Source organism: Hoplias malabaricus, chromosome 12 (genome assembly GCF_029633855.1).
Source record: "Hoplias malabaricus isolate fHopMal1 chromosome 12, fHopMal1.hap1, whole genome shotgun sequence".
Taxonomy (NCBI): Eukaryota; Metazoa; Chordata; class Actinopteri; order Characiformes; family Erythrinidae; genus Hoplias; species Hoplias malabaricus.
Window position 1 is genome coordinate 28,507,007 of NC_089811.1, and position 140,913 is coordinate 28,647,919.

The following is a 140,913-nucleotide window of genomic DNA, read 5'->3' on the forward strand; positions in this document are numbered from 1 at the left end:
ACACTACAAAATATAATAAAAAATACAATATAACCGTCTGTAATATTAAGATCCGAAAAGCATAGACTCAATTTTAAAGAACAATAAATTCAAGAATATGTAACAAAACACAGTCTATATCACTTAAAATACCCTGTGGAAGGACCATATACATACATACACCCATAAATACTTACACACCAACATGAGCAACATTCCAAAAATACATCGTGTCATGCACAGACAGACATTGCCCACAATGTGTTCCTTTAATTCATCACAGCCAAATGACATGAAAATTCTGTATGCATTGTCATCCTGCAACAAACCCCCTTTAATTTCACACACACACACACACACACACACACACACACACAAACACACAAACACACACACAAACACACAAACACACACACAAATATATTTTTACCATACTGCTGCAGTCTCTTTCAGGCACAATGGATTTTAATAGCAGGTTAAAGACAGAGGGACAGGGAACATGAGGAGAAGTTGGATAAAACCACCATTCCTGAACTGGACAGATGAAAGAAAGACAAATAAAAGACACTGTGATTGAAAAAAAGTCCTAATGATGGAGCTGCAGAGTGAAGAATCTCTCCTGGGTGGCCAGAAAACAGAGCCCAGAGGCAGCAGGACTGGGTGAAGGGGGTTGTGGGGGGAGAAGACTGTGGCTCGTACACACAGTCAGGGCCACTGGTGTATTTAAACAAAGATATGAGGACTTTCTCCCAGAATTTCATGGGATACAGTGCTGACTGCCTCAGGAGATGATTCTGAATATGGAGTGATATTTGTGCAAATACAACCAGATGCAAAGGTGGGAGAAATCAGCAGCAGATGTGGGTAAAGGGGGTGAAGCAGGGTCTGAACTCTGCAGCCCTCTAAACATGTGTAAATCTATCCGGGCAATGGATAATCCAATAGAGCTGAGGAAAAAAAAATTGTTGGCGCTTGACTGTGAAGCAGCAGAAGAGAGCCAAATCTGAGGACGGCACCTTTCAATCAACGAAGAGTAAATTCAAAGTGTCATTGAACCATCATCAAAGTTTTTGTGCATTTACATCAAGGGTTCTCAACATGTTTCACCTCAAGGCCCACCTCATGTGTTCTAATCAGAACACATGAAAGCCCACAAAAATACTTAAGAATGCTTATAATTTCTTTTAAGTCAGTTTTCAAAATATCTATTACCTTAATTGTGTGCCAGTGTTTAATGTCTTTGCTTATCCCATGCAACATTTTAATTAATTCTCTATTATTATAGCAAATTGTTTCATTTATTTTTATTTTTTTATTGCAAATTGATTGGCACAGACCTCATTCACCTATTCCAGCCCACATCAAATATACTAAAAAATAATAATATTTTTTTTGGCAGAGTGGTGAGTCATCTATTAATTTCACTGTGACATATCTGGAAAATTCCATGTCACTTTTTAGGCTGGGCTTTCAAAAATGAACTGATCAATAAATATCCTCTAAGACTCCCTTCTAAAAATCTCAAAGCTAAGAAGACGGTGATGATATATTCCTCATTAATGGCTCCAAAAGAGGTTTAATACATATTTGTTGTTATTGTATTATTATTATTATTATTATTATTATTATTAATAATAATAATAATATTTAATGTAATGTCATATATAATATGTAGTATCCTTATTAAAAACATTTTTTAATTATTTTATTTATGTAATATATTTTCTTAAAATTTCTAGACCCCTGACCTTAATATTTACCTTAATAAAAGACCCACAGCAGTTTTCTCGTTCGCTTTATTTATCTGTAGTGCTGTTTTGAAACTGGAGCTGTCTACTGATCTCTTACTGGGCCATTCGCTCCTTTGCTGACCTTGAACTCAACGGATTACAGCATTTTTTAATGTTTGAAAAATAAAGGAAAATAACAGAATATTAAAAGTGTGCCCTAAAATAAAAGTATTTTAGGCATTAAATACTCCTCCAGGCTTTACTTGACATTTATAAATTATGATTTGGGGAAAAAAGAAAATTAAATGCGATCAAACTCAACTGTTTGAGGGCAGACACGGATGGGACCTTACCGGCCACCATAGTTGTTACGTTTGAAATCAACATGGCGCTTTCCATCGGGAGAAATGTGAAGTGCCTTTTCTGCTTCATTCAGAGAAACACGGCGCGGAGGAGACTCATCAGCAGCGAAAAGCGGCCCACCGCCACGGTACGGATTCCTCTCCCTTCGTTCAGGTCCTCTCGGTGCGGTTGAAGGAGGTTCAGCTCCAGAGAGAGGTTCAGTCCAGCTCCGAGAACGCCGCGGCTCTTCGCCGTAGAGTCCGGGACTGAACATGTTCAGTGATCGATCATCTATAGCTCCGTGATGAACTATTGTCGGGCTTTTATTGGTAGATCTTTAGATGATGTTTAATGCGCCACGAGGCTCGCGGACCGAAACCTAGCAGTGTAACCTCTGAGGAGCTCCTGCATGAGTTTTAATTTAACTAACGCAGTCGCCTCTTTCCTCACCTTAAATGGGATTTCCAGCATTTTTCCTTAACATCCTTCTCCGTAATCACACCCTAGGGCCCAGTTGTTCAGATTTAGAGCTAAAATGTTCTTCTCTGCAAAAAACCTGTTTAAAATTGAAAGACTTTTTTTCCTAAACTGTCACAATAAAATGTACATTCCGATCAGTTATGGAGCTTAATAGCAAGTTTGTTCCTTAATAACAAGGAACATTTGTATTGTAATTATCTGAATGTATTAAAATGTTACACGGTGTTTGATAAACTTGAAATATATAATTCTAACATTGATTTTGAATCAATGAAATATTAATCTTTTGTAGTTCTTAATCCATACATTCAAATCTTAACAATTCAGAGCTCAAAAATACAATCTAGACCAAGGTCAACCATCCAGCTTTCTCAGAAAAAGTAAACATAGAGTAATCCAAAGCAGTTTCTCAGGGCCCATGGATTTCCCAAAAACATCTTGGTATTAAAATCATCTTAAAAGAAAGAGAGTTTTCAGTTTGATGAGGTCACTCAATCACTTAAGAATCTTTATTCAAAAATGCTATTGGGAAGACCAGCCCAGAGCGCAGACAGAAATATCTTCACTCATAAATAAACAGTTGTAATAAATGATCTCAATAACTTTCAAAACATTTATGTCTCAGTAAAGCACTGTTAAGTCCAACTGAGAGAAACTGGTGCTGTGATTGGTTAATGCTGCATTCAAGTTTACTTTTCCTGAAACGCCTGGATGGTTGACCCCTCATCTAGATTTCAATCCACAGTAGTGTACCTCCTAAAAGCTAATGTCACTGTCACGCAGCTCCAGGGCCCTGGAGTAGTGGGTTTTAGCCTCACTTCAGGAGGAGTTTGGTGGATTCTCCCAGTGTCTGAGTGGGTTTCTTCTCTGTCCAAAAACGTGTGAGTAGATGGACTAACCATGCAACAGTGTCCATGGGCCTGAGTGTATGAGTGAGAGTGTGATGGCCTGTGATGTATTGGCGCCCCATCCAGAGTATGTTCCTGCCTTGCACCCAGGTATTCTGGGGAGGTTCCAGACCCACTGCGACCCTGAACTGGTGGTTACAGACAATGAATGCATGAGTGAATTATGTTTTTAAATATATCCAATTTATCAAATGTGAAATGTTTTTTTTAAATATACAACATCCACAAATATATCAATATTCAATTAAATAGAAACCAAATAATATATTTAGTTTAATATAATTAAAATTCCAATCTCAAGGTGAACCTTTGTTAGCTAGCTGACGTTTATATAAAAAATAAAAAAAAGGTCAGTATGCTGTAGTTTACTTACTGCAGTTGTTCAGAGCACTTGCAGAATCTAATCAGAAAGCATTCACCTTCCTGGCAGACTGCAACCACAAATCAGACGTGAATATAAATTTCCATCTATGTGTAGGGCATCACACTCAGCGAAGTCGATATTAGAGGAAAATAAATTTTTTATTGCCAATTGTTGCTGTATATTTACAATGACAACACATATTTGTGCTGATCTACCTGGGTGCACAAAACATTTTCACAGCATGTTGTTTGATTATATGTTTATGAAATTGCTGCCTGGAGATTGAGACTTTGTGTTTTGATATTTCTGAATTGGGTGAATTTGTTTTTCCTTATATCAGTTTGTATGATCTCTTTTTGGTGGATGAATATGTGCAGGGTGTTTTTAAATATAATTTAATACTTTTTACATAGTAAATATGTGAGAATGCTCTGGTAAATTCACTGTTATTTGGATATTACATAATACATCTAGTTGTCGTCATACTGTAAATAAATCTGAAACAATAAGTTTCTCTACAGATAAATATTTCTCATCAAGGCATATTATTTAAGAATTTTAATCAAGTAACCACAGAACCTTTGATAAGTGACTAGAATTCCACTTTAAAACTGAGATGGGTAAATTAAAATGGAAGTTTTGATAAAAAAAAACTGCATGTTCTAAGTGACAGCATACTTAAAGAAAATGTTTTATATTCATTATCCTGAATTAATACTGAAGAGAAACGAAAAAGCAAGCTTACTTTGTATTAGTTGGATTTTGTACTTGAGGATTCTCTTTTGCAAAATGTGCCACATGTCATTCTGACAGTCTTACCTTGAGGTCAAGCGGACAGTACATTAATTAATTAATTAATACGTTGGCTGTAACCATTTATCCAGTTCAGGGTCATGGTGGGTCTGGAGCCTACCCAGAATCACTAGACACAAGGCTGGGATACACCCTGGAGGGGGCGCCAGGCGTTCAGTACAATGTTACCTAATTTATTAACATTTATTAAGTCAGTCTTGCAGTTACGAATAGAGAACCTATTTCTCCAAAAATATATCTGCGGTTGTTCTTAAGAAGCTTAGTGATAGTGTTACATTCTATTTTTTAATTAGTTAATGTGGTGTGCTGAATGAAACGATGATCTATATTTTACAGTGTGTGGGGTCATGAGGTCTGAGACTGCTCTCCTAGTAACTCCCTGGAAAGGACAACATAGAGTGCACAGACAGGACAAACAAACAAGAATATTAATAGAACGAACTACAGTGAATGCGAAGAGAAGATAAAAATCAATAATGACACGAACCTCTAATTTGTGTTTGTGAGTCAGTGACCCCAGCCTTAAACAGGATTTCAAGCTATAGTGTGTAAAAATGTTCCACTCTTGATGAATTTACTGTTTAGGCTAGTGAACTCTACTGTGTGTATTAAACAATGGTGTGACACTTTGCAGGAACCTGTCCATGAGCAGGGCTGCAACTAACAATTATGTTTAGAAGCTCCTTCCATGTTTGGATTACTGTGTTAAAAGAGCTGCGCATGCCCAGAGTGACAGACAGATTGAATATTTGTGTTATTATGGAATAAACAATACACCAGCCTTTTATGGTTGGTGTTATGAATAAGTTGTTACAGCTCTACACACTAGTCATCACAAGTCTCTTAAAGAATCACAGTTGCTTTTGTCTTTCTTGAAGGTACATGGTAATTTTAAGAAAGATAATTAGTAAATTGGACCTCCATTAACTGAAATCCCATACTCAGTGTATTTAATATGAGAATATTGCTTAGGGATAGTTATTAAATAAAAAAATACACATAAATACATTTTTTAAAAGTTGTCTGACTTTATAACCCCATCTCTGATATGTCATTTTTCTGAATTTCCATGCTGATATTTAGACTTCTGACTACATGCTTGTGCATATTTGGTGGGGGTGTTGAGGGCACGTACTGATATTAGACAATTACATATAGTTCACAAATGGCTCTACACTTCATCGACATTGAATGGTGCTTCATGGAGAATGGCCCTGTATCCAAACATTGGTTTGGGCTCATGGGGGACTGGATCCAAAATGTTCCATTTCATTTCATAAAACAAGCTTTGTGCCTTCAGTTTCACAATTCATTCATTCATTCATTCATTGTCTGTAACTGCTTGTCCAGTTCAAGGTTGCGGTGGGTCCATGTGATAGAGTTAAAAATGTGCTGTCTGTGGAGGCCATTATTATTATACTGAAACATATTATTATACTCTCTCTTAAAATATCCCACACCTCAATTTGCAAGGTGTCCTTAGTACGTTAATAAAGTGTTAAATAACCCAATAGCTCTGGAGATTACTTTAACAATCAAAACTATGACTAAGTAAAACAATGACCCTTAATTACTAAACCAAGGGTGTGCTATGGAGTGTTTAAATCCACCTTTGCTGCTGTGTCTGTCCTTCAGTGTGTGATTGACGAGCTGAGTGTGCTGATGGCCACCTCATGCTTGGTGAGATGGAATGTGTGCTGACCGCCAACCCGTCTGTGTTGTGTTAGCTAAAGGCAGAGTGTCACAAGGGACGGCTGAGAGGTGTGTGCCATGACAGCAGGGGTGAAGGCTAAGCGGATCTAGTGGCAAGTAAAAGAAAAACCTCCAAACCGTCCCAGCACCCTTTCCTTACCAACAGCATTAGGAATGAGGTGTTGGTTTTCATTTGTTTTAATTTTCTCCAAATGTGACCGAACGAAAACGAACGTGAACGTTTACAATGCCCAGAGGTGTGATGTGCGTCAAAACATTGAGCATATTCTTGGCAGGGAACGTTTATGAAAAGACATTTTAGCCACGGTAAACCAATAATGAGGTGAGCAATACACTCTTTGTGTCTGAGAGTGGGAAACTGGAAATTTGACCCAATAAAATCTTGGGATGTAAATAAACACACATTTATGAAATGAATGTTGAATTGCTTCAATTTTGCATCCACCGGCATACAGCATTTGTAGCACAGGCTTTGATTCTTGTGTGAAGGTGTTAAGTGTGTAATGACTTAATCTTATTTTTCAACTTATATTTTCTTACATTGACTCAACATATAGTTGTGCTAGTCGTATCATTGATTTAGAGAAAACACTCTTGTGTTATGGAATTGCTGAAAGACCCCATCTGTGTAAGGCTTTGGGACTAATTTAAGCTTGTAATTTTTGTACCCAGTGAATACTCAACTGTTCATCTTGGCCTCGTGTTGTATATGGCGGTGGGCCTCGGTGGGCTCAGGCCACTGACTGCGTGATAAAACATGAAGTTCCCTATCCGGCCCTTAATCGCCTGTGGTCTTAATGGCTGATATCAGTCATCCCGGCCCCGTGCCTTCACAAAGAGGAAGCAGCTCTTAATTCTCCATGAGCTTCAAATGCACTCACTCTCATGTCGGCTAAAGCCATTAACCCAACTCCCTGCACCACACAGCGGAGGTAACAAGAGGAAGTGAGGCGTACATGCGCCAGGTCTTATTAAATTAGTTCATTACATAATTTGTTTTTAGATGTCACTTAAGTGCTTTAGTTTGAACTGATCTGGTGTTATTAGGGTCATCACAATGAAGAATGGATAAAGCAGTTTCTTTAGAAACACCCCTAGACTTTTAGAGTGTTCATTATGTTTTTGGTTATTTGCTCTGCGTGTTTTGGCTCAGAGCTGCTGTGCAGTTTTCGTGTGTTGTGTCATACTCCATGTAGACTTGCACTTTCAAATCTGACGTTTTTAGTTGAATTGAAGTAGACTCTTTGGTATCCCAGATTTGGGCTGGACTCAAGTCAACAGTTACTGCTTATGCTGGAGGAAATTAGAAAGAGCGAGGGAGAGAGCCATGGGGGAGAGAGAGAGAGCATTTCGGCCAGACCTATGCCTGAGTGTTACCATAATTACATATTGATAAATTTATGAGGTGTGTGCAGGTTATTTCTGCTTCGTTGTGTGTTTGATGTGGTTATTGTGTTTCCTGTCAAAGTTAAAAGGAAAACTTAGTGAACATGGTTAGAAATATGAAGTCACCACATTTTCTGATGTACAGTAGTGTTTAAATGAGGGATACACAGTGAAATTGGTGTTGTAATAGTGCTGGCAGATTATTGCTTTATGCTTTGGCATCAGCTTGTATGTACATATAAAAATATCTGATATTTATATTGGCTTACAGTCTCTAGTGTTTTATTATTAGTGCATTCTGTGACTGATTGATCTGGGCAGTCTTTAGAACCTGTGTTGTTAGTGTTCAACTGTATAGTTGTTTTTCTTTCTCTGTACTACAGTCTTTTCCTCTTTGTTTATGATTCCACTTCTCTGTTCATACAGACGTGTGTATTTCTTTCACTAATTTAGTAAAGTGAGCAGTGCTGGGTGAACAGCATAGTAATAAACCTGACTGGTGATAAACGTTAAGCTCAGGGTTTACTGTAAAGCTCTGGTCCCGTGGTCTTGTGGAGCAGTGGTGCATACTGGTTGCGGCTGTCCTGCTCTGGTTATTTTTGGAAGGCTGGCTGTCCTGTTGCGCTGGGAGCGCTGTTTTTGAAGGGACTCCAGCGCCATTAATCAGGCCGGGGACCCCACGGTGTGAGAGGGCCCCCAGACCTGGCTCTCTACACTGCGCCGTTTCTGTTCCTCTGCCTTCACTCGCTGCACAGTGTGAAGCGTAGAGGAACCTCATCAATCTCACCTGTCCCAAACGTCAGCCACAGATTTAATCAAACGCTCCATCTCCTGCAGACTCTCCTGCCCCTTCCCCCAGCCACCTCCACAGCACCGCCCTTCTTCCCCTAAAATACCTCCACACCCCCTCGTTCGGCTGCTGCTTTTCAATTTTTTTTCAAGTTGGTTCTCTTTCATTCTACCCTCTCTGTTTTTATTTTAGGTCATTCGCACTTTGCTTCAAGCTGAGTGTATTTCAGAACAGAGAAAACACACTATCCCCACCCTATCACCCTTTTTTTTAAAGTCAGGGTGGGTACACTAAACATAATTTCCTTCTCAATAGCTCACTAGAGCAGGGCCCTGCTGGTAGCCCCGGCTAATGAGAGGGGTGTGAGGCGGTGTATTAGGAAGAGATGATGAAGGTGTGTGTGTGTGTGTGAGAGAGAGAGAGAGTGAGAAATGGGAAGGAGAAAGGTTGGAGAAGATGAGAAGTTGATGAGATGGTAGAGGAAGATATGGTACTGTTTCACTGCATGGTACCTATACTATTAAATTCTGCTTATTATTGGTTCACGGTACCTTGTTGGTTTTCCACTACCACAGCCACTAGAGAGGAAAATCAAATGGAGAAAGCAAAAGAGAGAAAGGTAGGGAGGGTGAGAGCAAAGGGAGAAGGAAAGAGTGAATAAAAAGTGGGGGTGAGAGAGAAAGCGAGAGGTGTGGAGGGTTAGAGGTGTCTGGGGTGTGTGGCGAGTGGCAGGCTGGAGGCCTGTGTTTCTGCAGTTCAGCGTGATGCCTGTTTTAATACGGTGTGCATGGGGCTGCACTGACAAACCTACTAACAGTAGGCTCTGTGTGTTTGAGGTTTGCTGGGGACAGATGGATTGTAGCCGATGGTGCCGTTCAGGCTCTTTCTCCCCCATACACTCTCTCTCTATCTCTCGCTCTCTCTTTCTCTTTCTCTCTGAGGATCCATGCCGTGGTGGACAGGCGTGGATGGTGGCGTAGGGAAGTGTTGAAATTGGCTGGATTTCTCGGTCGGAATGCTGAAGTCCACTGCAGGCCGTCCGGAAACTTAGATTCTTGCTGGTTTTCATTGAATTTGCAAATGTGCTTAACTTGTTTCCCCCATCTCATATTAATCTTTCATGCATTCTGGATATTTTTGTGTATTTCAGGAATTATATATATATATATATATATATAGTATTAAGTTTGTATAATTTTCACTTTTTTGTTTAAATAAAATGTGTCATTTGTTTGTTAAGTAAAAAGATAAAACTATGAAAACAAAGACATTTCTCTGACATCTCAAGTTCTTTTGAAACAAGCTTGGTTTCATTTCAGAAGCCCTTTGATTTATTGGACATGTTATGGGGCTTGTATATATTTGCAGAACAAACCTAGCTCTTGTTGGATTGTTAATGATGTAGAAGTGATCTTGGTTCTAGTGTAGAAACATTAGAAATTTCCTGCAGATGCTGTCCATTGCCTGATGCAAACCCAAAGCCAAGGGATCTTGTGTTCATGGAAGTGGAAGGCTTTTCCAATGTTAAAACCAAAGCCAACCTAAGCTCTAACAGTTGGGGAACAGTCAGTGGGGAAAATGGAAGTCCCACTCTGGTGTGTAAAACTACTTGTATTTTCGCGTCTGATACTGTTTTTCCATCATTTTCACTGATCTTTCCATCCGCAGTGACTTTACCACGTGGAAATGTGTAGGTAATGAAGCAAAACTCTGTTGTCTTCTGGACTTAAAGGTGGACGTTTTTTATTGTAAATAGGTGCTGATGTACTGACCACAAGCAGTCTTGCTGGAAGATGCTGGCTACCGTGAGGTCTCTCTGCAGTAGGCCAAAGTACATACAACTTGTATTACACACAGAGGCAAATATTTCATAAAAGTACACGAGTGTGAAAACATGTATTTAAAGTGTATGTAACCTCCTGAGCTGTTAGCATTAGTGTCTCACACACGCACACACATTGTATAAGATAATGTATACACCATATGGTAGATGTGGATGAAGAAAGCTTTCGTCACCTTCCCTGCTCTGTGGTACAGTGGTGTTGTGGCTGTCAGTGTAAAATATGAGGAGAGAGAACACCCAAACCTACTGCTCCTGCTGTGTGTCATCAGCCACCGGCTGAGAGGAAGAAAGTGTCTCATATTGCCACAAGGTCAGGCAGAAAGTTGAGTAGACCTTAATTAAAAAAATAATAATAGTAAAAAATAGAAGAATATGAATTAACAGTATTGGAATAAATGTAATATATAATACGTAATGTTTTTTTTGTCGTATTGTACTATTATATTATATTTTAGTATGTTATATTATTTTATCTTTCTCTATTTTTTAGTCTTCCACCCATTAGGTCTCCCCTGACCACATGACCAAACTGGGAGGGTGAAGGCCAGTACATGCTTCCACTTGGACTGCTGTACAAAGCCATTTTATCTCAACACTACGCTAACTGTACAATTCTGTAACACAGCATCTATCACACGCCTTTGTCTGGCTAGAATCATGCTGAGTGTTGAGGGGAGAGAGAGGACCAACCAACCCACCCAGAGAGAGCAAGGACACTTGCACTTGCATGAACTCTTAGCCTTGAAGGGCCAAGACATTCAAATTTATGATATTCCAGTGATGGGAACAATGCTTAGTTGATCTTGTCATTTGGGAACCCTCATAAAATTCTAATGTATTCTCCTGTGGTGTTAAGACCAATTTATACTCCTGCGTTGACTCGACACCGCAGGCTACGTAAGAGCCCTACACCGTTGCGAGCGTTGGTGTCTGTGTCGCGCTGCAATTACACCGCCACACCACTAGGGCTGAATATTGAACATCTTCCTCTACACTATGTAGTAGAGTAGTAGTATTCATTCATTCATTCATTATCTGTAACCGCTTATCCAGTTCAGGAGTTCAGGGTCGCGGTGGATCTAGAGCCTACCTGGAATCGTTGGGCGCAAGGCGGGAATACACCCTTCACACCTACGGACACATTTAAGTCGCCAATCCACCTACCAACGTGTGTTTTTGAACCGTGGGCGGAAACCGGAGCACTCGGAGTAAACCCACGCGGACACGGGGAGAACACACCATCTCCTCACAGACAGTCACCCGGAGCGGGACTCTAACCTACATACTCCTGGAGCTGTGTGACTGCGACACTACCTGCTGCGCCACCGTTCATTACTTATATAAATCTTTAAAGTGCACTATTTAGAGACTCGGTAGTTGTTTGGGACAGATCGGAGTTTACATGAGGTGCCAGGAAAGAAACTAATACAAAGTCGGTTTTTCCCGCATGGTATCGCTTCTGGTTAAGTATATTTTTTTTTTTCCTGGAGACCTCCATATTTTTCCTTTGTTCAAAATGTGTATTCCTCCCTGAAGCCCACACCATGTCAGCGTCTTTGTGTGGGGAAGAGAGGAGTTCATGTTTCCGTACTTCTTCGGTTCTGCACAAACAATATCCGTCCGAATTCTGACCAATCACAGGCTTCGCGGTCTGCGTTGACGCGACGCGTTACATTTCTGGAGAGGTACGCGTCAGGCTGCTCCGTAAGGTCGACGCAGAAGTATACATTTTGCTTTAGACAAGTCAGTGTTTAATAAATAATGAGTCACACAATTAGGGGTGGAAAAGTAACTTCTAAGAGGAGTCTACAACGTTTAGAAAAGATCCATTAACTTTCCCCCTCAAGAATATTCCCATTTCAGGCATTCCTTAGAGCAGGCAGAAGTGAGGTGCGGTGGTTTGATTATTCCTTTGGTGGTTGGGCTTTAGGTTGCTTCAGCTAATGTGCGATTGTCTCAAATGACACCATTAGCATGTCTGAGAGGGTAATGGCTGCCTGAAGGGGAAAGGGGAACATGCGTTTGGTGTGTCAGAGCGAGGTGAGAACACACATGAACCAGACTCCAACTCATGCCCTAAAATCACCACTGACACCTCTGAGAGGCCTCTACATCCGGGCCACTGCACAATCATTACTCACTCAGTCACTGCATAAATACCATGTTCCTTCCAACAGACCTCGTTGTAGCTGAAAGACAGAGACTAGCCTTGAGCTGACTTTAATGCAAAATCCTGTGGCTGTTCTGATCTAATGATTAGACACTATCTTACTTTCCCACAAGTATAATAAAGCAGTATCTTTAAGGGAAAGATTTACATAACACTACATAAAAGATGAACATATGAATAGATTCATGGACTGGGATTTAAAGTGGTGGTTGGGCAAACTTTAAATTTTAACCTTTAAAACCTTCCTCAAACGCAGTCAATCAGCCAAGACATTTTTAGTTTAGACTTGTAGTGGAGCTACAAAAGTCGTTTTAATGGGATACAATTACATTTTTCTGAAATGCTGCTCAAGTTGAATCTAATTTAAGTTTTAGCATTGATGCTGTCAATGACACATTTAAACTCGGAACAGTCTTTGATCTATTGCATTTTTGTTGATATTGTTTTTAAAGTAAAAAAAAAAAACACATAGATTCACTTAAAATATTGTGGTTGATATTGTCACCACTGCCTCCTGCAGTGGGTTCAGTTTCCTGAAGGGTTCAGTTTCCTGCTCAGCTAGACACAGCACACTACATCGATATGAATCTTTGGGCCAGACTCATAACACCACATTTGCCTACATCTGTAATATTAGCATTGTAGGGCGCTCTGGATAAAAGTGTCTGCCAAATGCCATAAACGTAAATGTAACATGACCAGGGGTCTCCGAAATTTGGCATTTGCCTCTGTGTACAACAACATTATGGGAAATCATCTTAGGACCAAAGTTTCCAAAGGAGTTCCTTCCTATTTATTTATCTTAGCTGAATGCTCTTCAGTGATGCAGAGTGAGCTCCCTCGATTGCCCCGTACTTCCTTCTCTGTGCAATCCTTCTGTGTGTAGATATAGTGCCACGGGCAGCAGCCTGGCAGTCTCTCAGTGACCACTGCCAGCTCACACTGCAGCAGCTTCATGAAGGCAATATTTACCCAGGGGTCAATGAGTAAGGGGTGGTGCCTCTCCTTCTCCTAAAGAAGAACAGAAAGAAGTCTTTCCTCAGTCAGTGGATTTTAAACAGACTTTTGTTTTCCTTCTCTTAATACTCAGATATGCCTTCTGCTTTAAGATGTTTGTGCTGCCAATTTCTCTTTTATTGCTTTGGGATGGACGCTACTGTAACTTTTAGCCCTGATCTCTAACTCTTAAAATGCTCTAATTGGCTGGGGGTGGAGAGTGGAGTGTTTTCATTGGCCAGGGAGTGGTTCCACTCCAGTGCTCCTTCACCCCCAGGACACTCAGAAGTGTGAGACATGCTTTAGATTTATCCTTCTGATAACAGTCATAAACCTTAGTGCAGACCTCCTCTTCCCTCCCCTTTGTCCTCCTCTCTATAACCCAGCTTAACTGCAGGTGCCTTGCTCTCTCACAGGTCCTTCTCCAACAGCCTTTCTTCTTTTGTAACTCTTGTCATTTCTGTCTCCCATATCTCCCTTCAGTCCCCTTTACCCTGAGCACTCCATTATATTTTAACCATTTAAAAATATTATCAACTCTTTTGTTCTGTGTTTGATTTGAAATGAATCAATGTAATTAAATGATTCCTTCATTTACCAAATGTCCCATGATAGTTTTCAGCAAGTAAATTTATATATTTATTTATCTCTCTCTCTTTCTCAAGGACCCCTCGGTGTCTCGTGTGTTTTCTGGGATACAGCCCACTGGGATTCCTCACCTGGGGAATTATTTGGGGGCTCTGGAGAGCTGGGTGTCCATGCAGAATAAGTATAGCTCAGTTCTGTACAGCATTGTTGATCTGCACTCCATCACTCAGCCTCAGGACGCCCAGCTGCTCCGCAACAACATCCTGGATATGACCGCCAGCCTGCTGGCCTGCGGCATTGACCCCACTCGCTCCATCCTCTTCCAGCAGTCTGTGGTCAGTCACAACAGTGTCTTATTTTCTACCTCTTAATCATAATAATAAAGGTGCCTATTCAAATACAGGACTTTCACTGCTGTGCTACCGATTTGGGAATAGCTAGTTTTTCTAAATATATTTCATGCAAATGGAGCTGTATGCAAAAATATATCAAACGTGTACATATTGAACAATAGCTGGATTTTATTTCTGTGTCATGTGAAAACATTTGTGATCATATTTATCTTTCAGGTAAAGGCTGTTAACAGAAAAGAGCATTGATATTATTCAGGCTACAGCATTCCGCAATAATTTTCAAAGGAAAGCAGTGTGATGTCAGTGTTATGTTCAGTATTAAGTATTATTAAATAAATAAGCAAAATAGGCACTGCTAAGAATACAAAAAAAAAAGTAATAACACAGACCTCAACCCCAGAAAGGTTTTTACTTTATTAAATTAATTTACGTCAGCAAGGAATGGACCCATGTCTTTTTAGGTGTCATTCTATAAACAGACTGGAGTTGATTTATCAGCTGAACAATCAAGAGTCAGCAAGAATCACTGCCATCAGTAAATGTTTAGTTAATCGAGGTTTGCTTCAAATGCTTATTTTTCTGAACTGATCTCTATCTCCACTGTGAGTTCTACAAATGCTCTGGTCAGTGAAAACACACCAATTCATTTCCATCAGTAACTTCAAAGAAAACCACATGAAGTGAAGGGATGCATAATAATAGGTATTTTCTCTACAGCAGCTCACTGCAGAGTTTTGAAGGGTTTTAAATGTAACCTCTTATTAAGGATCACTGTTACACTGTGTGGGAATTATTTTCTGTGATGAATTTGCATTTATACTTATTAGAGTTAAAGTTCTTGTAATCACATCATTATATCCTTACATAATAATTATGTGCAAGTCATAGATGAATTGAAGGGATGTATCTGAAGTTAAATTTAAAATAAATACTAATGTAAAATACAATGTATCACAATATATATAACACATGTTATCACAATATGACAACCTTAAATATGAATGTGTAAAAAGAGCTGTGATCAAAATTAGAGAACACTTTAAGATAAATCACATTATTGGTGCTAATGTGGCTCTTGGAGCTAATGCCCTTAAAAGCAAGTCAAAATACTTCCCTGAACATATTTTCTTAACCTCAACCAGGGTATTGGGACTTGAATGAATTGGTGTCATTGTGATACTTCTATATTCTTTAAATCCTGCTCTTGGAACTTTTCCTGCAGTTACGCAGTTACTAAAAGATTAACTTTAGCTTTCATCTCAACAACCTACTGTTGCAGCATTTCAGTCACTGTTGAGCAGCTCATCATATTGCATTTTGATTATGAGTGTGCCCAAATGAACAGGGTTTGTCAGATAATTACAGCCAAGCTGATATCATAAATTAACTTTGTTTTTATCTTGTTGGTTCATGTTCTGGTTAATGTTCTAGTTCAAACTGAACAGAATACATCCTTCCAGATCATGTCAAATTCCTATGATGTCAAATGTTGCATGAAGCACAATAAGGCCTGTGTGCATGAAAACCAATATTGACCAGTTATATCACATCATATGTTCCCCACTTGGTCATGGAAATGTTGGAGTCCCATTTCATGTTCAGTGAGATTTCTGAATCAGTCAGTTTATGGAAATTTATGGAAAAGCTGCATGAATATTAGTAGTGGATAAACAGACATATTTCCTGACAACCTTGTGTTGATAAGTCTTCTCTACTTCACAGTTTCACAGTACAACAACTTCAGTGTTCTCACTGACTGCTCAGGTTGGTGGTCAGAGTGGGAACATGAGGTGATACTGCAGATGAATATTGATTCCACGCCCACAGGCTTTCATTCACATCATCATGCATCTTAGGGTATTTTAAAGGACGAAAAATGATCTGGAAAACCCTGTTCATCTGGGAATTCTCACAATCAGAATGTAAGATGTTGACACTAATTTATTTAAGTCTCTCAAAAATGCTGGTCATCCATGCAAGACAAATGTGCAGGAGAGATGTCTAAGCATACTTCAAACAAAGTCCACTCCACAGTAACCAAGCCTCTCATCTGCAGAAAGAGTCAAAAGGCTGTACTAAATAAGGGTCTGAGCAGTGTGGTGTGTGGACAGAGGTGAACTGGTCCAAAGTTCACTTTAGTGATGATAGCAAGGTAAATTTAGTTGAGTGATATGGGAAACATGGGCACCTTGATGCAACACGCATCTCACAATCACAAAGTCACAATGTCACTGTTGCACATCTGAAGGGTCCTGGGATTGTTGGTTAAAGCCTCACTTGCTGTGTTCTCCCAGTATTGCTTGGGTTTCCTCTATGTGTTTCAGTCCAAAAAGAATGATGATGTTAGATGAACTGGCCATGCAAATGTAAGCCTCATATTGTTGAATATTAAAGTGATAGAAACCCCAACCTCCCCTACCCAGGCCTGGCTCCATGTTTATTTCAAGGATGAATTTGTTGTAAATTTAACTGAAATGAAATGCCTTATATGCCTTAAGACATCATATCAATTTTCAATTGTTTATACCACCCATTTCTTTCTGTATCCAAACACCAAAAAATCTAAATCTGAAACAAACTTTAACATTTATCGAAAAGTCACAGTGACAGGAATAAGCTTTACTGTGATTTGTGTATTCTTTTAAAAATAAATTCCTGAATGCCCTATTCCTACTGCTGTCCAGTTGGTACACACTTGAGAATTAAGGAGTGACGCAGAAGTAAATTGATAAATAATTACAGTAATTGACAGGTTTTATGAGCTACCCTAGCACTGGGGTGTATCTCTTTTGCTACAGGAAAGTTATGCGGCCCAATATGTGACTATTTCTACAGCAGCTAAGATGGAAAAAGTGTAGTAAAGTGTATCATAGATGAGTAGGGCTTTTGTATCGTCTGCTTGGAGCTCTAGTGCTTTCACATTCTCGCACACCTCTGTTTTTATTCTAGTTTAACTTCATGCCACATATCTTGGCAGCTCTGAAGACCTCCCATTGAATACGGCGGCGCAGTACTGTTCCACATGTAAAAATAAAATGTCTGCCCAAAGAAAACACTTGACTTCATTGAAAAAAATGGTGACAAGCTGAAATCAGTCAGATCTTAAGTGAGGGGCTTCATGTTTTTGTGTGTGTGTGTGTGTGTGTGTGTTGGGGATATATTAAGGTTACACCCATTTTACCGGAATAATATCCACACACCAAAGACTTAGATTTATGTGAATATTTCTGGTGGTTTCACATGATAGAAACCACTGCGTAAATCTAAGCAAATATAACCCCAGCTCCTCATTTTGTATTGAATTGTAGCTATGGCTGAAGAATAATTTGTGTTTATTTTGCACCCAGTATCTCCAGTAACTCCTCCATAATTTTAGTTGACATAGTCCATATGCTCCTCAGACCGTATGGTGAGAATAGCTTTGATTTGTACTATTTTCTCTTTACTTAGCCCTATCTTTCGTCCACTATCGCACCTTCCCTCATAGATTAGCTGCATGTAACCAATATCTCTCTCTGGGCTGTGGGGGGAAATTGCTTTTTATGTCTGGTCCTGCTTGGGTTTACGTCAGGCCCTTTAGAATCCTTTTGTTAAGGAGGGAGATGGCAGACCCGTCGCCAACGTCCATAAATTTTAATTCTCTGAAGCAGAAGGATTTTTCGCCTTCTCTGCTCCGCTTGGCAATTGGAGTTTTTGGCAGAGTGCAGAATGCCTAAAGCACTGCTTGAGCTCTCTCTCTGTCTCTGCTTGTTTGTTCTCTCTCTCTCTCTCTCTCTGTCTCTGCTTGTTTGTTCTCTCCCTCTCTCTCTCTCTCTCTCTCTGTCTCTGCTTGTTCTCTCTCTCTCTCTCTCTTTAACATACACACATGGTTTTAGCATGAGGCAAAGGGCTCTTTAATTGGCCATGCTGAAGCCCTAGAGGATAGTCAAATATAATGGCATTAATGTTTTTAGAAAGGATGAAGGGAGAGATCCTAGTCATGCCGTGTGGGCACCTGTTGAGAGAGAGGTGTGGAGGTGCAGTTCCAACAGTCACACAGAGAGGCTGTAAAGAATGGGGGGCACAGCACCGCCTGCTGTGGTGTGTGTGTGGTTTTGGTGAGTGGGAGAGACTCTGCCTTTCTTAAACATTTTAAATTGTCTTCGCTGTCTTTTTTTTAAATATATATATTTATTTGTGTTTCTAGTATTAGGTTTTATCTTTATTTTTCTTAATAAAAAAGTAAACTAAAGTCTAATGTTAGAGAGTGATGACAAAATTAAATGAACTGCTTGGGCATGGATAATTAATATCTCAAATATTTACACTTGTGATGTTGCTCCTACACCTGTACTACAATATCGTTGCAATATGCATTACTTCGTTACTAATACAAATTGGTCAGAAATTTGCCATTTGCCAGTTTGGCTGTAAAGAAATCAGACGTTTGGTGCACATCTGTTTGAAAACACATTTAAAGGCATGTTGTTCATTATCCATGTTGTTTACATGAGGTTTAATTGAGTTTATTTTCTCATGTGCAGGTTTCAGAACATGCAGAATTGTCTTGGATCCTTGGCTGTCTCACCAGCATGCCTCGCCTCCGGCACCTACCTCAGTGGAAGGTAATGGGGTCAGGGAGTGTGGGGTGAAGCACCATATTTTACATTAAAATAAAAACAAAAGCAGATGGAGTTACATTGATGGTCCTTTTAGCAAACACATTTCTAGAACTGAACTGTTTAGGGAAAATATTTGAACATCTGTGATTTTTCTCACCAAAGTTATGACTGAACACAATTGAAATGCATTTATTTTAAATAATTTAGCCCTTGCAAAACAAAAAAACATATACCAGCCTTTTCCAATTTTGAGTAGCACTGCTTGCTTGTCTGATCTTAGCCGTGAAGATATATAAATTTCCATATGTACATATGTTTAAAGTTTTAAACATAAAATATGCTTTTATTGTGAATTAAACATGTCAAACAATGTCATATTAGGCTTAAGATATTTTTGCAAAATGTCACAATATTTCTGCTCATTTAAAGTCCAGGCTTTAATTCTTAAGAAGACATGCTCCTCAATTGATTCAGGCTTGAGTCTTGAACAGACTCCCTATTAAATGCCCTGCATTATTAGGTCATTTTTAACACATAAAAACGTTTAAAAACATCATTCAATTATGTAGGATATAATGCATGTTTTAATATTGGTCATTTTATATATTATCACCATATTGCTCATTTTATTTATTTATTGTTATTATTATTTTTTGCTTGTTTGTTTGTTTTTGAAAAATCTTACTATAACGCCCAGTACCATCACTGACTTTGGTGTATAATGAGAAACATAAAAGGGCTGGGAGTGGCTCAGGGACAGTTCTATGTGAGCTCTAATGTTTGGGCCTCTGTGTGCATTGTCGTCAGGGCTGCTGCATTGTTCATCACGAATGTGTGTGCACCTGGCAGAGATGGAGAGGGTGTGATAATGACTGTGATTTACCCAAAGTGTAGCGCAGTTTTATTGTGTGTGTGTGTGTGTGGAGAAGCACTCAGCCAGCAGCCTACCATCGCTGCAGGGAAAACACCTCGCTGTTTACTCTACAGCTCAGTGCATGTGAAACGTGGCGGAAAATGGCCTACGAACGCAGACTACTAGTGTTAACGCGAGAAGATTCCTCCATACACTCTCTCTGTGAAACACAGTAAAAGAGATTACTGTACAGAGAAGCAATTTTTGCTAGTTGTAACCGGGTAGGCATTTAAAAAAATAATTAATAAATGAAGCCAAATGCCAGGTCTTTCCCATAGTAAAGGGTTTCTTGTTTACATGTTGTACTGTACTTTGACCTTTGTACTCTTCAACTTTAATCTCAATCCATTTATAGGACATGCTAAAATAAGGACATTTCAGTTTTGTCAGAATGATGAGCAGAAGCATAGAGCATTCTAAATCACATGAGAAAGTTGAGAAATTAATTTATAATGCTTTGTAAAATACGCTGTTTGAACAGTGGTGAAGAAATAAAATATCTAAAGTACACAATTACAGTAAACTTTTACAAAGATTTTTAGTCTCTTCAGTTGTATTGAAAAGCTGCTCATTGCCAAATTATGTTCATTAGATTTTCTAAAATGTGTAAGAATTTTTATAAAATAATGCATCATTTTCATTTAGATAAAAATGAACATGTCATGTCAGGTTTATAGTACATACATGAAACTGAAAAGGTTATGAATAGATATGTTACTGCATTATTGTTATGAATTCTCTCTCCTTTTAGATGAAGAGTAAGCAGAAGAGTGAAGGCAGTGTGGGTTTGTACACCTACCCAGTATTACAGGCTGCAGACATACTGCTCTACAAGTAAGCCTGGTCCCATTCACTGCTTACTGTGTAAACAGTGCTGAGGGTTCTCACCTGATATTGATTATTATTCTTCCATGTAGATCCACACTTGTACCAGTAGGGGAGGATCAGATCCAACATTTGGAGTTGGCCCAGGACTTAGCCCGAATCTTCAACAACAAATATGGGGAGTTTTTTCCGGAGCCGCAGGCCTTACTCAGTGAGTGGAAGGATGAAAGATTTAAGCCAGAGAATATTATCAGATATTTATTTTACACTAACCTGCTTTTCTCATGAGCACAGCTACAGCTTAAAGGCAGCAGAGCAGACACTTAAGACAGATTACTGTTTCTCACTTGGTGGACAGGAACATGCACAGTCAGCGCTATGAATTCCTGCTCGCTGTGTCCTTCAGTGATTTTAACAGGATGTATTTCATCTTTGTATGCCCACTCACTCAATCACCCACAGGAGAGTGGATACCTCCAATCGCACAATCTGGTATACAGTTGTGTGCAAAAATGTAGGCGCCCTCATAAAATTAAAAGTGGATATTCTTGTTGCTGTTTCTTTACATTTTAGAAGAAAATCATTTCTCAAACATGGCTTGTGCAAACTGCAATTAGACTGTAAAAAAAAGTATAATAATAATAAAAAAAAATAATATTCATAAAGGCATTTATAAGGTTTCCCGTACAGGATGTCATATTACCTTAACTTATAAAAATGAATGTCACATGACCAGGGGTGTTCAGACGGTTGCATATGACTCCACACACATGGCCGCCATGTTGGACCAGCAGTTGGGAAGGCTGTCTTTGAGGTATACCCTTTCATGCTCTGTAATTATCGCTGTCATAAGAGCACAATATGAAACCAATCAAGCGTGCAATGGTGCATTTGATTAAAGGAGTGTTCCCTTCCTCCTCTGTCTGAATAATAGAGTGATAATAGATTGGGGGGTTTCTTATGCTGACATCAGAGAGGATGAGATGAGGACAGAGTAAATTGTGATGGGGGGTGGGTGGAGTGACTGGGGGCTCCCTCTGGAATAGTGCTCTTCATTTTGTTTATTTGATATAAAATTTCTTACTGCACCCAAACTGGACCTATATTTCAGTGCCAGAGTGGAAAGATGATAATTGCCAGCCAGACTATCTGAAACGGTATCAAAGTACCGCAAATCATTACTCATCTGTGTTTTGATACCACCAGCATGAGGAAGTGAGTAACACAAAACATTTGTTTCACCCCAGAGACCCATTTTATGTCCAGATGAACCCTTGACTTCCTTCCCCTATGTAACATTCTGCTCAGGAATGATTCATCCGTTGATGTGTATAACTGTGTAGCACTGTTTTAACTGTAACTCAGAACAGATTGTTGTGAATTTGTCAGGTCACAAAGCTTAAGGTACTAATGGCTACAGGCCTTAAGTCATATCACTGGTCATTCATGTATAATTCTTACTATATTTACAATTTCACAGTAAAGAACAAAACCTATGACCACACATTTATTTAAATTCAGGTTAAACAACAGCAAATTATATATATAATCCTTTAAAATAAAAAGCAATTAGCAGTAAAAGATATTGATTTGTCAGTGATTCTTTGAAGTTTTTTGTTAAATATGTGATGGGTTTAATTCCAAAACAAATTAATTGCTGTTTTTCATAATCAAAGTTTGTATTATAATATTACTGAGTATTTCTTGCGTGCTCAAATAGGTAGATATTTGTGTCTGTTAAATTGACTGTATATTAAATTCTTAAATGTTGATCTATTCCATTTGAACATTCTAATATTTAATATGTGACAAATAGTTTTAAAAGTATGTATTTGTGTAAACTGTTTATTTTGATCATGTGCCTCTTAAAAATTAATGTTTCTTAAAGATTCTCAGTTTGAATGAATGGTTCTAGGACAGGGGTCAAGAACAGGCGGACCACGGTCTGGGTCTGGACCCAGACGCTGTCCTATCCGGATCTGGACTCTTCTAGTCATTACGGTTCAGTTTGAGCACTCCAGGAAACTCACAGACTAATCACATGCGTTTCTGCTTATCACACGTGAGGCTACTCAGCCAATCATATATGTGTGTTATATGATGAGCACTATGACTATGAGTGACACACACAGGGCAGGGCTCCAGACACTGTTGTCCTGGGGCCAGTGATAGCCCAAAGGACAGGATAAAAGCCCTTTTGGGACACTTTCGGGACGACAGTGTTGTGTGAGGTAAAATCAGAAACATTAAAAATAAGAGAATGATTATCGGTTGAAATCCTAAAAACGCTGAAAATAAATTCTTTTTCCAGATAAAGTCCTGTCCTTCAGCTTAAAGAGCCAATCAGCTTGCTGTTAACGCAGAAAGTCCCACCTTCCAGCAATAAGAGCCAATCAGATTGCTGGTTATGGAAAAGTAGTGAAGTCAACTGCAACTACAAAAGTCATCAGGGACTTTATTTGCATATACGTTTATTTTTCAAAGTGATTGTTTTATTTGTAAATTTTACTTGAAATCAGAAAAGGACATTTTATTTAGAGTATTTGTTATTTTTAATTATTTATAAATCTTGTTGAAGTGTAATTTAATGTGTAATTTAATGTGACGTTCAGTTGTTAACTACATAAAATGTTGTTATAACAACAAGATTAATGTAATCTACAGGATATGGCACTAATCATAATGCATGTTATACATTATGTTCCGGACCTTGGTTTGAGATTTTTTTTGAAAACTGGACTTTAATGAACTTTAATTAATTACCCCTGTTCTAGGACAACACTTATTTGTATAGAACCTTACACTTTTGTATTTATTCATGGTCATTTATATTGTGTTGTTAACATTTTTTTAAAAGTTTCTTTACACATTGTACCTATTGAGCATTGCTGTGCCTTTTTTATATTCATTGATCGTTAGCATCTATACCGTGGTTCAGAAGATTTAAATATAGAAAAAAAGGATTATTCACTTTAATGGAAAACAATCATTCTGGTCAAAGGATAATAAATAGCTTAAATCTGATTTGACTTTCATTATTTTGCCCCTCAGGTTCCACACGAAAGGTTAAATCATTGAGAGATCCCTCCTCAAAGATGTCAAAGTCAGATCCTCAGAAGTTAGCCACAATCTTCCTGACCGATACCCCTGATGACATTGTCTTTAAGATTCGCAGAGCAGTGACGGACTTCACCTCTGAGGTGACCTATGACCCTGAGGAACGGCCAGGCGTGGCTAATCTGGTATCTTTGCATGCTGCTGTGTCGGGTCAGACTGTGGAAGAGGTGGTCAGCCTGGCCAGAGGACTGGACACCGGTAAATACAAGAACCTGGTGGCGGAGGCTGTGGTGCAGAGATTAGACCCCATCCGACTAGAGATTCAGAGACTAAGAGCTGACCAGGGCCACCTGGAGTTGGTGCTTGCTGAGGGAGGAGTGAAAGCCTGCAGCCTAGCCGCTCCAGTAATGAAGGAGGTCAGGAAAAGAGTGGGCTTCTCCTGAGTTGGGGAGGAAACAAGCTACGTAAACAATCTGTGTAACAGGTGGACATATACCCCAGGGGAGTTGGAAGGCTGTCACCACTGGTTTCTTAAAACTTGGACTCACTTTTTTTTCTTTTTTTTTTTATTGTTTTTCTGTGTTCTTTTTTTCAGGTCTGGATGGTTTTCTATTGATTTTTTTAAACTTATAAATATAACTATTTTTCTTGTACTCTTTTGTCAAAAACACCTCTGAAGACATATTACTACAGAGAAAGAGCGCCCTTTAGCAAGTACCCAGAGCTCTTGTTAAACTCTGCTAATACTGCATACTCTGATACATATGGATAGAATGATAAATCTTTTAACTGTGGTAAAGGTTAGATTTTCAGACTTTGTAGTTCATCTGCACATTTTCTGCTGCTTTCTTCCAACTGGATCAAATAAACTTCAAACTAGATTTTGATTCTCTTTTCAGATTGACCTGATGACTTCCAGCAAAGAGGATTTAACCTCTTTACACCTCTTCTCGCTTTTGAAGGATTCAGTGTTGACTGTGAGGCCCCTCACACACACACACACACACACACACACACACAAAAAAAGGAAACGCTGATTTAACAGAAAATATTTCCTTTTCAGATTTCTTTGGTTTTTAGCTAACTACAATGGTAATTAAAACTAAACTTAAACTAATTCAAATGTTTCTTTGTTGTGCACATTGCCACTTTAAACTGAGATCTGAGTTTTGGTAGCAACACAATAATTACAATAATAATACCTTAAACGCGGAATTCTTAAGATGTGTCTAAATTAAACCCAGTAAATAAGTGTAGATAGCACATGCATAAGAGAAATGGTATATATATGAGTATTCTTAGTGTCCACTTATCTCAGGCCGTCTGCGTTTCCTAATGTGGGACACAAATCATCTGAAGTGCCTAGATCACCATAATATATGAAATAATAACTTCTTAGGTCAGTTCTACTTAAGGGTAAGTGTGCGATCCCATGTTCAGGAATTGTAGCATTTACAACATTATTACAGATACAGATTCTAGGCTATAAGTGTGGGTCTATTTAAGAGAATCAAACAAGCAATAGTCTAATAGTTTTAATTTTGTTGGAAAGATATTAAATGACCTAAATTTTCATGTCATGCAGATATGTCTTTCAGAGAAAGCAGAATTAAATTCTGTGTTAAACTTTCATGAATGTGTTTAAAAGTTAATATTTCACTAAATTAAAAGAACCAAACAGTTGGGTGTATATTACTGAGGAGTCAAGACTGCTGGTTGAACAGCTGGCATGAGGACCCCTCCAGAAAATTTGGTGTAGTGACTATATCCCCCTGCTTTTGAGAACAATTGTATGAATAAATCCAGGTCAAGAAACTTCCCTCCAATTTCCCAAGCCTTCATTCTGCCAGATTACAGTAGGTTTTAAAGGAGCAATCTGTAATATATTTACTGTATTCATCATAAAATGACCAGGGTGTGGAGTCAGAGATTAAGAAAACAATCTATGCTGAAGCACCAGTGTCTCTGAGAGCAGTGCTGAAGCCTGTATATTCTGTTGGAGGGGAGTTACATTATTGGAGCTGACTGTGAAATCTACTTCCAGATTTTGCTAGTTTTCTCCTGAACAGGTAAGCAAGACATGTCTGAAAGGTGCCTATGTATAAATTAAATGTTTAAACACTACAGTTGTGTGCTTTTAAAGAAATTGAAGCGTAAGCTTCACATATTCAACTGTTTAGAATTCAAGCTTGCGGGTAACAAATCGGCTTTATTTTAGGGTGTGTAGATATTTTAGTGAAGTGATGAACACTAGGTTTATTTTTAAACAAATTGTGGGGTAAGAACTATTTTAAAAATGTTTCAATAGTCACATAATTAATGTAGAATGGCGAAGTCAAATAAGCTGGTGAATAAGGTCAATAAGCCTAGTAAACTCACCCATTTAAGGTGGAACTAAATGTATACTGCTCTGAAATCTGTATTGTAGTTCACATTTTAAATGCTTGTGCTCAGTGTTACAGATTGATCTTTAAGCTTATGTTTTGTAGAAGAGCCATTTTCACTTACTGACTGACTTACTCACTGACTCCTAATTTTGAAACGGTTACTTCAGCCGTATTTCACAGAGAGAACTTAAGGTGACGCTAGTACACCATCTGTTGTTAGTTCATCCATATTTCACATCCCAGTTCTTGAACTAAATTTGGAACCATTCGATGCGTTTCCACTCACATAAACAGGTTCAAGAACCAGATAAATTAGTTCCCAGCTTGAACCAAAAAACAATAGGCTCTTCAGCATGAACCGTGGCTGAATAAAAGGAAATAAGACAGGAACATGCTCTGTCTGTGTGTTTCTGGGTCTGTGTTTGGCGTGACACCTCAGCTCAGCGTTGGTCAGTTCACAAGCCCAGCAGGACTGCACGGAAGAGACGAGGACTACTGAATTTTTCTTATTTCATGTGGGTGTGTCTTTGCCTGAAATATTATAAAGGGAAATGGTGGTGAGACCTTTTGTGGCATTAGTGTGTTAATAAAACTCCATATACCTGTGCACAGCCTCCTTAAACTTTGTGCTTTAACCTGTTACATAATCGTAATTCTTAAATAAAATGAACAAGAAAAAACTGATGCTGATATATATTATGTACAAAACTTTCAATTCTGCATGTATTAGTCCTGCCCCCCATATTTTCTGTACAACACACAATCACATAAAAACCACATGTAAACAAAGACATTGATATGAAGCACCAAAGCTTCCCCAGACATTCCAATGACAAGGGTATGTATTTTGGGCTTTTTGGTTTTTGAAATGCCAGAAACACCTCTGTGACAATGGCTATATGACTAATTGTGGTCTGGCTACACAAGGCTTGCCTAGTTTCTCTTTGCTCTTGCTGCAGCTCTGTTTATAGCCTACAACAAATTAAGCTATGCAATGTGAGGCTATAAGCTAAAAGTTAGTGTTATACATGTAAAAGGTGTAATCATTAACAAGAACAGATGGGGTCATGATTCACAGTTTGGAAAGTCTTCTCAAACATTTCCTCCATTCTGTGAACAGGTCAGTTGATCCACTGATTGTTTCACATCTTTACAAAGTTATTTATGGGGGCCGCATCGAGCCTACGTGCCTTCTTCCACTTGCCTTGAGTATTATCGTCATAGGTCTATACCCACTAGCAGCAATGACAGCCAAACAAGTGGAGGTTTCACCCATTCCTCCAGTGACCTCAAAGAAAAAAAAAATGTTGAACCTATTTCAGCAACCACCCTGATGGACAGAAGGTGATCCTGAAGCCCTGCACCGTCACAGTTCCACATGTGGTCTGGAATGGACTTCAAACCCAGGGTGTCAATCATGTTCTAATATTTTTAAATCACTTTCTCAAAGCATTGGGATTGAACCATGCTGCTCTTGCAGCTGAGAACATTTTTGGTTTTTGTATGCTAAGGTTTTATTTTTCTCCAAACCCCTTGAAAATATTTATATCCAGCCTTGTTTGTAATTTCATTAAAGCGTTTTATTCCCTTTTTCCAGAGAAACCTATCGATTAGTATTCAAACATCCTCCATTCTCATTAGGGATCTCAGAGTTGCAAACATCTCCACCACTTCTGCTTTTTGGTTTCCACATGAATGAATGGCTCTCTTCCAGTCATATGATGATTTTGAAAACCCTTTTGCCCTGCACTGTAAAGTGCATTTAGGGAGGTTTGTGGAGCTGGCCAACTCAGGGAGCCCACCATCTTCAGCAACACGTCTATACAATTCTGTGGTTTCCCTTCATCCTGCCTTGCCTCCAGTGATTCAGGTTCTTTCCCTGATTTTTGCTTAACTCTCTCGCTCTCTGGCTTCTCCCATTTGCCAGTGCGATTTGAAATAAGTTACCTTCCATCAATTTAATCAATAATACTAAATTTCATGGATTATTAAATTGCTATGAATAGCTGAATGTCTGTGATACTGAAAAGAGCTCATTTGCTCAGACAGCTGCCCTAATATTATCCCTGACTTTTAAAACGTAAGGGTGCTCCCGTCTCTCTCTCTCACACACACACACACACAAACAAATTGTAATAATGATAATAATATAACACCTCATATGATATTTGCCCTTCATATTTAATATCTAAAATATCCTGTTGTAAGTCTACAACCCTGTAAAAAGTTAATTAGGCATAAATTTAAAAAATATAGAGAGTAACACCAGTAAATGAACAAACATCATAAACACATCCTGCCTAAGGACTGTTTCTTTTACAAAATATTCTTAACATCATTTTTCTAAACACACACTGGCAGCATGATTGTCATCACTGGGATGCTTCCTGTCCTAGGAGGTTACATACTAATCTATGATTTATTGTCTTTAATTTGTTTTTAGAAGATCTATGCCATCTGGAGCTTAAGTGTCCCACATTACAAAAGGTCACCTTCTCTGCACCCTCTGTCACCCTCTGTCCCACATGTGTTTAATAAGATAAGAGATAAGATAACACTTTACTGGAAATTGTAGTGTCACAGTACTCTACATAGTGCACAAGAGAAAACATACAGGAAAGAAATAACAGTAAATAGTGCAGGGATATAGTAGTGGGTTACAGGGGTAAAAAAGTGTGGTACAACAGTGCTATGAATCTTAACATATTCAAATTGAGTAGGGTCTATATACATTTGAGCTCTTGCATATGACACATCAGGCATTGCACTAAGAAAGTTGAGTGATAATATATATTACAGCACAAGTGAAAAATGTCTATTTACACAAATGACTAAAACAGAGCAGCATAATCACTATTGCATTAATGGTGTTCAGGGTCAGTGTAGTTAATGTAGATATAATGAGTAATTAATGCATTTATTTCAGGAAGAGTTCAAAGCATTTGAAATGCATAATGAAATGATCAGGTTAAAAAAGGCACTGTACAGGTACATTTTGTTGACTAAAGGAAGATACAGTGTAAACCTTCAAAGGGACATTTGTCTTACAGTCTACTTGTGTTTCTTCAGTGTACTCATTCTATTTTCTAAAAAGGTGTCTACTTGTACATTTCCAGATTAGAAGGGTTTCAAGCAGGAAAACAAAAATAACCCTGGGGTTCAAAAAACAAAGCAACTTAAAATATTAAAGAATAAATATGCGATATATATTTCTTGTTTATTAAAGGTAGGTAGCGAGGATGTACCCCTGCGACTGCTGAGTATTCTGAGAGTGTGGGTTGTTAGACGGCTCTCGCTGTTGCTGCAAAAGCCGGAGGAAATCATAAAAGGAGGTATGGCCCGATGAGTTCGGTTTCGATTGAAAAGAAATATGGATATTCATGTATGGAAAGGTAAATCTCTCACTGGAAAATACCTACCTTTTCTGTTACAGACCTTCTGAAGCATTAAAAATCTACACGTCCACAGTAAATACGCAGCAGCAATTAATCCGTATTACGTTTCAACAGTTGTCACGTATTTAACGATATTCACGGAGTGAGGAATATCTCAGGAGTGAAACCTTCATCCAGCGGCTCATTATTTTCTGTTTGAGTGTGAAGAGTCGGTTGACTCTTTCTTAAATCAGCTCTGTGCATACTTTGTGCTGAAATAAACTAAAGGAAGCATATATTTAAAAGTTATTTGAGTAAACATTATTATAAGTCGCTCATGTGTTCCATAATTTCTTGAACTACTAATTGAAACAGTTTCCATAAATAAAAGGTCTCGGCCAGGGAACATAATAAGATAGTTTGTAGGTTCCAGGAAACATGTGAGGATTAGGCAAACGGCATGTAAATCTTCCTGAGCAATTACCTTCAGCCTGGCAGAATGATTCACGTGTCTGTCTGTTTTTCCTCTGGATAATGATGTGGTGTTATGTAGTGAATGGGGGCATCTCGCCGCTGGCTCTGGACTAATGCCTGTTTTATTAAGCGTGCCCGACTTACACTTTCTCTCCGCGACACTAGACTGAGCTTCTAGGAGATGTTGAATGGGTCTTCAGGGCTCACTGAAACGTCTCGGTGGAGTCGGTATTAAGCCTCTGTGACGCTCCCACCTTTTCCCATTTCAGTGTGATTTACAGGTAGAAAAATATTCTGCCTTATTAGAGATTCTACAACGGCGGTGCAGTTCATATTGTGGGATTATTTTAAGCGGTTAATAATATTATAATTCATATATAATTTAACACCATCGAGAGGAACACATTACATAATAAGGAATAAATGTTGTATATACCTATCATTTATTTTATTTTTAAAGGCCTAATTAATTGTTGTACAGAGCGAACATCCTGCTTTGACTCGGTGTACTTTATTTGAAATGAATGTAGCTTGCCTTTAAAATCCATTTAAGTCTCTGAACAGTAGACCTGGCTGTAACTAAACTATACATGAGCTATTATGAAACGAGTTTAAAAGTTCTGGAGATATAAGAGGACAACATACACGACTTTAGAGGAAGGGGGTATAAAGCCTGCACTTTGAGTGGTAAAGTCACGCTTTAAAAACATGTACAAAATATATTCGATTTTTATCGTTTTTCCCCCGGAGCAGATATTTCTTCGCGACTCTGGTCATGAGGATACTGTTTCTGTCATTGATCCTGTGTGTGATTTTATAAAGTGCTCGTTGTTCGCGTGGTGCGGTGAATGTTTGATGACTGTAAACTTGGCGGTGCTCCTGCAGAAGCTTCAGCTCAACTCTGTAACCCCCCACAGGAAGGTGAGTGTGTGTGAAAGTAACGGTGTATGTGAGTGGGTGAAGGCCGTAATTCTGGAGGAAGTAGAGGCTTTAGCGAGTGGCCGCTGCAGGGGGCAGTGTGAAATCTGCTGAAGTTGCACCAGGCCAACGCTGCAGCGCCGATAACTGCCCACTGTTCACTGCGCCTGCGTTCACCATTTCTCTGCATTTCTGTTCTTTCAATTTTCCTCAAGAAAGCCGTGTGCAATCTCTCTCTCTCTCTCTCTCTCTCTCTCTCTCTCTCTAACACACACACACACACACACAGACCACACACAAAACATTAATTTCAGTCGTTTTCCTGAGTACGATGACTGAAATAAATGTTCCTGAAATGTTGAGGGTTCTATTATGTTCTCTTGCGTTTAATTTTTATTTTCCCGCATTTTTTGTTGGTGTGTAATTTGAATGTAGAACATTTTACTCATATATTTAATGTAAAATATGAATGCGCCAAATAATTTTAATACGAAATGTAGTTGTGTGCGTCATTGTAATGGGTCACGTTTAGAACACGTTTTTGCTGTAGTTTACTATTCAAATATGATCTCCCTGGATTCAGTTGTTCCTTTTGCTGCATCATTTGAAAGACCGTGTTTATTTATTTTATATTCATTTTGTATTTTTAGGTCTTTTATTTGTTTCTTTAATTCGTTAAATTGTTCTAAGCAATAAACAGCATCGTAGATAATGCTTCACTTTGGAACAAAATGAATTATTTCATGATATAAGCGAATTCACCAGATTCGTAGACCAACTCTGCGTGCGGAATATAATAAATGTGTAAATAAATCATCGACGACTGTGATCTGTGATGATGAGTTTCTTTTTGCTATTGTTCAGTGTTGTATTTACCGAGTTAACCGGTTTCATGCCTCGTGAACACATGGGGTATATTTTCAGTTCCACGTTTTAACAGAACATTGGACAGACGTCTGTAGAAGCTTTTTACAGTCCACTGACTGAAACAAAATTCAATAAAGAATGAAGAAGAATTAGTTCATAATTGTTTTAATGAAGAGTTTATTAAATATTCAATCGAAATATTTTTGTTTATGATTTTATTTTTTTTCTGTATCGAAATAGAATATTGTGGAATAAAGGATACATTATATGTATTAGATTTTTATTTTGAATTATGCGTTTTATGTTCCCTTAGTTTTCTCTGGAGATGATTTGAGGGGAATACACTCTACATTTATTTCAGTTTTTCCCGAAGACTTCTTTAGAATTAATATCACCGGCGGAGCGGGTTTACGTTAATTACTTACTCTCTCTCCACAGACACTCGGCACGAAGCTTTTGGGGATCTGGGTCCTGAGTCGTTCTTCTATTTGATTCTGTTGTTTGTTCATTACCTGCACCGCTTGTCCGTTGCCGCGTGACTCTTTTAGATTTGTATTTTGTATTTTTTTAAGAATTGCGCCTAACACGTCTGTGCTGATCCGCTGCAGTTTTGTCAGATTTAAACTCGCACTCATTAAAGTTTTAAAGTAGAAAAATTCTTAACACTTTTTAAATAGAAAAAAATAATAAAATAATAGTTGATGTAGGAAATCAAAGGCGTTTAAAATCTGCGGTACACTCTGTGGGATAACGATGTTTTCTGATAAAGGATCACAATGAGATGTTTTCTGAGAGTATTTGTCATTAACCTTGTGCCTTCATCATAACCTGTGTTCAGATTCCCAACCGGAGCTCATTAACTGACACTAAAGTAGAAACGGTCAGTCTGAAATCTGAGGTTTAACCCTTGTTTATAACTCTTTATAAGTTATAAGAACTGATGTATTGATCATTTTGTGCGTTTCAGATGAGCAACGTAAAAAAATCAGCCCAAAGCAATAATTAATTCATCGCGTGAGGCGCCAAAACATTTCAATGTCAGTGGACACACAAGTTTAGAGAGAAGCACACAAAGAAATGTATATATTTAATATTCAGATTATATTAACATTTACGCCCTGTCATGTTGCAGTTTTGATAAATTTACGTGTACTTCTCTTGGTGCTTGGTGTTCTTTTTAACTCCCAATAGAATTCAAATCACAACAAAATGTAATTTTCCCTCGGACACGTTAAACAGTAAATCTTTCTGAAGGCTCTTTTCTGTGAGTTCAGCGCGCTCTAACAGTGCCCTGTCCGCCCCGGGGCTGAGGGACAACGGTGAAGACGCAGATGAAAGTCCTCGTCCTTCATTGGCTGCAGGCTTTTGGCTCTTTCCCCCTCGGCGGTTCTGATTGGCTGTGGAGAGGCTGACAAGGAGTTCGAGGCTTGACGCTTGGAGGAAGCAAAAAAAAAGAGTTGAGCAGAAGTGAGTATCAATCAGAGAGAGGAAGGAGAGACACAGACAGAGAGAGAAACGGAGAGCGAGCGGAGCAGCGAGAAAGAGAGAGAGTGAGAGAGAGAGGGAGAGAGAGAGGGAGAGCAGCGGAGGAAAGAGAGGAGAAGAAAGAGAGAAAAGGAGAAAAAGAGAAGAAGGAGAGGCGTGGAGGCGGCTGCTATTCAGGAATGGCCTCTGAGGCTTTGAGGCGCACACGCAGCACGAAGTAGTCTCACGCTTTGGATTACTGCACTCGCTGGAGAATTTGGCTCGCGTCGAGAGTTTTCAGGCAGTTTTTTTGTAGTGTGGATGTGTGGGTGTGTATATGTGTGTGTGTGTGTGAAAGAGAGAGAGAGAGAGAAAGTGAATGTTAGTTCGAGTGTGTGGGAGTGCTGTTGAATGTGTAGGTGTGTGTGTGTGTGTGTATGCGAGTGTGACTGTGTAAGTGAGTGTGACTTCTTGTGAGTGTGAGATCGCCAGTGTGGGGGGTGTGTAGAGACAGAGAGAGAGAGGGAGAGGGAGATGAGTGACCGCAGGCGCTCGGCCGCAGCGCTGAGCTCCAGGGCGCACGCTTTCTCCGTGGAGGCGTTGATCGGCTGCAGTAAGAAGCGCAGGCTGCGCGGCTGGGAGGAGAAACAGCTGCAACAGCTCAGTATGGAAACTCTTAGCCCGGGAGACGCGCTCAGAGACGCGGAGGAGACCGAGCACTGTCTGGACACCGACGCGGGTGAGTGCCCTATACACCACGCACACACACACACACACACACACATTGCCCCTCTGTTCCAGCACCACTCTAACACTCATAAAACTGCTTCGACCTCAAATTTCTTACAGTGGTAACACGCAAATTTACTGACTATGTTAATACACGCAAGGCCCGTATTGGAACATCTTTTGTTAACTAAATGTGCAGACAGTGTAAATGGACCCCAGGGGTACATTAGTTAAGTCCAGCTGTGAACCACAAAAATGTCATTACATTCTCTTTTGCGGAGAAAGACGAATATTTGTAATTGTTTCGAACAGAAAAACAAAATCTTCAGCGTGGGGCTGAAACAGAAGCTTTAAAATCAGCTCAACTTCAATATCTACAATAAAACAATAATAATACATTTAAGTGCACTGAATTCACAGAAGGCAAACCACCTCAGTGACAGTCAACAGTGCCACTACAGGGGACGTTTTTTGACGTCCTAATCACCAATGCAAAGCAAATTTATATTAACCGAATAATCAGTAAAATCAATATTGTATGTTCAAAGCTAAAATAATAATAATAATAATCGGCTAATATTTAATATCATTTTGCCTCTTTTCAACTTCCCAGTGTATGGTGCTTCTGATTTCTTACTGAGGCTGGGAATATCTTAAAAATGAGATAGTTATTATAACTATGTTTTCTAAAAAAACAAACAAACAAACAAACAAACAAAAAAAACACCAGGGCCCTGAACATTTCAACTCGTCAGAAATTCGGATGAAATAATTGTGCCGTGTTACATCGCAGTGACTGGCCTCGTGCTGAAATAATAAAACATGTAAAATATGATCAAGAGCCTTTTTATAAATCCTAACATGGCCACATAGTGTCTTTATTTTAATTTTACGCAATACATAGTTTTCATGCGCCCGGATTTAAGTAGTTTACCGTTAATCTGAAAAAATGAAGCCGTTTTCACTTTTATTTTGAATGGTGAGAGATGGAAAATAAGGCTTACGTAATGACACTCCTTGGTCTGAGAAACGTTTTATTTTTCTCATATGACAGCTTTTTTCACCTTCTTTAAAATATTCTAAAAGAGTGATTTACCTAAATGTCGCAGTGTATTAAAAGAAGAATCGTACTAAGTCCATGTTGCCCACTGAAATGACCGGTGTGCTGATGTGATGTATCGGACCGAGACGGGACACACACACACGCACACACATTAGCATTTACTATACAGTTCTCTATAATCCGTTCTATATACAGTTCTATATAAAACCGTTCTGCAAAAAAATCTGTGACATCTGTGAAGTCACTGATACATGATCATTCTGGTCCTTGGCCTCTTTGAGTTGTTCATTGTTCTGTTGTGGATCAAATGTTCTAGACTGGTTCTGTGTGTGTGTGTGTGTTTAAGAAGGCAGACGGGCATGCATGCATGTGTGTATGTGGTGTGTGTGTGTGTGTGTGTGTGTGTGGAGTTGATCTGCCTCTGCTCCAGTCAGCACTTCATTAGTCTCTGAGCTCAGTGCGCTGCTGTAGGATCCTCATTTCACTCAACAGACCCAAGGCCAGCCTTTTCACCACTGTAGCACTGTTAACCTGCGCTCAATCACAGCACCGTCAACAACCGCAACAACACCTGAAAATACAAACTATCGCGAGATCTGTCAGTGCGCGGATTAGCGCTCGCGCTCTCACCGAGGTGAGTAGACTGCTGTCAATAATCATTACGCTTGAATTTTTTACAAATCGGTTAAAGCCAGGAATAAACACGGGGAATAATAAAAACATATTATTTATACAGAGCCGCTGTTATTTGTCTAAAGATGGAGGTAAATTAGTTTTTTTTACGGTTTTTAATGGATGTATCCGTGAACAGAACAGAGAACAATCAGAGACTCAGTGTAAGACGCGTTTGTCCCAAATACAGTCTCATAGAATACTTTTCTATATTTACGTTTTGATTTCCCTGATAACAGCCCATCTTTAAAATTACAGATGGAGCTTTATTGTGGATGGAAACACTCGCACATTTTTAAAGTTGTCTGCTCTGAATCAGAAACAGGCCAAACGTGACAAACACAGACAAATATTCAGAAGCCTTCAGTGTATAGCTGCAGTAGAGTAGCCTTTACGTTTTCACTGCTTTAACTTTATGGAGAGTTAAAGAAAAGCTACAAATTCAAATACAAGCTTTTTCTGAGGTGATACAGGTTTAGAGCTGAAACGGGCTGTAAACTGTTGGTGTGCAGTGGCATGTGTCTGAATGTTTGTTCCTCTGATGGTTATTATTACTGTTATTACTATTGCACTCTGTAATATTGTATAATAGCGTGCTGATTAATCAGGGGCCCGAGAGTCTGCGTTAACGGTGAAGGAGAAAATGACGAGTAGATCTTATTTGTTCTTTAGGGTGCCTCTAAACCTCTCACTCAAGACTAACACTCAGGCCTTCTGCTGGTTTGTATGTAATATTTCAGCGCGCGAAAATATTACAGAGGAAATGTATTAAAGCTCCGGGGACTGACTCGGCTAATCTAATCCACGCGTGTGTTAATCATTTACATTTGTGTGAGTTATATTTTTATTTATGAACACAATACGAGTTCCTCATTAATGTCGATGTTTTACTACGGGCTCGAAATCTCTATTAATTCCCAGTCTTCTTTTTATTTTTATTTGTTAAAATGATACTGTAAGAAACGCCCCACATTAAGACATTTGTTATTTCTGATTTATAATAACAGTATAATGTTGAAAGAACTGAATGTGTAAATAAAATAAACATGTAACAGTTTGATAAAATAATAAACATTACCTTGACAATATAAATATAAATGTGTACATATGAGAAGTTTTATGAAACTAATATAAGGTGTCGCTGGAAGGTATTAATCTCAAAATAAAAAAATGTGTCGGAGTGTGAGGGTTTCTGGGTAAAATTATGCGAGCGCCTCTACACTGGGTCCCAGCATGGTGTCTTTAGGATGATGTAAATAATGTGATTTTGATCCTTTTACTGGATGCCCCTCACTGAGGGCGGCTCTAATGAAGGGAGACAGATGTGCAGCTCAAGTCTGAGTCTGAATGGGTATTTTTTACTGCCCCTCGCTCCTGCTCGGGATTGAGGGGATTTCAGCGGAAGCAGGTGTGTGTTCTGCTGTCTTGGCTTGCTCTGAAATTTCGTGCTCAGATCTGGAACACCCGAAATCAACCGTGCTACACACTCTCAGTTCAGAGTGCCACCGCGTTTATAACATCAACACCCCACCTTCACAACTCGGTTACTCACCTGCTAGGGAAGATGAGCGTTCATTCTCTGTATAAATCAGGGACGGATTAGACACCGGCGAGACCCGCGCGCAAGATTGCAGCCAGCAGAGATGAGATGTAATAGTGTTTATGCGCATTGGTTTATTTGTTTTTGTTGTGGATGTAAAGAATATTAGACTTAGCATTTTATTGTTTTTCTCTTCTTTTTAGTGAGAGAAGCTGTAAAAATGAACAAGAAAATCAAAGTTTTACTGTGTCCAGCCTTGCTTTACTAATGTGTTAAAATTCAATATAAGGGTCAGAATAATTTACACTGTCAGAATAATAGATACACTGTCAGAATAATAGATACCATAGGTATATTGTTGTTGACTGACATGTCCGCAAATGTACCACGGTGGTTTTAAGTCAGCTGTGATCGTACTCTACATTCTCATTTCGCGAGGGAATGTTGAATATTTGTAATATATCATTAAAAATAGAAAAAAAGAAAAAGCCTGAAGAGCATCGTGTTCTACACCAGTTTGTTATTTTTCAAATAAGCTTTGAATTATTCTTACTTTTCAGTGCATGACAGCGCGAGACTGTAATTGAAACAGAACAGTGAACTGAGGACTGATAACATTTCGTCATTTATTTCAATTATTTTGTCATTTTAGACCTATATGATATGTGTTTACGTCTGCAGAGGATTTTCTCAAATATTTGAGCCTCCTCGAGTCTTTTGAAGGCTAGAACCCCGTGGCTGCTGGCCGTGCGACACCCATGGCCTCGGTAAAAGGTCTCTGTGTGTAAAGAGGTGTTGAACAGCTCTTTATGGACGTCAGCAACGTGACTGAGTCAGAGTTTGTCCGTTTTTTTAAGTTAAATTGTGCGCGCGCAAATCCGACCCTCGAACATAATTCCGCGGTTATTCGGAACTGATTGTTCGGCTGATGATGGTACATGTGGTTTGAGTCCTGGTGCTGAGGACACGCGCAGTTTCTCTGCCCTTTACGTTACACACTAATTAAAGAAAATGAACAATGTTTTCACAGTATGAGATGCAGCACGCTTCCTCTCTATCTATCTATCTATCTATCTATCTATTGTACTATTTTACTCAACACAAATATGAAATCTGAAAGAGATTTTCAGACTTGTTAATACCGCTATGTGATCAGATATTTTGAGCTGTTCGTTTCGCTCATTTAAGTGTACTTTTGAGTTGCAATTCTTGGGGGCTGCTCTTAGAGTCAAGTTGGGTCAGAGGCTCTGTGTGTGTGTGTGCAAGAAGACAGGAGCGTGCGTGTGTAACCGTGTGTAAAAGAGAACAGAGAAGACAACAGCATGTCAAGCTGAGAGAGAGAGAGAGAGAGAGAGAGAGAGAGGTCAATTATGACCTGTGTGAAGATAATGAAACGAAAGTCGAGGCCACAGGGCTTCAGTGCCCCCAGTACACTCTCGTCCTTAGAGAGCTCTCTCTCTCTCTCTCTCTCTCTCTCTCTCACACACACACACACACACACACACACACACACACACACACACACTGCTGTGTCCTGGGCTGTTAGCCAGGCTCTGTGCAGCCTCATTTGCATTGTGTGTTCTGCCAAAACAATCTGCCCCATGTGAGTCGCCTCTGTGCAGAGCGAGGAATAAAACGCATAAATAACGCGCACCTTTAGCGCTGCGGCCAACAACACAACTCACCTTCCTTCAAACGTCGTGCTGCACGCTGTGTGCGCTCAGGGCCGGGCCGTGTCTATACGAATAATGAATTTGTTGCAGCATTTGGTCGAATAAGATTGGGGAAAAATACCTGCAGGTTGTTGTATTAAAGTAATTCATACAGCATTTTCTTGTGCAGGTCACATCTAATCTGGTCATTGGTTTTTAAAACGCAGCTCGGTCCTGCAGGGAAAGGTCAGCCTGAGCAGGGTCTGATCTGTGGAGGATGTTAGGGAAATGAGCTGATTTTTATGTTCTTAGCGTGAACGGTGATATCGCTGTGCTTTATTTTCATCAGTAATTAATAATACATATTTGTAGGAAATACATTAATTCTGTGTCGCATGAATCCTCTAATTCCACACATATTTTTTTTAAATAAAAATAATCGCATTCATTATTTTTAAAAAAAGAAGAAAGGTGATTTATTGGCAAGCTTCTGTTTGGGCGCAGATTGTAACTGTGTTGTAAAATACGTATAAAAACCTGTTTAGCCTTTAGCCCAGAAAATTACTGCCAGTGTGAGTCTGACCTCTCTCTCTCTCTCTCTCTCTCTCTCTCTCTCTCTATCCACGTCTCTCTCTCACTCTGTGTGTCTCTCAGACTCAGGGGGTAGTCCGTGTTCGGAGGGGGTTTGCGTGGAGCGCGTGGACGTGGATGTAGGGGTCTCGGGCTCGTGCTCTGAGCCCCCTGCCGCTGTCTCTATGGAGGAGATTCAGGTGGAGCTGCAGTGCGCGGATCTGTGGAAGCGCTTCCACGACATCGGCACCGAGATGATCATCACCAAAGCGGGACGGTAAGAACGCAGCCTGGACACTACACTAACACTCACTGATAGACATTTACTGACTGAGTTAACGACTGACTCGTTGATTAATGACTCAATCCCGGACAGAGTCAACGACTGACTCATTCATTAACCACTTACTTATTGACTGAGTCTCTGACTGACTCACTGATTCATTTACTAACGCTGCCAAACCAGATTAACTGACTCGCAGACTCACGAACGATTAAAAGACCAACTCCTGCGGGAAAACCAGCATATGTGCAGCATCCAGTATTACTGAAGATATAATTATTTAATATGTCTTTAATAAAACCCACCAGTGGAATAACAATCGGTGCAGAGTGATAAACTGACTCACTGTACACATTTCCCCCACAATGTCTCTTATCATATGCCTTAAATGACATCATTTAACGCACACAAATCAATACGTTAATACTAATAATAGCTATCATAAATAAACACTAAACAGATTTATTTCAACGTTACGGGCATTTGTGTCTCCTCTTTCGTCACTGACGTTTTCAGTCGGCTCTGGTTTTAAATGTTTTGAGGAAGTGTCATAATTATTCAGTTGAAAAATGTGGCCATTATACCTCTTAGTATTTTTTTTCCAATTACAATATTATACCTGACGGTGATGTAATAATTGATACCTGACCGTTATCTATTCAGGTAGGTGCCCATTTTTCGAGATTTTGTGTCGCGTCATGAAAAGAAAAATTGACGCGCACTTCCACACCTCACGTTCTTTAATCTCGAGGGATTAAACAGTTCATTTTGGGGCGCTAATGTGTTGCACGTGTGCAGAGGTCTCCGGACATTGGGTCTGGACCTGCAGGACATCAAAGCAGTAGATATTCACTTTCAACTGCGCCTCATTTAAATCCACTGAAACCCGTCAGGTATATACATATATATATATATATACACAGAGAGAGAGAGAGAGAGAGAGAGAGAGAGAGAGAGAGAGAGAGAGAGAACAGCGCCAGTCCGTTAGGAACAGGCCTCGGACACGAAGTTCCGTTGCTCCATTCTATTAATGAATTGAGAATAATTAACTTCTAATTATCATTGGATCTATGGATTTATATCACTTTGACTGCTGGCTGAGTAAGGCGGCTCTGAATGTTGCTTTATTGATTCGAATGAGTATGTATATATCATTTTCGCCGCATTATATTTAAACACATTTAAGTTTGCTACTATTGTGTAAAAAAAAATATATATATATATATATAATTTTTTTTTTAAATATATATATTCAAATAGGCTACCACTTTTCTTTATCTCCTTGTCAAATTCAGTTATTTGGTCCAACAAGAACCAACGGGCAAATAGTTAAGGTAAGAAAATTACACGGAATAAATGATTACAGATAGGTGTGAACCTGCCGTATTAGTGTTTAGGTCAGCGAGGCTAACAATTTCTGGCTTCATTGTCAGTCATACCTCGCGTCTGGAGTCTTTTATTTTGCTGTCGAATATTATAAATACGTTTATAACGGTAACACGTCAACAACATTATTTTCCATGAATAAACTGTTAAAACACTAAACACTGATAACGGCCAAAGAAATAATATAAAATAAAAAACATAATGAAGTCTACATCCGCGTTGTTTACCTGCGGAACGTGCGGAAAGTTCTGCCGTCACTCTGTGCGGTACACAGCACTGTGACGCCGTGGTTTATGCTACTTACATAAAAATAATAATAAAAATAAATAAAATAAATGAACTACCGCTGGCGCCCGCGCTCACTGAGCTCTGACCAATAAAGCAATACCAGCCTGAGCCTCTCAGTCTGAACTGCTGCTGTTATAATGAACAGAGAAGTCCTCCATTCATCTGCACTGCACTTCAGCTCCTCAAACACAGAGCGAGAGAAGGGAAAGACATCAGTTTTGTCTCATTATAAACCGGGAGATTTACGGCATTTTAATGAAAAGAAAAAGCGCTTTGAAGTGTAAAGTTCACTCCGCGTTTTTGGTTCTTTTCAACTTCACTTTTCGGTACAATTTTACTGACATTTCTGAGAACGGAAAGTGCGGGAGACTGCCAGTACAGAAACCCGCTATTTCCCTTATTTCCTCAGTTTTCCCCTTATTATCAACGTACTTGTCTTACTTTCTCGTAAAAGTCCTGTTACATGTAAATCCCATCCCAATACCATGTGATAATATGGATGTCACCTTCATCTGAAGAGGCTTTCATGATGTGAAAATATATTAAATGGGATAAGTCACTGCTCTCACCTTTGTCTTTGATATCATAAGTATTTAAGTAACACTCTAGGACGTTCTAAACAGAACATTAATGAGAGAATAGAAATATCGTAATGCTTTAAAAAAACAACAACAACATGTATATATTTTTGGTGTGTTCCAGGAGAATGTTTCCAGCCATGAGGGTTAAAATAGTAGGACTAGATCCTCATCAGCAGTATTACATAGCCATGGACATCGTACCTGTGGACAACAAGAGATACAGGTGAGCACAGCAGAATGTCCAAAAGTGGTGATTACTTCTTCCTGAGCAGGGAATGAGGGACAGACTGGGTGTGTAGGTGGGATATTCTTCATGTCTTAAAATTCTCATTGCTGGTTATTTTCAAAGAGGTCAAAGAGGGAGACACTTTTTGTGCAAAATTCAGAGACTACCTGTCACTAATACAATTTTCAATCAATTTAGGAATGCTCAAACAGAAAAAAATACATAAACTATAACTATATTTAACAACTCAATATATTTATATTTTCACATATTATTGTTTCCATCCATTACATTGAATTTAGAAGACATTTTAGTTGTGGGTGTTATTCATTGTTCTGAGTAAACCAGCAAATTTATTTGAATGATTTGCTAATTCTCCTTTTATTATTAATATATTTTTCACATACAGCTTCTTTATAATGGCATATAATTTCAGATAGACTTATTTGCGTTGTCATTTCACAGTTTCTTTTTCAAACTTGCAGTAAGCATTGAATTTACTATCTTTCCAAGTTTAAATTTATATGTTTAAAAAATTTAAAAGTACATTTTTTGATTGTCTACGGGGACTTATTTTTAAGGTATTTACAGTAATTTTTTAAACTCCTGTTGCTCTAAAATTACAAGTAATCTCCCCAGATATACCTTAAAAAAATGAATACGTTTTCATTGCATTTCTGCTGAGACAGTATAATAAATCCACACTGTGCTACACTATACTGTAGATTACCGTGTTAGTGTAGATAACTGTGTGCTGAAGGCAGGCATGCATGCAGCACTAGATACACACAGCAGTTATGGCTGATTTGCTGTATCAGCAGAGAAGGCGGTTTAGTGTGTCTCTGTGATTACAGCTGCACCATGACAACGTTCCATCACACTCACAGCAGATCCATTTCATCTGAAGAGAACCAGAGATCTCATGGCGGCAGTATGATAATGTATTTGTTTTCTGTCTTTAAAAAGAATAGCTAAAATATTGGGATTAAACAAATGTCTGCATTTTGCACAGGCACAGTCATAACTCAGTGACACGCAAGGGCTTTTGTAGGTGACTTAAGAAATATCTGCTTAAAGTGCAGGTGTCACGGTGATTATTTTAGTCCTCACAAAATAAATACAAAAAACTATTATTGTTTTTAAATGCTGATTTCTTTTTGTAGTGCGTCTTAAACCTCGTCAGTACCTTTGTAAACCAGTATTACTGCAGAAAGACCCATAAAATGTGAATGCATTATCATCTGTGCAACTGTTGTAGAACAGGAAAACGGCTGAAGAATAAAGGATATAGGACGTAAGGCTGAACTATTTAAGAAGGCTGAGATTCTTGGCCGATTGTAAGGTTCTTTCAGTGGCATGAGTGTTGTACGTTTGTCCACGCAAATGTAAAAATCTTAATTTAGTGGACATTATTATTCACTTATTTTCAGTTTTGTAATTCTTATGCCATATAACATGCATAAAGAATAAAACATAACAGAGACATTTAACTGTAAGAGCTATTACACTTTGTATTGGTTTAGGTTACTGATAATGACATGGCAAAATAAACAGTGGCACTTTAAAACAAATTTATTGCACCTTATTGTAATGGTGATGTTTTTGAGTCAGACACGTTTATTCGGATTTCAAATTACACTTAAATGCATGTAGCATGCCCTGAAAATAGAACCACAGTCATTCAAAGACTGCAGCGTAGAGCTGGAAGAGAGTCATTTAGAGCCCCCCACATATCATGGAGGATTTTAGAAGCCAGCAGATCTTGTAAAATTAAATGGGATTTTCTCCCTGGCTGGGGAATTTACCACAAGGCTTTGCAAACGGCGCACAGAGCTGTCGCTGGAATGCTTCATCCATCTCAAGACCTGGGTCTGGAAACATGGCCTTTATTGGAATTTACTCACTTTACTTAGGCACGCTGCCTTTTTTAAGGAACGTTGAGTTTATGCTAGACTTGTTAAATCTTCCTTTATGTGTTTCTTGAATTACTTTTTCTCTTTAATGTGGCAGCTCGGAATGGTCTACTTTCGAAAGCACAAATAGGAAAATGCAGAACTGTCCAAGTCCTTGGATCTCTCTCTCTCTGGACCTCATCATTAGTGTGTGTGTGTGTGTGTGTATATATATATATATGTATGAATGTATATGCACAGACAGAACAAAAAGAACAACTCAAAACTAATCTGGGCAGCTCCTTAATAAAGGGTATTATTGTTATTTGCACTGCAAGACAATTAATCAATTTTTAATTTTTAATATATTTTTATTATTATTTTTTAAAAGCTTTTTAGTTTACACATTACCATATTCCAATACTATATATATGTGTAGTTTTACACTAGATACCTATGTCTGCACTGCTCTCAGAAGGGTGTCACATAAAGTTGGGGCTTTATTGATTGTGTTGGTGCCAGATGGCAGATTTATGGAAGATGAAAGAAGACTAATCAAATTTCCAGTGCTGTTTGAGGGCTTAGGTTTCCCCTTTCTTTAACACTTTCCCTGCTACACAGAGCGTAACCCTAAACAGGACTCCAAACAGGAAATTACAGAAAGGCCTGGTATTCTGTGTGTGTGTGTGTGTGTGTGTGCGTTCGTGTGGGGGTGAGGGTATATATGTGGATTTATGTGTCTATTGTTAAATAGCTGAAATCCATATTCTTTAGCTGATGTATGTATATAAGCTTGTGTACTTAAGCCTTATACAAGTTTAAAGAGAGTGTGTGTGTGTTGCTGTAAGGGGATGTAAGGGGGACACAGAGGACATTTAGCAATGCCAAGCAATAACAACATAGCCAAATGAGCGTTTTGTCCATGCTTTCGGGCTGAGTGATGACTCTGGCAAAGGCGTTACAGCTAAACACTTTCAACTGTGCTCATAGCCAGAACTAAAGGCAACCAGCTGTGCTTTAGGCTGCAGTGTGTAGAGCCTTCGGAGCATTCAGCAGGGAGAATGCACCGAGAACAACTAAAAAGAGAGGGTTGGCATTAGACTCAAGGCTTACAAATTGCGAACCTAATATTACAGTAGGGGTACAATTTGGGACTTAGTAGTGAGTTTTGTATGCAAACATTTGATCTCTCGCTTATTGTGTATTTCTTATATCCACAATTTATACATCGCTGGCTTTACACATTCACCAGCTTTATACAGTTGATTCTTTGGCCACGTCCATCATTGCAAATGTAGTGTATTATAGTCGTAAAATACCAAACTGGTTAATGCATCAGTTCACTGTAACTTATCATCATATCTCTGCATTCTCAGGTATGTGTATCACAGCTCGAAGTGGATGGTGGCAGGAAACGCAGACTCCCCCGTGCCACCGCGTGTGTACATCCACCCAGATTCGCTGGCCTCTGGAGACACGTGGATGAGACAAGTGGTCAGCTTTGATAAGCTTAAACTCACCAACAACGAGTTGGATGACCAAGGCCATGTGAGTTTAGCATATTTATATATAAATATTTACATTTTTGATTGTTTTATTTAGCAGAAGCATAGTGGAAAACAGTCTGAGTTAAAATGACTTTATTAAATTGTGTACATGGTTTACCCATTGTAAACCTTGTGGCACTGGCAGATATTTTAATATATTTATATTTTAAATGTGATTTATATTGGCTTCGCATATTAAATTATGTTTTTAGTGTAATTCAGAACAACATAATATGTTAAAATATCTGCATTGTTATTTTTACTGCTTTAACGGCATTTGTGTGCTTGTGTGTGTATCAGTGTATCAGACCTTGGCATATGTTCATAATTCCCATATTGTTCCTAAGAAATTGGTGTACACTTGGAAATTAAGTAAATTCAATGTATCACATAATCACATATTATCAGTGTATTTATTATGTGTGATTTACAAAACATAAAATCACTGGAAGCCAACGTAATACAAAATCACACACAGAATCTTTAATCATCCAATGTAGACATGAAGACAAATAATTAATAATAAGAAAAAGTCTTACTGTAAAATCTATAAAGTTTGGAATGTTTTAGAATGGTTAATAGTGTCCTTAAATGTATTTTCTAGTTTTCAGAAAAATATCATTTATATTTTAAAAGATCGACCAACTTAAATGAAGACAAATAGCACCCGTTTTATTAGTTAAATCAATGATTTTTAATGATGCTTACTCTGCAGTGTACATAGTAAAGTACCTGTCAGAATAAATATTCCAGTGAACGTTCCACACATGTGTAATGAATCTCCGCTTTGGTGAGTGTTTTCACACCTGTGAGTGGAGGACATTGACTGTGCACCTGCTCTAGCACACACCTCCACAGCACAAAATTCATAAGCCAGACGCTAGGTGATGGATCACATGCCTTATAGACTCTCCTGACATCTGTATCCTCTTTCCATAAGAAAAATGTTGTTCGACGTACTCTCAGGAGAACTGGGGAAAAATGGAAAAATGTAGCATTTGAATGCACTTGACTAATGCTTCCTATCTGTTGGAATCAAACAACCACTGACTACAAAGAGCAGTGAGATTTCATTGTGGTGTTTGGAAAAATATTCACGTTTTTTCCTGATGTGTTCGAAATGCACTCGAGCGTGTCCTCCAGATCTCATTACCTTGAGCTGGGAACACAAACCTGACCCAGCCAATGACTGACTGAACCTTTGCTGTACTTTGGACTGTCCACTGTACTTTCCCTGATATGATAAAGCATATTCGGTGTGTGTGATTAACTTGGTCGAATGCTGGCTCTGTGGCCATGTGTAAGGAAGAGATGGGTTTATTTTGGGAGAATGACATGATACCCACTGATGCCTGGGATGTCCTGCTGGGTTGTCATGGATATGTACCATCACAATGACAGAGATGTAGAAAATGAAGTGATACATCTCACTGTATCAAAGAGAGAATGAACATTAGGCAACATGCTCTGTACTAATGCTCTCAGTATGGCTCATGAGTGGCTGATGATGCTTGTTCCAAAAACATTACTGAGTGTTGTGCTACAATCCTGCATGGAGAGTATGAGTTCGTAGTCACGATGTTATTTTCTAAAACGACATTAGCCTCTGTTTCTGAATGGTATTGAATATGACAAGTTTGATGCAGCAATGGGGAAAAGATTTCTTCATGTCTGAACTCAGACTGCTTTGATTATTATGAACATCGGGTGTTCAGAAATATAAAGCAGTCAATGTATCTTTTCAAAGCCAGTGGCCTTAATTCAAAGTTTAATTGTATAGAGTCTAATATACATTGTTTATGCCATGTTTGCAACACAGTCTGTGTCTTAGATGTGCAGTCAATGTCCTCAGAATGGCCTTCAGAAAGCAAGGTGGTGTAGAGCTTCACTGGCATCTTCTGTGCATATGGACATGTTTTTGTTTGAATCGCTGATGCTATCGCCCTACCATTCTGACAAATGTAATAACATATGGGTGTTAGAGCTCCAGAGGGCTGATGTTTTTTTGGAAATGGGAGAAGGGCCTTTTTTCTTTGACCACAGCCTCGTAAAAAAAAAAAAAAAAAAAAAAAAAAAGACTATTTTTTGTTCGCCTGGAGGCGGAGGGGCGGAGTACAAGTTAACAGTGGAACGTCCTGTGTGGGATACCTCACTATGATGGAATATTCACCCCTTTCTTACCTTCCCTCCTCGTACTCCAACTGACCAGTCAGTCGAGATATCCTGAGTGTACAAAATATTAACATATTTTTAAGATGTTACAGTTAACACTGATTTCCCTTTACACTTTTAGACAGCGAACCCTCTAATACAAATACTTCAGTGGTTCAAGTGGTTTTATGAAAGCTCCTGAAAAAGTATTATACTGCTGTCATATCAAAATTATGTAATTTATTTTTAATCTTTTTCAACTTAAGCATTTGATATTACCAACTGCTGTTTATATTTTACTAAAAATAGTTTTTCTGCATTTGATACTGCCAGCTGTTTTACAGTGTGAAATTTTTTTTTGAGGAATAAACAAATAAAATTGGTCCAAAATTATCTGAAGCTCGTTTTTTTTTCTTGTCCTGTGGACATGCACCTCAGAGATCATCTATTTAGTTTGCTCAGTTCCAGAAAGAAACATGCTTTTACCCACATTACTGAAGCATGTTTTCTACTTCCTTAGCAGAACAGGCCACATGATTCTCCTGATTCTGTGTATTTGGGTTGTCTGGGGTTAAACTGGTATTGTCTGAGCCTGAGGCGGCTGTTAGATCTCCTTGCTTGTGCAGTTGGACGAGATAAAGAGAATGGTTGGGTAGGAATATTAAATGTATTCGCTCCAAACATGAGTTGTTTCGCAAACCCTTTTGCTCTCAATCTCGACCTTCTTGGTTGTAGCTGGCCCAAGGGAACCTCTTTCACACCGGGATTAATGAGAAACAGACTAAAGGCTGGAGGGAAAACTTCAGCCACTGCACTTTGACGCCGGCGCAGGGGTGTGAAAGACTCACCACGGGCTGAGACTGGGCTGATTCAGGGCTGTGCATTTTCTGAACTCATAAGATTTGGAACACAAAAACACACACACACACACACACACATATATATATATAAAATATGTATGTATGTATTGTGCTGTGTATGAGGCAGAGACCAACATTAGTTTATTAACCAAACTGACACAATGCGCATTTAGTACTTAGTTATTCATTTTATAAAACAGAATTTTCTTCTCACAGTGAAAGGATGGACATAAACAACAAATGTGTTTTTTTCAGATCTGAAGCAGGAGCCAGATTTTCTCCTGTATCTAAAAGACGAAAGCTCAGAGTAATGTTTATCAGATTGTGAGTGTTTCGGTGGTCTACAGTCTTACAGAGTTGTTAGTTCTATCTCTATGAATTTCCTGAATTCCCACTTTATTAACTTGTGTTTTCTCACTCAATGTCCTCTGACTATTTATTTCCTTAGGCAAGTGGACTACCTTGAATCTAATCTCTACAATTAACTTATTGGCTGCTCTGACTATTATTTAAATGAATGGTTTCTGAATTGTAGTAAATTAATTGGCTAAATAACTTAATGTCTAAAAATATTCATATCACCCTGCAGATCATCTTACACTCCATGCACAAATATCAGCCCCGTGTCCATGTGATCCGGAAGGACTTCAGCAGTGAGCTGTCGCCAACAAAACCAGTGCCCAGTGGGGAAGGAGTAAAAACCTTCAGCTTCCCCGAGACTGTTTTCACCACCGTCACAGCTTACCAAAACCAACAGGTCTGTACCCATCTGCCAGAATTACACCTTTCAAAAGACTCTTATGAATAAAATACCAGAAGATTTTGGAGCAATACAAGACCCACTTTGGACCAAATGTTTACAAGGAATATAAAGTGAAAGTGATAGTCCTTTTGTGAAACTTCCTTGCTGACTTCATATTATTTTATCCTTAAAATAAACATAAAGTAATTTTGAGTTTCTCTTCATCTTCCCAGATCACCCGGCTAAAGATCGACCGCAACCCATTTGCTAAAGGATTCCGGGACTCAGGGAGAAACAGGTAGATTTTCATGAGCTCTCAGTGTAACTTACACTTCCTTTGCACTGTCCGTGCTGCGTGTCCAAATAAACAGGTTTCACAACGTGGCCTTTTAATATGGAAATAATCCTCTGAGAATAAATCTTAATTCCATATGTCCTGCCACACAAAATCACTCGCTCTTTGCCTGCCAAGAAAGCCTCGATTCATCTGTGATAGCGGCATCTGATTTAGAGCTAGGCCTTCTAGTATTCTTCCTCTCCCTTTCCTTCATAATTTACATCTCCTGGTGTCTTCCACTCACATTCACTCTTCATTTTCTCTCTCTTCCTTCTTCCACTGTACTGTTCCACCTTGCTCTCCTGTGAGTCTCTCCGCTCTCCGTTTCTCTCCATCACTGTAAGATGTGAGTCTGAATTATCATATAACGAGGGGAAGGCTGGAACAAACCCTTAGCACATGAAAGCACACTGCCATCTGGAGAGCATTATCGGCAGAGATATTTGAGACATCTTTTTTCATTTTTCAAACAATAGAGTGCCTGATTTATGAACTAGCATTAGATTTTCATTGCAGAAAAAATACAGATGAAAAGATTATTTGGGAGTAAGATATTTATAGTCAGAAAATGTACTTACTCACACATATATTCTTATTTAACTCTTATTATTGCTTAAAAATATATAAATCTGTCTGTGTAATAGAGTAGAGTAGCCACAAAGTAACCACAGTTTAATTTGTCCCTGGAACCATATATACACTGAAGAAAACTTTTACAGCCAATGGGATCAAAGCTAGTAATTTTGTCTGATATTTATATTCAATCAAAATTTGCAGTCAAATCAGTTTGCAGGTATAGCCATGCATTTAGTCATGGCATCCTTAATTTTCACAAACAAGTTCCTGACCCTTTGGTCTGCAGATATTACACTCTTACTCTGTGAGTGCAGCTGAAGCCGAAGCTGGTGCGTGTTATTAGTGTGTGCGCCTAACAAGCAGCAGTAAGTGGAGAGTCTTAGCCCCTGAAGGGAAGCAGTGTTGCGCGGCTGGGGCGGCCCTTACTCACTGCTCCTCGGCCCAAAGCAGCACAGAGGAGTAAATCACACAGGAAGGAGAGCCGTGTACAGAGCCGAGATGAAACATCACCCAGATTTATGTGCACAGTAAAAAAAGCTGCTCATTTTTACAGGCTCTGATTTCCTCCAACTCCCTTTCTCCTCCTCTCCCTCTCCCATTTCTCTCTATCACTCCTATTCTTTTTCACACTGCCTTTCTATGTCTTCTTCTATTGTCAATGCTTTTCTGTCTTGTCTGTTTGTTTATTCATTTAATTTTGTCCATGCATTATTCAGCAAGCATTTTCCTATCTTCGTCATGTTTTTTTTTTTTTTGTCTCAGGACTGGTCTTGAGGCCATCATGGAAACATATGCCTTCTGGAGACCACCTGTGAGAACACTTACATTTGAGGACTTCACTAACATGCAGAAACAGCAAGGTGTGTGGATTTTGCATGGGGAAAACACATCGAAATGTGGAACTTATGTGGAATCTAAAACATGTAAATAGTTATGGGTTTGGAAAGTTTAAAATTGTCTTTATTTTGAGGTCATTTATGGTTTTGTGTCAGGACTAAACCTGGCACCTAAAACCTCCTGACAATAAAATGGGAGTGTTTTTTTTTAATATAACTTTACACTTATATAGTGCCTTTCTAGAAACCCAAGGACACTTTACAATCAACTCTCAATCCACACACACACTGGCGAGAAGCGGCAGCCAAACGCGCACAATATACTCTCAACCAGGAACAACCATCTACCTGGAGAACTGCATCAGGCACTAGGGGTTCACCCAGGACAGAGTGCCAATCCATATCTGAGCACACACACATCAAGACAGTTATTAGACAGAAGCCAATTCACCTAACCTCCATGATTTTGGACTGTGGGAAGAAACCGGAGACCCTGGAGGAAACCCACGCAGACACAGGGAGAAACTCCACCCAGATTGGGACTTGAACCCAAGATCCCAGCACTGAGAGGCAAACTTGCTAACCACCAAGCCACCGTGCTGCCCAATAGAACAAGATTATTTTAGATCATTTCAACTCATTATCTACATAGTTCAGTATGAAGAGCAACTAGAAATTTCATAAAAGCTACCGGAGAGATGTAGACTTTGTCTCAACAGGGATGTTATGAATGGCTTGATTGCATAAGAGACTACTCTGAGCTTTAGCAAAGGGCATTAACAGCAAAACTGTACACATAACCATACTGAAAAAAAACAACCCAGGGATTTGGTTTGCAGTGGCACAAAAATCGAAGCATGAGTGGCCCTATCTTGGATGATCATAACTATTTTAGACACTTGTACTTAGCATTCACTAATATCCAGGGCTCTGGCGAACAGTTGTTATAGCAATATTATTGGTCTTCTCTCACAGGGTAAGAGTAATATTAGGCCAATGTTTTGTCTGAGCAGACATCTGTTTATCATTGATAACTCTTCCAAAAAGATTGAAAGTTAATTAAAGTTCTCGCACCGCTGATGAACTTTTGGTACTCTGGGCCCCTCCCACTTCCACAGTCTCTCCCCTCCAGTACTGGAGGCAGCTCTCTCTGAGTAATCAGCTATTCCCCCAGCACCTCTGAAGCCTCTATCACCCCTGTTCCACAACAGGGGAAAAAACATGACATCACTCTGAGCTCCCTCTGCTGCTTGCGCCAGCAGAAGAGAACCATGTCGAGTGCAGCACGGCTCAGCTGGATTATCGAAGGCATATGGAGCTGGCCCAAACCGCAGCCAAGACTGCGAATCCTGAATTGTTTTGAAATGCACGATTTTTCCCCCCTCTTCTTTACCATACACTCAGTGTATATTTTTTTTCAATAACAGCAAAATGAGCACTGGCCAAATTCTCATTAATAAAGAAATATGTGATTGATATACCACAGCTATTATTCAGTTCCAAGACTTTGACTTATTCGCAATGCTTCTGCCAAGTGTCTTTTCTTCTTTAACTGCATGTGCCTACATTATGAATGCTGTTTTTATATAAAGGCCTCTATTGACCAGATATCCAATTCTAAACTCAAGCCACATTCACATTACGACATTTGCCACATCTCTTTTGAGATGATTTCAGCTCTTAGATAATAGCTGAATATTAAAGAAAATTTGTCAGCTATTTATGATTGAGGAGATTTTGTGGATTACTGCTTCGGAGATATATTTCCAATTATATGCCTCCATGTGGCACTTGTTACCAAACTTGAACAGGCCCTCTCTTATTCCTGGAGGAAGTTTAGAATGCAGTGCTTTGCCCTTAGGAGACTCTGTGACTGTTTGTTCCTCTCAGACTGAAACGAGAGACCATTCTCAGTATGATTGTTGGCTAGTGCGTCTGTTTTTAAAGCTGGCCGGATTCTTTGGGCTGTGTTCTGAAGTGCTTTATAGGCCTACGTGTTCTATATATAGGCCATATATATACAGTGTGTCTTTTTAATTTGTGTATGTACAGTGTGGCTGTGTGTTATGTCTTTGTGTAGTGGTGAGTAAAATGAACATTTGTCATCATTATCAGGGAAACTGATGTCATGTTTTTTTGATGGATATCATAAGTAGGTTTAGAACATGCAACAATTACAAGTTCAGTATTGTCCATTTAATGCAACTGAATGCAGTGCAGTGTCTGAAATGTTTAATAAAATACACCGTTCTTATATTTCACAGCAGAACATGTATCATGGTCAATAAAATAATTTTAAATCTAATTTATATAAAATGAGTTTATTTACTATGACGTGCCTGAAATATTTAATAAAATATTCTCTTCTAATAATTCACCGTGGAATATATATTGTGGTAGATACAATCATGTGCAGCTCACAGCTCAGACAATAAAATACCTCCATATTCCAGCTTCAACAACTTTATAAGAGATAAAAATGTTAAGCCAGGTATGAGAAAACAAAATCACAAACTTTTCACAGCAAATGTGTTTGATAGAGAGAGAGAGAGAGAGAGAGAGAGAGAGAGAGAGAGAGAGTGTTATGACATTTACTGCTTATTTCAGCATAAAGAAAATGTAAATTACCTTCTGAACTCAGCAGTAGCAACACTATGTACATCACCTAATGAAATCTGATGTCACTAGGCTCTGTAAAATGAGTGAATTATGGGAGGAGGTTGTTGCCAAATTATTAAATAATTAATTTGTGTTAAAAAAAATAGAAATTAACCATGACAGCATTAACTTTAACGCATTATTGTTATTTAACTTTTACATTTATTTTGTATCTTGGTCCTATACTTTTAACAATCTCGAAATTTGAAACATTGGAAACTAACTGGAGTCAAGAGTATATTAACTAAGATATTTTTTGCAGTTTACTAACAACATTTTTAAATATGACACAAAGTTGTCATGCTTATTGTGTATTTTTAAAATGTCTTCAAGAATTATGATACTGCATTTCTGCATATCACCCACTTCTATTTCTAAACTCTTGTTTTCTGAATGTGCTTTTTTTTCCCCAGGAGGCAGCACTGGCACCTCTCCCACTACCTCCAGCACCGGTACCCCTTCTCCATCGAGTGCAGCCCACCTACTGTCCCCCTCCTGCTCTCCTCCCACCTTCCACCTTGCACCTAACACCTTCAATGTGGGCTGCAGGGAAAGTCAGCTGTGCAACTTGGGTCTGTCTGAGTATCCCGCCTGCGCCCGGAGTAACATGGCAGCTCTCCAGAGCTACGGGGGACTGGCGGATGGCTCTTATGGCCGCCTCCAAACGGCAGGGGGCAGCGTAACTTCCGGCCAGCCCTCAGACTCCTTCCTGCCCCAGAGAACTTCTTCTTTAATAGCAGCGGGAATGCAGGGCAGCACTCACGCCTCGTTGGCCACAAGCAGTAGCACTGGAAGTGGCAGCGGCAGCAGTAAGATGGACGCTTATGGAGGCCAGCTGGCATCTTTCCCTGCCTCCCAGCTCCAGTACATGATGCAGGCAGGGGCAGGCTCCACCTCTGGCTCCTCCTCTTCCCCCCCTGGAACATCCCCGTCCTCTGCCCACATGTTCACTGGGAGCCATCATCACGTGCAGCAAAGCTCATATAATGCATTTTCCTTGCATAATCCCTATAACCTGTATGGATACAACTTCCCAGGTTCACCACGCCTGGCAGCCAGCCCAGAAAAACCTCAGGCTGGCCTGCTGTGCTCTTCCTCTTCAGCCGGAGCCTTCACTGAGCGTCAGTACCTGTCCAGCACTAGCATGGACGGTATGCACATGATCGGAAATCCCACCAGCAACCAGCAGGGGGCCGGAGCCTGCGATGGCCGCCAATATGGTTCCTCCTCTCAAATGTCCATGCACATGGTTTAAAAAGAAAAAAGGGTTATGTGCACCATCAACGTGAATGGCCATAGAAATTAATTTCATTGGATTTTCAGGGTTTTTTATTATTATTATTATTATTATTATTATTATTTAGAAGATCAAGACCACTTGTCTTTGGAGACTAGTCCATCTTCATTTGTCACTTATGTACAAAGTTATGAAGCAATTCTTTGATCATCAACTCATCATCTCAATACATGCGGGCCTTACATTTCCATAAGCAGACTGCAAAATGTGTTATTTATACATTTTTTTCGTCCACAGTCCATGCCAAAAGAGGCAAATATGTAAGCTGATATGGACCTTCCCTCTGTACTCTCACAATTTCCAACCTCTGCGCAGAGCCACATTGGAGTAACTGAAGTTTTAGTCTTGAGGGTGCTCTTGGATGATCCTATTGAGATTTGGTGCAATAATGGACTCATTTCTTATCACAAGAAGGAATCATTTCTCAAGTAGCATTTATGCACAAGAGACATGCAAAACTGCCCTTGTGTAATTTTGTTTTTAAATTTATATGACATTTCTTTTAAAAAATAGAAAAAAACCTGCCAGGGAACTCGAAACTGCACATTATCTAAGCAATGGCATCTCACAAATAAAGGGAATTGAATAAAAGGCCAGTGCGGCAGCACAAGTTGGGAAGAAACTAATAATACTGTCAACAACAATAGAAAGTGTAAATTTCACATAAAGGACACTGGTGCACAGTGACAGAGTTTTGAATTTTAAGGACTGTCCCTTTTGGTAAATTGTCCTTGACTGTTTAATCAGAAACTGCTTATCTGTATTTTGAGTGGATTACCTTTTTAAACACATAAATAATGGTGAGTGCACGCCAGTGCAGAGTTTTCTTGTTGTGTGGAAAAAGTAGGAAACCAGAATAATAAAAGTATGTTTTGGAGTGTTGTAGATAACAAAGTATTTAAGCGCTAAGTGACAATATAATTATATGGCCAGTTTATGGTGACCTAAAAAAGCAAACATGTGGAAATTAGATATTCTTTTAGACCTTTAAAACTGTACAGGTGCCTAGCACAAAACCTCAATAAATAAACAATTCAATACAGTATTTATATGGTTTACACCTTTCTTGGACGACCTGTGTGACACTTAACATTTGTAATAAAATGTGAAACTTATTGTGAAGTAAGCACATCATATTTCCAAGTAGGGACAATCACTTAGGTTGCAGATATGCAGAAAATATAAATGAAATATATAAATATTCATGGTCATATGCCTGTAGACAAAATAACTTACAACATTTTGGTTAACGTGTTTATGAGACATCTGTCAGGATATAGTCTAGGAATGCACAAACTATGCTCATATCCTTAAATACTTAAAGTTGTACAAGACATATTTACTGCCAAATATGAAAGATCAAAGTCACTATTTTGGGTCATGAGATGAAAGATACAGCAGGACCCTCAATATGAATGAGAGCTTGCTTGTCTGGGCAAAACAGTGAGTGTAAATCTGTATCTACATTAAACACATGTCTCTTTTGTAGCCATGTGCTTCAGATAGAGTAAGTTTGTGAATGATTGAATATAAATATATAAATAAATGAAGATATAAATTACTTATTAATACTGGTGATTCTGTTTGATATAAAGAAGAAAGTAAAGATGGTGTGTATCGCATTAAGAATCACATCAATGATGCATACAAATATACCACCTGCTCAGAGAGAAGTATGACCAGGTTGGTTGAATGTGCATAATCTCATTTTAATATCTGGTTTTAATACACTACAATATATATTTATGATCACTGCTTCTTGTCCCAGCTATGCTCCTCATTATCCAGGCATAGGCTCTAGTGATTTAGAAGCACAATCAGCATCCATTACATGGATGCCTTCAGAAGTGAGCCCCCCCCCCCCCCCCTCCCCCCGCTCTCTCTCTCTCTCTCTCTCTCTCTCTCTCTCTCAAATCATCTCCCATCATGTGCTCAGTTTCAGCCATGAAATATCAGATCTGATTCGTCATCAGAAAACGAAGGGGGTAGAGGACCGTGGAGACATCCCTACGTATTGGAAACACCTGTTTTCCAAAGCACTCCAGTAATGACTGTATATTTTGTTGAAGAGTGCATGATTTCATAATTTGGCCCATCTCCATCTATCTGGACATTATTTCCAATAATTATTCACATTTACTCATCACATTTAACCCCCAGTATGGCTTTGGCAGCATTGCCAATCAACTGGTCCCATGCATAAATTCATCACAGGTTGGGACACTGAGAGCACATATGTTCAGAAAACAGAGATAGCTGTGTTAAACTCTAAACAGGAGATACAATACCATGTTCCTTGGGCAAAAAAAAAAAAAAAAAATGCTGAAACTCACCATATGTTCAATACTCCTGCATCATTAAATGTCCCAAGCAGAGTTGATCAGAGCTGTTTATTGTAAAATGCTCCATTCCAAGAGCCAGAATTTGTTCAAGAAAGGAACAAGAATCTCAGTGCCTCTAAAAGCTACAACACAAAAAAAACTTTTAAATTAAAGTTTTTCAAATGAACCTCTATTTTACCATTAGTAACATTACATATGAAACTCACTTGTGGTTCACTGGTCATTTTGGCTGAAGTTGCCTGTTTACTTACACTTTATAATATAGCCATTAGTATTTAGAGAAATGAGGGTGTATTTTTCTACAGTTACTCAGTTAACATCAAACCCGTCCTCTTGATGATTGTTACATATGAGCACAAAAATTAGAAATTTTAAAAATGTTTTAATTCTTTAAAACTCTTAAAACTATGAAGCTTTGCTTACCACATAACACTCTCCATATTTTTGTGTGACATTCTGTTCAGATATCCCATGTCCCAAATGTGCCATGACTGATCTTTCTTGGATCTGAATTTTGAATGTTAACAGCCGGGGTCCTGAGCAGCACTGAAACTCCAGTTCTGCAAAAAATAAAATCAAACAGTAGTTTAATTGGACGTATGTCTGCTGATGGCCTGGACGACTGGTATGAGAAATGACCATATAATGCTGTCTGATGGACATTTGTGGTAAACTGTTGCCCTCTTGTGTTTATCTCATTCTTTGCCTGAGATTCCTTAAGCAACCTTTAGAAACCAAGTCTATTTATGCAACTCCTCACATTAAACTGAGATCAGTTCTGGGTGTATGTAAACCTCATGCCTATAATGACATGCTATAACAGTCTTGCCCTTTTTTACAATGTCTTACAAGCTTTTTAATGACCTAATATCCTGTTAGTACCATTGTCCAATATTATAACTTCTATTTATGCTATTATTAGTTCACTATCAATCTCACGATCTCTGTCTCAATCCGTCTCTCTCGTACTGGTTGTTTTGACTTTTCTCTCCACAGGGAAGCAGTAAGAGAGTACCAGCAGGATATGGAGAACAGAGCTTGAGGTTGGCTCTTTCACCAAATGCAGACCCATTCAAAGCACTGAGTGTGGAAGAAATAAGTTCAGCAAGTAGTTCCTGTTTCAAAGTGAGAAATCTGTCTTAAATACAAACGTATCTGTACTGATGTGTAACTCAGTTACATTCTCAATCACACATCACAAATGTAGAGTTTTTGAGAGAGGAAGGGAGATGCCTGAGATAGTGGGGCCCTTAAGACAAATGGTTCTGATAAAGTGATAAGAACAGAGGGAAAGCATTCTGCTCTGAGTCAGGCCTGTGTCTCCTGTGGATCAGAACCTGCTGAGTACAGAGAAACCTCAGCAAGCTGCTTCCCCCTCTAATGAGAGAAGTCCGGCCTGGAGAGTCCCTGTGGATCCTATGACTGACCTGGCATTTGAAGTTAACATTGAACCAGACCCTTCACCTCTTCCAAAACATGGTACTAGGTTGAGAAGAGAGTAGAGACTCTGGGTGGATTGTGTACTGCAGTGTGAGGGGCCTAATGTCTTTTACTGGGCTTTCTCTGATCATTGCCTCTTGACCTTTTGAAGCCACATGCCTGGAAAGTCCTGCTTTTGAAAGGGCTGCCTAAAACTGGGAGAGAATAACACACAGATGTGGGGTAGGACTTTGTATCAAGAGGAGGGTGGAGGCTACACTCAAATGCAGGGAAACAGGTGTCATTACCAGAATTACCAGAACATGGCTACAGCACAGTATCTGCTTTTCTAACTGTATTTCAGGAAAGGCTGTGTGGTGCTAAATCATTCTTTATTAATATGTCCTTTTAACAGGTGAGATAATGTCTGACAGAAATGTACAGTTTCATATTAGTAGATGACTAATCTGTCAATAATCTGTTTTCTATTAGTAAACGATTAAATATTAAACATTGAATGTGGAACAGGGAGGTGAGCTGCTGCACCATTCAAGGTGAAATCGAGAGGCGGGATTATAATTCTGGCTAAAATGTGTTCTTATTGCATGAGATGTCTTGTTTGCCATTAAAAATTAAACGAAACTAAACCAGCAACATTCTAGAGTTACACAGTCTCTCCTAAAGTTAGTAGTTTTTGCCCAAAACGTCTGTGATAAAATATGGTTCTGAATGGTGTTCTACAGCGCTCCTTTAAGGCTCGAGAGTCGCAGTTCAGAGTGTCGCGCAGGACTCCTGTGACAGCGCGCGGACCTGAGCAAGCGGTGTGGACTTTTATACTTGACGCTAACGTTGGTGCAGTATTCTTCGAAAGGACAGGTGACAGTACACTACATAACCAGTGGAAATGGAAGGAGTACAAGTATCAAAAACGTGGAGGTGCACGACCTCGCGCAGCGACACCGCGCGGGGCCAATTTGCTTGGGCAGAGTCGCCGCGATTGCGTCACTTGTGTGCACCTTCGACTTTCAATGCGTCAAGTATAAACCAAGCTTTACTTGGAGCGCAGATACTGTTGACTAAAGTCAAGTCCATTAAGTGAACAACCTCGGCAATCGCCTGTCTTGTTTTTTGCACTATTGGTTTACTGAGGTGTCAATCACTATTTACCAAGCAGCTAAGAGCCCCCGGGGCGCTCACTGGTACAAACTACCTTGGAGGTCCCAAGGAGGAATACCCTATGCTTTGAATTCACAAAGACTTCACGTTAAAATATTTTCCTTTGACATGAGCACTAGGAGCTCCGGAATATTGAGTGTCGCTTCCAGATTTGTGCTGCTGTCCTATTTTGACAGCGCATGCGCAGAATATATTTGTATATACTTGATAGACCTGGTACTTTATCATTTTTTCTTCTAGCATAATTGTAAATAGACAGACCTTTTTGGTTGAATGGCATGTGCTCCATATCGTTATACATCATGTTGTTGTTTTTTTAAATAGAAGAAAAACCAAATTATTGTTAAATTATTGATGGGGACAGTTAAATAATCGTTGGATTTTAGTCGGGACACGTCACCTCCGTCCATGCTAATTCTACGCCCATGCTCCAGATATTTAAAATTCACAACTAACAACGAGGAAAGGCTAACTCATGTTTATGGGTGTTTAAAGTTACTCACTCTTGAAATAAAGCGCCACCCAGAGCGCCCTTCCCCTGATTCCGGTGTTTAATGTCATCATGGAATTGGATGAAATGATGTCGCTACCTGATTTGCGCGACCTGCCCGTTTGAACTGCGCATGCGCAGTGAGTCCGAACTGGCTGCCTAATCATTATCCTCCTTATTTCACATTATACAGTGCACTATTATAGTGAACTGAATTGTACACTAACTTTTGTGGTGCATTGTGGGATTGTTTGAGTGCACAGAAAATTCTGCACTAGGTTTTCAGACACTCATTAAAAATGGGGGTGTATAGTGCACTATAGAGTGAATAGGGCACTTTCAGACATGCCATAAGTTTTCCAAAGCAAACAGAAGCTTTAGATTCAAAAGTGAGTAACTTTAAACACGCACAAACCTGAGTTGACCTTTCCTCACTGTCTAAACAGTATTTACTGTTTTAAACAACTGGAGAACCTGCAAAGACTTTATTTACAACTGACATCTGTGTTGAGGTAGTATTTTTTTTAAACAAAACATGACGAATAACGATGTGGGACACCCTTGACATTCAACCAAAAAGGGTCATGTTTCTTTACAATTATGCTAGAAGAAGAAATCAGTAAAATATTAGCAGCATGATGTTCTGTGCATGCGCATTCCAAATTGGGCAGCGGCGCAAATCTGTTAATAAATGTATTTCAGCTGTAAATCAACAACTCTGCAAGGACCCTCAAAACGATTAGATGGTTAAACGAGTGCCTGAGATTTTACACATATTAAATAGGGCTTCACACTGTGTTTTACCAATGTTTTAGGAGCTTTTTATTGCTGCCTCTCCTCTCAAGTGAGCGTAAGATTTTGAAAGATGAAGTCTTTATCTTTTTAAAGACAAATTGCAGTGCAGTTTTAGCCTCTCTTTGATGGAATTGCAAAACATCCCAGTATTTTGACTTTACATAAGGTAATTATATTTATTCCAGCTACCTAGCTTTGATGTAAATTTTAGTGGCTATCAAAAAATATCAGTATTTTGCTTGAATGGAGGATAATTTAACTGCCTCTGAGGAAAATCCTGCATGTTGCTCTGCTGCTTCTGAGGCAGACAGTTATGACTGTTAGACAAAGTTGTATAACACATGACTGTTGCCTCTGTGGAAGCAGAGCATAATGGTATATCATTCTATAGGTCGTTCAGGGGCAGTGATCATAACTCAAATATGCAAAATGTTATTCTTTAGATCCTGCCTCAGAGGCAGCAGAATTTTGCTTCTTCTAAAGCAAAAAAATTGATTTAATTTGATCACAATCATATATTTTGTAGATATTTCCAAGAAATAATATTCCCCTGAAGCCTTAAAAGTGGCTTAAATGTAACTCCTTTGTATGTGTGAATCTCTGAATGTTCAAGAAGTCTCTGCCTCTTTCTTCATTTAGCCCATTACTACTCACCTAAAGCTATAAAGCCCTGCCCCATAAGCTGACAATGGCTCAATCCTTAGGTTTATGATGTGAGAAACCCTGGCTTCTGAATTTGCCTGTTTGAGGCTAAATTTGGAATGCTGTAGTTGCAAAGCAGAAATGATCAGCTGTGGCACTGAATGCTTATTTTGTGCATGACAAGGTACAAAATAAAATAGCTTATTTTAACTGGATAAGATAATTTAATTGCAGAAATGCTAGGTTCTGCAGAATTAGAAGCAGATCTAGTTTTTACATTAAGATGGCAATTCCAACAAAAGTTCCAAATAATTCAGTCATAGTAAATTGTAATTCAGAGTAATTTCATACCAAGTAATTTACATCTGAACCATTTAATTATGCATCATTTTTTCAGTCGTTCTTACACTCTCAGCTAAAAAAGGTACAGCTGAGGTACATTTTGGTTCACTAAATGTACAAACAGTATAAATGTACCTTTTAAAGGTACAGCAGTGGTTTTAAAGTCCAGTTGTGTTCCCTAAAGTATATTTCATTCTCTTCTCCAGAAGGAGATGTGAATATTTGTAAGATTTCTTTGTAGAACTGTGTAAATTAACAAAAACAATATAAGTCCTGGAGCTGAAATGAGGTGAATGAAATCAACACAATTTAAAAATCTACAGTTATAATTGAATAGGCTAAAATTATGTTCCATGTTTAAAAGTACGAAATATGTACCCTATTAGCAATATGAGCACTATTATGTTTTTAAGCATTTATCTGTATATATTTATTTTATCTTAAACAAATCTCTGGAATATTGTTCTAAAGTATGACCATAGTCTGCTGTGTTGTATTATTATTATTATTATTATTATTATTATGTATTTTATTTATAGTTATCTTGATTTACTGGCTGGCTCTTGGCTTAACACAGACCCGTGAGGCTGAAATTGCTGTGTTAATTCTTATCTAGCAAGGTTAGCATTTGACTAGTAGAATTTGTCAATAGTTCAGTGACGACTGTGTAAATCCCTACACCATAAATAATAAAGGCCAGTAAAAACAGCACATTGCCCCAGGCACGCTTTACTTTTTTCTGTGATCCAGTGTGCCTCCTATGTCCTTGAATAATCCTCTGCATTCACATTGTGCTGCCCCATTTGCTACGCTTGTTATTTTCACAGGATGTTTGTTTAACACTCGATAGATGGATGTTGAACAGCCATCATTCAAGTTGCTTTAAAATGCAGAGCTAATCCAGAGCACCACAAGCCCCCACTCTTCCAATAGTTAAATATTCTGGGAAATATTCTGCCAACACATATGTGTTTGATAAATCACCTTTATAATGCTTGTCACATAAAATGTTACTAAGACTGCTGGCTTAAGACTTGTGTCCGTTAAGTTAAGGCTAATGTGCATGACTCGGACTGTGCCATGGTGTTTTTTGTCAGGCTATGTATAGTGTCCTGTAGATATGTGTTGGATGCGTGTCTGAATGCAGGTTTGGAAAGCAGCCACTGCATTCTTCCGTGGTCTTCACCTGGACCTGGGCAATCCAAGCCAAAGCCGTGAAGCACTTTCGTGGAAATTTCATGGCAGCCTTTCCAAAAAAGCCCATGGTTAAATACTGCCCTGACTGATTACTTGGATAAAATAGGCATTCTATCCCGGTCACAAAACACTATCAGAACAATTCTAATCCACAGTAACAATCCTGCTGAAAGGTTTTGCACTTGTTCACAGTAACAGACCGGCAGAAAACTCTCTTGCAGGTCACAGTTTGCAACTGACCTGCGTCAAGCTACACTACAATGTGCACTGACAATGGAAAACTTTGTCTCATTTCTCCCTCCTCAGTGGAATTCAGCATTGATGCACACTTGCAATCGCTCTCAGACCTGAGTTCTTTGTTGTGCTTATTGGCCTGTTTTATCAACTCCTTTAAGGCTAGGAAATGTAGACGTTTGGCATTGTTCATGATTGTTGCACTAAAAACACTTCACACCAATCCTTGAACACTTGTTTGTCCATGTTTGCACATGCATGTGTGTTTCTGGCTTTATGTTTGGCAACATGTTCCACATGTGTGTCTGTGGTAGAGGTTAACATGAGGCTAACCTTTGACCTGTCATCCTCTGTGGTGGTAAACAGTTGGATGCTTGAACTCAGTGAGAAGCTTTTGTTTCACAGGCTGATGGGCTTTTAACGGAAACAATAAAGGTTACAGCAAGCTTAGTATCCTCACGTTGCACACTTGTCCCCTCAGTATAGAAGGCAGGTGGTGGAGGCAGCTCAGAGGGAGAAGTGTGGCAGGTGGGCATTGTACTTAAAGCTGGGAATGTTGGAATAGATAAAAGAAACTCTCTCCAGACATGGAAGAAACGTAAGCTATCTAAATAAAGGGGAGAACTGTTTATCATTAGTGGAAGTGTATGTGATACATAGCTTCATGCAGTATAACACAAAGTTTAGCATAGCTACTTAAAAATGCAGTTTACAGTTAGACACCAATAGCTTTATGGATCATAATTAATTAAATATTACTTTATAATTAACAATGATAGAATGAAAATCGGTGGTTTGGGACAAGTAGCAATTATATTACCTTCTCTTTAGACTAAATCACACAATTTGCTAATTGTTTTTTCCAGAGCAGATTCCTGTTTGGCGCCCTCGAACATAGATTGTCTATTTTCTTATTTGTGCAGATATGGCTCTGAGGGGTCTCTGAGAAGGTCATATGTTAGGGCAAAAAGACTTTAGAAAAGAAAGGAAGAAAAAAAAAACTCTTACTGTAGGAATGGCATGAAGTTCAAGTTCAGATGTCCCACAACAACTGTCTGCCTTTTCCACCATGCGACCCTATGAACACCCCCAGCTCCTTTCTCAGACAGGGTTTGCTCAGTAATCCCCAACACCTGCTCCATTCAAAGGAATCCCAAGTTAAATTTACTGCTGTAAGAAGAGCCCTGTTGAAAAAGAACTTTTTTAATTGAAAGTCCTTCTCTTGCTCACATACAACCCTGGCATACCTTATTTATATCTTACATAAATCTTTATATTAATAGCTTGTTAAATGTAGGTGGGAGTCTGGTGTCAGTGAGTAATAATTTACAACTTTTGCTTTCAAAACCTTGAAATCTGTTTGCCTGCACAAAGCAAAACCACTGAAAAGTCAGAAAATACAGTTCAATTTTGCTTGCTTTGGGTCCATGCTCATATTTGCAGATTTGTTGCTTCAACTTTTTTCAGCTGTTCTGTTGTCTTTTGAATCATTGCTACTGCGATACAGATGTGGACAAATTTGTTGGTACTCTTACAGCTCATTAAGCCAATGGTTATTTTACAATCACCTGGTTAAATAGAAAAGAGATAAATAAATGGATTATAGTAATAGTGTCAAACAGGTCTTCAATCTTATAATCAGCCATGCACCCTGTTTAAATGGAGAATTTGTCACTCTACTGTTTGGTATCATTGTATGCACCCCCACTGAACATAGACCAGAGAAAGACAAAAAAAGTTGTTTGAGGCACAGTAATGGCTATATGATCATCTCCCAGCAGCTTGATGCACCTGTGACTACAATTGCAAATATTGTTCAGAAGTTTAATATCCATTGGATAGTAGCCAAACTCACTGGATGTGGCCGCAGGGGGATATTGACCCCAGATTGAACAGAAAGATTGTGCAAAAACTTCCAAAGGGACACAAGCTGAACTCCAAGGTCGAGGTAAATCATGTCTGATCACACTGTCCTTTGCTTTTGAGTGATAGCGGGCTCCATGGAAGAAGATCCAGAAGAACCAAACATAAAAAACCTAAAACAGCCAGACTGGAATTTGCTAAAATGCCTATTCTCCCACAAAGCTTTTGTAAGAGATGAGACAAACCTTAATTTTTTTTGGCAAGTTAAATCAGCTCCGTGTTCACAGATGGTAAAATTAAATTTCCAAAGCAAACTCTTTAGTTTTGGGGCTACTTTGCTGCATCTTGCTCATGGTGCTTTGAATATATGTACAATGAAATCTCAATATCGAGGCATTCTGCCAACAGGTTCATGATCCAAACCATACAACTAAGAGTACTTAACAATAGCTAAAAACAAAACACTGGACTATTCTGAAAGGGCCTTCTAGGAGACTGGATCTGAACCTTATAGAACATATATGGAAAGAGCTGAAACCTGTAGTTTAGAGAAGACACTCTCCAAACCTGAGAGCTAGAGTAGGTTTTTATTTGTTTAAACTTTTCTGTTGAAAATTTTGTTAGTTTTGGAAATGTATTTCAATTGTTTTTGGCAAGAACGTGAATTGTAAAAATATATGTATCTGTAAATAAGCCATGGAAAACATATTCTCAGCCACAGATGCTCCGCACACAAGTTGATGGAGAGTCTGATACTTTCACTGCTCTAACCTGGGTCTTTACCAGATTTGGGCTGCTGCCCGATTTGGACTGCGCATACGTGGAACATCGTGTTTGTGTAAACGTTTTTGGGTTGAACAGCATATGTGTCCTCCAGCATATTCACACAGATATATTCAGCTGTAAATAAACACACTTTGCCGGTGCTCCAGTTGTTTAAAACTGTAAAAGACAGTGAGGAAAGTCTAACTCATGTTTATGTGTGTTCAGATTTATTCACTCTTCAAGCTAAAGCCCCGTTTTGCTTTGGAAAACTCTCTTTCTGCTGCTATAAGCTATATATCTGAAGGTCTGCACATGTGCAGTCCAAATCTGACCAGGGGTTCAAACTGGGTAGCTACAACCTGGCGTTACTGTCAGGATTCTGCCAGTTGCATTCTGATTGGCTCTTTGTACATTTGCATATATACACTTCCTTTTGTCTTGGCTCTTCCTGGTCCAACTTGAATCATAAAGATTGACTCCTACACATCTTGCCAAAACAGCAGACTTGTGATTGGTCACTTTGCGTGTCAGTCAGATTTCTTTTCCTGCAATAGTAGTGTGTTCATAGCCATGTTATGTTGTGAAAGGTACCAGACTCTCCCTAGAGTCTGGCAACATGAGACTAGCTAAAACACCTATGCATTGTGAAATGACTAGTTTAATAGCTTTAATAGTTTAACAACTTGCTTTAATAAACAATTTTAATCAATAGCAAATTGTTGTGTCTTCCTGGTTCCTCGTGTAGGAATTGTCTTTTGTGCTCCAGTCACTCAGTTCTTTAATTTCATTGTGACAAATGTAACTAAAACTACTCCTCTGTCTACTGTAACTACTTTTTCAGATTTAATAATGAAGGCTGAGTCTGTGCTCAACATTGGCTCTTTAGCTGTGTGCAAGCCAGCACCTCAGTGCCATGCCTAGGACATAATCCACTTAAAACCAATTACAAGGCTATTACTGTGATCGCCCTCCCGAAAATGACAATGGAAGCATGACACAGGAGAGAACGAGAACAATGGCATCCGTTTGTTCCAGCCCTGCCCATTCCTGCAGCTTCGGTAAAAACTGGCGGTGTGGCAGCTTTATCTGCGGTGATGATGGACACAATTAGTGTTTTGGCGAGAGAGAGAAGGCGATGACTGACAAGTTCCGAGCGTGGGCTGTGACTTTAAAGCTCTTGAGCTCAGTGTTTTGGGGCCATTTTCAGGTCAGAGGGATATACTCTGCCTCCCTCCACCTGGCAGCTTCTTCCACTTTAATTAGATCACAATAGAGTTACAGAGATGGTTGTGTGCTTTGTGTTGCTCTACAAGTTGTATTTGGTATAATTGTAGCATTTATCCAGGTGGATATAGTCTATGTTTCTAAATTTGTATTAATCTATAGGCATGGGCAGTTACTGACATGGCATAGTCTGGCCTACAAATCACATTTTAGTGCATCCATATATTTTATTGGTGTAAATGTTATCTAGTGCATGTAAGTTCACGCTCCTGGTTATTAGAGAGGAACGGCACACAGAGAAACCCAGTAAAACCCAGTGGGCTTTAAAGTAGTCTAGAAATGTAAATATCTTTCCTATTTCCAAATGTGGCTAAGTATAACCTTAATCACCTGAACTGGGGGCTGGATTACAGCCGGGAGTTGTCTATTAAGAAATCAGGGGACTGTTTTATGGCCATGTAGAAAGACATAAACAGAGAGTTAGAGAAAGGTGGGGTTGGTGTGCCCAAGTCTTACCATACGTGCTAAAAAAAAAGATGTGTTTTTAGTCATGAGTAGGGTACACACACAACACTAGGCATTCACAGCATCACACAGCACACGTTTATTTAATTAGGCAGAAAGCAGACCCTGCAACATTCTCCCACTTATTTATGATGTGTGACGCTGAATAGCGAGGCCAAAGGGCTACAGAGGAGGAAGCCCCCTGTTTAGGAGTTTGTTACAAATTTATTCAGAGCCATAATTCTTCGTAGCATTTATGTCTAGCTGTATGTTGTAGAGGGTTGCAATTAGTCAAGACTCTAAGCTACATGTGTGCGAGAGGGGGGAGCCCTGTTTCTCTGTGAAGTCTTAAGCACAAAAAAGACTGTGTCTTGGATTTACATTAATTTCAGCATTTTTTTTTAAGTTTCTTTGTAGTCAACATTTAATATAACTATTTACAAGTAAATTGGAACAACTGTTATGGGATCCTATTAAGACACAGATTGAATGTTATGTATACCCAGTTTTCTGCATCTACTGCTTTACTGATGTTACATCTCTGTACTTTATTAGCCATACTTTAGTAATAGACTCTATGCAATACATTTGACCATGTAGAGATATAGTGATTGTGTTTATGATTTACTTCTTTAAGTTTCCAATTACTTCTCAGGAACTTTGAAACATGCCCTTTGAATACTTGTGGAAGTCTAAGGGTAATCCATCTGCCTCTCCACCTCCCTTTCGCTCTCATAGTGCTGTTAAATTAACAAATTTATCATACAATATGCTGAAATTTATAGCAAGTATCCGTTTGTCCCCTCTTAGAACCAAAGCTTTTAATAATGGATATTTAAATTTCAAGTTTTATTATTTTATATTTATCAGTAAAGTCTATTGATTTAAAAGAATATAAACACCACTATAGTTAAAATGCTAGTAATTTCTTACATTCTGAAGGGAAATAAACGTGTAATGTGATATGCATGACAAACTAGCAAGAGGAAACTTTATTGTTATCATAATATCTCAGTGAAGCTTTTATGATGTTTAAATCAGAATCTCTAAAATTGTTGACTAAAACTTCAGCTTTGGCATTGGACACAAGTTTTAATCGGACATGCAGCTCATCACTCAAACACACACACACACACACACACACACATATATATATCTCAGTCATTGTCAGCTGGAGCAGTGTAGGTTTCAGAGCATGCTGAGAGTCCTATCTCATAACCCCAGTTTGTGCTTGTGTGTATTTGAGAGCCAGAGCAAAAGTTTGTTGAGTGGAAAATGGCCTCTAAAGCTCCTCTACTCACCTTTCGCAGTGGCAACATTTAGCGCTGTGTCTCCACAGTCCACCCCTCCACCCCCCAACTACCCTATGCCCAAGACCCAACCCTCACCCATATTTCCATATTAAGTTTTCACAACCTGTTTTAGGAGTGATAGAAGGATAAAGTGATTTTACTGGAGTAATGCCCTTCAACAGATGGTCAGACACAACCAGGAAGGGGGTGGTATGGAGTTAGAGCCAGGGGGTCGAATGTGACAAAATGCAAAGTGGAATTTGCCAGCCCTTCATTCCAAAATTGGCCCAGGGAAAGAGCATGCGAGAGGTGCGATGGCATGTCCTTCGCAAGTCTGGCGAGCCTGGATGACAGCTGCGATGTTTATAGGCCGGCTTCGATGACAGTCAGGAGGGGATGGCTCGGCTCTTTTCAGACAGGAATTAGGTTTGTCATCAGATTCTAAAATCCCTCTGATTTATGACATTTCCACTCATGGTTTCCCTCTAGACCCTCTTTCACCTTTTCCTCAAAACCAGCCCTACCGCCATTTCAGTTCCCCCTCCCCACTGTGGGCTGATGACATTTGAGAGGGGAGTTGTTTGTTTACCTCTAATTTTCACCAGGATGATTGTCACTTTCTGATTTTGTTGTCAAGCCAGCTGATTTTGCTGAATAAAGTCCTGATGACCTCCTTCTGTTTTCTGTGATTGCGAGGGCTGACTGTAAAGACAGCTCTAGTTGTAGGTTAAAAATTATATAAACTGCTGAATATTACACAGTAGCAGATGAAGAACCACTTTATGCCAACAACCATGGTCCTCTGTTTGACAGTCACATTATTTTGTTGAAGCCGTTTCAGATTAAAATGTGTCTATGACCTTTGGCCAAAGTAACACAGAGACACAGAGAATGACTGAAAAAAATCTACTCTTTTTACATTTTCTCATGTTCCCTTTTTTGCCCTCTGATGTATTATTCACACATGCTACCATCTTGTTTAATGATCAGTTATTTATCAGAAAATGAATCTTGGTTTTTATGGGGAATGTCAGACATGACAAGAGATGCACAGGCTCTCCAAGTCAATGTACCTGGAGCTTTATCCTTTAATAATGTAAAGCACCAGTTCACTGAAGAAGAGAAAATGAGTAGCTAACATAATTATATATGAAACACGTAACATTTCTTGCAGTAGTTGTTATATTGTAATAATATATATAAATGGTCACTTTGGCTTCCAAGTTCTTGTCAAACCTTTTTTATATCAATAAAACTAGACAAAATATGTTTGCTTTTGTAGTTTTTAAAAGTGGACAGTAAGGCCCCAGCCCTGCCTCATCTACAAAGGCTTATGCACTTTTCAAACTTCAAGTGTTCACATGACTGCTGTATTTCAAAAAAGGTATCAAGCTGAGTGCTGTTCCCTCACATCTTTTTTAAAAAACCCAGTCTTTTTGACACACTCCTTCTAAACCACTGAATTTATATTTTCTTCCTTGAGTCAGGTGCATAGGGCATGAATAAATTCACACACACGCCCTTTGGATTTTTACACTCCGATGCATGTTTTCACTCACAGTTGTACACATACACGTAAGCGTGTGGCTCTCCTGGCCCTTCGTGCCAGACCCTATCTCTCAGCTTACCCCCCATGCTGCATCTTATTTTGTGTTGTTAACTGGGAGTATTTCACAAGCTGTAAATTCTAAGCAGATATATAAATCATAGGACAATGTGTGGGTGGGGGGAACGAAACGGGATCTGCAGACTTTCGCCCCAGGGTCAACACTGCTATTCCAAACCTGGTCCATTCGTGTCAGATGTGCTCAGTCCCCTAGTGCAGCTGTGATTGGGAAAAGGATTCTCTAATAATTGCCATATTCTGAAGGGACTAGGTCTTATGCCTACAAACCCTTTGTTATTACTGCAAATGTATGATAATTCTCTCTTGGTTGTGCTTGTAAAGTTAAGTGAATATGAGCTTTGTGGTCATTTGCAGAACACATGCCAGCTTACGGAGTAATTATGTTATGCATGTACTGTGTCATTATGTGCCTGTAACTTATTAGTTTCAGAATGTGCAAACCTTCGGATGACCCACCTAGTAAACTAACTTCAAAATAAGATATGCATCCTTCAGGTGGGATTCAGGGTTGGGTCTGTTGTACCCTGTCGATGTAAAAATGCATTTGGCAGCACATTGGGGAGTAATAGCAGAAGGGTCCTTTCCACATTTTATGACCTTATGTGACATGCCAGGGAATCTTGTATCTGCATGGTCAAATGGCTGATTCAGGTGCTTAGTGTTCTTTTCCAAGCATGTTGTGTATGTAGCAATGCTCCATGGCCAGAACTTGGGAACTTATCATTAACCTTTATGAAAAATTCAGCTGAACCGGGCTGATTTTAGAAATGGGTACAGTGTTGAACTAGGAGCAGGTGTTTGACCAGCACAGAGCCTGCCTCATGGTGTTCACTAGTGAACAAGGGAAACCAGGTGCATGGATGGTGAAATGTTGTCCCGAATACCCTGCAAGAAGGCCATTGCCCCCTCCCTCCACCTCCACCCCTGGTATCCCCACACCATGATCCATCATGAGCTGACAGTGTGTGTCCATGGTTGAATTTCTGCTCCGTAAATAGTTCTGTGCGGCATGCTTTTTTGGGCACCCCACGATTGCCTGCCATCCTAGTCACGCGGTCTGTGTGATGGCCCAGGAACACACCTCTGCTGTCAACCTGGGAGCAGCCCTTACCGACCCCAGGCCAGACTTATTTTAGGCCTAACTCTCCCCACCCTCACTCTTTTCATTTCGCACTTTGTGTGGTGGTCGTCCCTCTCTCTTCCATTCATCTGACAACCCCTTCTCATCAATCACTGGCCTGTTGGAGGTGGAAAAACCAAACAATACCCCCTGAGGACATAGAGGTGATTTTCAAGTGGTGGCAACAACTTTGCAACTTTTCAAAAATATTCCTTCCCCAGTGGGGTTCGTCTCATGAATCTGCCAGTCGCTAAAAGCTCACACTCAGCGGGCACTGTCAGTAACCCAGTCCTGTAGAGAGCAGACATTCGCACAGGCAATTAGTACTTAATAAATCAAGGCTTTGTTTAAATACTTAATACTTACACCAGGGTGCTGGAAGAACAGTTGAAGAACAGTTGACATCCCATAATTAGTTTGAAAATGCCTGAGCTAAATAGTACAATCAGGTCAGTGTTTATTTAATTTATTCATAATATCCTATTTACATTTTATATGACATGTAATCATTATATATATCTAAACTAAGCTTTATAGAACAAACTGTGCACAAGCAAATAGTGAAATCAGAAAATGAAGCTGTATGTAAACTATAATAATTTTCTTTTGCAGTTCCTGTTGTTGCTGGACCAAATAGGAGATGTTGGATTTCTATTACAAAACAAGTGAAGGTGACCTCTGGCTGCATAAACTAGCAGACTTCGCAACTCAAAACTTACAAAATATGGGACATTATTAGAAAAATATATAAAATGATTTGTAAATGAGGTTTCACATATATTACATTGAAATAGTAAAAACACCAGAGTTGGTGATTTTCCTTAAAACTGTTTAAATACATTTTTTAAAATGTATTTTTTATTATTTTACTGCATTGTTTTGCATTAGATGTCTCTAATTTGCATCATCTTCCAAAAATATTGTGCCAAAAGAATGTTTATCATGCTTAGCACAATCATCACCTCTGCTTTTAACTATATTTGGGCTCTTGGCACTGACAATACTAAGTGATCCAGTTTTGAATATTTGGTTGTTTTGTTGCCATATGGCTTCGGCTAGTCACAGTACAGTCTAATCATGCATTTGTTAAAGAATGTTGTTTCCCTGGTGGATTTTTCATTGATGCCTTTTTTATCAAATCCATCCGTACTCATAAAGAACTAGGCCTTTCTTTGATGCTCCATTTATACACAGGAAAGATTGCCTCATGATTTAAGATGCTTTCTGAACATTTCACAATAAAGTAAGGCCTCAATGGCTCCTGGAACGTGTTGCAGACGTCAGTTGCAGAATCACAATATATTATGCTATATTATGTTCTCATGTGCACAGTGACATCTCATGTACTCATTGGCCAGGACATTATATCATCAGCAGATTGCAAGTTTGATCCAGAGAGACACTGTTGCCATCCATAGCCAGGAGACTCAGGAGTCTTTTGGCTCACAGAACAGAATTGGATATTTAGTGTTTTCCTTCATGCGCATTCAGTTATTATGCCATTTTCTTAGCAGCAATTTGAAAAAGAAATAGTAACTGGCTTCACCCCTCTTAAATGAAGCATGTTACTTGTGTTTTGTACACAACAGATAAAAAAGTATTGTGAAGGGGAAAAAAGGCTTCTTGGTATATTCTGGATGATCGAGCAGAACATTCCCATGGTCACTATATTACTGTGCAGTCATAATCCATTAAGTAATGGCTAAAGCATACAGATAATATTACAATGAAACATGGGCTCAGTGTTTCCCTTTAGAGCCTAAACCTTAGTTAAACCAACACAGGCCTTGACCCCTTGTACCTTCTCTCCCCTCTCTAGTAGTGCAGAAAATGAGGAGCACTGCAGTGTCACATCACTCACACACAAGCATGTGACCACTGCTTCATTTCAGGGCAAGCTAATGTAATCTAATAGCAGAGGGATATCTTCTCTCTGTCCTGGTGCCATGTATCTGATAGTTTACACCACTCGTGTGTCACCAGGTCGTTACGTTTATTTCAGATGGCACCAATCTGATGACACTGTTTAATTAATGCATTTTGCACTTCTGAATATTAAAACATCACAGTAAACATTTTCATCAACTGTCTGAGAACCTAACTGGGCCCCTGAGGTAAGGCAGTCAAAAATGATTAACCTGCTGCCTTATTTTTAATATGTGAAATATCAAAAGTGAAAATAAAGCATTGTTCAGGCTGGATATTTTACTTCTACTGCTGTTCCTAGAAGTTGTGCAAGTGATAGCTCTTTAGCTATTTAGAGACACAGCAGAACTACATTATCTGTGCCCTAAGCTAATTTGCACTCGGCAACCTGCTCACTGCTCCGTTGTGATAGGTTCTGTAAAGTGATGAGTTTGAGCTGTGCTGAGTGTTGAAGTGTGGTCACTGTGAGCCAGTCATCAGAGTAATTAAGGATGGATCATTGATTCATTTTAGCTATTCTTGACAGCTAATTCAGGCATGTGAAATTCTATAAACATTTATAATACTAAGTATATAGACACACTGGGGTGTAGCTGTGTCTCAAAAATGTGGCAGTGTGTATGTGTGAAGATTGTATGTAGTAATATAATAGTAATAGTTTGTATGTAGTAATATAAACATAAATGTACACACACACACACACACACACACACACTAGGTGCAGTGAACACACATTCGAAGAAGTGGGCAGCCATCCCAGCACCTGAGGTGCAATGGTGGGTAAGGTACTTTGCTCAAGGGCACTTCAGACATGGACTGAGGGAGGAAGGCAGTGCCGTTCCCTCACTCTGCTTGCTGGTGACCCTTCTGTCAAAGTCCCCTTCTCTTACCACTAGGACACATTTGCCACAGTTAAACTTTGAAAATTGAAAAATAAAAAGAGGGAAATAGAACCCATGTGTGAGATTAGTGTTATCAACTCTGCTGCCATCCATTTTAATGAGTTACGATGAATGTACAGTTTAAGTTCAGGACAGGATATATAATTTGCCATAATTATTGGCCATATTTACAATACTGCATATACTAAAATTTTAATTTTGCAATTTCTCATCAGTTATTCTTTGCGCTAATGGCCTAGTGTGGAGTAGATCTATGTATTTCCTGCTTTCCAAATTTATGTTCCTGACTTAATGTAACTTCTTCTTGTATCTGAATCTCCTTAAAGTTTCAGCAGACATTACAGCAGTGGGGACTTTTCACATTAAAGCTCTGGGTGAGGGTGCAGTCTAAAAGCAGAGACAGTGGGCTCTCTAAGCATGTGGGTGGGCAGCCTTTGAATCTATGTGTTCCAGATATCATCACATCACATGAAGATTCCACACTGCATACATCAACCTTCCTACTGGTTGATTTACTGTTGTGCCCTGGCTGTGGGACAAGGAGAGAAGAGGGGTCATGAGCCTGAGGGGAATCTGTTGGGTGCAGTGATGATAAAAGTGCCAAACATACTTGCTTTGAAATGCTTATCAGGAATAAAAAAAAGTACAAAGACAACATTTTAAATGTTGAAATTGAGAGGTTTTTTATTAATAAATATTTGCCCTTTTTTGATGCCAGCAGCATGTTACAAAAATTTAGGACATGTTTATCACTGAATTCCATCCCCTCTTCTTTTAGCAAACCTCTGTAAGCATATAGGAACTGAGGAGACCAGTCACTGTAGTGAACCTTTTCTGAGTCTTGTTTTTTATAGTATTTCAGCTGCTTAACAACTCAAGGTTATAGTGTTATTTGCTTTAAAATGTACCAGTTATTTTCAGTGGGTGACAGATCTGGACTAATCTAACTCCAAGACTCTTTTACTTAGAAACCATGCTCTTGTCATCCATTAGGGTGACCAGAGCTGAGATGGTGAAAAGAGGACACGTCTCATGGGTGATGAGCTCTCGCCCCTCGCTGCCGTTGTATGCTTAGCTGAACCTATGTGTGCTTTTAGGTCATTTACACCTTTATTTGCTACACAAAACATGGGAATCTTTTTTAATTCATCCGAGAACTTACATTTACGTTTCGGCATAGCTGCTCGAGATGAGGCTAGGTACATGAGCTTTGCCTGAGGTAAACAAGGACTACTGACGTGCAGACTGACCAATTAAATGTTTACACAGAAGGTTATCGACCAATAATGCTCTACAGTCAGACCGTCCAATCAGAAGATTTTAGGCTACTTCACCACGCCCCCTTCACACTCAAGCGAACCAATCGGAGTAGGGGAGGGCTTGACTAGTTTGTGAACGAAACGCTTCTCAAAATTCTATATAAGCTCTAGAAAAACAAAATCCCGGACGTTTGTGAAATTCCGCCCGGACATTTTTCTTTTACATGTCCGGGTAAAAGAGGACGTCTGGTCACCCTAAATCCATGCCTTGTAATTCATAATTCTATAAACAATTCAGCATTAACAGTGCCTTCTCAGATTTTAGGCCATGTGCAGTAATGCCTGTGGCTGTATCGGTCTGTATTGCTTTCTTGACAGAATACGCACACAGTGTATGCGGGGAGATGGAGTATTGAGTTTCCTGAAAGCAAGTGTAAATTAAAGCCAAAAGTTAAGAAAAAACGTTAATTGAATATTAACGTTACAACCTTTAATTAACCAAATTGAAAAGCCACTGATGCACTAGTTGTATAGTATTATACAAATAGTGTTATGCTAGCAGAGGAAACCTGATTATTAAAGAAGGTAAAGTAAGCCTGCTGAAAAAGCCAATTAAAATGTTCACGCATAAAACACTGCAGTATTTAAGTGAGACTGAATCTACGTTTATGTTCTTTATTGATGTAATGACTATATTTTTCATATACCTGTATATAATGAGTTAATAGTTATTCACAGCTCAGTTTTGTTTTTCTGTTTTTCTACATGTATATGGTTAACCATATACATATATGGTTATGGTTAATTATATATATATATATATATATATATATATATATATATTTTTTTTTTTGGAAAGGCAGCATCTTCTTGTGGAGATTGATGAGACAGTGATGTTCAAAAGTTTTTCTAAGTCCCTGCAGTGTTCTCCAATACCATACACAATCGTGTGTGTATTGCTGCACCATCTGAGGGCCGTAAAACCTCAGGCAGTCAGTATTGGCTCTGGTCCTTTTCCCTTGCCCATAGAGATTTATCCAGATATTCTGAAGGTTTAATGTTATGTATTTAACATTGAGGACCATTATTCTTGAACTGTTGACTATTTGTCCACACAGTCTTTCACAAATTGATGAAGTATAAGGCAGTATACTTTTTGAAATTAGCCTGTGGAAATAACAGTAGACCAAGTGTAAGTGCTGATGCACAAGGGAAAATTAGGGAAAGTTGGTGATTTTTATTTTTTGGCAGTGTGCGGTTTATAAAAAACAGAGTGAGTGGTACGTTTGCACTTGGGTGATAACTACTGGGCCTTTGCGTGCAAAGTTGTCAGGATTTGCAACTGACATGAGGGGTGTAAGCCTTACATTGTGAGTATTTTATCATATGTTACTCTTACATGGAGCAGAAAAGCATGTTTTTAACAAATTGTTCTTTTAGTATCACAGCAGGTGAAAGGTGTGTGTGTGTGTGTGTTTATTTATTTATTTTTTTAAGAGAGTTCCTGATAAGATCTGACAGCTCAATAAAACAGAAATATTATCAGCTCCATCATTAACCACTGCTTTGGCAGCAGCCAAAATATCCCCTAGTGCACTGGCTGGTTTCTTTCCATAAAGGTGCTAATTTTACAACACTAGACAGCATAAACCCACAAATATGCAAAATGTGTTTATACAACTCTGTGTGTGTGTGTGTGTGTGTGTGTGTGTGTGTGTGTGTGTGTATAAAATACAATACAAATTTGCCTAATTCTTTTTTTTTATTATTTTAAATATATCATTTAAGCCTATAATGCACATCCACCTACATCAATCTAATAATGGTGCTCATGTAGTCTGTTACTGAACGGAAGGAACTTTTCCAGCAGAAGTATTTTGAGAGGATTAGACCTGGGCCATTATGAATCTGAAGTGTGACCCACAAATAAATGCTGTGTGTGGTGTTCACATTACACCCTCTCACGGAGCAGAATTTTTTGCCGTTTGAGATCCGAGTTTGATGTTCTATTTCAGAGTCGACTTAAAAGACCCCTCTGTCACATTAATCAGCTCGCTGGACTGCTCCACTCAACGTATTCCATCATTCCCAACGTTCTTGCCCTCCCGCAGACGATTTGTTGGAGGAGGGGGGCATAGCTATATTTGTAGTGCAACCTTTCCTCTTATCCACCAGCTGACGTCAGTTAATTATTTGTCCCCAGAATCTAATACATTTTCTCTGTGCCAAGTCATTTCAGGAGGCTCACTCACTGGTGCAGAGAGAATCGAATCAGCCCTGCACCCCCATAGCCCCCCTGAAAACTCGCAGATCACTGTGGAAAATCTGCCAGGCCATCCATCTGTCCATGTTATCCTAGCAACCAACGTTTTGTTGCCAAGGTAAAGGTCTCCCCATATGAACCTGTCACTCAAAGTTTCTTAGGCCTGATATGTTTTTTTTTTCTTTTTTATCCTTCACTCTATACATGTTTATTTTTTCCCCAGTTTGTGGCATGTGGAGGGGATCCTTTATCTGTTTACAACCATTCCACACTAAATATAGCAACCTGAATTAATACATGAGCCCCTTAGCTATGAGGACAGCCACCACAGCATGACCTGATCAATGAAATCTGTCCATGAACTGTCCCATAGTACATTATACGTTATATAATCTCTATCTCTATGACGCATGAAAACATGAAAAGTGCTGCTTTTCGTGGTGGAGGATGGCATCAAAAACGTGAAATGAAGCTAGGCTAGTCCAGGGCTAAACCAGAAACCAGAGCACACAAAGTGTGCGGAACCGTCCAAAGCCAGCATAACCCTGCATAATGCCCAAATGAAGTGTGAGAAACAAGGGGAATAAGAATGACTTTGTAATATCATAAACCACATGGTTTACACAGGGATAAATATCACGTTTCAGCGGAAATGTTGCTGCTTATGAAATGCGTGCTGCATTTGTCGCATTTTTCACGCTGACTTACAAGTTGGTATTTAAAGTGGAAAATGTTATGCTAGGATTTCAGACCGATTCTTTCACATCACTGACCTTCTGAGCAGCTTTTGAGATTTATTCTGATATTACAGCACAAAGATACTTATGAAATGTTAGAATGATGTGTTTGTGTGTGAATTTTAGCTTGAACATGTTTATAGTTTACTGGCAACTAGATCATAAATGATAGTTTTGATGATAACAGTAGAGTACTACAATGATGCCCTGCTATGGATAGCTTTTAATGATTTTTTTTCTACATTTATACATTCATTCATTTATTGATGTATTGACATCTAAACAAAAAACTTAAAAATTCAGATTAAAATGAAGGTTCTGAATCCTGCTGGTTATTATCTTACTGTCTATTATAGGAAAGGATACTGCTATAAAAATCCAAATCTTACCATCCCACTAGTCACAAATTAGTCACAAAGTAGACCAGAGTCATATATAAAGGAAACATCATTGTAGAAATTCTGTTGTTAATAAATGTGGATTGATGGTGTCCTGTACTTGAACTTGACTTAAACTTGCAAAGAAATAAACAACCTGTACTGGATGTATTTGTAATATTCAGCTCAAATTGTATTTTAAGGTATTATTAGTAGTGAATGCGTGTTTGTTCTGTGCCTGACTTGACTAAAATAGTGAATGGAAATAACTTGATTTGCATGCCTTAGATCCCTTTGCGGAAAAAAAAGTAAAAACTAAAACCTGAAAATGTTCAGATGTAATTTATTTTATATTTTATAATGACAGATATATGTACAGTGAAACCAGGTAAACTCAGTGCACTCCTCCTGTCCGTGTGCATGCTGAGGGGACATGGTGGGGTTTCCCCTTTAAGGTTGTGAGCTTGAGAAAAGGAGCCGCTGAGTGTGTACATGTGAACCTGTCAGTCCTGTGCTGGCCAAGAGGAGGGGGATTAGAGCCATTAGTTCAGGCTACACAGGCACACACTCACATTTGTGAGGACTCACCGATGTCCTTTCTGCTAATTATAGGTTGAAATCTGACAGAGAGAAATTAGAGGGAAAAAAGACAGCTGTTCTCTGCTGTACTATGAGAAAGAAAAAAAATATAGAGAGAGAATGAAGGGGGAATAGAAAATGGCTGACAAGAAGGGGTTTGACTTCTGCCTTTATCTTCAAACCTGTTCCAAAAGTAGAGAGAAAAAAAAAACCATTCCCCTTTCTCCAGCTGACTCTTCAGTTTGGCTTAGTGAGAGGTCACCTGTCAGGAATGGCCTCTAATTTCCTGGGTTGTCAAGTTCTTTTCCCTGAACCAGTGCTATTGTCAAAACCTGACATACAGCAGTACTACACTGTATAACAGTGGTCCTACCTCAAGCACACGAAAATCTTAATTTACTGGATTTAAAAGGGCTTTTTTAGCACCAGACGTGGATTGGGAAACCTAAACCCATACTCAAGTAAAAGCAAATCTCTCTCAGAGTAAGGCGTAAAATGTCTTAGGCTCTGCACCATTGGTTAATTATTAAATAATAAATCTATATCAAATATTAAGTAAAATATCATGGGGCAAATCACAAAGAAGTCAGGGCATACAAAAATAAATAAGTAGCTAAATGTTACTGACTGCATAACCATATAAATTACATTCCTATAAATAATTACTCTAAACACTACAAAAAGCTACTTATGAAGTGTTTATAAAAATGGGGTCCTACTGCAGTAAATGAATTAAAAATGTGAAATGAATGTGATTCACATGTAACTTTTTATGAATAAAATTGAAACATATATATTTGTATTTATTTGTTTTGTTTATTATCATTGCAATAAAGAATATGTAAGTGATGTTTAAATGGTGCACCACCGTGATGGTGTTGAGTGTGCTGTTTAGCTGTGAACCACTACAACTAGGTGTACAATTGTCTATAAGTCACCAGCAATGTTAGGAAGTCCTGCAGTATGTCTTGAATTTATTCTTCATTATGTGCCAGTGTGCAAAATGATTTCTGAGTGTGGGTGTAATATTGTAAGATCATTAACTTGTTACAGCGCTCCTGAGAGAATGTCACTCAGTGTGATGTGCTGTCGCTGCTCTTGTATCAAGAGAGGCCACATGAACCCGGGTTGGGATGTGTTTTTTTTTTTTTTTTGTGTAGTGTGATTGACAGGTGTCGCACAATCCCTGCAGATTTGCGCAGGTCCACAGAAGCCGGTCTGAGGGGCCCATCTGAAGGGACCTCACAGTTCTCACTGATAGCATGTGGTAGTCTCAGAGCTCAACAGGTGTATGAACCCTTACTCCCTCTGGGACAAAAGGCAGAGATTGAGGCATTCTTCCTTCCACTGGCCTCTCTGAGGACTCAGCTCTCTATAATGACCCAGTGATACGTCCCACCCCAGGCTTAACCCATGTACTCTACAAAGACTCACATACTTGGTGAGCTCAAGAGTTGGGACCAGTGGTGGAATTTTCTTGAAGCTTTATATTTTAGAGCACACACACACATATTATTACTATCACTATCACTGAGGGGGACTGTTGATCTACAGTAGCTTGTTTCGATGTGAATAGGAAGCTCAAAAACACCCCCTGGTGGCAGACGTGGAAACCTTTTGTCATCTGATTAAATTGTACTTTTTCATCCTTTTCCTTCTTCTCGAGCACGTTAACACTTTCTTTTTATGAAAGAAGCTCTAGGTTGGGATTTAAGTGTCATTTAGTTGAAATGTTAAAATATTTATTTTAGTTAAATTTAGTTAAAAATGTTAAGTTAAAATGTTACATTTAAACAAAGCATACTGTTACCCAGAATATTTATCTAGTACTTTTTTTATAACAAGGCCAAGGATTTTCACATGGCCAACACTTAAATTATCCCTGTAGTTCTTGTTGTTTTGTTTTTATATATCCCATCAAACCTGCAGTGATGTCTTTAGCAGCAGGCACCATTCTATGCAACATTTGTTATAGGTTTATTATATATATATATATATATATATATTATTTTATTTATTTATTTTTTTCAGACAGGCGAGTGTGCAGTCTGTTAGAGTGTTCAGTGTGTATTACCATCTCAATCTGTCTTGATTCTTTGTGGCCTTGTAATTTTTCCTTTTATTGTGTTTTTCATCTCTGTTCTTGCTGTAGACTCCCTTCTTTTTTGCGGTGAGAGGGAAAGTATTGTGAATGAAGTACTGCACTCTTTTTTTTCAGAAACTCGTTTCCTGCTTTTCTCATTCTTGTAGAGGAAATTAATTTTTCTCTTGACTGGATGACATAATAGGGAAACATGCAAAGTACGACCATCTGTGAAACAAATAATCATATCGGTTCTTAAAAGACTCAAATAAAGGGCTTTTCTGTCTGTTGCAGCGTGGTCTGTAGCTGGGTTTTGTTCGAATTAATAGCAGAATTTAACATTAAAATCTGTTCTCAGAATCTTTCCCCTCAGTACATGCACACACACGCACACACCCACACACACACACACACACACACACACAATATTTCCTCATTACATCACATGTCCACTAACTGTCAATAACTAGGGCTAGAGATTAGAGGCAAATACGGTTGAAACTGAATTTCATATACATTTTTCTTATAGTACTTATGTCTAAGGAAGATCAGCTATTCATTTTTAGTAACACTTTATTTGAAGGTCACTTAAATACATTCTTCAGAACACCTGCATAAGCACCAAATAGCATACATAAGACCTAGCTTACTATTTGATCCTTCGTAAAGATCTTTTCACTTAAAATGTTCCATTGAGCTTATTTTAGAAAAGGGTTCTCTGTGGCACAAAATAATTGTTCTTCTATTGTAATGAACTTGACACTGTAACTATAGAACAACGTTTAAGCATATTTTCCATGAATAGGATGAAGGCTTTAATAACGCATTGTGCTCTTCAAGTGTTCATGGCTCTATATAGAACTACTTTCTTTACTAAAGGACCAATATTTTTAGGAGTATGTCAGTACTCATGAGAATTTGTTTTACAAATTAAGTCACATAGGAGCTTTGGCGATATACAAGTCACAGGTTTTTTTTTTTTGACTGATTAAATAACGTGGTTCCCAAAACATGAATTTGGCACCAATGAATTTTAATTAAAGCTTACAGTCACAAGATCAGTTTGAAATTTAAACAAGTTTAAAAAACGAATATTTATCTTAAAACAGACTGTGAGCATGAAAACAAACACAACTAACTGACCAATTTCTCTTGGTTTTTTGTTTTTAAAACATGCCATAGACATTGATTGATAGAAAATAGTTGCAGGTTTTTAAATTGCAGGTGTAGTACTGATGGGAAAAATGTCAATGTCAGTCAAAACATCGGTGAAGAACATTATGATGTGAGAGGTGTTTCCTCTGTTAACTGAGGCTCTGTCTCATACGTTCTATATAAAAGTGTTAAAAATATCACAAAGAACTGTCACTTTAATATTAACGGCCTTAAAACGTCATTTTCCTTATTTAAACATCTAACATCATTCTGCAAATACTGTCATAAGTTGTTTATAAATTTTCAAGTATTGCTTTTATGAGCATGTTGTTCAGTGCTTATGTATGTGTTGTGAATTGCCTACGTAGGGTGCCTTAAAATAAAGTGTTACCAAATTCATCTATGAATATAAGTGCTGTATTTCTTAGAACACCTACACCTATAACTGGAAACTGCAGCTGCCTTAAGAATTCTTTAACACTGAGCCTATTTTCATCTTAAAAGTGGTGTCCCAGCTAGTAAATAGTGACAACAGGTGCCTCCTCATGCAGTGCTCTTTAGTTTATTTTATGTGTTTGTGGAAGTTACCACCTTATCATTGTTACAGTGTGTATGAGGCTAAAGTCTGACCCATGGCAAGAGGAGGGTCACTTCTGGGTCACTGATGTTAAACCAGTAAGAGTGAGTCTCTGGCCTTGTAGTGTGCTTTGTTTCCAAAGGCAGGCATTGTGTTTGTTCACGAGGGTGTGTTAATGGGGACATGATCAGATGCTTTGTTTCCATCTGCTGTCCCCAAACATAATGCATAACAACACTGTTATAGTAGAATACTGCATCTCCATATTGGTAACTTTATAGGTAGGGTCGGAAAATATGCTTATATTTGTAGCTTGGAGAAATTAAATCACATTACATGCCAGAATTATAATTCAAACCTGCTGTAGACTTCATCAGTACTTTTTATCAGTTGACATTCACAAATTTAATCAAAAAACATGTTTTATCAAATTGAGGAGGTCCCCTCACAATTTGTTATTCCTCTTGTTTGTTTTGCAAACTCAAAACTGGTCTAATGTGGTTATGAAGTCCCACTGTCGTTAAATGTTTTTTTTTTTTTTTTAAAAAGGGTCTCAGTCTGATATGTTAAGTTCTCTCTCTCTCTCTCTCTCTCTCTCTCTCTCTCTCTCTCTGTCTCTCTGTTCATGGCAGAGAAATGGCATTTGTAGGATTTTAAACAAAGAACACACCTCCAAACCTCGAAAAGCATGAACTGAGATGAGGATATTGCTCTATTCCTGCTCCGTAAGTGTGTAACATTTACTTTTTTTTTTTGCTGTAGATGTAACTGAATTTAATTTAAATTTGTACATTTAAATTTGTAATCTAAATTTGTGAGAGCACTAACTGCATGAAAGTAAACGCAGACCAAAAAAGCTACAAAACTAAACTTGAGTCAGAAATGTGTTTTTAGAGAATTAAAAACCAGAATTTGTAGCAGCATTGGTTATTTACACATGAATGCCACATGCCCAGTCACAGCTAATTTTATTTTTTCATTCTTTTTCAAACTTCTAAAAATGTGTGTATCATGTATAATGCTGAACTTAAATATGTATAACTGTAAATTTTGACAGTTTTTGTTGGTCCATTTATTGGAAAATGTTTACACAATGTATATTTGCTGTTTAAACATTAACATGAAATTTTTAATTTTCATATGAATGTATCATCCAGTTTAATTTCCTCTCTCTTTCAGGATTTAGATGTACATTTCATGTATACGGAAATGTGTTTATCCCAAAACAGTAAACAGTCTGTAAATTTGTTTAACATTAAGACCTTTGTGTTTTGTAATGCACCCCCTAGTACATACTTCATTTCATAAGACATATTATTTAATTTAGCCTGGAAAGTCCATTATACCTCCAACACAGCGGGGATTTACCATCGAGAGAAAGTGGATAGCCTTCTAGTTCTGTATGTAATAGACTGTTATAGTGCCTGTTGAGCCTGTGAGGTCTTGATATCAATCAGTAAAAGTAATACCATGGAAATGACACTACTATGGCAATTCTTAAACCACAGGATTAAGCTGCTGACTTTAATAGTATCCCTGCATATCCTGTGCCCAGTAATGGCTTAGAATGTAACTTAAGAAAGCTTATTCTGTTACTACAAATGCCGTTTTAATCAGGTTATTATTAACATTGTTCATATTAATTTTAGTTTCTTAAAGGAAATGAGTTAAGAGAGTGAGTGTTCTGGCGGTTTTCATGTTGACTGTAGTTCAGTTACCTGAGTTGATATATAGGCATCTGCTTTCATGAGTAAATTCAGTAATATGAAAAAGTTTGATGCAAAAAAATGAATAAAAACCTTTTCTACAGAGAACACACTTGTGCATGGCAGTACAAAATGATTATTTGCTGAACTTGTCATATTCTGAATTAAACATATGTCCTGTTCAAAAGTGATGGCAGTGTAATATATTATCGGTATGTTTTACGCTAAGGTAATTTCAACAAATACATAGAAATGGTGTTTAAGTTTTGAACAGAATTATATTTGGAAAATCAGCTGTCTAAACTTTAATTTGTGACTGTATATGACTGAACTATAATAAATCATTATTTAGCATATTCAAAATATTGACTCTGCCTACTGGCACAGTGGCTGTCTATATCTGCTCTAAATTTTCCAGTGGATCATGGCTGCAACCCAGCGTGTTTGTTGTTATTAGAATGTCTAGTGTGTGTGTGTGTATTTAACTGGTTGTGCTGTGATGCTATTGCAGGTTGTAAACACTGTTATTCCAGACCGGGCTGAAGGCCACTGGTTCTGTTCACAGCCCCCAAGCCATCTCTGGCATCTCTCTGCCATCACATGACTGACCACATTAACTCCCAACACCTGTGGGAAGGAACAAAATAGCCCCGATTGCACAGAGGAGAAAAAAATGAGAGGTGATAAGTCTGGTGACTTTGTGCTGATCAGTGGCATTCCCACTGATGTCAAGTGTGTGTGTGTGTATGTGTGACTGTGTGTGTGTGTGTCTGTGCATGTGTTAGAGAATGAGAGAGTGTATGTTCTCACATGGACCTAGGGGAGATGTAAAAAGTGGTGGGGTACACTGACATGTTAATTGTTGTGCTTTCTGAAATCACAGTAGGTAAATTATTGATATTATGAGTGAATAATATGGCTACAGTATATCCTCTGAGCTTTATCAGCTAAATAAAAAACAAACAAATAAACAAAAATTGTGAGGTCATAAGACCATAAGAACATTCTGGTTCCCATATTATTATTATTATGCTTTCCATTGCATTGATTGGATGTGCTGCTAAGTGCTGTAAAGAGTTAACATAGCACAAATATGCTTTCTGTATTTATTGTTGCTCTCCAGTGATTTAAGTGTCTGAAATGGAGTTATTTATCTTCCTTGTGCATTGTTTAGCTTGATTTAACTTTCACCTATACTTATCATTCACTTAAAACTTCCTTCAGAGGCATGAAGCCCTGCATATAGGCCTAATATTTTGTGCAGTACATACTTCTGTTACCCATAAGCTTCTGTGAAAGACACACACACATAAATACATACACACACACACACACACATACACTGTGGCCTGAAGTGTGTGTGCTAGCTCTGTTTGCTGTGGAGTCTCTAGATCATTAAGGAGATCTCTGCTGAGAAGGTAACGGCTAATGTAGACTTATTGCACTATATTGGCCGTGCAGAGGGGCCAGCCTCCAAAAACTACTCACTCCTGCCCAACACACTCTTAAAGTCACTGATCACTGCAGAAGTTTTTCTGCTGGTGACCTCCCACTTTTCTACATCAGTATCTGATATTCAGAGTTGTGATTATCACTGTGAGAGTTCTGTTTAAAAGGGCCATTTACCAAAGTCCACATATAAGCATTATAAAAGTTCATGTACCAAATTCTAACCATAGAAATATTTAGGCTGCTTTTATGTTTAAGATGTACATATGTAAACATTCTTTGTTCTAATTGTATGCCTTGTATTTAGTCTCTTTCAAAGAGCATCTTGGCTGAAACACTTCTTATACTTTTAGCATGAAATGATGGGGCTAATCTATTGTAGGTTTAATAAGATGGGTACATGTTAATGCATTGTTTTTTGTGACATCACAAAACAAGTAATGTTAAAATTGTCTGTTTCTTAGGTTTATTTTGTCAGGAATAGGAATGAAGCGTGAATAGGTTTTTGAAACTCTACAAGTGTTACTACACCAAACTCCTCAAACAAAAAGTAAAACTTCATTATATTATTTATTTATTGAGTAGTGATCAATTATTTGGTCCAGTTACTCATATAAACCTGTGATAAGCATTGGATAAATAATAAGTATGCCAGCATGTGTGCCCATGTGTTTTTGGTGGATTATTTGCTTGTGCCCTTATGCGAGGGACAGGGTTAAGGAATTACTCAGTAAATGTAGTGTATGAAAGTTTACTGCCAAGTCACCAGGATTCTAATCCAAACTCCATCTGTTGTTTACTCCTCTCTCTCTCTCTTTCTCTCTCTCTCTCTCTCTCTCTCTCTCTCTCTCTCTCTCTCTCTCTCTCTGTGCTCCCTCCTTCCTTCCCTTGCATTGAAGCAATTAAACTCTCTTTCCCGTCTTCACAAATTTGCATGAACTGAAGTTTCTTTATAGCTCAAATTTTGCACTATAACCTAGCAGAGTGATCCATGCAATAATAAACATTCTTATTGATATTACACATGATTAGGGGAGGTGTAAATAATAACTGTCTAAATTTATCTTAAATATTATTTAATATTGCATTAGAATAATAGTAAATGTAGACCTATACATTTAATACTTGATTTGAAAATTCTTCTTCTTTTTCTTCTTCTTCTTCTTCTTATTATTATTATTATTATTATTATTATTATTATTATTGATAATAAAATATTGAAAATATTTATATTTTGCAGATTTTCAGTTTAATCAGTTTAATTCCTGTCCCTTATGGCCAAACAGCAGTGACTGATGCAGGAGAGCAGGGGAAACAGTATCTACTTAGCTACACTTATATTAAATGTTTTATTCATTTGGCACATTTTACTGAATGTACAGCCATCTCCAGTGTGAACTGCTGTATATGATATATACTAGTGCAGGAAGTGGGTACGCAGATGTGCATATGAACATATACGCACATAAACAAACCTGAGCTGCTTGATAACTGGCCAGGCCATGTTCAGCATAAAGCCAGATGATATCAGGGAGATTTGAGAAGGCTTATCTTTGGAAAAATAGAGGAGCTGGCTGCAGCTGTGTTGAACTGATTTATATGGACTCTCTCTCTCACTCCTGCACATTTATGTGCATAATGGGAAAATGTGTATTCAGTTTTCAAGGCATCTCCACAAAGTATCAAAATGTCACTAAAATCACTGGTCTTCCATAGTGACTTCCCCTCCCTGCCGGTGCGTTTGGCTCAGACTGGCTGTGAAGAGTAGCTGTGGTCACAAATGAATCTTTAAAAATACCGTCAGATACACTGGCCGTGTCACAGTGGCCCAACAACTCCTTCACACCAAATCTTCACCCTGTAATGCCATAGTGATATTCCACAAGGGCTTTTAGTTTGCCTCCCTCTTAAAAGTGTGAAAGCCTCTCAGGTTTAATACTGTAAAGAACCTTTTTATTTGTTCTCTATAAAACACATTTATAGAGAGCAAAGGGGTTGTTTGCAACAGTCTGAAACTAAAATGTATATACTGGGCTTTGTGTAAAAACACTGATGCATTAGTAAACTAAATATGTGTGTGTGTGTGTGCATTAAATTTGTAACTTGACTTTGTTGAAAATCTAGACTTCTACACATATGTCAGTCTACATCCATGTCCTGTAAGGTTCTATACAATCACAGCAGTTAGCCTAAAGCTCAGGCACAGACTGCATTAGATAGCTTTTTTTTTAAGGTGAATGCTATATTTATACACACACACACACACACAGCCTGTGTTCAGAGCTCATCACTGATCTGCAAGCTTGCAGTTGTCCAGGATTGGGTTACACTGGGCAGCTTAAAGTGTAAGTTAATAGAAAGTGTACAGAGGCAGGTCAAGGGGCTGAGACTGTGCTGCTTTCAGTTGGCTCTCCATCCTGTTAGAGCAAGGAACTGCTGCTGAAGGACAGAGAGAGAGAGAGTGAGAGAGAGAGAGTGAGACAGAGAGAGGGCAGGGCTGATGCGGTTAGCAGATGCATGTGTTATTGTGGAGTGGGGAATTGGACATTCTCCATCTACAACGCTATAAATATCCCCTTGACATTTATTACACTCAAAAGGCTTCAGGTGCTAAAACACTTGGACACTAGTCAATTTTTCCTCCTATTTTTTATTCTTTCCCCAATTTATTTTTGCTAATGTAATTTTCCTTAATGCTTAGTAAGCTTTATTAATAAATGTAGACACATTTAGAGGGCTGTATAATCCACAATTTTGGACTTCAGAGAAGGAGGCATAATTCATGTTCGGAATGTTTGAATTTAATGATATTGCTCTGTAGTGTAGACATGGCACGATTCAGCTAATCAGCATGTTTCTACAGTTTCAAAATACTACAATAACTTCGGTTTTCTGTCATTGACCGTTTTTCATTAAACCCACTGTAAATGCATCTTGCATTGCCGTACAGCCAATCAAAGTGAAGTGGAATGGTAGGGGGAGGGACCTATAAAATGCTCAAACCTGTGCTAAGACTTTGCATTTCTAACATCTGACAAAAACCTGCTTGTTACACTAAAGCTCCAAATTACAACCAGTGATGTATTTACGGCTTCCAGAAGACATAGGTTCTCTCAAAACTGGTCCCAGGCATTCAAAATCAAAATGCGATTATTGATTCCTATGTAATACCCTTATTAAAATGGTTCTACATCTAAAGCTTTAGTAGGCCTCAATGGGAGAGTCATGACTTAACTGTATCAACCCAGATAACGAATGGTGTGTGTACTTTTTTCCAGGTACTCAAATATATTGAGCTTTTGACGAGCAGTTGATTTGCTCATTCCCAGTCACCTTCTGTTAGATAACTATACACTTGCAAGAAGAGACTGCAGTTGTGTTAAGGTAGAAAAACTGGAATGTCTCATAATTCCTAAAATTCTACCAATCTTTCTTAGAACTCATTTTACAAATGTTTTCTATAGCCACTCATACTGTACATCATTGTCCATGAGGGTATATGACATCTAGCTATGCTTTTCTTGACAAATAACTAACAAACCTACATCAGTAAATGTTAAGTTTATTCTACAAAAAATGTCAGACGTCATAACATTCAGTAGGTTGAAATTTACAAAAGCAACCTTTATTACAATTGACACTTAAACTGTTCTTATTACTCCTGTCAAAACCTTTTTGTACTTCTTATCTTTAAACTGTTTAATCTAAATATGATTGCAGTTTTTTCAGGCTTAGCATAATAATGCAGTCTTCAGACTTTTTTGATAATTTGGTTTAAGTGTGTATTTGATTCTACCGTTGCAGTTTGTAGCGGAAGAAAATGAGTTGTGACAACTCAGAACCCACAAAAAATTCTTGCTTGCTCAAATTCTCAAGGGGACTCTTGCTAATACTGACAGGTAATTCAGAGCAGCTGGTCATAGCTTAGTACGAACAAGGCAGGAGAACAGAGAAGAGTCAGATGAAGGATGGCGGAGGAAGGGAAACTGTTGGATGTGCTTGTCTCACCCCGAGAAGATGGATAGTTCTGAGATTAAAGGCTGCAGCTGACATTTAGTGCTAATTTATCAAACTGAGATATTTCTGCAGATTTGATTCTAGATAGAATTTACATTCTTCACTTGTAGACAGCTACAGTTGCTTAAATGGTCAAAAGGAACAATTTCTCATTTTGAGGAGTATCACAGATGATAATCTTTCTAATTGTGTATAATGAGAGTTTCTGTATTTTCATTCCATTTGTTACTTATAAGACATATATGTACACTGTATGTCAAACAGTGTTTACATAGCCCCACATTTCAGCTACTTAAAATGTCAGCTATTACTAGAAGAGGCTTCCAATTTTGCTCACACTGAACAAGATGCTCTGGAGCACTCTACATGCCTAATGCTGAGTGTGGACACAAGGGGCACAAATGCACACAGCACTGGGACATGGTGCATCGGAACTGTGTTCTCTGAAGTGAAGTCTCAGTCAATACATTTGTGTAGGTTACAGTATTATCTGAGCTAATCATCCAACGTTGTGCTTCTGACTGAAAGCAATCAGATCTCTGGCTGATCGACTCTGATTCTCAAATTCTGACTCAAATTCTACACATATTTAGACACATATATATATATATATATATATATATATATATATATATATATATATATATATATATATATATATATATATATATAGATATATATATAGATAAATGAACCTGGTGTTGTAGATGAGTGGGGGGGCTTCAAATTAAAACCAAAGGATGAGCGAGTTTTCCAAAATGTAATGGACACCAATGAAGCTTGATGCACATTTCCAGTTGGATTGCACCTTGGCAGACAGCTGAAATTGAACTTGTGGTCTGAGAAGTTTGTCACTTAGTCAAGTATAAATAGAATTTTATTTGATTATTATTGAGTGTCCAAACATGGTCAATCTTGTGGTCGGGTTTCAAACTGAGGAGCAGCCATGTGGCAAATAGATACTGCCGTCTGCGTGTGTGTATGTGTATGTGTGCGTGCGCCCACTAAGGAGTGTTCAGTGAAATGTATTTACATCTGAAAGTCAAGGTCATGGCTAATGCTTTTGGCTCTTTGGCTATCTCCCAGTGGGTCAGGTACAGTTGATCCTTTTCATGTGTCACAGACTTTAAAATGGGAAAAGGAGTTGGTTGTCATAGATACAGGTTTTTGGCTGCCTCAGCTGATACTGGTCTACAAAACAAACTTGTGAATGTTGCCATCAGCAGGGAGCTCAGCAGGCCCTTCCCATCACTGTGAGTGTCATCAGCTTTTAGTTCCGCTACCAATTTTAGTTCCACTTTTCAAGGATCATGAAATTTTAGATGGGAAAATTATTATCTTTCAGCACTTCTGGAAAAGTCTTCAAATTTTTATACACTGATCAGTCAGCAGTACTGTGTCTGATCCACTCGTACCTGCACCACACACACTAACACACCACCAAGAGAATGATTCACAACCCAAATCTGTGGAAGAACAAAGTGAAAGGAAGGGGGGGGGGGCAAACAAATTATGAGTAACAGCTGGACTACAGGCTGTAAATGTTGAACTACAAAGAGCTAATAGACAATGAGTGCAGATACAAGGTGGTGTCCTTAATGGCATGGCTTATCATGATTTGCCTTGATTTTGGCACACAAACACATCATCTTTTAAACCATGAAAATGTAATATATGTCATATGATCTTGTACAAAATAATGACAGAGCCGCTGTGCTACTAACCTGTTTCAAAATTAAAACTTATCCAGAGTTTATAAAATTCAACATATGTCTATTTTCAGCCACACAAATCTATCTATCATTGCTATTTTTTCATCTTCTGTGGTATCTGTGAAAGAGTGCAGATGGGAATGACCAAGGATTGGGGATGTCTTATCATGTTTGATACATTTTAGTGCTGTCAAGCCACACAAAATATTAACTAATTAATTACAAACTTTGTTTTAATGAATTGCATCTTCCCTCCTTAAAACTGAAGCTTTTAATAATGAATAATTTAATGGAAAAATAAATAAAGCAATAAAGGATTAACACAGTGGAATCATATTTATATTAGTAGTGTATAGATTTAAAAATGTAATCACCACTAGAAAATTAAAAAGGCTAGTGCTATTTTTGGGAGGGAGATTAATGTTTTATGTGATATGCATGACAAACATGCCTGAGGAAACCAAATTTTGTAACTTTATTTAAATACATTAGTGTAGTTTTGATGATTTTGTTTAATTAGAATCTATTAACATGCTGAGTAAATGTTTCAGGACACAAAGGCTTTAACAAGGAAAATTAAGAGTAAATAAGTGTTCTGTTAATGTGAGCTATAACATAGTAAGAGGAGTCTAACAAAGTATATAACAACAAGGAAAAGATGGGAAGCAACATTTAAAGGGCAGAAGGAATGGGTAATGTTTTAACTAAAATTCTTTTTGTGAAATGAACTCCACTCTCCTTTAACATTAAATTTTATATATGGAGAATCATAATTACATGCACTTCTACAAGCTGGACATTTGCCTGGGGGTGGGAAAATAAGCCACACTGCCATAATTGCTCTTTATTATATGCCTTAAGAAGGGCGTAGTGAATAAGAACAAATTTTCACATACCGTTGGGCTGGATATGTGACAGGACCAAAGTCATTGCACACCATTACTGTAAACTTCCTAATGGTCTGCCACACACCGAGCCAAAAACACACATTACAACAAACAACCTCAACACAGGGGCGCCTAAAATTGTCATTTCACCCCTCTCTCTTTTTTCTGAATGGTACAGTTTAATCCCGGCAGAGCATGACACGTGAATGTGAATAGGGCGTGCTCCTGCCCCAAAATACCGCCCCCCCCCAAAACACTTCTACACAATCAACAGAGGAGCCACTAAGGAACCCCAGCTCCTCCCAGACCACACTTTCCTTAAAACCATTGGTTGATGCCATAAATGATAGAAGGGTACTTGACATTTTTGATTGGCTGATGCAAGCCAATTTGGTATAGTTGAATGATGCTGATGTCTAGACTGATGAATCTGATTGTTATTCATATTAGTAAATTCCTTTTTAGAATAATGGCTTCCGGCCACAACACACCTTTTAAGTTAGTGAGAGTGGGAAGTTTTTCCCCAAATAAGAGAGGTACAGAGACATAGTGGATTTGTATAGATCTGAAGCAAGAAGAAGCTTGATATTCTTATATCTCTCAAAGATATAAGCCTTAAGGATTGTTTATCTCTTGCCTGTGTACAGTTCTTTGCACTTTTGTCCCAGTTTTGAAAACTATGGTTTTCATTTGTATTTTTCTATCACTTAACACCTCCTTGTATTATGTTGTATCTAATATCCTCAGAAATGTCTCCTGATGAAACAGCCATATAGACTAGAAATAAAATTAGCATTTTAGGTTTTACTGAGAAATGGTATTGTATTGTATTTGTTTACTAATTTGAGAATGAGCCAATCTAAGATGCCTCTGTCACATTCCAATAAACAACAGCACAGTGGCACAATAGTAATTATCTTCAGGAAAAAATGGGAGAAGACTAGAGAAGGCAGGAAGAGATGGGAAGCAACATTTAAAGGGCAAAAGGAATGGGTAATAATTTTAAATACCTGTCCGGGGAATAGGACGTAACGATTTCAACAGACCCAACATACCCTGTTGTAATCTTCCCACATCTGACACATACAAGACATGCTCAAAGCTTCCTTCCTCACCTTGCAGCCACGTCTCAGGGCACTCTCGCCTCCCTCTGCAAGGGGCGATGATGTCAGCCCTAGTATTTCACAGCCAGGCGCAGGCGATGACACAGACAATTTGGCCTGTGAGTTCTCTCCAGCCTCGGACATGGTGTTACGATTACACGCTTCACTGAATCTCCTACATGCCAGGGACGGTGGTGGTGGGGGGACCTTTTTAAAATAACTTTTATAGAGTACAGCTCTATCTTTCTCCTCATAAAAAAAAAAAAAATTGGGAAGATGATAGATTTGCAGAGGTATGAAGCACAGTCCAGGCAGGCCACTTGGATTGCTATGGATATGTTTAATACTGCCCCAAGACTCTCTCTTTCTCTCTCTCTCTCTCTCTCTCTCTCTCTCTCTCTCTCTCTCTCTCTCTCTCTCTCTCACACACACACACACACACACACACACACACACACACACACACACACACACAAAGAATCACCTTCTGATAAAAGCAAAATGAGGCAGGAGGACAGAGGACCATGTTATGCATTTTATATTTTATTCTAAAGAGCAACCTGCAGTATTACACCGCAAGTTTTTTTTTTTTTATATTTACAGCCAGTTAAGGTTTCATAGTCTCAGCAGGTGAAAAACTGAGCAGGGTTATATTCATTGAGGGAATTGGTGTGGACTCTGAGCCAAAGCTGAGTAAGAGAGACACAGTGATATCAAACAGATCATAGAGTTTGGAGAGCAAGGGATAAAAAACGTGCCAAATGTATTTCCCTCCTTTACTCCACTATGGATTAATGCAAAATAATCCTTAGAACAAGTTCTTGCTAATTTAGCTTAATTAGAACCCCTAAAGTTGAGGATGAGAGAGCTAGGACTTGACCCTTGTCCAAAGCACGCTAACAGTTTCTGTGGCCATGAAGAGGTCAACCATGTGACCTCTGAGGCAGCCATGGCTGTCTCCAGCTTGTAAATTCTTCTGTGGGAAGTGGATAATATTTTCCTCCCTCAATGGTCTATTATTTTCCCTTCTCTGGTCCTTCAGCTCTGACATGAACATTATATGTAACATTAGAATATACTTAACCCCTTCAAGGCAGGTGGCAGGTCTAAAATTTATGACTTGTGTATTTTATTTCACAGATTTCTATAACTCAGCCTGTTTGCATGTAATAAGGAAGTAATAATTCTGTGAGTTTTATGTCATTGCCAATGTTAAGTAAGAATTACTTGCTTAAATAACATCTATATCTAAATCTTTGTAAGACAAATGTGTTTATCTAGCAGTAATAAAGTGGCATCAAGACCAACAGCGGTCCTCAATGTAAGCATCACATTTCAATGAATGGAAATTTTACATGTAACTGTAGTTTTATTGGTACCAAGTGGGGAATATCCCCCAAAGGTTGGATATTTTAGCTGTGCCTTGCTTTGAAATGAAGGGTAGATAATATTTTACCATCAAACTATCAGTACTACAAAAGTTGAAAATCAAATGCAAGTATAATTTACCGGCACATTCTGAGTCCACCTTCTCAATGACCACAATTAACCTGTTTAGCATAAAGCCCCAGTTAAACTGTACTCAGGCTCATCTTTTAAGATCTATGTGTGTAAGCTGTTCTAGACCCTGTGTTTAGATCAGTTACTGGTGATTGATCTGTGTCCCTGGCGACTGAAAGAGCATGCGTAAGGTAACCATAATCTTCTTTTCCTCTGTCACTGTTCCTGCTCTCTCACTCCTACTCATCACTCTGGGATAGAGAATTAATATGTTGATATACAACAGCTCCCTGGCCAGATGGCTCTTTTCATCACCTCTTCCTGTTCTCTCTCTCTCTCTCTCTCTCTCTCTCTCTCTCTTTCTCTCTCTCTCTCTCTCTCTCTCTCTCTCTCTCTCTTTCTCTCTCTCTCTCCCTCCATCCCTCCCTCTCTCTTGCCCACCATGCTCACAGTGAGAAAGAAAAATATACCGAAGGTGTGAAAACCTGCCATCCCTGTTCACTTTTGACGTTCAGACAGCTACCTTGTTTTCTTTTCTGCATATAGCACATGTTTCTACTTCTATTTTTTGCTGAAAAAATTGTTAAGGAAAAGACATGTCATATAAACTGCTGACAGTTTTGTAAGGAATACATTTATAAGGAATATGTACAACATTCTGTGACATTTAAGTTGTTTTGTGCACAGGAGCATTCACATGTGTCTTTTGTTTGTGTTATTCTAAACTCCTTTTAAAAGAATGGTTTGGCATAAAATTGAATTTGCTGAATTTTCCACATAACCCAAATGCAGCCATGACATGTTTAGTTTTCAAAGTTTATTTCTTTAATTCACTGCCGGAGTTGTGAGGCTAATGTTCGTCCAAACACTAGAAGACAACAGTCTCCCAAATCCATTCTGTAAATACAGCCTGTTATTTTGTAAATATATACTCTTCAGTACTGAGGAGGAACCAGTTAAACATAATACACTTAATTATGAAAAAGAAATCTAAAATATTTTCAAATGGTAAACCATATGAATGTACAAGACCTGCAGCAAAGCACAAAAGAACGGTCTTGATTTTTGGTCTCTTGTGTTTCCTAAGATAGAAGAACTGTACACTCAAAACACATTTTTAATGCAGGCTTGATGCCTAAACATGTATGTGATAATTCAACATATGCTACAGATGCAAATGTGAGAACTGTTACCATTTAGACCTGAAACTTGGAATAATGAGTTTAAACTGCGATGTTTGTTCCATTTTTGGCCAACTTCAGATCCAGTGTGGGTTGTGTCTGTATCTAGGCTCAGTAGACTATCTCCACATCTCAGTACTTAAAATTACACAAATGAACATTTCACTTATTTGACTGAGTCTTTCTCAGTGGGTTATTAGTTAAACCACAAAAATATTTGTAATTGGTGCCTCAACAAAAACATAAACCTTTGTTTTTGCATACACTGCAGTTCACTTGAGTCACAATCCCCAAATTTACACCAAAGTAAGTGAAGATAAAAAGTTAGTGTGAGAAGAGGCTGTTGGGCGTGGGATCTGTGTGAGTCGTTTGAGTCTGACTAAGATATTAAAGGTCAGTCTTTGATGTTTCAATCAGAGATAGTATTGGTGTACAGTAGGTTGGTAGTGTCACACAGCTCAAGGGACCTGGAGGTTGTGGGTTCAAGTCCCACTTTGGGTGACTGTCTGTGAGGAGTTTTGTGTGTTCTCCCCGTGTCCGCGTGGGTTTCCTCCGGGTGCTCTGGTTTCCTCCCATGGTCCAAAAACACACGTTGGTAGGTTAACTGGCTACTCAACAGTGTCCATAGGTGTGAGCCCCCTCCAGAGTGTGTTCCTGCCTTGTGCCTAGTGATTCCAGGTAGGCTCAGAACCCATGCGACCCTGACTGGATAAGTGGTTACAGACAATGAATGAATGAGTAATTAATACAAACATTATTTGAATGATTAAATGTTCATTTTAACAATATTCCAGCTCCACCATCTTTCCACAGCTCAGGGTTTCAATTTGCAAAACGTAATTCCTTTTAAGGCTTGTAATCATACACATCTTGAAAGCGCTCTGCCTGATTGCTGCTTAGGTCTGAACTGGTTATATGTGATTGATTGGTTCCCTTAGTGGCCGAAACAGTGTTTTCTTAAGGCATGCATAATATACCTCTGGTTCTAAAAACAGTAACTATTTTTGTTACATCATATCCAGTCTTTGAGCAGCCGGTAGACTTTATATATATTGAGCTGGACAGGTCATGAATGCTGATGACACTTCTTGTAAAATCTCTATTTTTTGCTAAAATAATCTTGGCAGCAAAAATATTTTTCAGAAAAGATGAAATAGTTTTCATGTTTTCACATTTCTTGCTTATTTACTCGTAATTACTATGTTCCTATAAACACACACTTTGTCTGAATGTGTTTACACACCTCAAATGTTATTCTGAAATCAAGTGTATTAATCAGGGGTTTGACTCCCCTTTGATGCCTTAACTGCTTCTACACTTGTAAGAAATCTTTGATATAGATATTTAAACATTGCTGGAAGGACCTGATTGCATTCAGAAACAAGTATTACGTAGGTCTGGTACTAACAACGCAGTTGCTCTGGAACATAAACGTCACTGCAATGTAACATAATTCATCACAAAGTGTGGGGAAAATGTGTGTATATATATATATATATATATATATATATATATATATATATATGTATATATATGCAAAGGAATTTATGCATAAATATTTTACATTTTTTTCTCCACAACCTAAACCCAACACCTCCCAATTACAAACCCATAATATAGATCCAGTCTTCATTTTAACAATAAATTCAAAGACCATTTATGGCCACTTTTTGGTCACATTGCACCTTTTCCCAGTAGCAGGTCCTAGGTCCATTGAACATGTATTGGGCTGGACAGTTCATGAATGCTGATGACACTTCTTGTAAAATTTCCACTTGGTGCTAAAGTAGTTCAGACAGTGATCCAGCACAGTAACAAGCAGGAGATGTGAGGGAATGGGCCTCTGCTGGACGATGTAACTGCCCCGGCGCAGTTAGACAAGAGGATATATCTCTTAACCTGAACTGCAGGGAGCACTTTGTGCTGATATGATATATGAGGCGCTTTTTCCCTGTCCATACCAGCCCTATAGGAGGTAGTTTCATCCCCCTCTGCAGGGGAGCCCAGATTTATGGACATGAAATTGGACGCCTGTATATACGCTTTCTCGGCCTGTGCACTCAAGTCTATCAACTTGAATGTGGTTTATACAAAGAAGAGAGTCGTATTTTGGGGGGTTATTTTATTGAAGTCAACTACTTTCAAGCTGAGAACTGAACTGCAGGAAGAGAAAGATTTTCAGACCTGTATCTATATCTCTCAGCGACACGTTCATGTACCGTGCAGATTGTTGATAATAAAAATGCCAAAAATTGTGCTTTGGAGTGAAGGCAGTGGAACCCACACTTCTGTTCTCTAAAGAGTTGATTCATTTTATTCCTCATATAAAATATGTATCACCGTATATTGTTTTTCTGGGTTTTGAAAAGAAGTTGCAGTAGAGAAAATGCAAGCTGAAATTCACCCAATATGCAATTGTAATTTCTAGAGGACTGAACCACTGTCAATTGTCAGTCTTTGGTTAAGTATCAAAATAAAAAAATACCATGGAGCATGTTAATATTGGCCACTGAACATCACAAATTACTCGACTCTCTGGGAAAACAATGCAAAAAACAGCTGCATTATAATCTTTAAAAAAATGATGATTTGTTTTTGTCTGAATTAATGTACTCATTCAAGTAGTCTACTGTTATATAATTAACACAGTATATCGCACAGTACCAATGGGGTAGTAAGGAAAAGCCTAATGCGATGTAATTTACAACAATAAAGCAAACATATTGTCTTATTGCTCGCCTCTTATTTTGTGTCCTTATTATAACCCGGCATATGTAAATGATTAAGTGGGATGGAAAAATTGGCACAGAAGCAAGATCATTAAAAAGTACCTCTGATCACCCAGACACATCCCTCTCCTGCAGTGTGTCTGCTTTGTGTGTATGCCTGGCCTTCCTCCTCTGGCCTGTCTCCTCTTCCATGCTGCCTCCTGTTGTTTGGTCATAAACTAATGTAATATCTTTAGCATGCCCCCGGGCCAGGCATTGCTGCTGCTGCTCAAGGCTGCTGGTTGTTAACATATTAGTGCAGAGAGGCCTATCCAGCAGCATCTGTAAACATAAGCCTGGCTGCTTTTGTTTCTACAGTAACTCAGCATAAATACACAGTGTAAACCATACACTCTGTGCTAAGCACACTTGCACGTACACTGTACTGAGGGCAGTACATTATGCCAGCACACATGAGAGTAATCAGGCTGTGTTTCCAACTAGTCACCCCCTCTCCCTCCCACAGTCTCCCTCTGTTGTCCTCCACCCTTTCTGCCATCTCTCACTGCCCCATGCAGCATGCTGTATCAAATCCTTCACCATCCTGTAACGCTTCCATCGTGAAATCATCCATTCACCAGCGTATGGATAGTGGTGTTCAGTTTTGAAAATGAAACCCATGGATAACAGAGTCCATCTGTGGTTTCTGCTTATGAACTATGAGTGGGCATGTGTGAGTATGTGTGCAAATGTTTATGAGAATACGAATGAGAGAGAGAGAGAGAGAGAGAGAGAGAGAGAGAGAGAGAGAGAGAGAGAATGCTTTACACAAAGACATTGTACTGAAATGTTTCACCCAGGAATGCACCCTACATTTGTTTTATTTCAAGTCATATAAAGAAAGAATCCTAAAACCCGCCCACAATTTTGCAGATCACCAAAAACTCATCAGAAAAACAGTACTTTATTTTTTAGAGAGAGAAGAGAATGTCAAGCTCTTCTCTTGCTTCAGATCTGGTAAAAAGTCCACAATGGGCTCTTCAGAATATTTTTTAAGCAATGAAAAATTACTTAACTGTTGTGTCTCAGTAATGTTTGTGTAATTTTTGTTCTCTTCTTGGACATCTGAAGTTGGATAATGATTATTCCTTGAGAATTTATTGTGAAAGGAGTCGAGCACTTGTTTATTCCCATTTCCAGACTGTCCTCTCAGACTGTGGTTCTCCATTATTTTAGAAGAGGATGAAAGGTGACTTTGTTGAGATTCTTGGGGAATCTTCAAAGTGTTGGAACTGACACAGATTGATTGTTGTGGAGATCACGGAGAGGAACCTACGTGGACATTATGTGTGTTAACTGAATGTAAAGTTAGCAATAAATAGTTAAACATTCTATTTCCCGTAGGGTGTCTCAGTATAAAGAGCATTGAAGGGGTTCAGTCAGACAGGGTGAAGTGTATGTATTAGTGTATGTGCATGTCCATGTGTCCAGTGTGTGTGTGTGTACATTGGGTACACGTGTGTTTTGTGACCTGTTCAGCACTCCCGCTGTGGGTGTGTGGTATGCTCTGTCCATCTATCACAGTTTGGCCCCCTTGAGACACACAGAGATACAAGGAGCAGCTCCCAGAATGCAGCAGAGATATACTGCAGCCTGGTCTAGGCCGACAGCTTCCTCCTTTGACATATTGAGCAGAGCCCCCGACAACCAACCCGGACCCTTCACAGGCCTCGGCCTACAGCGATAAAGCTTATCCACCAGCACCCTCAAAATGAAACCCACTCTGACCTCATTTTCTGCTGTTTTACCAGCTGCTTATTCAATATGTTTCAAATAATTAAATATTTCTTCTCCATTATGTGATAGTCTGTTAGTCCAGTAGACTGAATGTGCAGAACAAATCTAGAATAATACATTGCTGGACAGTATGACTGTAATACAGTATACCATAATATCTGAAATATACCATGATATTAGAAAAAACTTCAATGACTGTCATGTATATAAGACAAGAACAATGAAAAAGTAATATGCCCTCTTTTTATTAGCTCATAGTAGGACATCAGGTAATTTACAGTCCAAATATAACTATTTTTATTTTGCAATGTCATTAATGAACCTACTGTTCTAGCTACTGCAGGATGATTAAACCTCTTTATGCCCACTCTGCAAACTACCCCCCACCCCACCCCACACACACACACACACACACACACACAATCCCAGCTATATTATCTCATACTGCAGTGTGTAACGTGCTAGGTTCTGTTTCCTGTGTCTTGTTTTGGTTTCTGGCTGAGTTCTTTTTTTTACCGGAGCACCTGGAGGAAACCCACGCGGATATAGGGAGAAAACACCAAACTCCTCAAAGACAGTCACCCGGAGTGGGGCTTGAACCCACAACCTCCAGGTCCCTGGAGCTTCTTTGTGAGGAGTTCTCTATTCTTAATCTTTCTTGTTTCATTTGTGCTAGTCTAATGTTGGTTTAGTGTTTATATCTACCTTTGTTTATTTTACTTGAGTTTCTTAAGTTTCGCTACTGTTTAGTAGTGTGTATTTCAGTCTTGGATCTGCTTCTGTCTAGCTGAGTCTTAGATCTTAGTTCTTCTGTGCCTTGTGTAGTTCCTATGTCTTAGTTATTTAGCAGAGTTTACTTTATTCTATTTACATTTTAATTTGTAGTTTTATGTGTTCCAGCTTGTTTTCAGTTGGTCTTATTTTTTCAATATTTTGATGCTGTAGTCTTATCTCTTTGATCATTAGTCTTTAGTCTTTTTTTAGTTTTTAGTCTTGTTCTGTAGCTTTTCATCTTTAGAGGTTGTTATTATTTCTTGTAAGCGTTCAAATTTAGTTAATTTCTGTATTTCCCTTGTCTCCGGTTGTGTTTGGATATGTCTGTCGTGTTTAGTCTTTTGCCTGTTTCTTGTTGTTCTGGGTTTTTTTGAGGTTCAGTTCCTAGTTTGTTCTGTCACTCTTTTTAATCATAGTTCTGGGTATTTTCTGTTCTCTATTGGTGTCTGGGTTGTCATTTGCTTGAGTCTTTTTTTTCTGTTTATATCTTTCCTGGTTTCTTTCTCCCCATTCCCTTAATTCACCCCCTTTTGTGAAAGTATTGCTATGATATAATTTAATAGCATCCAGCCTTATCACACACTTTCACACATACACTTTCTTTATTGCTGTCCAAAGAAAAACATATACTTGTCAATTCTGAGATTACTGCATTATTTGAATACTGCAGCTGTCCTTCACATTGTGTGACAATGGTTGAGGCATCAGTGTAATTCCTGTTTTTTCTAATATTTATATTTAAAGGTGATATTATGGAATACTGGAGCTCATACCAACCCATAAACTATGAAATTAGACAATCCAGTCAGTTTTTTTGTGATCTGCTGAAGTCTGAAATCATGGGATAAAATCTGCCATTAGGGAGTTGTCCTACTTCCCTCTCTGAGTCTTTCCAATTATAGCACTATATCTGTGTTAATGTGAGAGGGCAAAGATAAAGTTAACAGTAGCAGAATAAACAAAATAAGAATGGAGACATAATCAACTGATAAAATATAGTAAAAAAAGGAAAAGATAAAACGAGAACTGAGCAAAAATGGTATTTTGACCAAAGCACCTTTGATTAGAACCCCAGAAATGTGCTAAAATGTGGAGAAGTTACAGTGCCTCCATAAAGTATTCACAGTGCTTCATTTTTTCCACATTTTATGTTACAGCCTTATTCCAAAATAGATTAAATTAATTTTTTCCCTCATAATTCTATCCACAATACCCCATAATGAAAAAGTGAAAAGTGAAAAGTTTGAAACCTAGCCATCAAGTCCAAGGAATTGTCTGTAGACCTCAGAGATAGGATTGTACAGAGGCCTCCATCATCCATAAAATGGAAGTAGTTTGGAACCACCAGGGCTCTTTTACTGTGAACAGAGCAGAAGGGCCTTAGTTAGGGAGGTGACCAGAACCCATGGGGTCACTCTGACAGAGCTTCAGCGTTGCTCTGTGTAAAGAGGGGAACCTTCCAGAATGACAACCATTTCTGCAACATTCCACCAATCAGGCCTGTATGGAGTGGCCAGATGGAAGCCACTCCTCAATAAAAGGCACATGTCAGTCTGCTTGGAGTTTGCCAAAAGATACCTAAAGGACTCTCACACCATGAGAAACAAAGTTCTCTGGTCTGGTGAAACAAGAGATACATGAAATTTGGCCAATATCATCCCTACAGTGAAGTATCATGGTTGCCGTATCATGCTATGGGGATGTTTTTCAACAGCAGGAATTGGGAGACTAGTCAGGGTTGAGGGAAAGAGGAATGCAGCAATGTACAGAGACATCCTTGAAGTAAACCTGCTTCAGATAGCTCTGCACCTCAGCCTAGGGCAAATATTCACCTTCCAACAGGACAACAACCCCAAGCACACAGCCAAGATAACAAAGGAGAGTTTCGGGAGTGGCCCATCCAGAGCCCAGACTTGAACCCGATTGAATGTCTCTGGAGAGATCTGAAGACGGCTGTGCACAACACTCCACATGCACACTAATGGAACTTAAGAGGGTATGCAAAGACGAATGGAGAAACTGCCCAGAAATAGCTGTGCCAAACTAGGTGTAGCATCATTCTCAAAAAGGCTTGAGGCTGTAATTGCTGCCAAAGTTGCTTCTACAAGGTATTGAGCAAAGGCTGTGAATATGTGAATACTTATGTACATTTCTTTTTTTTATTTATAAATTTGCAAAGTTTATCTTTTTCACTTTTATGGGGTATTGTGTGTAGCAATATATTATTGAGTGGGGGGGGGGCGGATTTAATACATTTTGGAATGAGGCTGTAACAACAAAATGTGGAAAATATCAATACTACAATTCATTAAAATAAATGATTATCTCTATTCTTTTTCTTTTTTATTGTAGTTTAACATCTTAAGTGAAAACTTAATATTTTCAGCACATTCATGTTCTCCTTCAGTAGTTTTTGCTACATTCAGAATCACTGCTGACTATCAGGATCCACCAGCAGCTCTGTGATGCTCAGTTGCTCTGCCTGGTCTCTGCTGTCCTGTTATCCACTACCTGCTGGTTCCTCTGGCTTCTTGAAAGAAGGCCTGAGTTATGAGCTTCCTGATGGCTTCCTCTGCCCTCCTGTCACTCTCATTAGGTAGAGAAAAAAGGCAGTGTGTTAAGGTCTCATGTCCTCCACTGCGACCCCCACCAATCACCTTTCGTTGTAATGGAGAGAATTTATGAGGGTGTGAAGAAGGCGCTGGTTTCTTGTTGCCCCCACCTCCGCTCTCCTCCAGTGGTGTGAACCTGCCCTGAGATTAATGGAGAGGGACAGAGCTCAGACTGCAGGGTTCATAGGCTTGATTAACTACAGGAAAGGAAAACACTTACAGTGATGAAAAAAAACCCAAAGAGGGATAAAATGAACACTGCTGAGACTGCAGACACAGACAGAGAAGCTATAGGTGTCTTCAGGTTCTTTTGTGAATTTGGGAGCACTGGAGTGATCCATAGGCTTGTATATGTTAATCTACACAGTACACAGTAGGTAATTATTTTGGCCCTGTCTTAAACCCTGTGAAGGGCTTTTCTGAGGAGTTTTGAGAGTGTTTAGGATTATTAGTATTCGCTGATGCTCTGGGTTCTGGAGACCATCCTGGTCAGAATATCACCTCAACTTGTGTTTCAGCATTGAACTTCACTTTAGCCACGTTCATCATGTGCACTCACTCTCAGTGCTTCTCTCTCACCGTCCCCCCTCCACCTCTCTCACACAGTCTCTCTCTCACTCACTCACACATACACTCACTCTCATCTGTTTTATTCATTACAGTAATGTCTCCCTTTCTTCTCAGATTTCTGTACCATTTTAACACCTAGCAATGCTTCCATGTTATTCCATATCACATAGAGATGCAGGTGACAGTAGTGTAATTGTTGTGGAAAGGAAATTAAATGTCATCTATGAAATGTGTTAATGCTCCAAGGTGTGATAGGCTCCATTTTTAATAGAGGAATCTAATGAAGAAAAAATCCCTTACTGTAATTTTACACACTATATCATTTCCTGTTAGAGCTGTTCATGTCAAAATGGATAATGCTGGCCAACAGAAACATGCACTGCACTGAAAGGAGCCTTCTGTTTTTGTGCCTTACTTTTCCAATCCACTCCCTTTTAAAGCCCAATGTAGACTCATCACTGTGTCAAATTGCCATTTGGGTATTTCTGTTAATGTGGCATTTTGTCGTTGTCATAAGAAAATATTGTAATGTTGTAAACCTTTTTTTTTGTATTTCACACCATGTAGATGTAGAATGAGCCAGTAGCAATTTGGCAATTTCCTACTAGAAATAGTGGAGCAATAGAAATGTTTTCCTAGTAAAACAAATTAACCAGGGCCATCCTCAATTCTGTCTCAGCAATCTGACGCCGCCAGGAGTCCAAGAGAACACAACTGGCCTTTTTGTGGGTAGGAATGCTCCCCACCTTTCCCATCACGCAAGCACACTGCTGGCCAGCACGGACTGATGTGACAGATCTGGACTGCTGGCCTTTCCCTCCAGCACATTGTTCAAAAAGATGTAGTAGCTGGCTTCACGTGTCTGAGGAAGCATGTGCTATCATCACTCTCCCTTCACAATATGTACGATTTTGAGTGCCATCATACTTCAGTGCTCATGACCTATTAATAACAACAGAATACACCTACTATTTGCACCAACTATTTGTGCATAAGACTATGCACCTTCCTGTACAAAGACTGGAGACAAGCTGAACAAAATCACTTGCAGATACAGTTGTGGCAGGCTCTGGCTTAGTTATGCACTACATTACACTGATTTATTGGACACAGAATGTTTCTCAGTGATGCCTGCTGCCGCTGCCTGCTTTTATGTTCTGTGCTCGCTCACACACACAAAGTTTTCCACCGTGTCGCTTTCATGTATTATAGTGGGCAACTGCTGACCAGCTGTTTGCGACTGCAGGAGCTACATCCCTCTACCAGGACCCTAAGGCCTAAAACACCCTCAGTCACAGATTCATCATCCAGTGTACACACTCGCTCATACTTATGGTGTAGATGAAGAAAGGGTTGGATGATACAAAGAGGATCTCATTGATCATAAATGTGTTGGACATTAATGGATATGTTAATGTCCCAAAGTGCATGTTGGAAAATTACCCAGTGAGGATCTTACACAAGAAAGTGATTTATTTTTCCTGTTTACCAGTCAGTGTTTATTTCCATTGTCTACATTCCTTAAAGAACATTTCTCAGGAGAACTTAGACTTCTGGTTCAGTACAGCAGCTAAATCCACTAGCGAAACACTACAATTAGTGAGACAGTTCGTCTTTTTTAGCTGTAACTGAGTATATGCAAACACACCTGATGCACATGTGCTGAGAAATCTTCAAGTGTTTGAAGGGATTTTTTAAAAAATGAAATAACAGCAGGCTAGCTTTTGATCAGCCAATCATGATTTCTAATAAACAAATACTCACAACGGAGACCCTTCCTTCTTTGGTCAACCCCTTATAGAAATTATTGATTAGGTCGCAATACAACCACATAAGTGTGTTGGTATACTCAGGTGTACTGATACATTCATAGGAGTGATCATAAGAATAATAAATATATATAAAAAGAATCTTAAGAATAAATAAATATATTTTTATTATAATAGCAGCAAAGTTGATAGCACACCTTCACCACAGATATTTAGCTTCAGTTTTACAATGTATTATTTATTGTTTTCATCATTTATTGTCAAATTAGATTACAACAATCTTTTTTCTTTAGAAATTAAATTTGTATTTTCCTGATTTAAAACATTTCTTTAGCGCTCTTAAAACTATCCAAACACATTTTGAAAAGACAGACTCAAACTGAAAGTTGTATGTGTGTGTGTGTGTGTGTGTGTGTGTGTGTGTGTGTGTGTGTGTGTGTGTGTGTTTGTGTGTGTGTTTGTGTGTTTGTGTGAGTATAAAATTTAACTTAATTTAAAATGTAATAATAATATTAAGTATAACAATAATAACAACTAGGTCTTTCTGTATTAAACAAAGTAATGACATGCACATAAAAAAAATATATATATATATATATATATATATATATATATAATAGACAATATGGGGGGAAAATACATATAATATATATTAAATGTCTTTATATTATATTATGTAAATGTCTTTTTCCCCCATATTGTCCTTATTGTAAAATGTGGTCTTCTTCATTTTCTCTTGTGGTGAAAACTCGACCCCCTCTTTCTTTCTGCTGTATTTGACTATTTGTTTGTAGTTGTCACAGATTAATGTTTGTATTCATGTGTGATGTAGGCTTCACTACCATCACCTGCTGTATGCTCTTCTTTTCTCTCCCCCACTCTCCTGCTCCCACTCATTGGGGCCCCCGAGGCTGACTTACACCAGATGTGGACCCTTGCTGTTTGGAAGACTAATTGATTTTCACTCTACCACAATCTGGCTATTGTGTTTTTCAGGATTCCAGCACATGTATGTATTATTATCCACTTACTCTTCCCTTTTAAAAAAATCCCTAAACTGGACGTCCCAGCAGCAGTGTGTGTCCTGTAGGGTGAGTAGAGGAGGACAGGCTTACTTGCTGTTGTACATGGAACATTTTTCTTTGCTGGCTTAAGCCATTTACAGCTCTACCATAAGACAGAGGGGAAAAAAAGCAGTCTGAGTGGAGCAGGGCCATAACAATGATAGATAGGCCCCCTGTGTATGTATGCGTGAGTTTTTAAGCTGTGCCTAAGCTGTGTTTCCATTGACTTTCTGCACAAAATCAAACAAAACACAACACATGCACATAATAAATATGTATTGAATAATTAAAAATGTTTTACATTTTCTACAAAAGTATTGCTTTATCAATAATAATAATAAAAATAAGTTTTAAATTTTTAGCAAGTTTTCATCCCCTAACTCTTGCAGTTATGCCCTCCCAGACCGCCCCATAACCTTCTGACAACAGTAATTTGTATGCATTAGTTTTGTATTTTATTAACCATAGCTGTATGTTCTTGTGTATGCTCTCGTGGTCTTTACAGTGTATTCTTCTCTGGTTGTAGGAAAGTGTGCCTGTGACCATGTCAGACTCAGTGTGTTTAAGAGTGTAGATATATCCTGTACTGAGTATGTGTGTTTCTCTCTTACTGTGTGTGTGTGTGTGTGTGTGTGTGTGTGTGTGTGTGTATACAGCGGTCTCTCGGGCCAGGCCATAACTGTGATGGATGGCCTGTGTGTGTGTGTGGAGGTCGTTATTATTTGTTATGTGAGCGGGTGTGTGTGACAGGCGTTGCAGGCCATACACCTGCTGCGCGAGCGAGCGAGTGAGCGGCCGAGCGGAGAGAACAGCTGGACACATTGATTTAGCAGTTCACTCCTCAGCCTGCAGGAACAAATCAAGCAACAGCTAATAAAATCTGCCTTTATGATCACGTCCCAACTGCCCCCAAAACAACTGGCTACATCATGTGTTTCTTTAACACCCGCTATTGCTCAAAATTAAACCTTGGACTTAGGTGTCACTTCTGGCCTCGACAGGGTTTAACGACTGGGCTTATGAGTGTTTTTAAGTTGACATTTGACTGAGACTATTGAGCAGTTTCATCTTCACTTTTTTTACATGGAAACTAAAAATATGTTTATATTACACTGTTGAAGTGTTGAAGTTGCATAAATCAGATTTTCAGACCCATCTCTGATTTTTTTTTCTACACTGTGTTCAAATCAGATGTTCAAATTAAAATTGAGCCTCTTTAATTTAATCTTTTTGTTGGAATCAGATCAGATCTCTCCTTTTTCTTTTAATCGATACACTCTATGGAAGTAAATAACTTGCTTGCTCATGTTTAGCAGACAGACAGTTCTCCACAAAGAAGCACCATAGAGCTCTGATCATTCATAAAGTCATTTTAGTGACGTAGTGTATCCTTGTTTAACATCACACTTCAGTCCACATGCACATATTGCTCTCATCCTTGTTCATTGTCACATGTGGACGTGTGAATCCTGCACATGAATTTATTGATTCTAAAAATATGTGCATGTAGCTACTTTCAGTAAAAGTGGTATTGTGTGATACTTTCTAACATACACATATGTACATACACACATTCGCATATCAATGTCTAGTAAAAATATCTCAAATTACAGTGTTGAATAGTTTACTATTTTTTATTTTAACACAACACCTCTAATTGACATTGTGTGAAAAAAAATCATGATGAATGGACCATTCCTTCTCCTGTAAATTTACTGTTTTGGGGATACATGCAATTCTTTGGAAAACAATGATATAAACAGAAAATATATTACTATGACTAAAAACACATTTCAATATTTTAAATTCAACAGTACCCTGAAGTGGTGAATTTGAATGAAATTTTATGTGATTACACAAAGTTTATGAAGTTAAAATGTACTGTTTGAGAGCTTTTATAATATGTATGGATGAGAGTTTTATAATAAGTAATATATATATATATATGAAATTATCTCCAGTTAGGAAACGTACATATGTGATGTGGTGCAGCGTGTGTTTGTGTGTGGCAGTTTTAGAGCAAAGATTACTATATAACAGACGTCCCATTGTTAGTACAGAGAGGTATGTCCTGCAGACAGCCAAAGAGAATGGGAGACAAACTGAATGCCAACAGATTGGACATGGCTCTTGTTTCAGTGGGTCTGTGTTACACAGGCACATTTACACATACACATACATTCATGGTGAAAAGAAATGTATGTTGTATAGGTGTAGATGTTAAGAGTCATCACATGCCAAATCAGCTGGAATATGACACTTGTTTCAGGTATTTCACATACAAGACTGTTATGAAAGCTTTGTACACTGGAATGTACAGAATGCCAAGGACAGTTCTAGTTTATGTACATTTAAACATACACATACCCATTGCTGCTGTTGCCATTTGTTCCTCTCTCTTCACAGTATCTACAGCCTGGTGACAACTGGTCAGTGGAGTTGGGTGTGATGTAGTCACAGCAGGAGAATGATCGGTATAGGCATACAGGCACCTGTTTAACACCCTGGGTGTTACGCTGTCAGAAGAACCGCAAAATCAAACCCACTGGGTGTTATGTTGTCAGAAGAACCACTGAATTAAACACGTTGGGTGTTGTACTGTCAGAAGAACTGCAAATCCAGTCTAGTGGGCACTACATTGCCAGAGGAACTAAGAAATCATACACGGGTTGGTGCTAGACTGTCAGAAGGACTGCATAGTCATCTGCTTGAGTGCTCTATTTAAATATTATGTGTGACAACTACTGTAACATTGTTAAGTAAATTACACTGTAAGCCTGTTATGGTCTGACTGCTTTGGTGAGAAGGTGTGAGGCAGACAAGCAGCCAGAGGCTTATTGTACTAAGCAAGAGGACATGTTGTTACTCATGTCATCATTATGTCTCAGTGATGACCATCCTAAATAATCCTAATAATAGTCATATTAGAGTACATGGACAAAAAGCTGATTTATGCTTAATGTATAGGTTGTGAATGTGCATCTACAATATTGCTGTCATATCAAATCCTTAAAGTTCTCACATTATGTGACTGAATTTGATTCCCTTTTCAGCTCTAGGGTTGAATCATGTTTCAATATGAATTAAGTGCATTTCTCCTGAAAATTTAAGTGAAAAAAAAAGTATTCCAATGTTTTCATGTTTTCTTGCTGAAATGTTCATGGACTTCCCAGGAAACTACATCACCTTGACAGAAGCATAAGTCCCCCTAAAACCCAACATATGTCTCCACATAAATGGTCAATTATCACATATTCAAGTGAGCCATGTTGTGGGCACTGATGCAGACCCATACAGATCTTGGTTTTGCACCTGACGTTTTCCTATTAATGAGCTGAAATGTGGACTTGTCTAACAGTAACACATTCCACTGTCTTTTTGACAGCTTAGGCCCAGAGAACTCAGCAGTATTTCTGCACAGAATTTCCTGATTTCAGTGAAATCTTTTTAGCTCAAATCACCTTTTAAATCAGATCACCTTCTCCAACTTTAAGTGGTTTTCTGAAGTACTCCCAAGCTTATGAGGCTATATTTATGACAATAACTTGATGATTTCTCATTCAATTTCTTATGAGGTCCTACAAAAACTGAGATTTCCTTGAATATTTTTTTACCGATATAATGTACTGTAATTGTTGAAGAACTGAGAAATTTTCTTTTAAAACTGATTGACAATTCTCTCACAAAGTTTGGTGCAAAGTCTTGCTATGACTCTGTATCCTAACAATGACTGCATCTTTATGCTCCTTTTGTTTACCTAGTCTCCTGATTATTGTGCAATATTTTAAATAATGTAATACTGATAGTTCAGGTATTCTGACAAGTTGTGCTGCCTTGTCAAAATGTACTACTTTGCAGCTCTGTGCATGCTCAGACCCAAAAATGTTCATGTTTTCTGGTGTTTTACATGATAAATGTTTTTCTCCGGTGCATTATACAATCTTAGTTATTTGTTATTTTTTGCTTGAGTGTTCCAAGACACATGGATACATGGTACACGGTAAATTAAATGTAAAAAAAAATTATATATATATATATATATATATTTTTTTTTTTTTTTTACATTTAACTTACCGTGTATAATATATAAGCATTTCTTTCATTTCTTAATGTAATTACCATTTATTTAATAAACAGATTTAGGCTGTGCATATCTCCTGCTTATACTTCTGTAGTATTCAACTACTTTGTAGTTTTCATATAATACTACATTTAGCTCATCGGAGTCTCACCTATTGTTTTATTTAAGCAACTGTACATTCTATGAACCTTTGCAACCGTAAAATTCTAAATAAATTTATATTTACAAAATACAGTGAGGTTGGTCACTGTAAAGGCCTATTCACACTGAGTCCAATTTTTACGGATGACAAACATGCAGGTCAAGTTTAAAAATCAAGCACATGTAGAGTCCCAAAGTGACAGACTGCGGTTCTGCATCAGATTTTGAATGCAGTGTCGTCGTCATATTTGCAGATAAAACAAGTGATAAGGATGTAACAGTTCTTGTTTTTAGCAGAACACACTATTAAGAACAAGCAACACCCTGACTAATAAAATGTGGCAGTTACAGGAAATATGACATTTGTCATGAGAGGAACAACATGCAGAAGCAGAGCCTTAAACTCCCCCACTAACCTTTGGAAACACTGCTGAACTCTTTGCAAGCTGTGTTGTTCTGTAGACTAGGGTGAATTCAGTGTGTGTGTGTGTGTGTGTGTGGTTTAGTTGCAGAACTTAACATAAAATGACAAATTCATTATTACTTCTACTCAATTAAATAGTAGGGCGGGACTAGTGAACGAAACGCTTTTCGAAGTTCTATGCAAGTTCTAGAAAAACAAATTTATCTAGACATTTTTTAAGTCTAAAAAAGAGAAAACATGTCCAGGTAAAAGAGGACGTCTGGTCACCCTAAATTTATGAGTAGAAAAAAAATACGCAGAACATGTCCACTACTTTAAAAATCGCATTCAGTTTTTTCGTGCAACACACTTTTTGTGAATAGGCCTGCAACGCTGGAAATCTTTTCTCTGTACGTTTGTCAGTTAGCGATGTATAATAAACTATAATTGGCTTGCATTGTGTTGGGTTGAAAAAAAAATTCTGATTCCTTTATTTGGTTGATGAGCTAAATCTGCCTGAAGCACAGAGGCTATGATGTGCGTTTCAAATATCACAGAATTAAAGCCAGGGCCCAGATACACTTGAAGAGAAAAAGATGGTGAACATATTGACTGTAATGTAATGTAGAAGGCCGTTTATACTGCCTCCAGCATTTGAGGTGGCAGTAATAAAATGGGATTGAAGAATTTGAGTAAAACTGAGAAGCTGAGTGATTGGCTCTGACAGCACAGCCTCACACACTCTGGCTTTGTGATATCTATTTCAAGAGTCCCGCAGGAAAGCTTGGACTCCACAAAGCTAAAGCTGGAGCTGATATGCTAAAACAATCATCTGCTTGTGTGTGTGTGTGTGTGTTTTAGACCGAGAGAGAGCTAGCTCTGTGATGTCTGTGAACTGACTGTGTGTGCATTTTTGGTACACTTACACTATGAGCACAAGCACATGTGTGCTTTCCTACATCTACACTATATCTCAGTACTGGCCTGATGTGTGACTTGGCTCTATGGCCAGGTGGCTGCTTTGCTGTAACACTATCCTGGTGCAGGAAGAGCAGAAGCCACAGCGTTTCATCTGATTTATTTCAAGTCTTGATCAGCTCACTGTGCAGGCTTCTAGTGATCAGTCCAACAGGAAAGAACATGATTAGATCTGCTGCTTAGATGTGGTCTGCTCTTCAGACACTTCAGCCACCATGAGGATGGCAGCATTGCTCTGTGTGTTTTATCTCTTGCCCTGAAGAGATGTAGCATGTACAAACTTTAACTAAAACTATTCTGTGCTTTGAGTTCTCACAATATTCTGATTTCATTATCTGATCATGCTAAGGGTTTATTATCATAGACCTCTAACTGTATTCACATTTTCATGGTTTGCAATAATGTTTATTATATCTATATATTGTATATGACATTTGTTTATATGAACTGCTATATATTCATTGTCTATCCATCACTTTCTTAATTTTTCTATTAATGTGTGTTTTTTTTATTTTTATTATCCCTTGCCAACCCAAGACGTTTTCTTTTCCAGCTGTGGTAAATTCAGATCCAGAAGTTTGTTTCAGCTGCCCTAACATTTTTGAGGCTTGTCTCAGATGGTTGGAACAAAATCTTGGAGAGGAGTTTTACTATTAGTTTTTACTTTTGCCACCTCTGCCTGTTTCCTTTCAATGTTTTCTTTATTGCTATGAGACTTTCTTGCCACTATTATGACCTGGATTTCTGTAAAGCTGCTTGACACATTAACTGACTGTATAAAGCACAAATCAACTACATTAGAGTTAAAAAGTGAATTCAGTTTGTCCTTAAGATCAGTTGTAGGCTTCTTTTTAGGGAGTGGCTAATTTTTGTAGGTTTGTTTTGTGTTTTTTTATTAGCTTTCTTAGGTACGCACACTGAGACACTGGTAAAATGCAGGGTGTGAGGCTGCTCTCTTTTACAAAATGTGTGTTCTTTGTAATGCTTTCAGCAGTCTTCAGAAAAATACACTTACATTGACAATAACCGGCTGAAGTGACTCAAATCTGTTTTTTGACTTAATGTGACACAGGTCTGATATTTTTCAGGGCTGTGTGGACATGTCAAATCCAATCTTTCCAAATCAAATTTGAGTCACTTTGATATGTGGACCTAGATCTGATTTGTGGGCATATGACATGAATGAGAAGAGTCAGATCAGATTTCATGTGTCCTTTTTTGCCTGTGTGCATGTGCTTAGTGCTGCTAGTGCATTACCCAGGTGATGAAACTACAGCGTCTGCACTAAAGTAATGCACTGATTTTTACAAAAGCAACTGTCCACGTGTTAGCTGAATATAAATGAACTTATGTTAGACAAATTGCACAGTAACTGAGCATAGAAGCTCTTGTTGAAAGACCTACATTGAGCACTACACAGGGCCTAGGGACCCAATTGGGATGTATCCTCATAAACGTCAATGTCTCCATGCCTGCCACTTCAGGAATAGACTGGTTCACATTGCAGACAGATGAGGGTCAGTTACATTTATGAATGTGAAACATAATGATATCTAAATCTGCTCTGAGCAGAAAATCAGAATTGATTATTGAGTCTTGTAATGTGAACCTAGCCATATACATTTACTCAAGAAAGAACATTATCATAATCATGCATTAAGTCTCAGAAAAATATACCCATTTTCCTGTGGTGGATGAGAGCAGTCTTTCTCAGCCGGGGTGCCACATCACCCTGGTTTGCCGTCAGCCGGGGTGCAACATCATCCAGGTTTGTGGCCAGGAATAAAATTGCAGTGAAGCGATTTATGCCCCACAGCATTTATAACTAGAAATTGGGAATCTGCTTTAGTTTGTCAACAGTGGATTGGACGTGGTTTACTTTCACTTTGTTGACTGGTGGTGACGCATGTTACATTCTTCACATAACAAAGCTGCAGCGTGGTCTGGTGTGCCTCGCGTTCCCCTCATCTCACTCGTGTGCAGGATAAATTAACAGTGACTGACTGGGTTGGCCTTGGTCCTGTTTGGGCCTCTTGGACCTTTGGCCACACTTTGAGCCAGAACCTTCCAGGAATAAAGTTACAACATTTCAAGAAATAAAAACAAATATTTTGAGAATATAATTGACTATTTCGAGACAAAAGCCAGGATATTCTGACCTTATACTTTAGCTATAAGAACATTCTTAATAAGATTTAGTCACTAATTTCCATGTTGGAGTCTTTTGTGCATCTGTGGAGCTGGATGGTGGGTTTGTGTTATGACACGGCAGACGCAGCCAAAAACACTCATTCTCAAGCAAATTATTCAATTTAAAAAATCCAATTGTGCTGTTGTCACAAATTTATTTCAAATCAAAAAAGAAATGAAATCAAAAAAGAGTTGGTAAACACTAGATCACAGTGATTAAACAGCATCTTAATTAACAGGACTGCATTAAACTGAACCTAAATTAATTGTCATGAGTCAATGGAAAATGTGTGCCATGTCTAAATATGTATTTATATATGTCGTTAACCCCTGACCTGAGTCAGTCGGACGACCACCCAGCTGGAAGGGCAGGTGGGTAAAACAAAGGCATTTCAAAACCTCATGTGTCAATAAGCTTCTGCCATCCTCTGTCTGGAATGTACAGAGAGCTGTGAAACAGAAAATAACAAACCTGGCAGCAGTATGAAACACCATGCTACAAGTCAAGTGCACATTTATTCATTTTAGCACTGTGAAGTATGTAGGTCAATGATATTTTAATTGTTGGAATTTTTCCACCTAAATGATAACAGACATTTACACCAGACCTTTGTGTATTTTTACTGTAGTAAACCACAGTGGTTCTGTGGCTGATTCATGCTAGTGCCCGTGGCTCCTGAGGAACAGCCTTTAAATTATGTAAAGGGGAAAGGGCTGCCAGACAGAAAATTAAGGAGGAAAAAACTTTTCAAGTTGAAATATTTGGTGGACATGACTGCTGGGCCCCAGACGTCCCTTTACGGCTCTTAACCCCCTGCTCTCAGAATGAGTTTCCGCCTCGTTTTTTCCTCCATCAGGGGACTGTCTGCCCCGCAGTCCCCCCACAGCCCTGAAGCCCAACCCAATAGTTTAATTATTGCTGAGAAACATCAGCAGATTCATTTTAAGCCTCCGATTTACAGCTGATTTTTGGCTGACGTATTGAGGCGCTGTTGAGTCACAGTCAGTGCTGTACAGGTCCAGTCCTCAGAAGCCAATGGGCTCTGAAGGCAAGTCTCCATTTGTGAAAGTCATCAAGCAGCTTTACGCCGATGACCTTCACCAGTTCCGTGTGCTGTAAATATCCCAGATGCCTTTGTGAAGAAGCAGGGAGCAGAACATGGCCCAGAGAGGAGACACACATTTACCCTGCTCGCCTGTACCCCTCCTATCAGCCTCAGCAAAACTCAGCAAAGCAGTTATCAACCAGAGAGGGCATTGTTTAATAGACGTGGTTAGACCTTCAGACATTTGAGCGAGACGAGGGGAGCCCACACAGCTCGTTCTTGTGTCATGGTGTTGTATTCACACCTTCACTTTGTATAGGTTTGATGACATATGAATGTCAGTAATGTAAGCTCACACAGAAGGAGGTCAAGCCCATTATATAAATTATACTCTTATGTATTTCATTTTTAAAATATAATACTGTGGGTATTACTTTACCTGCCTTACAAACCACAGTGAACTGGTAATTCCATCAGTGTAACTCCCTTCCTCCTCTTTCTTTCAGTTAAACAGTTAGAGCAGCACTACAGCTCTTCTACCTGTCATTCTCAGTTTATGTCTCTTTCCCTGATTCTGCTCTCTCTCTCGCTCTCTCTCTCTCTGCAATTAGCAGTCTTCATCTAGTCTCTCTACACGTTGCCATAACTCAAGCTTCCAAAGAGTTCTTCCCCCAATGTTCAGACTTAGAAATTGGTTTCATTTTCTGCATCTCACATCATTGTATTCTGAAACAATCAATGATGTTGAGTTCTGAGATCTGGGGGAGTCAGCTGAAGATTCCTTGAATATCCAGCAGCTTCTTCACTTGTTTTAATATTTTCATTTTCTCAGTATATAGCTTCTTGGCAGCTACATATCATTTCATGTGTTAAGGGTATTCCAATTCATGAAAGCTTTTGTACATTTCCATTTCCACAACATTTTTGTGAAGTATGTCAGACAACATGTACCAATATTCAGTTGCATGGGAACAAAACCAACAGGGTACACATGTCTGGCAGAGGGCAGGTGCTAAGAGAGAAGTACATGAATGCTGCTACTAAGAAAGAGTGTCATAAATATTTATGCCAGTCCACAAATATTTTGATGTTGACAAATTTATTTTAGGTGTACCGCAGCATATTGAGTGGAAATTAAATTATGCAAATTTCAATGCACATCCCTGTGTTTTGGCTGGTAACCATTTACATTCCTTCTTGCTCAAAGGCAATGCTGCCTTCTAAACAACATACCTCAAAATTAGTAGAATCATGCTTATACCTCAAAGAGCCTTCTGTATGTGTCAAGAGTGTCTCATCTTTATCTTTTTTCTGGTCTCTGTTTATAAACGGCCATTTGTTTATACACTACTCTCCGGTGTCAATTAACAGATGATGGGTACCCTTTTGAGTCCTGGTTGCTCTCAAGGTTTCTTTCTTAAGCCCTGAGGGAATTTTTGCTTTTCCCTCAGTCGCTTAAATATAAAGGCCCTTAGAAATTAAAACAGTGAAACACTTGATTTTTTACTTAATAATTTGCATGCATGATATTCTCTCACATTACTCCCTGTTAAATGATAATAAACACATGTGAAGGCTGAAGTCAGAGCGTTCTAAACCCATGTATTAAATATGCTGTGTGCATGGTAAGGCAGGTTCCTGCCAGGATCCATGTCACTCTTCAGTCTTTAATGCCAGGCTGTTGTCCATGGGTGAAGTCATCTCTCAACAGCACATCTGGCCAGCAGGAACAGCCCGCATGCCAATGTCCAGCCTAACCACACACACGCTCCCAGTCCCACACAATGTTTTGAAAACACTGCTTTAATTAATTCGCTACTCATTAATAGAGCATGAGGGGGGAATGTCAGGGGCAGGGGTTAAGTGGGCTTTTGTGTCTTAGAAAATACATTAAATGAGACTAATTGCTCCATGTTTTGATTCGAGCAATTTCCCCATGTCTGGAAGGCTTAGACATGGCTGTTAAACAGACTGTTACCACATCACCCTGGGCTGAAATTTTCAGGGTAGAGGTCTTCCTGATGTATCATTAGTGAAGTGTTTCTGTAATTCACGTGGATTATGGTAATTGTACTTGAAGAACCGCTTTTCTCATTTGAAAGAAAATAATGCTCCTCTTGTTTCAGCTTGTAATGGGTTTAAACTTGTTTGACCTCTGCCCTCTTAAACATGGGCTCATGTCAGGCTCTGTTTGGATATGGAGACTGACAGAAAACAAACGTCTGTGGACATAAATGTAAATCATCTGGAGCTGATGAAAGCTCAGTGCTTCTGGACAGGGCAATGTCTCAGATATTGCAAGAAAAATATGTTCATAAATGCTGAAAGATTAAGAAATTTAAATGACTGAATTTAATTTACATTAGTTCAGAATGTTCCAGCACTGTTCTTTGCAGATCATATTTCATATCCATGGCTTGTGAACGGCCATTCGAAAACTTTCAGCTTATGAAGTAGCTCACAGTAGATTTTCAAGTGTGATTTGAGCCAATAGTCATGCAGTAAAATTCCAGCTTTTTTGACTTAAGTTTCTTGACTGACCACGTTATTCAACCCCACATTTGCAAAAAAATCGAGACTCTAATTTGTTAACTTTTGAGCTCAAATTCAAACTTATTACTTGGTTTCTTCAGGTAGCGCTGCTTTTGAGGAAGAACCAATGTGGTTGGTTACCAGCCAGCAGGCAGGTTTGAGTGTGATTGGTTAGCATATATTAGGCAGAGATTTTTGAATATCTCATGATGATGCTCTACTGTCTCTGAGGCGGTACTAGTACTTTCCTGCACATTTGAGATATGATTCCTGCTGCTGATGTAGCTGCAGAATGATATGCAATAAAGCGCTGCTTCCTCAGAGGGAGCAATCATGTGCTATTCCACTTTTCTCAGTACCTGCCTCAGAGGTAGCCGAGCATTATGGTACAGAGCCTCAGCAATCATAACTCAAATTTGCAAGAATGTACTTTTCATAATCTGCTTTAGAGGCAGCAGAGCGTATTATTTTACAAAATTCTGCAGCTCCCTTGAGGCAACCAGTTACCTTATCCTCCATTCAAAAAATCATATACTGAGAATGTTTGCAACACTTCCAACATATTATGAAAGATGACTAAGTCTACAGTAACAAATAAAGAATATTAAATTGCAACACGTTTCTTACAAAGACATTTCTGACAGAACAGGCCAGCCACAGACGTCTATGCAGAGCAGAACAGGTCAGTATATGGTGCGGTATTTGAAAAGCTCTGCCCAATGTAATAACATTGCTCTCTATCTCTCTGTGAGCAGAGCAAGAGAAAGCCTATCAGATCAAACATTTGCTTTGTTTTTTAACTGTTTACTGACACGTTGGCTTTGTAAACACATTATACAGCTTTCCAGTGCACAGACTGGAGAGCTAGCCAATGGTGAGGAAATATCCTCTGAATTTTATTTAAAAAAAGTTTTTGATTAAAATTGTGAACATCACCTTTAAAAGGTTAATTAGACAGTTAGATACCGAGACACTCTACAATGTTTTCAAATGTTTTGTACATGACATTAGAAATTGTGTTTTTTCTTTTCTAAGCTAATGAAAAAATTCTGCATTGGCTGTGCAGAATATATAATTTAAGTGCCAAAAATAGCTGCTTTTAGAACTATATCTTTTACTCTGTAGTACATTAGCCTATAGATCTGAATTTTAAGCCACCCCTACTGGCTGAACACAGTATAAATGTGAAGGGTTACAGCAGTGGACGCTTGTAGGATTGTGCGAATGCTTACATGGTGAGGTAGGCAACCTTTGATTATACTTAGCAGGTGAATTTTGAAGTCCAGATTTGGCAGGGTGTAGTGTGACAGGGATGGAGAGAGGGGCGCACAGGGAGAGTGGTATGCGAATGGATCAGGGAACTATGAAAACTGGGGGAGGGGACAGCGAGGGTCTGAACAGCTGGAGGCTGACCTGGCAGGAGAACCGTGTTTGGATTCAGCAGATAATGTTACACGTCAAATCAATTACAGGGACTGAGGGGGGAAGGGGGCTGTATATTGACTTACAAGGCTGACAATTGTAGTCTTAATATTTCTCATTTTGTTCAGAATAATGATGTCCAGTTCTAGATCACCCCTGATTTCCTTTAATCTAGTGCAAATACCATGGCTGAAGATTGAGACTGTGTCATATTATTCAACAAGAAAATGTGTTTTCCATCCTGTTCTGGGGCCTACTCCAGTGTGTTATGTGCAGTAAACAGAGAAAGAAAATAGCCGGGCACTTTCATGTCAAGTAATCCCACTCGTCACTCACTCCTGTACTTCGTTAACCCGCCACGCTCTTTCTAATGACCCCTGGCTTGCACCCACCAGCCCCAGACCTATGCACGTGGCCAGCCCCATTCCCCAGATCCTTGCACACACGTTGCCCCCTTCTGCAGAACATTTCACCCATCTAACCTACTTCTTCAGAACCATAAAGCCACAAACTCTTTTCTCCAGACCTTGCAACCGTCCAGCACACTTCCACACACCTCTCCACCCAGATGACTTTCCGCCTTCATCCGTCTTTGTCTGCTTGGATGTCTGCTTCAAGCCCCAGTGCCTGTGGACATTCCTGTGAGGGAGATGAACTTTCTGATAAGCTGTGAACAATGTTGTTGCTCTCTAATGATCATCACCACAGAAATATGATGGATGACAGCAGCCAGTCCCAGTTCACCTTCTCTCCCTTGTGGCATAGCATCCCTACTCATATTCAAAGATCACTTGTTTTACTTTAATGAGCCAATGGCTGAATCTCTCTCACATTATATATGTCAGCAGAAAGATACTTTACTTGTGTGTAAAGTATTTCTGCACTTAACATTGTAGAACTATTCTACAGTAATTCCTAAAGGCACACATTTTAGTGTTCAAACTGAAACCTATTGGGGTAAATAATGTCTTTTTAGATGCACTGCACAGGAATTTAGAGTTTTCAAAACAGCATGAGTCAGATATTCTCTCTCCTAGGCTACAAACGGAGGAGTAAAAATATTTTTTTAATTTATAGGTATAGCTCTGGAAACAAGAGGGTTATGATGCAAGAGAAATATAGATTTCAAGTTTCACTTTTACTAGAGAGAGAGAGAGAAAGACAAAGATAAACAGAGAAAAGTGGGGCATAACTCACAGACGTCAGCATGAGTCAGAGAGCATTGCAGGATTAGCAGGATCTATATTCTATTCTACAAGGTGGGCCATTTATATGGATACACCTTAATAAAATGGGGATGGTTGGTGATATTAACTTCCTGTTTATGACACATTAGTATATGGGAGAGGGGAAACTTTTCAAGATGGGTGGTGACCATGGCGGTCATTTTGAAGTCTGCCATTTTGGATCCAACTTTTGTTTTTTCAATGGGAAGAGGGTCATGTGACACATCAAACTTAATTTCACAAGAAAAACAATGGTGTGCTTGGTTTTAACGTAACTTTATTCTTTCATGAGTTATTTACAAGTTTCTGACCACTTATAAAATGTGTTCAAAGTGCTGCCCATTGTGTTGGATTGTCAATGCAACTCTCTTCTCCCACTCTTCACACACTGATAGCAACACCTCAGGAGAAATGCTAGCACAGGCTTCCAGTATTCGTAGTTTCAGGTGCTGCACATCTTGATGGTATGTTGTGGTATATGGTGTACAAAGATAGTGGGGTCATTCTTCATCAATGGAAACCTCAAAGCCACTGGATATGCTACATGCACTGGATTGCTACATGATGATGTGTTTATCTCTTTATGCACTGAAGCTGGCACGTTCCCTGAGTTTTTCCAGCAAGATGGTGCACCACCACATTACGGGTGTCAGGTCTGAGCATTCCTAGACGAACAGTTTCCTGGAAAGTGGATTGGTCGTCATGGGCCAGTTGAATGGCCCCCAAGGTCTCCCAATCTGACCCCCTTAGATTTTTATCTTTGGGGTCATCTGAAGGCAGTTGTCTATGCTGTGAATATACGAGATGTGCAGCACCTGAAACTACAGATACTGGAAGCCTGTGCTAGCATTTCTCCTGCAGTGTTGCTATCAGTGTGTGAAGAGTGGGAGAAGAGGGTTGCATTGACAATCCAACACAATGGGCAGCACTTTGAACACATTTTATAAGTGGTCAGAAACTTGTAAATAGCTCATGGAAGAATAAAGTTACGTTAAGACGAAGCACAACATTGTTTTTCTTGTGAAATTCCCAGTACGTTTGATGTGTCACATGACCCTCTTCCCATTGAAAAAACAAAAGTTGGATCCAAAATGGCAGACTTTAAAATGGCCGCCATGGTCACCACCCATCTTGAAAAGTTTCCCCCTCCCATATATTAATATGCCACAAACAGGAAGCTAATATCACCAAACATTCCCATTTTATTAAGGTGTATCCATATAAATGGCCCACCCTGTATGTATTGTATTTAGCTAGTTATTTTCTGGAGTACCTCTCTCATGCAAAGACTTCATAGGGTTTTACTGTCAGGGACAGTAGTTGCTTTACATTGTTTGCAGTGTAAGGAGGTTATATTCAAAGAAGAAAGAGATGCGTTTAAGATATTTGTTTTTTCTTAATCCGCAGTGAATCCATTCAGGTGTATGTAATACAAACACACTTTCAGAGCATCATTTAACCTCTCACAATAAATTAAAATATGTAATTCTGCTGTCATGTAAAATGTTATTCTTGAAATGAGAACTTAGTAATTCATAATTACATAGTTATATATTAAAAGGGAACGCCAACGGTTGTGGGGAAATGTAGATTTAAGCTCCGCATCTTTTAGGGTGGAACAGTGTGTTTGAGGGGGAAAATCGACAGTTGTTTGTACGTGGATGAATTTCAAATTCTCTTTATAATTTTTATTTGCTGTTTGAATTCCCATAGCCAGTTAATTTTTTATTCATTTACAGACACTGAGGCTTCGTAAACACATTAGACTATTTTCCAGCACGCAAACAGACTGGAGAGCCAGCAGATGGTGAGGGAACATCTTCTGAATTTCATAAAAACTGTTTTTTTTGTTTTGTTTTGTTTTGTTTTGTATTTTTGTGGAAATTATAATAATTGAGTCCATTTTAAAAATGACACAGGGCACCAAGTCAAAGCAAAACATATTTACAGCTGTCTTAAAGGTACAATAAAGAAAAATAACTTCTTTAATGTTGAAGGTAGATACATTGTCAAATGTTCTTAAGAAAACAAATGACTCTTTTTGGCACATGAAATCATGCACATCTGTTTGGATAAAAAACCAGATATTGTAAATGGACCTCGGGATAATACTTTGAAAAACAGGGAAATTTTAAAGTTCAGATGATATTTTTCCACTTATACAAATGTACCCTTGCACAGATTTGAGTATTCTAAAATATACTTATAGTCCTGTTGTGTTCTGATTAAACCATTTCACTGTGAAGAATATGCTTAATGTCTTTTGAAAGAATTTCTCATAGGTTCAGGATTAAATGTTGCAATATTAATTTGTACTCTCCACTTGTATTATCTGGCATCTATACAGAGTCAGTCACAGTTATGTTCAGTTTATGACAAATCTTTTACAGTCTATAAAACTCCACAGACAGGGAGCAATGGTGGTTCATAGCCTGTAATTGGGCTGGAGGGGCATATGTTCTGTGATCATTCTCTCTGTTTATAGAGGCTCGATGCAACTAGTGCATTCAGTCATAGCACCTTCACAGGCTATGGCTGCTGTTTTAAACAGGAGTAAATGAATGCTCTGTGTGAGTTTTTTCACAGCTGGTTCCTGGACTGAATGTGTGACCTCTCTGTTTGGATTCTGCTGGACTTATATTGCTATGAAGCCACTGAGAGCTGTTAATATGTTTAGGAATGGGGCACGTTGATGTGGTGTCGGGGCAATAGGCTTCCCCTCATGTGTAAATGTGGATTAGGACTCTTTAGTGTTTGTGTGAAGCTGCGTGTTGTTCGGTGTAAGCTGCAGCACGTGTGCAGGCCAGGGCTGTATAGAGCTTTGGGAAGGTGTGTGGAGTGTTTAAAGGGCTGCTCTGTGTGCTGTTTGATGTTGTTTTCCAGCGTACTGATTTAATGGCTATGCAGGCCATGGCTGAAGTAGTATATGTAAGTGTGATCATACAGCAGGCCTGAGGTTGCTGAGACCCGGCGGTTTGTTTTCCCAGCTGTTTGGAGGGAAAGCCAGGTCCTGTGTGACTCGTGTTTCTCCAGCTGTTCTCAGATCAGTGAGAGCCCCCAAGTGGCTTTTGCCAGCACCAGAGCATGATTACAATAAAGACTCTCACATCACTGTTTGTTTCTCTCATGGATAGGTTTACATGCATTCCACTCTGTGACACAGGAAGTAAAAGCAGACAGATTTCTTTCTTTACTTATTGGAATATTCATTCATTCATTCATTATCTATAACCGCTTATCCAGTTCAGGGTCGCGGTGGGTCCAGAGCCTACCTGGAATCATTGGGCACAAGGCGGGAATACACCCTGGAGGGGGCGCCAGTCCTTCACAGGGCAACACACACACACACACATTCACTCACACCTACGGACACTTTGAGTCGCCAATCCACCTACCAACGTGTGTTTTTAGACTGTGGGAGGAAACCGGAGCACCCGGAGGAAACCCGCGCAGACACGGGGAGAACACACCAACTCTTCACAGACAGTGCGGGAATCGAACCCACAACCTTCAGGTCCCTGGAGCTGTGTGACTGCGACACTACCACTGTGCCGCCTTCATTGGAATATGGCACAGTAAACCTGTTTGAATTTCTAACTCGTTTCTTAGTTATCAGGATGCTCTCTATGTAGTTCTCAATTATCTACTGAAGAAGAATGCAAATTTCATTCATTCCTTGTCTGTAACTGCTTATTGTAGCAGTGGGTTCAGAGCCTACCCGGAATCACTGGGCGCAAGGTGGGAACACACCCAGGAGGGTGTGTTCAAAAGTAAAAATATTTTTTTTTATATGAAACTGGAACTCCTTGAGGATATCCAGTATCTAATATTAAAAATGTACATAACAGCCAATGCCCACATTGCACTTCTAAGATAAGAAGATAAGATGCCCTGGATTAACACTATAGACAAATGTAACATTTATTTGCATACATTTTAGCTTTCAGCCAATTGTATTCAAAAACAAAAAAGAAGGCATCTCCTGTCACTAGCCATGTTTATTTAGCTAACTAGTCCTTATATCGACTGATCTTTACATTCAATTCTTTTCTAAATTAACCAGTTGAATAAAACTAATAGATCTACTCAAGCTTATAAAACAATAATATGATTTATAGTAAAAGGTTATATGATTAAACACAATAAATCCCAGGGTAAATATTTAGTAGTACAGTGATAGAGAAATGAGAGCTTCAGCTCTGCATTTGTGCTCCTCGGCACTGTCAGAGGGGAACAATCTGAGCAAAACATCAATAATCATCTGCTGGAAATATGGGCAAAATCAGAGCATCATCCCAATGGTGATTATCTTTAAAAAAGTAATTATCTGCTGATTGCGATATGATTCTGATATATTTGTGCATCACTACAAAACTTTACACTAAGAGCCATTCATTTAAAAGCCCCCTAATGTCCATCTGTGATGTTTGTGTATATATTGGTGTAAAGCAGTCATTCATTCTTTAATGATAATTAACCAATCTATATTTGACCCTGAGAAATTAACTGAAACTTTTTATGTGCATATTATGGCTTTAAATATAATTCATGTAAATTAACCATGTTCCAGTTTGGACCCAAAATGTCCACAATAAATGCTCTTTATACTCACTGACCAGGCCCTCCTTCAGCCCCCTCCATCAAAACAAGCTAACTAATGTGTGTATTTGCACAGTGTTTATTGTTCTTCTCCAAGCATTTTGAGCTGTGAAGTGAGATTGCACTGGCTGCGGTTCAAAAAGATATAGTGGATTCACACGTCTTGGAGGAAACATATGCTTATCTTCATCCTCCCAGCTTTGTAGTATTGTGTGATTCAGGGAGACTTGGCCAGTAGGTGGTAAAAGACAAAGTAGCTTAAATAGAATCAATTCTGTTGTATTCTGAATTAGCAGATTCATCTGCAAAGTTTCTAAAACTGCTCAAAGCTGATTAAAAGCTTTATAGAATATGTAACCTAACAGTCATTTAAGGATTCACAAAACTAACCATCACATTACCAGTTTCTTAAAGCTTGGACCTTTGAGAGAACGAAGAACATCAGCTCCACTCTTGCTTCAGATGTGAAAAGAAATCACAGGTGTTTCTGTCCATCTTTCCTGTGAAGGGACGAAAAATCAAAACAATGGTTCTGACAAGATGTGTATTTGTCAAGAATATATAGAAAACAGACAAAAAAAAAGAAGAAATGCTAATCAAACAGAGTTTATGTTAAATGTATTTTTTGGTTAGTACCAATAACTGATTGAATGAGTATGAAACTGAGAGTCTAATAATATAATAATGAAAGTGACAAATGCTCTTTAAGGGTTAATCTGGTCTGTTATTCACAAAATGTGTCTAAGAATATACTCTGCCTGGCACCATTATTAATCTGCTTAATTAACATATTTTTTACTTCCCAAAGAAAGTTATTTCTTATGCATGGAGTTTGGAGTAGGTTCACTGAAGTCTTTGGCTGGTGCTCAGAATATAGGGTCTGGGCATTAGTCCAGTGTCCTTAAAGGGTTAACATGTGTTAGTGCTGATAGTCCCAGCTGGTCAGACATGTCTGTCAGCACAGCTATTACAATCCTCTCTGTGAAGGGAGGGAGAGCAAGGAGTGTGACCTTGGAGCCAGCACTGAACATTATCCTGTGACTGCCCCCCAAATACATGTTACTTTTAGAATACACTGTGGACACATATTTATGACTGTGTGTACGCTGTGTGTAAATACCATCTGCTAATGCATTTTTGATATAACACAATGTTTAAAGAAGCCCTCCACATTCTAACATACAGCTGCTAGGCCAGAGGAGGCTTGAAGACTCTGACCTTTTAAACCTAGTGCAATGTGATAATGCAACAATAGGTCCTTATGACCTCATGTATGTGTGTGAGAGAAAGTCAGAGAGAGAAAGGGAGCGAGTGCTAATGTCATTGAGACACTGACGAGTGAGGGTGGGTGTTAATTTTGTCTGCTCAACAACAGCTCTGCAATCTTCACTATGAAACACTGTGTGGATAGTTTCAGACACGTATGTTATATATAAGTGTAGGGATGTGCAATCTAACACACACACACACATCAAAGGCAGCATGGTGGTCTTTTCCTTTCTCAGGGGTCAGTAGGTTATTGGGTCCTGTTGCAAAGAATTCTAAGTCAGATAGAGCATGGACAGCCTGAACAACTTAATTTACACCTATCAGTGCTTTTCTTTAAGTGTCCTCTCCCTCATATTTCCATCATAATACACAGAATTATTTCAATGTAACCTGCCAAAATTACGAATTAAACAGCAGGTCAATTTTACATTTATCACAGCCTTTTTTAAAATATGTTTCTCAACTTAGTTTCATCAAGAGTTCACGTTTATGATTCTCATTTTAGCTCTGCATCTTACATCAATATAACACTCAAACAATAAAGCAAAAGTGGTTTTCTCCATGAACTGCCAGTTCCCACCAACAGTCTACAACATCACATACGTCACAGTGTCCCCAGTCTCCCTTTAGACGTCTGACCATTTAGGGCTTTGCTGTTGTCCAGATTTGAAGTCTTAGTGTTCAAAAGGGAATAATGCAGTCGTGTCACTCAAATTTCTGGGTCAGAAAGAATATAATTTTGAATTAACTCATAGCAGTGTAACATGTGCTGAAATAGCACCCAGATGGAGAGCACTGTCTGTGCTCAGGTAAGAATAGTTTCTTATTTTTTTTTTGCTGTTAGTAAACATTAATATGTTTTCACTCTTTATTCCTGTAATTTCCAAGCTTCAGAATGGTATCTATGTCTAACTGTCTTTTCATCAGTAGATAAATGATCCAGAGTGTGAATTCTAGTGATGCCTCAGGCCTCTGCAGTCAGGAATTTGAGAGGAGGAAAACACTGTGTGACAGAAGGAGACCTCGCCAGCAGGAGGGAACATGACAGGGAGTGAGTAAAACCCCAACAAAATTCAAAGCAGAAATGTCCCATTTATAGCTCACTGAATCAGGCTGAGTACGTTTGTCAAAATGGCTGATTCTAAACCTTTGATCTATGCCACATATGTGTTTGAAATCAGATTAGGAGCTTTGTGAAAGGGAACGTCTATGATTGTGGGAAATGCAGTTCTAAGCTCTGCATCTTTTAAGGTGGAACAGTATGTTTGAGGGAAAAGAATGACTGGTCTTTGAAAGTGGCTGAAGTGGCTGTTTGTAAGTTTTTATTCACTGTTTGAATTGCCACAGAAACTAGTTTGTAAATTGACTCGTTTAGTTTTGTAGCACTTTTGGTAATTTAATTAGCTGCCTCCCAACTTTAGAGACTTTTTTTTTACTCATTTTTCGTGTTTTGTGCACACAAACAGACTGAAGAGCTAACAAATGGTAAGAAAACACCTTCTGAATTTTTTCAGTCTTTTAAGCTGAAAAGTTTTTTTTGTGTTTTGTATTAAAAGTCAGAAATTCAGACTCACAGTGGTTGATACAGAATGTAAATGGATACATAACATACCTAGTAATTAAATATGTAATTACATTTGTAAAAAAAAAATAAATAAATGTAATAAGTGTATGAACTGGTCATTGTAGAGAAAACCCACAGAAACATCAGAGGTGCAGAAATGAGGAGATGACGAAAAACTAGCAAGTGGGAGCATGAGGGAAGGCATCAGGTCCTGAGAAAGAGCAGATAGATGAGAGGAGCACGGTGACAGCTCTGACAGGTCAGCCCCTGGTTCTTGGGGTAAATTTAAACTCAGGGATTGAGTGTGCACTGGGAGATGTTTCGCTGTGATCTGAGATGAGAGGAGAAAGTGATGAGCTCTCTGCGTGCTGAACGCGTCCAAAGCCGAGTGCTGCTGTCTGTCACTACACTTTGGCTGCCTGATCTCACATCCTGCTCAACTGAAGCATGCTTTCCCTTCTTTCAAAGCTCTGTGCTTTGTGGACCCCTGTAGTGCACTGCAAGTCGCCATGTAAATCAAATAGTGTACATACACCAGGGTGGCAAACGGCAGCACATGCTAGTGGGGGTTTGAACAGATTTATGTTTGTTTTACCATCTATCCTTTCTGAGAATATTACAATGGATTCTTCAATTGAAAGAATTCTGCGGCACTTACGTGTCCACACTGACCACAGTGAAATGCATCAATGTGATAATCTGCACTTTTTTGTGTGCTTAACTTTTTTATATTCCCCTGAATAAAAGCTGCAAAATACTTCATTTACTGTTGGTTGTGATTTCTTTTTATTTTAACTTTATTTTGACTTTTTTTATGACAAAATTTGATTGTTTATACATTTTTTTGTCTATGAATTTTCACTGCAATTTTTCCACAATAATAAACAGCACTGAGAAATCACATAATTAAAAGCGAAAGAAAATACAGAGAAAACTGCATTAGTACCCAGGTGTTTTTAGCATACTTTTAAAGGATAACCTCTAAGCATGTGCTGAACTATTTTCATTACACCCTGCTTTTTTTCAACTGAATATCAGTGCCTTGTTTTAGGTGATTCATGTCTCAGCTGTGACCAGACTTGAAAGACTTGTGGCACGCCATGAGTGACAAAACCAAACCCTTGCTTCAAATCCGTCGTGAGTTCAGCTTTAAGTCCTGTTCAGAGATAATGTGAAGTCATCATTCTACACTTCACTAAATTAGTCAGCAGGGATTTCACGGCAAGCCTTCAGGCGGCCTAGTGGCATCCAAGCTCCGTGACTGTGCCTGAGCTTAGGGACGGCTACCGGGTTATAAAAGTGAGCTGAAACGTGACGGACCGCCAGCGTGCTAGTGGCTTCTGGGCTGTAAAATTGTCTCAGTCATGATCCAAGCCGTGACAGGTCTGAGGTTAGATGTCTCTGATGTAGACATGACAGAAGCCAGCATTTGAATACCAGCTTATTAAATTGACCTTAAGTAGCCTCCATGTTGTGGACAAACACCAGCTATTGGGGCATGGCATGAAAAGAATGAAAATGGACTTTTGTTTGCACGCATCTTAGTCTAATAGTGAAACCACAGCTGCTACAAAGAGTTACAGACCCTTTACTTGTGTAAAACATATTGTGGAAAACTTAATTACTTAAATTCCTCTGTGAATGTTATTTATGTGTGCCATCGTACTGAGATCTTGTGGATTTTTTCCAGCTTTTTCCAGGCTGGTATTATATATCCTGTTTTATTTTTATTTATTTATTTATTTGTTTGTTTTTTTGATTGGCATGGACTAAAGACTAGTGTCCAGCTGCCTGGGTGAACTTTATCTTTCCTCAATAGTCAGGTTTCTCAAAAAATAGGGTAACCTTTCTGTCTCTAGAGGGCAAACGAGAGGGGCTGGGAGCACCTGACACTGGATCACTCCAATGGAATCCTGGGAATGGTGGGGATCCATTGAGGGGAGCCACCCCATGGGGGATGTGGCATCCCTGAATTGTGTTTATTTGTTGGCACCCTGTCGTGAAAACCTTCCCATCAACTGCATATTAATCTTGTCAGCAAAATTTCCAAGGGCCTTTTTTTTCTCCTTGCATACAAACCACTCCCTCCACAGGCCTCCAATGAATTTATGACCCTTTTCTCACCTCCTCACTGCTGTCTTCCCTGCTCCTTATTCTCTTCGTCTTCCCACTGATGGCTGCTTTTATGTTTGTAAATAAAAGTATTCACAAATTCTCATTCCACAGAGTACACATGTGATCATAAATATCACATGTGCAAAGTCATTTTTAGCTTTACCATTCACGTATGAATGAAAGGCTATATGTGGACACATTCACGAGCATACACTTGTAACCCCCCTTCAGTGACATGAAGCCACCGTGGTGAAGGCCACTAAAAAGCTCCAGTGATGAAAAACGTCTCAGTCCTGCTGAGAAGCCATCTTCTGTTTCATGCCAGTGGAAATTTATGGCTTAACTTTGGGCACTCAGACCTGTCCAGCACCCTCCACAGTGAGGACAGTAAAAACTCCCATTGTCTGCCTTATAAATGATGCACTTTTAAAGGCTCTGTGGAATTGTACCCACTTTGTGTTGAACTCCAGCCTTCAGCATTGATAAGTTGCCCTGGCCTCAAGATTTAAGTGGTAAAAGGAACTGAATTCCAGTGTATGACTGTGAAGTATATGAGTGTATACATAAACACACCCACTCACACACATACACGGATGTAACAGATCTGTGCAGTTGGCATTTTTCTGCTATACAATAATATTGCATTAGAGGCTGTTCATAAAGATTTGGTAAGTGCCTTCACATTTTGTGGAGGAGGAATGTGTTTGCCTTCACAGTCCCAGGTTTGTGGCATTGTGTGTGACTGAGGTAGTCCTTTTTATAATAATGTGGCATTGGTCATGACTTATGTTTGAGAAAAATACTGGAAATATATATATATATATATATATATATATATATATATATATATATATATATATATATATATTAAAAACAACAACAATAATCCTTAATCACAACAAACAGTAATTCTTAAAACAGGCTAAAAATGGCAAAATGTTAAACTACTGCAGAGTGATAAAGCAAAAAGAGAGAAAACATTAACCCTGTCCTGTCTAGAAGGGCCATAACTCATAACCATAGATCTGATAAACTATGTCCAGTTAGTATCCTTACTGTCCCTTTGTGTGACATTTTTGATCACATTCTCTTTTTAATTTAATTCATATTAAAATGTCTTTTGTTTTCATTTTCCCTTTCTTAGTTTCTGACCATCTCACCACACCTAACACAAGCAATTCACTCTGCTGGATTTTCAATTTGTCATCTTCTCCAACCATTTTGTGTCTGTTTAATTTTTCTTTCCTTTTTTTTCATGTTAACTTGGATGTATCCATTTCCTGTGTCTCTGAGGTGATGAAAAAGATACTCTTATCCAACCTTGGAAAAATGTCCCACAAGTGGTCGATGGAGGAAGCAAAAGCAGTGGTGGTGTCACACACACTTTATTTTTACAATGAAGACACACAACGCTATCATACGATACAGCCAAATAGGCGATCCACTGTAATTCATATTCCATACAGGCAGTACACAAGGCACCTCTAGAATGAGACCCCTGCAGTTTTGTGGCATTCTGCCCAGGGAGGACCCACTGGAGTCAGTGACCCTCCTCTGGTGGCATGCCCCCTGAGAGAGAGAGCAAGGGACAGTAAACCCACTCCTCAATAAACATCGCAAGCCAAGAGGGATTCATGTCATTGTACAAATATTGCGGTTTCTCCTGATATTGTTACAAGATTTGAAATGAGGCTGTAATGAAATACCAAAGAGTCAAAATAAAACCAGACATTTAAGGGGTTTAAACCCTGCATTGATTAATGATTTAGCTTGTGTTTCTTTGCTCATGTTAATACTGGTAAGCAATAAAAAAGGGGACAAAAAGCCAAGCCTGAGTAATTGAGTCAAGTTATTTTTACAACTTAGAGATGGATTTATGAACATATGGCACATTAGCATGAAAAATGTAAAATGTTTCATATGTAAGAACCAGGAAAGGGAGAAAGAAAGAGAATTCTAAAAGACAGGCTGCATTTGGAGAACTCCTTCTCTTCAGCTCTTACGAAATAGCAAAAAATGGGTTTGCAAGTGATTACATCTGTCGCCCAGCCCAGCCCTCCATCCTCAGGGTTCAGAGCAGACCTCAGGAGAGCAGGTCTGGCTCTGTTTAGTCAGTGCTAAAAAGGTTATCTGTAATGTATGAAGGTGCTAAGCAGAGATCTGTCAGTGTGAGAATGCCTAAGGGAGCATGTGTGTGTGTGTGTGTGAGCGTGTATGTGTTTGTACATGTATGTGTGTGTGCTTGAGATGTTTTTGTTTATTTTATATTTTCAAGGCCAAATGCCTGACTTTAATGGAAAACCACACAAGTGATTGATTACAATATCAGGACAAAATTCTTCAGAGTGCAACAGAAAATAATATAACAGTGATAACTGTGTTGTAGTAGTAGAAACAGACAGTAAAATTTTATACTTGGTCATCACTAGGTGATAAAAAGAGCCAAACAAATTTTCAGTAATTGGTTGGTATCACAATCACTATAATTGAAACGTTCTGCATTATAGTGGATTCTGGATTGCATAATTTGATAATGTGAGTTGAAAATAAATAAAATGAATACTTTTGGCTTCCAAAAAGTCACAAGATGTCATGAAATAGTCATACAACCAAATGAGTTACAAACTGAAAATAGTAATTTAGTTTTATGCTTTTTATCTTTGAATTAATAACTCCACGGAACACGTCTTGATTCATTGCTGAATTATTAAATTATTTTTAGGTCTAATGCAATAACTCAAAATGGGATGCTCAATAATTTATATAGCCAGGACTCAAAATATTTCTTTTGAAATATATAAATGAATATTACATTCATTGTCTGTAAGCGCTTATCCATTTCAGGGGCGCGGTGTGTCCGGAGCCTACCCAGAATTACTGGGTGCAAGGCAGGAACACACCCTGGAGGGGGCACCAGTCTCTCACAGGGTTACACACACACTCACACCCAGGGACACCAGTTGCCAGTTCACATATAAATGTGTGTTTTTGACCATGGGAGGAAACCGGAGCACCTGTGCCACCCTCTGAATATTATATTGAATTATTAATATGATATAACAATAATATGTTATTAATAAAACATTACAAATAACAAATGCTAATGTGGTGCAGCACGATGGCACAGCAGGTAGTGTCGCAGTTACACAGCTTGTGTGGTCCTGGGGTTGTGGGTTCGAGCCCTGCTCCAGGTGACTGTCTGTGAGGAGTTTGGTGTGTTCTCCCTGTGACCGCTTGGGTTTTCATCCGGGTGCTCCGGTATCCTCCCACTATCGAAAAACACACATTGGTAGGTTGATTGGCGACTAAAAAGTGTCCATAAGCGTGAAAATATGATGTTTGTCCCCCCTTGTGAAGGACTGGCATCCCCTCCACGATGTGTTCCCACCTTGCACCCCGTGATTCCGGGGTAGGCTCCAGTACAATCTGAGTTGGACGAGCGGTTACAGAAAATGCCTGCACACATGCTAATGCAGGTCATAAGTAATAAGCTTGTTGCATATACTGTGCTTTCTTTCTGACCCTATGTTCTGACACTGTAGAAAAACAGGAGTTGTACATGTGTATGTTCTTTCATGTGTGTGTGTGTGTGTATGTGGAGGGGAGAGGGTCAGTCTTAATGGTTTTATTGAATTAATCACATGAGTGAGAGATCAGCTCTATGACCAGGGGCTACAGCAGACTGTGCCTCTGCAGGACCGCAGTGATGGCAGCTCATCGGAATGCCAGCTCAGAGCCATGAAAGAATAAACGACTTCAATTGGGTTACTGCTCTGTGGAGAGAGGGTGAGCTGTTTAACTTAATTAAACACTAATATGAAGCAGTCAGCGCATAGGCCTTTGTTGTGGGGCTGTAGGGAGGTGCTGGTGCTGCACTGGAGGTGTTATTAGTGCTAGCAGGATTACACTGAGCCCTGCGGGTCTGGAGCTTGTCTCTAGAGGAGGGGGTGAGGGGGGTGGCTTTTTGGGCCAAGACGTTATTTGCTCGGATTTAAGGTGTGGTCATTGACAGAAAGATTAGTGTAAGTTATCTGAAGTACACAGATAAAGTGGTTTATTTTTTTAATTCAAATGTTCACATAATTTCCACTCTAATAAGTCTATTGCATCAACACTTTCCATTCACTTATATTTTGTCAATTAATTTTTTTTTAACTTCTACTGTAAAGTTACACTTTTGGAGACGTTTTTCGCTGGACAGCAACAATATGAAAATGAAGTCTTAAAAATGAAGTTTTAAAATCAAGTCAGATTAATTTAAGAACCATGCTATATCCTTGATGTAAAATCTCTCAAAGCTTATTTGGTAGTCAGAAATATAGGATTCTAGGGCCTTACAAAGGTTTGTTCTACCTTTATTTCCTACAGTATGTTCTCCAAAATTAGTGTGTGTATAAATGTGGGCTGATTGACATGCTGTCTTACCCGAGCCTGGGTGGTCTAAGCAGCAAATGGGTGGGGGATAGGTCTCCTTTGACAGCCCACATGCCTTCAAGACATTTTTATTTTCTGCTTTTTCTCCCTAAATCTGCTCTAGAGTGATTGACCATACTGACTGTGTCAGGCATCAATTTAGTTTCCCCAAAGGCTATTCTGAAATGTCAGAGCAACAGTCCACATGTTCTAGGTCAAAGAAAAACTCTCACGCTGTTAATGAATACAGCCTTTTATCAACTCCTTCAATAATCCACCTTTTACGGCTCATTTTTGATTGGTTTACTTTCCATTCTCCACAGGCCAGAGAAAATTTATTGAATCAGTCTCAATGAAAGTTTATGGAACTTCACAGGAATTCTCTGAATGCCTTTAGACTCAATCCGAGTGTTCTGTATTTCCTCGACTTCGGAGCCATGCAAACAAACCAATGGGTGGACAGACCAAACACAGATTTGTTGCTATGGTCATAATATTCTTTTGCCACTGGCCGGCTTCTCTAGACTTCCCTCCCCTGTGGATGTTTAGGTAATCTGACCTTGCTGACCTCTGCAAGCATTCCTTAATTGCCGAAGTCTGGCTTCACCGGAAGGAGTACGGGATGATTTGCTTACAGATCAATGGAAGAAACAAAGGGATCACTGACAAATCACTTCATTCCTCCAACCGCAGAGCTCACAGCACACAATGTTTCCTCTTTAACACCTGTCACCAAATCCTTTCTAATGAGATCTGAAAGGGCCAATTTTACTTCTACATATTCTAGGAGTCTCTGTTCCTTGCAGTTGTTTTGGATTTTTTTTTTTTTTTTTTTTTTGTATATTCTGGAGTTTTGTGTAGCTTCTTGGCCACACATCAATGGGAAATCTACAGTTAAACAACATACAGTTTAAAGCACATGGAATGAGGAGTGACAGGAGAAAATAAATAAAAGTAAGGGGAACCAATTGGTTTTAATAAGGCAAATACATCAGGAACTTAGTTATCATTCATATCACTATGGTTAGCTGATTATAAATTTATTTAACATGTTTCTTTTTCTGGAGCAATCCAGGTTTCCCCACTTTTTAACGTAAACGACTGGAGATAATAATAATAATAATAATGCATCTGACTTGAACAAACAAATCTCTGAATTAATATAATTTTTAAAGTTCTGAAGAAGCTTGAGCAGGTGCAGCCAATTGTGAATGGAAATAGACCCTGTATAATAATGAAATGTGGAAAAAAAATGTTAAAGTATAAAGTGTTTGGTTTTTAAGAGTTCTGATGACCTTTGGGGAGTTTTGAGTTGTGTAGTGTGCACTGTAATGCAGCAATGTGGGAGGAGAAAGGGGCAACAGGTTTTAGGAGGTTTGACCCTCAGAATTATTTCTTAATACAATAAGATCTCACTTCACTGGAACGTTCCCATAGATATATTCCTCCTCCACCAAACAGTTGGTACAGTGTAGTCAGGTAGGTAACATTCCCCTGGTGTTCACCAAACCCAGACTCATCCATCAAACTTAATGATAGAGAGGTGTGATTTGTCACTTAAAGGAAAATATTTCCAGTGCTCCAGAGTCCAGTGGTGTACCAGGAATAAAGCACTCCACTCAATTGTTTATTGATGTAAGGCTTGCATGCAGCTACTTTGCCATGAAAACCCATGCCATGAAACTACCAGATACACAGTTTTTGTGTTGATGTTATTGCTATTGTTTGGAACTTGAGTCACAAGACTAATGGTGACTTTTGGGCACTTTGCACCTCAGCATTTGGAGAATCTACACTGTAACTTTATGTGTGTCACTTTGTGGCTGAGTTCCTGTGGTTCCTAAAAGCTTCCATGTTTCAATAATATCACTCACGATTGGTAGTGTAGGAGGGAAGAATTTTCACAAACTGGTTGCAAAGATGGCGTCTTATTAGAATACCACACTCAGTGAGCTCTTGGAATGACCCGTTCTTTCACAAATATTTGTAAAGGCAGACTGCATGGCTAGGTGCTTGAGTTTATACACCTGTGGCAAAGGACTTTATGAAACACCTGAAACAGTGTTTATTAGGAGAGGTGGATATTCCTCTCTTGTGTTGTCCAGATGTAAAAGATAAAATCATATTGTATATTATAATGATCGCATTTTCTTTATTAGGATCAATAATACCAGATGTATAACAATGTTATACAAACTGTGTATTTCAGTGACTCTTTGTCTTAGTCTTGTTATGTGTAATATTACCTTGACAAGCTTCTAATCACTTCAGTTATATCAAATTTAGGAAAACTGTATTTGAGTATTATTCCCATTTATATGTGCATTATATGATGCATATTCCACGTGCAGCAATCAAAATAGGCATTTGCTTTTCCAGCATAATCCAGATTTATGCCTTGATATATTTAGATAAAAATGTACAGCAATCCTTTAAAAATATTCAAGTTTGTGGCTCTTCTTATATGCACACCATTAATCTGAAAGTCCAACACTGTGGTAAAAGTGTTTTTGGAACATATCACAACACAATCCTTCTATCTGCTTCTATTTATTTTGTCTTTTAATTGGACAAGTGAATAGTGTTTCTGCAGTGCTGCACAAGAGCATTATTGTTGGCAGAGAGCAGTCCTGAATGGTCTGTTAAAAGAAAGGGTAAACAGGGCACTCTCAGGAAAGGATTCAGTATCTGTTTATGAGTTGTAATTTGACATGCATGACTTTAGAAAAACTAATTACATCAGCAGCATTGATTACTGGGTAAAGCCTTTAAAACAGGGAGTGTGTGTGAAAGTGAACGATAAAGAAATAAAAAAGTGGAAGGTAAGGTTACAGTGGTGGTTTCCTGAGATTGTGTAGGTTTAACTGGTACAGTATCAGGAGGGAAGTGGTTTCTTTGCTTATGAACTCACTTATTGAAGAGTTCCAGGACGTTTGGATATCATGGTGTGCTCAGGTGCTAATGGGATGGTCAGAACTTTTTACTAACTTCATGACCACAAGTTAAACTGATGATGTGACAGCAAATTCCACAAATGTGCAAAGATTATGGGAATCATAATCATAAACAGCCAGTTATAACTGAGGCGCTAAAAATATGATGTTCCTGATGAGTCTACTAGAATATGGCCCCAGAACCCTGGGGTTTACCAGTCCTTTTGTAATAATAATAATAATAATAATAATAATATTAATAATAAATATAAACAATGTTGTTATATTGTTATTGTATGATAATAGCATTGTTGTTATTATTATTATTATTATTATTAATGTTTTTGTTGTTATACCCTTGGAGAAATAACATAATATCATATTGCTAACATCCTTTTTCATATTCCAACATGACTTTATTCCAGACTGGCCCTGGGTAGGACACTATAACAATTATGCAATTTCTATGTATTTTTAATATTGTCTTAATTTATTTCCACAATTTTCAAGTTTTCTCATTTTATCCCAAATCCCAAAATATTTACACACACACACACACACACACACACACACACACACACACACACACACACACACGGGCTCCTTGTTTATCTGTGTATAACTACTTCTCCCTACTGAAATCTGCAGTTCTAAGTCCCGCACTGTAGATGGAAACAGAAAGAAAAGGATGCTCTGGGGTTTTTGCTACAGCTAAGTGTATGCAGAGAGTATAATTCTTTGTATGTTCCTTTGTTTGCTGGAAGCTGTGTTTTACTTTACTCTTTTACTGTGTACTGATTATAAGAAATGTAATTTGCACATTGATGCATATCTGAATGTGTCCGGATATTCTAAATCCCCTGAAGTATTATCTCCATGACCCTGGCTGGAGCAACAGTGTTAAAGGCAATGCTGCCCCCCAGTGTTTCACATACACATATCACGCTGTGTAAATAGCTGGACGTTTGCTTTTAAGATAAACAAGTGGATAAAGGAACGTTGTTGACTTTCGCTCATTACAGGCCACAGTTCAGACTGTTT

General features: G+C 38.7%; 2 protein-coding genes and 1 long non-coding RNA gene across 4 annotated transcripts; 2 read left to right on the forward strand and 1 right to left on the reverse strand.

Annotated features, from left to right (window-relative positions):
* Window positions 1–2,053: 2,053 nt before the first annotated feature.
* Window positions 2,054–24,725, forward strand: wars2 (tryptophanyl tRNA synthetase 2, mitochondrial). Its single transcript, XM_066686888.1, has 6 exons — window positions 2,054–2,199; window positions 14,180–14,437; window positions 18,979–19,059; window positions 20,721–20,803; window positions 20,887–21,005; window positions 23,846–24,725. Exons 1-6 carry the CDS (start codon window positions 2,095–2,097, stop codon window positions 24,292–24,294), a joined length of 1,095 nt encoding a protein of 364 aa, XP_066542985.1. The 5' UTR covers window positions 2,054–2,094; the 3' UTR covers window positions 24,295–24,725.
* A 9,144-nt stretch (window positions 24,726–33,869) lies between these two features.
* Window positions 33,870–55,179, forward strand: tbx15 (T-box transcription factor 15). 2 transcript variants are annotated; one of them, XM_066641258.1, is made up of 9 exons: window positions 33,870–34,074; window positions 39,646–39,838; window positions 42,221–42,322; window positions 45,594–45,765; window positions 49,365–49,532; window positions 49,751–49,815; window positions 51,193–51,290; window positions 54,338–54,671; window positions 54,705–55,179. In XM_066641258.1, the coding sequence occupies exons 1-9, from the start codon at window positions 33,870–33,872 to the stop codon at window positions 55,177–55,179; spliced, it is 1,812 nt and encodes a 603-aa protein (XP_066497355.1). The 2 variants fall into 2 exon arrangements, with proteins under 2 accessions (XP_066497355.1, XP_066497354.1); XM_066641257.1 differs by having other exon boundaries at window positions 54,338–55,179.
* On the reverse strand, window positions 46,543–60,795 carry LOC136664172 (uncharacterized). Its single transcript, XR_010795086.1, has 4 exons — window positions 60,662–60,795; window positions 57,987–58,123; window positions 57,555–57,685; window positions 46,543–46,735 (listed from the first exon to the last, which is right to left on the reverse strand). It is a non-coding gene; the product is annotated as an uncharacterized lncRNA (long non-coding RNA).
* Window positions 60,796–140,913: the final 80,118 nt, after the last annotated feature.

Coding starts and splice junctions, on each gene's coding strand:
- wars2 (XM_066686888.1), top strand. CDS start 2,095: ATGGCGCTTTCCATCGGGAGAAATGTGAAGTGCCTTTTCTGCTTCATT. Junction 14,438..18,978: donor TCCTCTTCCAGCAGTCTGTG/GTCAGTCACAAC, acceptor TCTCATGTGCAG/GTTTCAGAACATGCAGAATT. Junction 20,804..20,886: donor GCAGACATACTGCTCTACAA/GTAAGCCTGGTC, acceptor TCTTCCATGTAG/ATCCACACTTGTACCAGTAG.
- tbx15 (XM_066641257.1), top strand. CDS start 33,870: ATGAGTGACCGCAGGCGCTCGGCCGCAGCGCTGAGCTCCAGGGCGCAC. Junction 39,839..42,220: donor ATCATCACCAAAGCGGGACG/GTAAGAACGCAG, acceptor GGTGTGTTCCAG/GAGAATGTTTCCAGCCATGA. Junction 42,323..45,593: donor GTGGACAACAAGAGATACAG/GTGAGCACAGCA, acceptor CTGCATTCTCAG/GTATGTGTATCACAGCTCGA.